At 41.4% G+C, this 144,179-nt stretch overlaps 1 protein-coding gene across 6 annotated transcripts; it reads left to right on the top strand.

Annotated features, from left to right (window-relative positions):
- Positions 1-31,592: 31,592 nt before the first annotated feature.
- Positions 31,593-142,723, top strand: TRIM9 (tripartite motif containing 9). Of its 6 annotated transcripts, none has more exons than XM_033416240.2 (13): positions 31,593-32,804; positions 93,398-93,493; positions 95,732-95,854; positions 109,382-109,492; positions 110,621-110,774; positions 118,865-119,010; positions 120,200-120,338; positions 132,300-132,488; positions 135,031-135,072; positions 135,497-135,520; positions 136,349-136,652; positions 138,962-139,124; positions 141,131-142,723. In XM_033416240.2, the coding sequence occupies exons 1-13, from the start codon at positions 31,983-31,985 to the stop codon at positions 141,191-141,193; spliced, it is 2,376 nt and encodes a 791-aa protein (XP_033272131.1). In that variant the 5' UTR covers positions 31,593-31,982; the 3' UTR covers positions 141,194-142,723. The 6 variants fall into 6 exon arrangements, with proteins under 6 accessions (XP_033272131.1, XP_004285643.1, XP_049562260.1 ...); XM_049706303.1 differs by having other exon boundaries at positions 31,786-32,804; positions 118,853-119,010; positions 120,200-120,380; positions 136,349-136,598; XM_033416239.2 differs by having other exon boundaries at positions 31,788-32,804; positions 118,853-119,010.
- The last annotated feature ends 1,456 nt before the right edge of the window (positions 142,724-144,179 follow it).

Raw genomic sequence — 144,179 nt, 5'->3', positions numbered from 1 at the left:
TCCACCACGAAATTAATTGACATTTTCACTTATTATTTTTACTTACAACTAAACAGCTTGAAGAGAGTGGTTTTCAAAATACTCTTCCCAAAATCAGTCTATGGAAAAAGTAGCATTCCCAAGTAACTTTTTACCAGTGAGACTTGGTTACCGGTGAGACTTATCCACGTGCCCTTTTTATACCTAGCAAAGCAACAAAAAGATGCCCACATCTGCATCATTTGTCTTCTATGATAGTGGACCTTGGCACGAGTAACATCAATTACAGGAAACTGGAATCTCCCAGAGCAAAATGACCTAAGTTCACATTGCTTTCTCTAATTCCAGCCTGGATCTCCTAAGGTCATTGCCCATATTCAAAACATACACTCCTTTCTCCTGGCAATTATGCTGTATACCAATGGAGCTTCCTCTGAGAAGCTGAAAATTCTATTAATTTAATTCAATCTCTTTTTTGCTATTTAGCAATGGTTTCCCAAAAAAATTAATTGAAAAGGCTGTAATGGCAGCCAAAAGCCACTCTTACTGGATGGCAGGATGCCGTTATTTTATATATATACATATATGTGTGTGTGTGTGTGTGTATATATATATATATGTATACATACATATATATGGGGGGAGAGTTTTGTTTTGTTTTTTTGCCTCACTAGTCTCCTTTGTTTTTGTTTTTGTTTTAAGATGTTGGGGGTAGGAGTTTATTAATTAATTAATTTATTTTTGCTGTGTTGGGTCTTCGTTTCTGTGCGAGGGCTTTTTCTAGTTGTGGCAAGCGAGGGCCACTCTTCATCACAGTGCACGGGCCTCTCACTATCGCGGCCTCTCTTGTTGTGGAGCACGGGCTCCAGACGCACAGGCTCAGCAGTTGTGGCTCACGGGCCTAGTTGCTCCGCGGCATGTGGGATCCTCCCAGACCAGGGCTCGAACCCGTGCCCCCTGCATTAGCAGGCAGATTCTCAACCACTGCGCCACGAGGGAAGCCCCTGTTTTTGTTTTTTAAGTGGTTTTTTGTTTTGTTTTTTTTACCTATCTGGACAGGTCATGACAGAAGACTGTTTCTTTTATAATAAAATTACATTCATGTTGTGGTTCTTTGAGTTGTTGAAAAATGTCCCCTTTTATATCCACTAAAGAGAGGTGTGATTCAAACAGAGGGAAGTATAAACTAATTTAGGAGTAACCATGAGCCAGGTGCTTTACATATGTTAGCTTATTTAATCCTCCTAACCACTCTATAATTTAGGTGTTATCATCTCTGTTTTCTAGTTGAGGAAATTAAGTCTCTTTAATAGATGAGATAACTTGCCCAAGACCATGTATGGAGTCAGAATGTGATCCCACTGGGTCTGATCCCAAAGCCAGAGATCTACCTCTTTCTTATTATCCAGTCATATTTTAATACAATCTATTTGAATGACACTTATAAGAAGCCACCAATATTCATCTAATTTAATTTCTATATCTATGATTATTTTCTCCTGTTTTTTATTTAATCTACTACTTGCTTATATTTGACCCTTCTCAGTTGTCCAAAATGTAGGTATACAATTAAACTACAGTCCCCTATTACAAAACCCAAAACTTGCGTGACTTAATAGGCAAGAGAGGCAAGCTCTTTGCACAGACTCAGGACAAGCATCATGGTTTAAATTCCAGGCCCTGCCATCAGGCAGGCCTATTTCATATCCTCAGGGCTTTTTTGAGGACTAAACAAGATCATGTATTAAGCATCTGTTAGATGTACAATAAATAGAAACTTAATTTGAAAAATACAGAGTGGCAAGCAAAGCTGACCCAATTCCCACCCCTATTAGACAGGCCATGGAAGGGGAGAAAAGGAAGGAAAGGTGGAGGGAGGGGAGGAGGGAAACAGGAAAGAGCCTTAGGGCATGGAGCTCAACCAGCTGAGAATGCAAAGACCAAACCTTCCACTTTACAAAGTGAAGGGCTGTGGCTTTTAATTGTATCTGGGGCTTGGGAAAGCTTTTTTCTCCCATTAGAGAACCTTCGCATTCCCACTTGAGAGAGAAACAATCAGGCTTGGCAGATAACAAGCCTCCCTGTGATGACAACAACGCTCTAACATCAAACCTGTTGACAGAACAAGCTGACAGGTTCATACCCTCTATGCGGGATTGCGAATTCTCAAATGTGTTTTGCCACCTTCAAGTATGGACAGATGTATTTGGGGGGAAAAAATGACTTTATAGCAAATTAGATTTTTCATGTATTGCTGAGCAGCCCCTACAGTTTCGACAGGTGCAAGAGCGGCAGCAGAGGTAGGTTTGCAAATCAAGCCACGATGCCTCCCCCAACTGTGCGAGGTGAATGATCAGCAGGATACGCGTGTAGGTTCCTGCTGGTGTTTGTTCCATCAGGATAGACGTGACGAGTGCTGCTTGGAAGAAGCCTTCCTAGCTAAACTCACCCCACGTCCATCTTTCAGCCTTTGCGGTACATTCTTTTAGGGAGCTTCCTGTGTGCACGCACTGTTCTAAGTGCTGTATGTGTAATAAATCACTTTATCTTCACATCAGCCTATGAGGTAACCACTATATGATCCCCTCTTTACAAACAAGGAAACAGAGCCGTTAAATAGCTCACTCCCAGTCACACACCCAGGGCCTTGTACTGAGAGGCTGGAAATGCTGGGATTCAGTCCTGTCTCGCTACCTCCTCATAGCGAAGGCTACATTCATCCAGTTCATGTTGTGGTCCCAGCCCTGTGCTAAGCATCTTCAGTACATTTATCATTTAGTACGACACCTGTGGGAGGTAAACACTATTGTTAACCTTACAAATGGGGAAACTGAGGTTTAGAAGGGGTAAGGAATTGGAGTTGCGGCCAAAAATAAAAACTCAATCTGTCTGACTCCAGAGTCCAAGGTCTTAACTACTACAGTGCTCTGCTTCTGCCCCTTACTAATTGTCTTGAGTATCTGATCTCTCTCAGCCTCAGTGTCCTCATCTGTGAAATGGGGATACCATCAATAACTATCTCAAAGGACCAGTGTGTGGGTGAAACAAAGAAAGGTATGTGAAAATGATCTAAGAACTATACTGTGCTATGCAATCTTAGTTACTATCATTTTTTCTGCATTGCTCTAGATTTGCTCCTTAGCTCTTTCAAATACTTATCCAACCATTCCCCCAACTAAATGCTAGTTTCTCAAGGGTAGACACCATGACTTCTCTGCTTGTAAGTTTATCTCCCATAGAATTTGGCCCTTTCTGGGTACATAGTTGGGGCCTGATAAGTGCTCCTTAAATAAGCACAGGCATGTGAAACAGCAATGCCAGAGGTTCTGTCTCAGGAGGAAACTTGGTTAAGCCATTTTGCAAAGGTTAATTCAGGCTTTTAGCCAAGAATTGTCCTATTTATAATGATCACGAAAGACGTATACATTCCTCTACTTTAAAAAGTACATAAGCTAATGTAAATCAACCTCAAATCAATGTTGGAAAAGACTCAAAGAAAAAAAAAGCTCTGTCATTTCACTAAATCCCTTAACCTGCAGCATCCATCCCCCACAGCTGTTCCAAAGGGTCCTGTGCTTAGGACAAGGAGAGTCTACTCTGTGGAAGGACGTGATTGATGTAGCAGGACTAATGAAAATGACTCCCCTTTTCTTGAATCTTCTAACCCATTCTCTACAAAGATAAACTTGTAAATCATGTAAATAAAGGTATTCTACTAGTAGTTTTAATCAGTGTGTGACCATTATATTATCAATTCACACTTTCTACAAGGCATGTGGTAATTCATACTCTTCTCCAACCAAATTAATTCAATCCTTCCCAAAGCTGAAGGCTTTGGCACTTGTGACCCCTCATTGATTTATCAACATGATACATTTAGAGCGTGAAAGGGAGAAAAGAGGAGGCAAATCCCTTGCCTCTGTCTCCCCCACCAAGTGGTTTTGTGCAGGAGAACCCCAGACAATCCCTGTAGCACGGCCATGTCTTTAGTCTTGAATGAGGTAATAGCAAATATCTGAGCCTTTTTCCTTCAGACACGACAAGTTCCTTATATCAGGGTCTTTGCATTTGCTACTTCTTCTGTTTGGGGGTGCTTGTCCCTAGATTTTCCTTAGCTGCCTCCTTCCCATCTTTTTGGTCCTTTCTCAAGAGGCCTTCACCCCTGGCTAAAGTAGCCCTCCTGACTCAGTCCCACCCTGTAACCCTGATTAATCATCTCCACAACATTTCTCAGGGTCTGATGTTACCTTATTTGTTTAAGTTTATTGGGCATAAGCTCTCTTGGGTATAAGCTCCTTGAATGCAGGAAATGCTGCTGCATCCCCAAATGCTTGACACAGAGTAGGTGCTCATTAAATGTGTGTGGACTAACTATAGGAAGACAAGTCCTCCTCTCAGAAACCCCATCTTTACCTCCATCCCCATCTGTAAGCCAGAAAGGAGGTACAGAGGACATATCTAAGGAAATGGCACTCCCTGGTCCTTGGTGGTGATTGTCTGGTGGTGATTGGAGCACCATGGCTCTGCCTGTGGCAGCCTCGGTTCAAATTCTAATCCACACATTTGGTGTATTGTTTCAAGGAGTCTATGTCATGACTGCCAGGGTGCAAATTCCTGCTCTGGTTCTAACTAGCTGGGTGATTTTGGGCTAGTTATTTAATCCCACTATGCCTACATTTCTTTACCCTTGCAAAGGGGGGATATATCACCTATCCTGCAGAGTTGTGAAGGTTCACTAAGATAATGAATGTACCCGGCTGAGCCCAGTGGCTGGCACAGGGTCAGCACACAATTAATTGTAGCTTTGAATTTATTAATGATGGAAGCTAATTTATACTTGTGCCACTAGTCTCTCTCCCATAGTAGACCTCACTAACTGATTATGCCATTCCTTCTTTTAAAAAATGGCCTCACAACCTTCATATAACACCACCCTCTCCTAGACAGTCACTACCAATCAATCATTTGGAGTTGGCGTGCAAACTGAAACCTATTAGCCCTTCCTGATTCAGGAAGCTCTTAAAAAGCTGTCAAGCAGGGTTATTAACATTGAGCTTGGTGTCCAAAAGTAAATTGGTAGTTAATTTTGCCACTGGAAAAGTGGCAAATTCAGCAGGATACATCCATGGGCAAATTCACTAGCGTGGGAGAAGAGAGAGTCACGGGAGAACCCACTCTTGACAGATGAGGATAGAGGGGAAGGCCCTGCCCCTCCCATTAGGCTTGGTTCCCTAGAGGTTATTGAAATCAGGGCTTTTGGAAGGCAGGGTGTGAGCAGTGCTCAGATTTACTCTCTGATATATTCCTTTCCATGAAACAGCTCTGCTGGAAATTGGGAGTTCACCAGGAAAAAAATCATCCCTCATGATTGGCTCCCTTTGAATTCTTATTAAATATTCCAAACACCTCCTAACAATTTCTGGATTCCACTCAGTATCAACAGAGGACTATAATGTTTACTAACTTATTTTTAAGTGATAGTCTAGCAGATTATTACTGGTGTGTGTGTGTGTGTGTGTGTGTGTGTGTGTGTGTGTGTGTATGCATGTGTGTACCATTTTATAAGTGACAATGAGGTCATTGAGGAGCTTTTCCAAGAGCTAAGGAGCCTGCCGGCTTGGATGGATAGCAGTGACACTTCCAGAAAAGAAAACGAAGTGATAAAGCTGGAATATAGAAATAAAAACAAAGTAACGCTTGTGTTTGTTTAATTTACTTCCATAAATCTGGCTCTACCCAAAGTAGCGAATTAGGGCTTCCCTGGTGGCGCAGTGGTTGAGAGTCCGCCTGCCGATGCAGGGGACACGGGTTCGAGCCCCGGTCGGGGAGGATCCCATGTGCTGCGGAGCGGCTGGGCCCGTGAGCCATGGCTGCTGGGCCTGCGCGTCCGGAGCCTGTGCTCCATAACAGGAGAGGCCACAACAGTGAGAGGCCCACGTACCACAAAAAAAAAAAAACAAAAAAAGTAGCAAATTAGGAGAATGCCAGCTTTCTAGCATCCCCGGGTCCCCTTTCTTGCTCATTTTTCTTCATTCTCTAAAGGACCCAGTGCCCCAACTTTCTCCATTAGTTTCATCATCAAAATCTTTCTGCAGGAAATTAGTTGTAGAAAAACTAGTTCATACCAGAGTAGAAATGACTAGTGGCTTAATATTTCCTCTTATAGGCAATACACAGATTTTGTGACTTAAAGACATGGGCTAAATTGTGTTCACCCAAAATTCGTTATGTTGAAGTCCTAACCCCTGGTAACTCAGAATGTGACTGTATTTGGAGATAGGCTCTCTAAAGAAGTAATTAAACTTATATGACATCATTGAGGTGGGCCTTAACCAATATGACTGATGTCCTTATAAGAAGAGGAAATTAGGACACAGACAGGTACTGAGGGAAGACGATGTGAAGGCACCGGGAGAAGACAGCTATCTACCAGCCAAGGAGAGAGGCCTTAGAAGAAACCAACCCTGTTGACACTTTGATCTTTGACTTCTAGCCTCCAGAACTGTGAGGAAATAAGTTTCTGTTGTTTAGGCCACCCAGTCTGTAGTATTTTGTTATGGCAGCCCAAGCAGACTAATACAAATAGCTTAGAGGAGTTGGTAAGACTTGTGTTAGAATCGCAACTTTTCCATTTAGGAACTGTGAAATCTCAGTCAGTTAACTATCTGAGCTTCAGTTTTCTCAACCATAAATGGAGATGATAATGCCTGTCTCATGAGGTGTGTGTGAGGATTTTTTTTTTTTAGTTTCTATTGGAGTAGAATTGATTTACAATGTTGTATTAGTTTCAGGCATACAGCAAAGTGATACATATACATATATATCCACTCTTTTTTAGATTATTTTCCCATATAGGCCATTATAGAGTATTGAGTAGAGTTCCCTGTACTATACAGTGGGTTCTTATTAGTTATCTATTTTATATATAGTAGTGTGTATATGTCAATCCCAATCTCCCAATTTATCCCTCCTCCCCCTTTCCCCCCTGGTAACCGTAAGTTTGTTTTCTACATCTGTGACTATTTCTGTTGTGTAAATAACTTCATTTTTACCATTTTTTTTAGATTCCGCATATAAGCGATATCATATGATATTTGTCTTTCTTTCTCTGACCTACTTCACTCAGTATGACAATCTCTAGGTCCATCCATGTTGCTGCAAATGGCATTATTTCATTCTTTTTTATGACTGAGTAATATTCCATTGTATATATGTACCACATCTTCTTTATCCATTCGTCTGTTGATGGACATTTTGGTGTGAGGATTAAATGAGACAATATACATTATTGGTTAACACAGTGTCTGCATGGTACCTGGTACTTAGCACTTCATAAAGTGCTATTATTACTATTATTACAGTAGAATTTTAACTTGATACAAAGTACTGACGAAATCAGTACTTCTGTATATCACTTGTCTTTACACCACAGATACTCAAAAAATATCTGTTACTGGATCACACTGCAATGGTGGCTTCTCACTACTAAGTGGCCTTTAATTCCCATACAGTTGGCATCAGAAGCTACAGATGTGGTCTTGGTCTCCAAAATGTAGACAAGAGTTATGGGAAAATATAAGAAAAATCCGTACTGCAGTAAAAGAGGCAGATAAGAGTCTACCAACAAATGAAATAAAATTTAAACTTAAAGAACAGTGAGTAATTATGCTAAAACCACTAGTTTATTAAACCATTTATACTAATAAGTAAGTAGCTTGTTTCTAATTAACTTTCTAAGGAAGCCTCTTAAGTGTAGGTTCTCAGGTAAATGTCTTGACTTGGAGGACAGTTATAACTGTGGTTTCAGGCCAGGCACATTAAATTTCAAATAAGCATTCTGCATTTTAACACTTAAGTTATTTTTAGTATAAATGGTTCCTCTAGCAATCAAAACTCCCTACATGGGAAAGGAAGACAACACTAAAACTTATACCATTCTCCTGCCCCACAGTTTTACAAAAAACGTTATGAAACAGATCACTGAAAACTATTTTCCGTCAAGGCAATCTACACAATCAGTATAATATGTCCGGTTGCCTTGCATCCCTCCAGGAAGCAGGAACAGAGCCACTTTGGACCTCTGGGTTCTGGGATTTTAGAGGTGAGCACATTAGTATCCACTGCATATTTTGAGGCTTTTCCTGTGCTTTTATCTATAAATGGAAATAAAGCTGAGGTTGAAACAGCCAGGTACATAATGCCAAAATATAAAGCCAGATGTAGGGCTTCCCTGGTGGCGCAGTGGTTAAAAGTCCGCCTGCCGATGCAGGGGACACAGGTTTGTGCCCCGATCAGGGAAGATCCCACATGCCGCGGAGCGGCTGGGCCCGTGAGCCATGGCCGCTGAGCCTGCGCGTCCAGAGCCTGTGCTCCGCAACGGGAGAGGCCACAACAGTGAGAGGCCCGCGTACCGCAAAAAAAATAATAAATAAACAAACCAGATGTAGCCTTCTTCTGAGTCTTATTCCCAGTGTGCACAGTCTACCCCTGGTCATTCCTCCTCAGCAGCAGAAAGCTGCTCTGTCTTCTCTTTGCCTCTGTATCCCAACTCTGGCATGAGATGTCTCCATTCATTAATCTGGAGTCCATAATGTTACCCATCCTGCAGCTCTGTGTTCTATTCTGTCCTCCTCACTCCTCTTGCCAGGCCCACTCATTTGTTCTTTGGTACCCAAAGCCCACTACACCTCCCCTTCTGACTTAGCTATCTATCTCTTATCTATTTCCCTGTGCAATACAGCTGATTGCATTGTGCAACAGACGCAAGAAGTCCTGAGTAGAGAGGCTGAGTACCAGGTCCCATTCTTACATCAGGCCTCTGGAGCCTGGCTATTAAGAGTGTATCATTAGCCTGATAATTTAGCATCTCCCCAAATTCAAAATTCACCCAAAACGAATATACATTAAAATATTTGGAGAAGTAGCCTAACAAAAGAAAAATAGAGAAAGGTTTGATTTTCTAGACTACTATTTTCTCTTCAAGAAGAATGTAAGCAAGTAACCTCCTTTTGAATTGAAGTGAAATTCTCTGTTGTAAATGGTTCTTTATGTGAGCCTTGCAGAAAACCATTTCTCAACATCTCCATCAGAACAGAAATGACCACAATGACACATTCCCTCCGCTCCTGTTAGCCTGACACCTCCCCATTGTCTAGCAGAAGAGAGAAGAAAAACTGACTTGTGGTTATTATAAATGCTATAACTGAAACTTTATTGCATATATATTTTCGCTCACTAAATTGCTGAATCCAGTAAAGATGTATTTGTTTTCTGCTTTTCTTAAGTAATGATGAATCAATAGGTCTATTTAGCTCAGCTTCTTTACATTTAAATCCCCTAGTGAAACATGAGGGTGGAAGACAGGACCACACTTGATTTCCTTTGTATTACATTCTTCTATCTCCGAAAAGCTTCTCTGACTGTTCAGGTGACCTCACTCCCTAGGCTGGCTTAGCTATTCACAGGTAAACTTGGTTTGCAAGTGCACACCCATAGTCTTTGATTCACTGATCCCCCACATCACTGATTTTGTGTCTGACTGGACTATGCTGTCTCTCCTTTCATCACATTATAATTTGTCAGTCAATTTTATCAACCAGTCAGTGTGATTTTTATTTTTTTAATTCTTTTAGGCTATACTAATGAAAGGAGACAAAAGCCATTAATGATTTAATCCTCTGAATTTTTTTTAGTGGTTCACGGAGGAATTTGGATTGTTACAACTGGATGTGACAGCTTCCACAAATGTCCTGTAATGCCTTTTGCAGGACCTGATAAAATCTTCATATGCTCTCACAAGCAGATCTATTATCTTGTACAGGCAAAAGAACCCACTAGAGAATATAATTATGACTAGCTCAATCACAGAATTCCCTTAGAATAATAATTAAAGGAATAAAATGAAATTAAAAGCAGCTAATATAATGTAATGCTCCCCATAAGCATTTAGTAGATACTCATTAACAGACAATGAGACAAAGAAGATACCAAAATGTGACTCGAGTCTGCACCTTCACAGAGTGCAGTCACTGACACATCACAGACACTTATGATGCCAGGCTTAATCATCTCCTGCAGCAGGTGATGGAGGCTTGAACTGGGGAAGTGTCATTTAAAAGGGAATATTTGTTTTGTCTTTAGCAGTGGTAACATCGATGGAACAGATTCTTTTTTGTTGTTGTTTTTACTGAAAATCTCCAAACTACAAATACTCACCTTTGTTTGGTGGAAAACTGCCTTGTCAGCATTAACTAGAATGCACATACTTCCAAATGAGATGTTCGGTGTTCAGTTTAATAATGTATTGGGTCTATCTCTGCCCTTAGTAGCAGGAGAAGAATTTTTTCCCTATTTACTCCTAAAGGGAATGGATGTTTATCTGTCAGTCTCCGGCGACAGGAAAGGACAGCTCACTGCCAGTCATCTTTGAATAGGAATGGAGGTGGGTCTTGCAATGAGGGTGGGAAAGGACTTTCTCTAGAGCCAGAGGTTGGACTGGCAATCTAAGGTATGGTGGTGGTTGGAGATTTTAATTTTTAAGGTTGAGCTAACCTACTACTACTCAGAGGCCTATCCAGCCATGGGCCTAACAGTAGCCACTTTTGTGGGTGTATCTAAGCTATTTTCAAAGGTCGATTGACCTACACAGGCAAAGCCTCACTATTTCTTCTTCTTTATCACTTGCAAATCTTATCCTGAGTCTAAAAACAGAATGAAGTTTCTTATTTGCCATTGTATCCCCTAGCATCTAGCATAGTTCTTGGCCCACATTTTATTGGATTGATTTTGTAAAATTCAATGAAATTATCAGTACAGGAGTTTTATCTATATTGAATAAAAGGAGCTAGTCCTTTAAGTGACTTATTTCTAACTTGAGCTGCATTTATGGACAAAGTCTAGATCAACTGGCCTGCTTTCATTTTTGTAAAACTAAATTCATTGGTCATGTCATTGAAAACAGGTGAACCCACTGGTGCTCCCAGACAGACACAGAGGAGAGAATCACGGATTCGCCCTACTGTCGCTCTGTGCCTTGTCTCCATTTCTCTCAGCACAGGCTGTGGCTGAGCCAGCGTAAAACATCACAGCCAATACTGGTTTCTTTTTCTAATCCATGGAAAGAGCACATTTTCATGGGGCTCTTGGGCCTACAGATATTAGACCACATATTTTTAAAAACCAGATGTACAGTCATATAAAAAAGTAATTAATTAATGAAAGATACAGTTAGTACATCTTGATCTGAAGATGGAAAGAAAGTCATGTGTTTAGAAACCTGGTACATGAAAGATACTGTGTTAGAGGATTTCCCTAACGTTTTCTTATTTAATTTCTCAGTACAGCTCCTTGAGTTAGGTATTATGTTTCCCACTATATTAATAAGGAAATTGAGGTTCAAAAGGAGCATTAATTTATCCAACAAATATTTACAAAGCGCTCATTATATCTCAGGCACTGTTCTCGATGCTGGAATATATAGCAATGAGAAAAACAATGTCCTCATGGAATTTATGCCCATGTTCTTGTGGCTAATAAGTGGGTTTACATCCAGATCTGTCTGATCCCAATATTCATGCTTTTTTTCACTGCACATGGCAGCTGGAATGGAGGAACTCAAAGAGACAATTACAATATTTGTGTAACCTGAATAAATTCTATGTGACCCTGCCTTGGCTCTACAATAAAAGAGGTAGTGTACCCAAAAAGTAAAAGTACTTCAGTTCTTGGTTCTAAGTTATTTATTCTTCTTTTTATGACTATTATTTTTTAAATTTATTTATTTATTTTTGGCTGCGTTGGGTCTTCGTTGCTGCACACAGGCTTTTCTCTAGTTGGGGCGAGCAGGCTTCTCATTGTGGTGGCTTCTCTTATTGTGGAACACAGGCTCTAGGCACACGGGCTTCAGTAGTTGTGGCACGTGGGCTCAGTAGTGTGGCTCGCGGCCTCTGGAGCACAGGCTCAGTAGTTGTGGCACACGGGCTTAGTTGCTCCACGACATGTGGGACCTTCCCGGACCAGGGCTCGAACCCATGTCCCCTACATTGGCAGGCAGATTCTTTATCACTGTGCCACCAGGGAAGTCCCTAAGTTATTTATTCTTTTAAACGATTAACATATACTATTTTTTTTTTTACTTAAAATATATTGTTAAATTCCCTTTTTCCTGTCTAGACTCTGGAGAGTATCAGATTTTTGTTAGTTAACAAGGAATTATTCTGACTCTTTCAGAGGATGCTAAGGCTCATGGACATGTTTCTGCCCTTTTGGAAAAAGTCCAGCTCCTTCTTCCATACATATGTTCTTGTGTCCTATACACTAAAATAATAACTCTAGGTTGATTCCCTTTACTACAAATTTTGTTTTCAAAAGACCCCAAACTCCAACTTCTCTGCTTACTATGTTCCCTACTAAATGTTCTTCCCAATCCTAACTGTTTCTTCTGAAATCCAACCCATGAAGGCTTCATAACCTCATCCACACATGCTCCCTCCTCTGACCCCCATGACACTATGGAACACATTTATGGCACTCACAGTCTTATACTGTGATCTTGAGGGATTTTGTCTTATTCTCTAATAAACATTCACTCTGAGAGGGCAGAGATGTGTTCCTTTAGTCTCTCATAATCAACAAATGAGCAATAAATATTTTTAATTGATTGTGTTATTTTTAAAAATTTAAGCCCATAATTATCTCTACCCAGATTTTTTTAAACTGTCATTTTAGAGAACCATCTATTTTCAAACCCACAAATAAACATGCCACTCAAATAAAAGCCCATGTTACAGTTATTGAATCTGTAAGAATGTAAAAGAGGATTTTTCATTCAACCCATAAATAATTATTTGTCCTCTACACTGCACAAATAATAATTCCAGGATAATTGGAGGTTGCAGTGAAGAACCATATGTACATCCAAATTTGTGAAGTGTTATAAAATAATTTAATAGCCAATCAATTAAGAGGTGATTGCAAGCAATTCAAAGAGATTTGAATTATGGAGTTGGAGCAAGAAAAATGATCTTACTCATTCAGGCTCTCATCAGAAGTAGATCAGGAAAATTGGAAAATCTGGGGCTCAAAACCCAGCAATAAATGAAACTATCCTAAGATCTACATAAAGGCCTTCTAATACACTATCCATTGGTGGCATCAAGGAAGAGAAATATGGAGCAATAAATATTAGCCACTTCATAAAAATAGCACCTCATTTTCTATGTTACTACCCTACAGATATCATTGAAGCTGAGAAAACATTGCATAAGACAACGCTACTATTAGAAATTATGACAACAAAATATTCCCTTACAAGTTGGTTTGCCTACTCCTATGTATGAACTGAATTATAGCCCAATGCCATCTGCATGACCCTGGGCACGCCACTTAACCTTTAAGAATCTCTGTGTCTGTAAAGATAAAGTCACTTACCAGGATTATGAGAACCAAATGACATCTAATACATGAAAGTGTTCATGAAAAATGGGGTATCATACCAAAGGTATTATTTCTTCTCTGCTTAAATATTAAATCAATATGTTTACTATATTAAACTTGTATTTTATTTTAAGGCATAAATAGATATTTTCTGCTTGATATTTGAGTAAAAATTCATACCAAAGAACAGAAATTAATAATGAAATGTCTAGTCGTACTACAGCCATATTTTAGCAATTTTCCTCCCCCAAATGAGTTTGAGCTCTATTTAATCCTATTTAGATGTCATCATGTAGCAAGTGGTTCTGACTTTTCACTTACTGCAAGAACTCGTACAGGATGCTTTAAGTATTACGTGTTCCCCAGAGCCTATTCTCATTCTCAGTCAGCCTGGGGAGAAAATGATATGAAACATTTTTTCCTTGAAGACTATAGGACACATGCTCTTCCTCCTCCCCCTCCCCATCCTCTTCCTCCTCCTCCTCCTGCTCCTCCCCCTCCTCCTCCTCCTCCTGCTCCTCCCCCTCCTCCTCCTCTTCCTCCTTCTCCTGCTCCTACCCTTCCCCCTCCTCCTCCCCCTCCCCTTCCTCCCCCTCCCCCTTCCCCTCCTCCTCCTGCTCCCCCTCCCACTCCCCCTCCTTCTCCTCCCCCTCCCCCTCCTCCCCCTCCCCCTCCTCCTGCTCCTCCTTCTCCTCCTCTCCCTCCCCCTCCTCCTGCTCCTCCTTCTCCTCCTCCTCCACCTCCTCCCCCTCCCCCTCTTCCTCCTGCTCCCTCTCCCCCTCCTCCTCCTCCTCCTCTCCCCCTCGTCCTCCTCCTGCTCCTCTACTTCTTCTTTATCCCCTTCTCTTTTGCCTCCTCCTTCTTCCCAGAAATATAATGTGGATATGAAAGCCAGAGTTTCATAGATTTTCAAAGGACCCAAGGAACCATCCAGGCATGCTTAAGACTTGGAAATTTGGGACCCACATGGTACAGGACATGCACAAGATCATATAGCTCAAACAATCCTGAGAAATCTAATTTTAGAACTGTAATCTGTGCTTTCTTCTTCAAAGAGCAGCCAAGTTGAAAGACTCAGTCCATTCGAGTCTTCACATTCAAGTCCAAGATCTTTACAAATTTCCTTAACTTGTTCTCTCCCTCACCAACATTAAGCAGTATGTAAACAATAATTTTATTCTTGTTTTTCTGATAGCTCAATGTAGGGGAAAGAGAATTGGACCAGAAGTAAGAAGTCCTGGCTTAATGTCCTGGCTCTGTTCCTTAATTTTTAACCTTGGATAAGTCACTAGATTTCTTTAAGTCCCTGTTTTTGTACTTGTAAAACTAAGATGCCTGTCTTAATTACCTTCCAGAGTTTTAACAAATTAGAAGGTGAATGTGAATACCTTTTATTCTATTAATATATCTCTTAATGTGAATATCTTCTATTAAATTATACAGTTTTGAGTGAACACAGGCACTTTTATTATTTATTATTTGATCTCCTGGAAGGTTTCTGAAGATTAAAAGAGAAAATTTTATGGGACAGAAATACAAACCACTTAAATGCTCTTTGTAAAATGTAGGATAAGAATGATGTCAGATTCTTGAGTTGAGTGTCCTATGAGGAGCTTCAGCGCACGTCCCAAGCTGAGGTGTCGGCTCAGCCGTTTCACGAGGAACTCTGGTCTGAAGGGCTGGGGGCAAGGCCTCTGCATGGGGCCCGTTATGAGCAAGTGAAACAGACTAAGCACAAAGGGAAAAAAGGTGGATGGGCTAAGCCTGAAGTGAGATTGCCAGATTTATGTCCTTTCCAAATGAAATGTGGACCCTCTAGCAGCAGGAGGTGTGAAGAGAGAGGACCTTCAAGATGGTGCAAAAATAAGATGTGGAGATCACCTTCCTCCCCCAAGATACATCAAAAATACATCTACATGTGGAACAACTCCTACAGAACCCCTACTGAATGCTGGCAGAAGACTGCAGACTTCCCAAAAGCCATGTGGCTGACAGGGTCTTGGTGCTCTGGCCAGCTGTCAGGCCTGAGCCTCTGAGGTGGGAGAGCTGAGTTCAGGATATTGGACCACCAGAGACCTCCCAGCTCCACATAATATCAATCGGCAAGGGCTCTCCCAGAGATCTCTGTCTCAACACTAAGACCCAGCTCCACTCAACAACCAGCAAGCTCCAGTGCTGGAAACCCCATGCCAAACAACTAGCAAGACAGGAGCACAACCCCACCCAAGAGCAGAGAGGCTGCCTAAAATCATAATAAGGTCACAGACACCCCAAAACACACCACCAGATGCGGTCCTTCCAACCAGAAAGACAAGATCTGGCCTCATCCACTAGAACACAGGCACCAGTCCCCTCCACCAGTAAGCCTACACAACCTACTGAACCAAACTTAGCCACTGGGAGCAGACACCAAAAACAATGGGAACTACAGACCTGCAGCCTGCAAAAAGGATACCCCAAACACAGTAAGTTAAGCAAGATAAGAAGACAGAAAAACACACAGCAGACAAAGAAGCAAGGTAAAAAGCCACCAGACCAAAGAAATGAAGAATAGGTAGTCTACCTGAAAAAGACTTCAGAGTAATGGCAGTAAAGATGATCCCAAATCTCAGAAATAGAATGGAGAAAATACAAGAAACATTTAACAAGGACCTAGAAGAACTAAAGAGCAACCAAACAATTATGAACAACACAATAAATGAAATTAAAAATTCTCTAGAAGGAATCACTAGCAGAATAACTGAGGAATAAGAACGGATAAGTGATGGGCTTCCCTGGTGGTGCAGTGGTTGAGCGTCTGCCTGCCGATGCAGGGGACACAGGTTCGTGCTCCGGTCCAGGAAGATCCCACATGCCGCGGAGGGGCTGGGCCCGTGAGCCATGGCCACTGAGCCTGTGTGTCTGGAGCCTGTGCTCCACAACGGGAGGGGCCACATCAGTGAGAGGCCCGCATACCGCCAAAAAAAAAAAAAAAAAGAACAGATAAGTGACCTGGAAGATAAAATATTGGGAATAACTACTGCAGAGCAGAATAAAGAAAAAAGAATGAAAAGGATTGAGGACAGTCTCAGAAACCTCTGGGACAACATTAAACACACTGAATTCAAATTATAGGGGTCCCAGAAGAAGAAGAGAAAAAGGGAATGAGAAAATATTTGAAGAGATTATAGTTGAAAACTTCCCTAATATGGGAAAGGAAAAGGTCAATCAACTCCAGGAAGTGCAGAGAGTCCCATACAGGATAAATCAAAGGAGAAACACACCAAGACACATATTAATCAAACTATCAAAAATTAAATACAAAGAAAAAATATTAAAAGCAGCAAGGGAAAAACAAATAACATACAAGGGTATCCACATAACGTTAACAGCTGATCTTTCAGCAGAATCTCTGCAAGCCAGAAGGGACTGGCAGGACATATTTTAAATGATGAAAGGGAAAAACCTACAACCAATGTTACTCTACCCAGCAAGGACCTCATTCACATTTTTTTTTGTTGTTTTTTGTTTTTGTTTTTGTTTTTTGCGGTACGCGGGCCTCCCACTGCTGCGGCCCCTCCCGTTGCGGAGCACAGGCTCCGGACGCGCAGGCCCAGCGGCCATGGCTCACGGGCCCAGCCGCTCCGCGGCATGTGGGATCCTCCCGGAGCGGGGCACGAACCCGTGTCCCCTGCATCAGCAGGCGGACTCTCAACCACTGCGCCACCAGGGAAGCCCCTCGTTCACATTTGAAAGAGAAATTAAAACCTTTACAGACAAGCAAAAGCTAAGAGAATTCAGCACCACAAAAACCAGCTTTACAACAAATGCTAAAGGAATATCTCTAGCAGGAAACACAAGAGAAAGAAAAGATCTACAGTAACAAACTCAAAACAATTAAGAAAATGGTAATAGGAACATACATATCGATAACTACCTTAAATGTAAATGGATTAAATGCACCAACCAAAACACATAGACTGGATGAATGGATATGAAAACAACACCTATATATATGCTGTCTACAAGAGACCCACTTCAGACCTAGGGACACCTACAGACTGAAAGTGAGGGGATGAAAAAAGATATTCCATGCAAATGGAAATCAAAAGAAAGATGGAGTAGCAATTCTCATATCAGACAAAATAGACTTTAAAATAAAGACTATTACAAGAGACAAAGAAGGACACTACATAATGATCAAGGGATGAATCCAAGAAGAAGATATAACAATTGTAAGTATTTATGTACCCAAACATAGGAGCACCTCAATACATAAGGCAAATGTTAACAGCCATAAAAGGGGAAATCAACAGTAACACAATCATAGCAGGGGACTTTAACACCCCACTTTCACCAATGGACAGATCAACCAAAATGAAAATAAATACGGAAACACAAGCTTTAAATGACACATTAAATAAGACGGATTTAACTGATATTTATAGGACATTCCATCCAAAAACAACAGAATACACTTTCTTCTCAAGTGCTCATGGAACATTCTCCAGGATAGATCATATCTTGGGTCACAAATCAAGCCTTGGTAAATTTAAGAAAACTGAAATCGTATCAAGTATCTTTTCTAACCACAATGCTAAGAGACTAGATATCAATTACAGGAAAAAAACTGTAAAAAATACAACCACATGGAGACTAAACAATACGCTAATAAATAACCAAGAGATCACTGAAGAAATCAGAGGAAATTTTAAAATACCTGGAAAAATATGACAATGAAAACACGACGACCCAAAACCTATGGGATACAGCAAAAGCAGTTCTAAGAGGGAAGTTTATAGCACTACAATCCTACCACAAGAAACAAGAAAAGTCTCAAATAAACAACCTAACCTTACACCTAAAGCAATTAGAGAAAGAAAAACAAAAAAACCCCAAAGTTAGCAGAAGGAAAGAAATCATAAAGATCAGATCAGAAATAAATGAAAAAGAAATGAAGGAAACAATAGCAAAGATCAATAAAATTAAAAGCTGGTTTGTTGAGACAATAAACAAAATTGATAAACCATTAGCCAGACTCATCAAGAAAAAAAGGGAGGAGACTCAAATCAACAGAATTAGAAATGAAAAAGGAGAAGTAAAAACTGACACTGCAGAAATACAAAGGATCATGAGAGATTACTACATGCAACTCTATGCCAAGGAAAATGGACAACCTGGAAGAAATGGACAAATTCTTAGAAAAGCACAACCTTCCGAGGCTGAACCAGGAAGAAATAGAAAATGTAAACAGACCAATGACAACCACTGAAATTGAAACTGTGGTTAAAACTCTTCCAACAGACAAAAGCCCAGGACGGGGTAGCTTCACAGGCAAATTTTATCAGACATTTAGAGAACAGCTAACACCTATCCTTCTCAAACTCTTCCAAAATATATCAGAGGGAGGAACACTCCCAAACTCATTCTACAAGGCCACCATCACCCTGATACCAAAACCAGACAAAGATGCCACAAAGAAAGAAAACTACAGGCCAATATCACTGATGAACATAGATGCAAAAATCCTCAACAAAATGCTAGCAAACAGAATCCAACAGCACATTAAAATGATCATACACCATGATCAAGTGGAGTTTATCCCAGGAATGCAAGGATTCTTCAAGATACGCAAATCAATCAGTGTGATACACCATATTAACAAATTGAAGGATAAAAACCATATGATAATCTCAATAGATGCAGAAAAATTTTTGACAAAATTCAACACCCATTTATGGTAAAAGCCCTCCAGAAAGTAGGCATAGAGGGAACTTATCTCAACATAATAAAGGCCATATATGACAAACCCATAGCCAACATTGTTCTCAATGGTGAAAAACTAAAACCATTTCCACTAAGAGCAGGAAGAAGACAAGGTTGCCAACTGTCGCCACTGTTATTCAACATAGTTTTGGAAGTTTTAGCTACAGCAGTCAGAGAAGAAAAAGAAATAAAAGGAATACAAATTGGAAAAGAAGAAGTAAAACTGACACTGTTTGCAGATGACATGATACTATACATAGAGAATCCTAAAGATGCTACCAGAAAACTACTAGAGCTAATCAATGAATTTGATAGAGTAGCAGGATACAAAATTAATGCACAGAAATCTCTTGCATTCCTATACACTAATGATGAAGAATCTGAAAGAGACATTAAGGAAACACTCTCATTTACCATTGCAACAAAAAGAATAAAATACTGAGGAATAAACCTACCTAAGGAGATAAAAGACCTGTATGCAGAAAACTATAAGACACTGATGAAAGAAATTAAAGATGATACAAACAGATGGAGAGATGTACCATATTCTTGGATTGGAAGAATCAACATTGTGAAAATGACTATAATACCCAAAGCATTCTACAGATTCAATGCAATCCCTATCAAACTACCAATGGCATTTTTCACAGAACTAGAACAGAAAATTGCACAATTTGTATGGAAACACAAAAGACCCCGAAAAGCCAAGTCAATCTTGAGAAAGGAAAACGGAGCTGGAGGAATCAGGCTCCCTGACTTCAGACTATACTACAAAGCTACAGTAATCAAGACAGTATGGTACTGGCACAGAAACAGAAATATAGATCAATGGAACAGGATAGAAAGCCCAGAGGTAAACCCACGCACATATGGTCACCTTATCTTTGACAAAGTAGGCAAGAATATACAATGGAGAAAAGACAGCCCCTTTAATAAGTGGTGCTGGGAAAACTGGACAACTACATATAAAAGAATGAAATTAGGACACTCCCTAACACCATACACAAAAATAAACTCAAAATGGATTAAAGATCTAAATGTAAGGCCAGACACTATAAAACTCTTAGAGAAAAACAAAGGCAGAACACTCTATGACATAAATCACAGCAAGATCCTTTTTGACCCAGCTCCTAGAGAAATAGAAATTAAAAACAAAAATAAACAAATGGGATCTAATGAAACTTAAAAGCTTTTGCACAGCAAAGGAAACCATAAACAAGATGAAAAGACAACCTTCAGAATGGGAGAAAATATTTGCAAATGAAGCAACTGACAAAGGATTAATTTCCAAAATATACAAGCAGCTCATGCAGCTCAATATCAAAAAAACAAAAAACCCAATCAAAAAATGGGCAGAAGACCTAAATAGACATTTCTCCAAAGAAGACATACAGATTGCCAACAAACACATGAAAGGATGCTCAACATCACTAATCATTAGAGAAATGCAAATCAAAACTACAATGAGGTATCACCTCACACCGGTCAGAATGGGCATCATCAAAAAACCTACAAACAAAAAGCTACAAACAATAAATGCTGGAGAGGGTGTGGAGAAAATGGAACCTCCTACACTGTTGGTGGGCATGTAAATTGATACAGCCACTATGGAGAACAGTATGGAGGTTCCCTTAAAAAACTAAAAATAGAACTATCATATGACCCAGCAATCCCACTACTGGGCATATACCCTGAGAATACCATAACTCAAAAAGAGTCATGTGCCACAATGTTCACTGCAACACTATTTACAGTAGCCAGGACATGGAAGCAACCTAAGTGTCCATCAACAGATGAATGGATGAAGAAGATGTGGCACATAAGTACAATGTAATATTACTCAGTCATAAAAAGACACGAAATTGAGTTATTTGTAGTGAGGTGGATGGACCTAGAATCTGTCATACAGAGTGAAGTAAGTCAGAAAGGGAAAAACAAATACTGTATGCTAACAGATATATATGGAATCAAAAAAAAAAAAAAACTCTTTCTGAAGAATCTAGGGGCAGGACAGGAATAAAGATGCGGATGTAGAGAGTGAACTTAAGGACAGGGAGATTAAGAATTGTAAGCTGGGACAAAGTCAGAGAGTATCATTGACATACATACACTACCAAATGTAAAATAGATAGCTAGTGGGAAGCAGCCACATAGCACAGGGAGATCAGCTCGGTGCTTTGTGACCACCTAGAGGGGTGGGATAGGGAGCATGGGAGGGAGACGCAAGAGGGAGGGGATATGGGGATATAAGTATATGCATAGGTGATTTACTTTGTTATACTGCAGAAACTAACACAACAATGTAAAGCAATTATACTCCAATAAAGATGTTTAAAAAGAAATAGAATGATGTCAGAAAGATAACAGAATAGGAAGCTGCAGCCCTCGTTCCCACACAGAGACACTGACTCAACAATATATAGACCAAAATGCCTTCACAAGAACTTCAGAAACGAGTCAAGATGTTGCAGAATGCCAGGTGAGTGCAAAGCCAAGAACAGCTGTGCTGAAATGAGTAAGGAAAGCCATTGCATTCTGTCTGCATTTGCACCTCACCTCAGCTGGCACAGCTTGGCACAATAGGGAGAGATCATCCAATTCGTGGCTTCTCCCTTGAGAGGGAAAGAGAAGCTTGGAATGTGCATTCAACATTCTGGCTTCTCAGGGGCTCCCCAAGGGACTGACTTCTGTCTTCCTGATATTTTGAATGCCTGGGGGTCATGGAGAACAAAAGAGAACTCTGGGACTTGTTGCAGCACCAAAGAACCTGCAGTACCACAAACAGAAAGCATGAGATAACAAGCTCCTAAAAAGTAAGCCAGCAAATCTCTCTGATTGGGAAATTATCTGCATAAGCCCACAGAAGATGGGTTCCCAGGAAAGACTTGAGAGGTCCCCAGAATCTCTGGCCTGTCTGATTGGTGAAGGTCTTCCCTTGTACAAAACTGTTCCATAAAGACTGGAAGAGGTGGCTATTTTTTCAAATATCCCACTCTCAGAGGAAAAAAATTACAAGGCATACAAAGAAACAAGGAAACATAGCCCAATCAAAGGAAAAATAATAAATCTCCAGAAACTGACCCTGAAAATACAGATGTCTATGAATTACCTGACAAAGAATTCAAAATTGATGTCTTAAGTTCAATGTGTATAGAACACAAACAAACCACTAAGTGAAATCAGGAAAATGATGCATGAAAAAAATGAATCATAAACAAAGGATGGAAACAAAGGATGGAAACAAAGGATGAACTTAAGATTCTGGAGTTGAAATTAGGTAGTATAAAAGGCAGAATGGGTTGAACATCACAAAAAATGGGGGAAAAAATGACCATTTCATGAGATGAAGATTCTCTTCATTGCCTTCTTATGCACACAAAATGGTTATTTTGGTTTGGAAGCACATCTGGAGACATGAATTTAAGTGCAAGTATTTTATTTGGGGAATGACCCTAAGGAACACTGTTAAGGAATTGAAATAAGAAAAGACAAGAAGGCAGCCAGTAAAGGGTGAGTTATTAAGGCACTTTGGGCAACTTGAGCTGATCCTACTGGGGAACTCTGGGAGGCAATGTGGAAAAAGTCTCAAAATCATCTCAACCAAGAGATGTTAGGAACCTAGTTATTTATCCACCAACCCCTCACCTACCCAGCATCACTTGTTGGGGCTGCTTCCAGGGGCATTAATTCTCCAGGCTTCCCCTGTGTCTTGACTGAGCATGCTCCTTGGCTAGAAAAATCCCTCAAAAACTCACAGTTTTTTGCACTAAGTGGCCTTTGGCATGAAGAGGTACATGCTAAAGAAAAGTGGACAGAGCACCAACAGCATCTACGACAATGCAGATCTCAACATCTAAGTGATTAAAATGTGACTAACTGAATAGTTTGATTTTGGTCTTTTGATTGGAAGGAAAGAGAGCACACTTCAACTAACCAAGAAAAGTTAAATGTATTGTAAAGATACCAATAAATTTGTGGCATACCAGTACAGAAACCAAAGTAATGCCAGGTCTAATGGGAACTATAACAAATAAACAGGTAAGAAGCAACATAGCTACTTTGTCTCTTTTAAGGGCTATACTCATGACTTGTCTCTGCCTATCTCTTCCATTTATCTCTCTTTACTACTATATTAGTCAGATTAGGCTGTGCTGTGTTACAGTAACACAGAACCCTCACGTCTCTGGCTTAACACGCAAAAGCTAATTTTCCTCAGTTGTTCTTCAGGCAGTGAATCACCAATTCTGATAGCTGCTTTCTATGTGCAGATTCAGGGATCCAAACAGCTTTGATCTATGGTTCAACAAAATCTCAACACATTTTCCATAACTTTGTGCAGGAGATTTTCATTAACTCAGTCTGGAAGTAACACACATTTCTGCACACATTTCTATGGCCAGACCTGGTCACAAAGTCTTGCCTAACAACAAAAGTTTGCATAGTCTCCCATACATACGCCCAGGAGGGAAAAGATATTGCTAAGCACTGATAACATCTGCCACGCCAGACATGTTCCTTGAAACTTTAGCTTCCATATAACCATACTGGCTAATTTGGCCTCTAGTACACTTCATGAACTTTCTGGTTTGCACCTCCAATCAGTTTCCCAAATTCAAAATCCCAAGAGAAGAATTCCTATATTCCTATATCCTATATTCTCCTGTATTGGTCTCCCAGCATTACCAAAAGTAATAACAACTAAATTTAAAAGAAATTGTGAATGACTCCTGACTTTGAGACTTAAACAGAGAAGAGCTTGGGGCAATGTTTACTGAACACCTACAGCAAAAGAATTCTGCTGTCAAGTTAATTTTTCTAGCAAATTATCTGCTTCTTAAAGGCAGGGAAAAAATATTTGAAAACTTGTAGAAAGTAGAGAAATTCACCAGGAAGACAGCTCCAGAGAACACTCTAAGGTGCAATGGCATGGGAACTGTACTGGGAAGCTTAAGAAGAAACTAGCTCTGGTTTCCTATCAGGATAGAATACATGATATATTGTCAGATTAACACTGTAACAGCATATGTAAAGTAGAATTCCGAAATTTCAGATCAGAAACATGAGATGCTTTTTAATTCTGGCATGTAACAATGAAGATTAGATAGGAGAAAGGGAATTACAAGTAACAGTAGTCACACTCCTTCAGAAATTATTTCAAAATTCTTGTAAGAGTTATTTTTTAGATACTTTTCAAGTTATAACACACTTGTAACACGTTTGTTACAAAAAGTGAAATAACCTAGAACAAAGTGTATAAAGGCTAAGCCAACATTTTTCTTTGCTTTTTAAACTTTTTAACCTTATTGATGTTTGTTTTTAACTTTAATAGATGTTCCCACACAGCTTACTTAGAATCTTTATTTACCATTAATTGACCATAGATATATGAGTCTATTTCTAAACTCTATTCTGTTTCATTGATATATATTTCTATCCTTAAGCCACTAACACAACAGGTTAATTACTGTAGCTTTTTAGTAAGTCTTAAAATCAGTTAGTATAAATCTTGCAAGTTGGATCATTTTCAAAATACTTTTGGCTGTTCAAGCTTCTTTGCATCTTCAAGTAGATTTTGGAATCAGCTTGTCAATTGCTTACCCTCAAAAACAGACTTCTGAAAATTTTCATTGGAATTGCATGGAATCTATAAATCAATTGGGGGGAAATTGCCATCTAAACAATATTGAGTCTTACAAATCTATGAACATGGCATATCTCACCATTTATTAAAGTTGCTTTCATTTCTCTCTGAAACATTTTGTATTTGTCAGTGTATAGATCTTATACATATTTTGTTAATTCAAATTCATGAAATTTTGATGCTGTTATAAATGGTACAGTTTTAATATCGGTTGCTAATTGTGCATTGCTAATATATTTTTGTATATTCGATGCTTCCTCTTCATTCCGGCTAAAGAGAATATGAACGATTCCTGGTCCTATGTGTGCTCTGAGAATTGTTTATATTACAAATCCAATAATTGCTCTTTCTTCAGAAGTTGTTATTGCCCATTCTTGTGGAGAGTAACCCTATACATGCACACCTTGTGTTCAAGCACTCAAGCAAATCCACGTGCAGATTCCTTGAAACTGTCTGTCTGATTCTTTCCTCTATCCAATTCTAGCTTCCCTCACCTCCCCAAAATTGAATCTCTTTCTCCTCAACTCAGGGAGATTGGTGGGCTTGTTTGGATTCCTCCTCTGTATCACATTCTGGAAATTACCATTTGGTCGAAAGCCTGGTTGAAGGTAGGGCTCACCTCTTTGTCTGCCTTCTCTCAGGAATTATAACCCTACACTGTCTGTTATCTGGTGTCTGACAATAGTTGATTCCTATAGTTAATCCTGCTTTTTAGTCATTTATGGAAGGAGGATTATTCCCATATGGCCAAAAGAGGGAATTTTGCCCCTTTAATTTTTCATGTAATAATTCGTGTTGATAGTTTACCTGACACTCAACCGTACTAAGATTCCTGGGGAAATCCTAAGATCCTAACCTTTTGCTACAGCGTTGAAATCTGTTTGCTAATATCCTGCTTAGCATCTTTACATCTATTACTTAGGTGGTTTAGGTCTATAGTTTTTGATTTATTGCATTCTCTGTTAAGTATATTATTATATTGTGTTCTTAAACTTATGATGACTTTATAAAGTGGACTAGGGAACACTCTATATTTTTCTTTAATTTAGGTTATTTCAATAACATTAAAATTACTTGTTCTTAAAAAGTTAACTAGAGCTCATCTGTACAACCATGCTATCCTTTTTAATGATAAATCAAAACTTAACCTTTCAAATGTCTTTTATGGAGGTTGGTCTATTTAAGCTTTCTACTTTGAAGGATTAATTCAGTTAATATAGTATTTTGCCAGGAAAGTATCCATTTCTTTAAGTTTAAAATTTGTTGTCATTGAGTTTCACATAGTACTGCCCCCAGGTTTGTTAATTGTGAGTTATATTGTACTTTCCATTATATTAATAGTTATATTTCCTTTCCCAGGCCTCATAATGCATGCATATATTTACTCTTAAGTGAAAAAGAAAAGATAATAAGTAATCCCTCCAACAAAAATATTCTATTTCTCACCTATCTTTTCACATTTTTTCTCTCTCCCCAATTCTTAGGTCCTCAGAATACTTTTACTTTCCCATCATCTCCTTACGCATCTTGTGGACTCTAAGATTCATTTGTTATTTAGTTTAAAATCCTTCTCAAGTATTTTTCTTAGATGGAATATGTGAGCGCTGTATTCTCTAAATTCTTGCAAAATCTTTTTTTAACCTGACAAGTGATCTCTTGGCTGGCTATAAAATACTTAGACGTCTTCTTTTACTTCTAGTAGGCTGTAGACTTTATTTCACATTCTTCATGCCTTCAGGGCTGCAAAATAGAAATCCAATGCCAATCTGATTCTTTTCTTTTTATAATTAAGTTGTTTCTGTCTGAGAGCTTGTAGATGTTCTTTTTTCCTTGGAGTTCAAGAATTGTATCTGTATGTGCTTGAGTCTTTTTTTTAAATCAATGTCATGTATAATTCTAAAATCCTTTCAATCTGTAATCTTATATCTTATATCAGGAAAATTATTTTTTTCATTTGTGATCTTTCCTCCATCTGTGCCTTTTCCTCTTTCTAGGATTCTTATTATTCACAAGTTGGGTCTCCTGGATTTATTCTCCAGCTGTTTTACCTTAATATAAGATTCATTAAATTTCCATCTTCCCAGATTCTCCTGTCTACCCTTTCCAAAGTACTAGTCCCATATTACTCGTAGTTAGAAACAGTATTTGAATAAGGTCATGTTCCAGTAGTACTAAATGGGCAAAACACTCTTAATTTACTGTAATTATTGCATAATTAAAAAGAAAAAAGAATATCAACAATAAATAAATATGTAAGTTATTAAAGGATGGCACAAACATTACAAGTTTAAAATTAAATATTAATGGGTTAAGTTACCCCATTAAAAAGTTTCCTCAAATTTCTTTTGAAATAGAACATCACCTCCATTATTTTCAAATAATGCAATTTTTACAAACCACATTCAACAATACCCTTAATCACAAAATAAATACAGAATATGTTTATCTATTTGTCAGAGAATCTTAAGGTGCCAGAGCCTTTAATCAGCTCCTTTCATGATTTCCCCCCCCACCCCCCGTACCTAAGGATTGATGGCACTAGAAGAGAACGTGCGGGGAAGAGAGAGAATTCTTTCTCCTCTGAGTGTTCATTCTTTAGAATCAGAGACAGTTATGTTAATAATCAAGCACTGTAGTCAAAAGTAAACAGGAAAGCACCTAAATTTTTCATTGGAAAACACTTGTCTTTAAAAAAAATGGAAAAGCTGCTAGTACATTTTAAGTTTGCTCAACTTATTGCTAAAGAACATCATTTGGGTGAATAGTAAGTTTCAGAGGCACTTTACACAAATGAGAACATCTACAGTCACTCCAGGAATGATAAAATTACAGGGCTGTCAATCCTCATGCTTCAGGGCATGGGCTGATCTCCAGCTGGAAGAGAGAAGATAGTCCCTATAGTATTTCTATAGTATCAACTACATTCAGATTTTTATTTCCTTTAAATACAACTCATTGGAGGGTTGTAAAGTACATTATGGCCAAATACTGCAACATGAGGGGAAAATATAAAATATTTTAGAGAAACAAATTCAAGAAAATGCTAAACTATCAGAGAAGGTAAGCAGAATAAGCATAGAAGTTAAAAAAAGATCATTTGGTTTACAAGCAGCTCATGCAGCTCAATATCAAAAAAACAAACAACCCAATCCAAAAATGGGCAGAAGACCTAAATAGACATTTCTCCAAAGAAGATATACAGATTGCCAACAAACACATGAAATGATGCTCAACATCATTAATCATTAGAGAAATGCAAATCAAAACTACAATGAGATATCATCTCACACTGGTCAGTATGGCCATCATCAAAAAATCTAGAAACAATAAATGCTGGAGAGGGTGTGGAGAAAAGGGAACATTCTTGCACTGTTGGTGGGAATGTAAATTGATACAGCCACTATGGAGAACAGTATGGAGGTTCCTTAAAAAACTACAAATAGGGCTTCCCTGGTGGCACAGTGGTTGAGAGTCCGCCTGCCGATGCAGGGGACATGGGTTCGTACCCCGGTCCGGGAAGATCCCACATGCCGCGGAGCGGCTGGGCCCATGAGCCATGGCCGCTGAGCCTGCCCATCCAGAGCCTGTGCTCCACGAGGGAAGAGGCCACAGCAGTGAGAGGCCCACGTACCGCAAAAAAAAAAAAAAAAAACTACAAATAGAACTACCATATGACCCAGCAATCCCACTACTGGGCATATACCCTGAGAAAACCATAATTCAAAAAGAGTCATGTACCAAAATGTTCATTGCAGCTCTATTTACAATAGCCAGGACATGGAAGCAACCTAAATGTCCATCAATAGATGAATGGATAAAGAAGATGTGGCACATATATACAATGGAATATTATTCAGCCATAAAAAGAAACGAAATTGAGTTATTTGTAGTAAGGTGGATAGACCTAGAGTCTGTCATACAGAGTGAAGTAAGTCAGAAGGAGAAAAACAAATACCATATGCTAACACATATATATGGAATCTAAGAAAAAAAAATGTCATGAAGAACCTAGGGGTAAGATGGGAATAAAGACACAGACCTACTAGAGCATGGACTTGAGGATATGGGGAGGGGGAAGGGTAAGCTGTGACAAAGTGAGAGAGTGGCATGGACATATACACACTACCAAACGTAAAACAGATAGCTAGTGGGAAGCAGCTGCATAGCACAGGGAGATCAGCTAGGTGCTTTGTGACCACCTAGAGGGGTGGGATAGGGAGGGTGGGAGGGAGGGAGACGCAAGAGGGAAGAGATATGGGAACATATGTATATGTATAACTGATTCACTTTGTTATAAAGCAGAAACTAACACACCATTGTAAAGCAATTATACTCCAATAAAGATGTTAAAAAAAAAAAGATCATTTGGGGTATTTATCACACACAGAGCCTGACAGAGAGTAGAGCTCAGCAGTTGTTGAATGAATGAATGAACAAAGAAAGAAAGAAGTCCCAGTCTCACCAATATTTGACCTTCAGAACTTTGCTTATCCTCAGTTTACTCATCTTTAAAATGGGGATAACTATACCCATCTCTTCTTGTTATTACAGAGATTAAACTAGGTATGCATGTAAATAAATTAACTTACGTCCTGGAACAGTGTGAACACTAAACAAATGATACTCATTTAAGTCTCCTGGGTTTGATTTAGCTAATCCTGACCAAATAGATCTAACAAATCATCTCAATATATTTCTTATTTCATAGATTTCATATATATCTGTCACAGGTCTAGAGACTGGGAAGTACAAGGTCAAGGTGTTGGCAAATTTGGTAACTGGTGAAGATCCTCACAGCGGTGGTCTTCTCATGGTAACCTTACATGATGGAGGGGGCAAGGGAGATTTCTTGGGCTACTTTTATAAGAGCACTAATCCCATTCATGAAGGCTCTGCCAAGGGCCACACCTCCTGATACCATCACCTTGGGAGTTAGGATTTCAAGATAGGAATTTTGGGGCGACACTTTCAATCCATAGCAGATGTTATACTGTGATAAGCAAAGTTCAAACTCATAAAAAGAGTAACAGCTGCACACCTTGAAATGTCCAAAGCACTGGCTCAAGGCTACTACAATCAGCCAAATGCATATAAAAGTCATTTGAAGGATTGTAAATTATGAGTGGTACTGACGCTCCTTTCTAACTACTTATTAACTACTTGTTATTAGCAAATTATCTTGGGACCTGTAAATTAGATGTATCCTGCAAATAGATAATGTTCCAACCTCGAAGAAGTTCAATGTTTATAAACAGAGTACATATGCCTTTGGATGCTCTGGACTCAACTAGTTAAAAGCTAGGTTAAAAATAAATCACATAGAAATCAACTATACTCCAATATATTTTTTTTAAACATCACATAGCATTTGTAATTAACATAACTTAAAAAACGATGAAAAATTTTTTCCCCAAATAATGATCAGGTGCTGTTTTTACTGCAGTTGAAGGTGGGAAAGATAACCTAGTTTACGGACTATTTCTCCAAGGACAGGGTTATAAAAAGTCCTTTTTTTTTTTTTTTTTTTCCTGCACAGTAGAGTGATTTAAATGAGCTGCATATAATCAAGTTCTCTCTTTTTTGGAAGGCGGGAAGATTTGTTAAAACTTGGAAAGAAATTTTGTCATTTACTTCATGAATCACTCAGCAAAACAGCCATGTGCAACTTCAAATAAGTTATTACCTCAGAATATCACTAAGTCACTTAACCTAAATATGAGTTTTTTGTTTTTTGGATTTTCTTGTTCGCCATCATCAAATCAACAGTTTTGCAGGCAAGGGGCAGGACCAATTATCTCCAGCGATGTTTGGGGAAAGGGAGAAGAATGGAGCTTAATGAGGACTAACACTAGAACTAGGCCCCCACCATCACAATCACCTCTCGCACTTCACTAGAAGAAACAGAAGGAATCCATCATTCTGCAAGCTGTGGTAGATGCTTGGGCCACATAACATTGAATAAAGCTATTTGGAGTCACACACTGAGACTCGACAGTGACACAGTGATTCATCTACAGAGCTAGTTTACTAAACTATGGGCACTCAGAAATAAGCAACCCATTCCTGCCTCAACTGAACCAAAGGTTCTGCTGGCCTTGTGAAAGCTCAGCCAGGTGCTGAGAGCCCCGGTGAGAGGACAGCTTTGGGGGGAGGAGGACTGAAGAGGGGAAAGAAGCTCTTTTACATGAAGAGGGGATATAGAGACACGTTCACACCGCAAGGTAAGAAGCCTCTGGGCCAAGCCTGAATTGAAAGCGTGAAATGAAGGGGGCATAGATTTTAACTAATATATTGAGCCTTTACGTGGGTCGCGTAGTTTAAATCTCACAGCAACACTAGGAAATCGATACTGCCAATCCCCTTTCAGACACCAGGAACAGGGAGAAAAAGAAGCAAGAAGGCTCTTGCCAGGCCTGCGCCGTCAGACCCCCGGGATGCAGGAGCGCAGGGGCCGGCTTCCGCGGGTTCCTGAGCGGGAGAATGGCCCGGCTCGGGTACAGAAACCTAGGCCTGGGTGAGGCGCCAGCAGCGGAAGAAGGTGGGGGTCTCCCGCGCGGCGCAGCACTGGCGAGCGGAGATCGGAGCGGAGACTACAGCTGCAAGCCAAACGCAGACGCCGGCGACAGGCACCAGCCCCTCTGCCAGCCCCCTCGCAGCGCGGAGGGGTTTCTCACGCCCCGCTCTTGGGCGACTGAGCCGGAGGTCGGAAGGAAGCGGGGCGAGGGATGAGTCATCCCGCCTAATCCCTCCTTCCCGGTGCCCTCGCCCCCGCACGCCGGCCCCCTCCCGAGATTATGCAGCCCGAAACGAAGACTCCCCTCATCCTCAGAATCCTCCACCAAATCCCCCGTGGCCTGCGGAGGAGAGGAGAAGGACGGGGCGTGTGGCCAATGAGAGCTTTGCTCTCTCGCCCGCCGTCCAATAAGCCGCTGCTTACAGGCTGGGGCGGGACTAGAGGGGCAGGAGGGGGCGGTCCCGGGTTGGCGCTCGGCGCCGCGGTTCGGTGGCTCACAGAGAGAGCGCCTCACAGGGAGTCGGCGCCTAAGCGACGCGGGAAGGCGCCACTGCCAACGCCACCGCCGCCGCTGCTGGCCAAGGTGCTGGACACGACAGGCCGGCCGGCCACCTCGTCAGTTCAGGATCCAGTTGCAGCCGCCGCTGCTTCGCTCCCAGCAAGGTCCCCATGGAAGAGATGGAAGAAGAGTTAAAATGCCCCGTGTGCGGCTCCTTCTATCGGGAGCCCATCATCCTGCCCTGCTCTCATAATATATGTCAGGCGTGCGCCCGCAACATCCTGGTGCAGACCCCGGAGTCGGAGTCGCCCCAGAGCCGACGGGCCTCGGGCTCCGGGGTCTCCGACTATGACTATCTGGACCTTGACAAGATGAGCCTGTACAGCGAGGCGGACAGCGGCTATGGCTCCTACGGGGGGTTCGCCAGCGCCCCCACTACCCCGTGCCAGAAGTCCCCCAACGGCGTACGTGTGTTCCCCCCGGCTATGCCGCCACCGGCCACACACCTGTCACCGGCCTTGGCCTCGGTGCCCCGCAACTCCTGTATCACCTGCCCCCAGTGCCACCGCAGCCTCATCCTGGATGACCGGGGTCTCCGCGGCTTCCCCAAGAACCGCGTCCTGGAAGGGGTAATTGACCGCTACCAGCAGAGCAAAGCGGCGGCCCTTAAGTGCCAGCTTTGCGAGAAGGCACCCAAGGAGGCCACCGTCATGTGCGAACAGTGCGATGTCTTCTACTGTGATCCGTGCCGCCTGCGCTGCCACCCGCCCCGGGGGCCCCTAGCCAAGCACCGCCTGGTGCCCCCGGCCCAGGGCCGCGTGAGCCGGCGGCTGAGCCCGAGAAAGGTCTCCACCTGCACAGACCACGAGCTGGAGAACCACAGCATGTACTGCGTGCAGTGCAAGATGCCTGTGTGCTACCAGTGCTTGGAGGAAGGCAAACACTCCAGCCACGAAGTCAAGGCTCTGGGAGCCATGTGGAAACTGCACAAGGTGAGTCCTAAGAAAACCCACCCCTAACTCCCCGCGCCTCCGATCCTCCGGTTTTGCAGCAGACGGTCCCCCTCTTCTACGCACAGAGCCTCCCAACTGGGGCGCAATGCAGGTGCCTCCAATATCTGCTTCCCCCGTCTGGTGCATTGCAGGAAGCGCAGGGGACCGTAAACGGCGCACAGGGGAGTTGAACCTCTCCAGAGAGTTGAACCTCTCCAGAGAGTTGTTTCGGGGATGCGTAGAGCGGGTCTCCCGGTGCACGCAGCCTGCGAGCCAGCCTTAGGGCGCCCCCTCCCCGCCGCGGACGTGCAGCTCTCGGCGGCCACCAGCGTGCGGGAAGGCGATGAGTAGCTGGGCCGATCCGCGACTGTGCTCAGGGCCGCCAGGGAAGCTCCAGGGCAGAGCCGGTTGTGGGGCTCGGGCCGTGGTCCCCGGGGAGGAGGTGGGCGCGGCTGGGCGGCGCGGACCGCTGGGTGCTGGAGCTGCTGGATAGGCTGGAGCCTGGATTCGCAGAGGGGGCGGGGAACACGCCGCGAGCTGAATGCTGATAAGTCGGCGCTGGCCCAAGCCCAGCGGCAGCGCGGTAAGGATGCGGGTCCGGGTGCTTTGCGCACAGAGGTGTGCGAATGTGGAGTGGGGTGGAGAAAAAAAAAAAGAAAAAAGAAAAATCCTGTAGTCGCCATGGCAACACGGCCTGAAGGCTGCGGCCCTGACCCTCGCGGAGGGGATCTAGGCTGGAGTAGCAGGACTGGAGGTTTCTGCGCGGTCGCGGCCTGAAAGCTAGGCAGGTGCATCTCCCAGTCTCCCAGGGTAACCCCCTCCTATCGATCACCCACACACCCATTTGTCCAGAGTCCAACCCTTTTCCTCACAGTCAGTAGTTGTCTGTGAAAATTTGGGGACACCTGTTACCAAATTTATCTTTCTGATGTCATTTGATGGTACCTCCGCCAAAGCTAGCCTCCAGAACAGGGCCTTTAACGACTTGTTAGGTGATGCCACTCCTCTGTTCAAAATCCTCCAATTGCCCCCCGCGTTTCTTAGACGGTCCTTAGGGTAGTCCACCAGGACCTCACATGACCTGTTCCCACTTGGCCTCATCGCCCTCATTTCCTCCCATTCCCTCTGCTTCAGCCACGCAGTCCCTCTTGCTGTTCCTCCACCAACACCAGGCCCCTTCTGAACCCGGGGCCTTTGCATTTGATGTTCCTTCAGCCTGCATCTGAACAGTTCACTCTCTTGCCTCCTTCAGATCATTACTCAGATGTCACGCTTGCAGTGAGACCTTTCTGAACCCCTTGGTTCCCTCCCCGCTTTATTTTCCTCAGTAGTACTTACCACTAACTGGGATGCTATATATTTTAACTATCATGTTACTTTTGTATTTATCTATTGCCCCCCCCAACATACACACACAAAATAAGCTTCGTGAGGAAAGAGATCTTTATAATGTTATTGCCCACACTGCTTAGAAGGAAGGGAACCACTCTTGAGGAGATGTACATGGATTGGACTTTTACTTTTTAAATAATCGACTTAGTTGGGTGTGCAAAGGGCAAGGCAGGGGTTCAGGACTCTTGTAGGGAGGTTTTCTTCACATCATTGAGTTGCAAGCCCCAGGATGAGGCAGGGCAGTAGAGATGGTGTTCAGGCATCAGCTCTGCCCCACTCAGGGTTTCCTGGCATTCCTTGGAGACCAGAAAGGCTAGCCTTTGAGAGAGGCCTTGGGGTTAAGGAGGGGAACACTGATATTTTATTTGCAGCAAGAAAAAATAAAATAAAATAAAATAAAACATCACCATATTCAGCAATCAGGGAGCTCAACTCAATACTGAATGGGATCCATGTTTACAGTCATTTATGTTCTCACATATAGTCTATTAAACTGTATTAGTACTGATGGAGAGACTTAATTCAGCACAAATTTGAGCTCCCCTCCTAGGTACATGCCACTATTTTTTAAACACTTCAGTTTGTTTAAATGATGTGTAATTTTGAAAGTTTTCAGAACTTTAGTTCATGGCCAATTTTTTCTTCATATTATGATTTCACTCTTAAGCTTCTAACTATAGCCTATGTTAAATTGCCCTACAAAACTCTCCTTGGAACTAAGAAACTAATCACCTGTCTGGAAAAAGAACTTAGAGGCACATGCTAATTAGGATGGTCAAACCACTGCATTATTCTTCTGTGAAGAAGAGCCTATACTTTATCCATTAAGACCAAAGGCAGCCTTTAAATCTCTGCCAAGCCCTGTGTAGATTTGAAATGTTAAACCATTTGTTTTATCGGTAATGGACATTGTGAGTAGACACTGTGGTGTGGACAGGGTTGAAATTTGGATGTCTGCTAAAAAAGAATAATGTAAAGCCCTTCAGACATGACATAAGTAGGCTAAGAAGGGAATATTGGTTCATTTTTTAAAAAGACCATTTCTTCTCTGATCTTTTGCACATTTTTTCAAAAGAGTAAATAGTTATATTTTTGTTCAGTCAATATCAAGATTATTAAACTGCCAATAAATATAAGGCAGAAGGATGACAGATTTTAACATTCACTTATCATCTGTTAGATGAACAACAAACATTATTCCCCCACCTTATCTCCTTAATAAGGTAATGTGATAATGTGCGATTTTCTCCTATGTCTATTTATCTTCCATCCTCACAAAAAGCTTATGGGCCAGAATTTCTATGTCCTTCAAAACATAGGAGAGCAAAGAATTACACTAAGTAGTTCTCCCAAAGTTGGGCAGTTAGTTATCCACACAAGTTATCACCAGACCTGAAAGTTTTCATTAATATTTAGTCATTTCCAGTGATAAAGAAAACCCTGTAAATAACTGTTTCCCTCAGAAAGTCATCATCTTACACATTTAAGACAAAATGGCTGAAGTTTATCTTTTAAATGGTATTAAAAACAACTAGTTGAAATTCATTAGTTGTCAATTGACTAAATTAAAATACGTTTCAGATATAGATGGCCTTCAAAATCCATGAAAAATAATGCAGGAAGTGGCCTTAGAGGGCAAATATCTGGTGACACTTTTTATTTAGTATCAGCACTTGCTCTATTCCTTATCAAACTTGGGTTGGTATAAAGAATTGCTACTCACACAAAAAAAGATTTTGTAGACATTTTCATATAGGCAATTGGAAACATTATTATTACTTTGTAATTTTGGCAATTCATATTTCTAAATCTAACATTATCCTTGAATTCTTGGTGTATTTTATCAATCACTGAATCAGTAATACATTTGTAACCGTTCCTTTGTGTTTGTACTGTTGAGCAAGAATTTTCTTTTCCTTTGTACTCTAAACACTGACTATTCATTCAGAATCTTGTCTCAAATGTTATTTCTCTATTACCTTCTTTTTTTTAAACAAAGATTTGCAAGTTAAACATTTTAAAATAAATCATCAGTTATTATGGTTTCACCTTCAAAGCCTTCTGGAAAAAATACCTGCTTTGTAGTATGGTGGCATCTCATCAAAAATTTGTGTAGTAAATGTGTTATTTAATGTAACCAAAGTGGTGTTCGGTTTTATATATATATATAAATATATATAATATATATTATATTATAATTATATATTATATTATAATATATATATTATATATATTATAATATATTACATATAATATATGTAATATATATCAGCAGTAAATACAATATAATCTAGATGTCTGTATGGTAAATGTAACAGGTAACATATGTTCATGTTTTTAACTTCTTAAAAATTTACTTTTAGTATAATCAGAACGTTCTGTGAGCACTGTAAATATTCTTACAGGTATTAAGGAGAATGTTACAGAGGAATGAATTGTTCCTCTTTGTGCTGAGGCAGAAATAGAAAGAACTAGATGAGGTTCTGGGTTCCAGACCTGATGCTGCCACTTACTCGCTGGTAATTTTAAGCAAGTCTATAACCTCTCTGTGCTTCCTACACACAGGATGTAAAGCACCTAAAACTATATTTGCGAAAATATTTTGAAAAAGTAATTTAGATGTTTATAACTTACTAATTTCAGTTTGGCAAAATAGAAAGTTTTTGCATAAAACGGAAGTTATTGTCTCACTAGTCAACAGTTACTGCATAAAAATCTCATCCCCCAATTTGGGATAATTTGCTTGCTCCTTACAGAGCACAAGGTGCCATACAAAGGCTACTCTTAAAGGTGGCCTAAAAGAGTGAGCCAGATCCTCATGCGTCCTCAGAGAATAGTCACTTGAATTAACCCCAAGGAACAAGGACACACACAAAGATTTATTTGTTTTTTTGCGGTACGCAGGCCTCTCACTGTTGTGGCCTCTCCCATTGCGGAGCACAGGCTCCGGACACGCAGGCTCAGCGGCCATGGCTCACGGGCCTAGCCGCTTCGTGGCATGTGGGATCTTCCCGGACCGGGGCATGAACCCCCGTCCCCTGCATCGGCAGGCGGACTCTCAACCACTGCGCCACCAGGGAAGCCCTTATTTGTATATTAAACAAAGGTATTTTGTTTTTCAATTACAAAGCTAAAATGATAACTGATATGATTCAGTTTTGAAGATATTATCACTTTTGAAGCAGCAGAAATTGTTCTTCCTGTATATACCATGAAAAGATGCTATTAACTGGAATTTCAGATCAACTCACAGTTTTCATAAAATTAGAGAAAACTGTCACAGCCATCTGTCATTGAGTAATAAATATAATGCACAGGCAAAAATTATCCTTACCATGAGTACAATAAATTGCACTTCTCTCACCTAAGCACCTTTCAAAGTGTGTGTATTCGTATAACTTAGCCTTGGCACAGAGGAGGCTAGAACCTATTCTATGATAAATGTTTAAGAAAAAAATAGTTCTAAATAATATTGTTTTTTATCAGTTTTATCAGAGGTTGTTGGTAGTAAGGAACAGAAACCCACTTAGGGGATCTCAGAGGATTTCATGGGAAATAAAATCAACTCACAAGGAGACTGGAACTGGAAATCTAGAGATTAAATTCACATCTGTGTATCAGTCAGCTTGGACTAAGTTATGCTGCAGTAACAAACAATTTTTTTGTTTTAAAAAACAAAAAAATAATTTTTTAATTAAAAAATTAATTTTGTAAATTCTCAATGAATTACAACAATATCATATAATTTCTTACAATAATACCCACTGAAAGTCAGCTCTGGCCCTTCTCCACATCCTCCTTATTCTTGAACTTAGGCTGAAAGAGCATGTTTGGAACACACCAACCTTAGGGCAGAGAGAAGGGAGTAGAGCAGAACCACTCAATAGCACTTAAAGTTTCCACTCAGACATTGCATGTCTCTTCTGCTTACATTCCATTGGCTAAAACAAACCATGTGACCAAGACTGACATCAGTGCTACAGGAAATTCACTCTTCCAACAGAGAAAGGCACCGAGAAGAGCCTTGTAGAGGAGGACAGAGAACGTTTTGAACAAATAATACAGTCTGGCATATGCCTAACTCTCTCATGCCTGCTTCTCTCTCTGGATGGGTTTCCTTGGGCTGCACGAGGGCTGACATGACTCCTCCAGCCCCAGTGCAGCATGACATTTCTGTTCAAGTATCCACTCTCATCTAACTACTGTCTCTGTGTCTCTTAGGCCACATTTTGAAGTTTAGAGAAAGAATGTGATTGGCCCAACTTGAGTCAGGGGTCTACTGATGACTGCCTAGGTCACAAGCCTACCCCTTTAGTGAGGTGTATGCAGAAGACTTGGGTGAGACAAGTGAGGCACTCACCTTGGGTGAAAAACATAAGGGGGTACCAAAAACTCAGTAATCAGGATAAAAAATATTGTAAGGCAATATCTTAAAAAACAAAGATAAATACAAAAAATCCATGATGAGCAGAATATCAGCATTTTAAATGTTGATCAGTAACAGTGCCATGCTAAGCCATATTGGAGCCTGAGTCTGAAGGGAAAATCAGTACTATTGATCCTATCTTTGTTTAAGATTTTGCTCTTCTGTTCATCATGTATTTTGGGGCATTCATTTTTATTTTTAAAAATATTCCATTAAAATATTAGTGTTGACTACTGAGGTTTTTTGGCACCCTTTTAAATTCTGCATCAAAGGAGAGTGCCTTACTCCCCTCACCCTAGTCCTGGCCCTAATGAACAGATACTTGATACAAACCCGGCCCCTGGTTTCACTGTTCAGCTGGAGGAAAGCCCAGGGCAGAATGCCTTTGTGAGCAGCAGGGACAGGGAGGCACTGACCGGCGCCTCTTGTACAGTCTAAGAGGAAACCATTCTGAGTGCAGAAGAAAGCCTTTTTGCTCTCCCTGGATCTTCTGCATTTTAAATACAGCACTAATTTCTTGAGATGCTTCAAAAGTGGAGCAACAGGGGCTTCTCTGGTGGCGCAGTGGTTGAGAGTCTGCCTGCCGATGCAGGGGACACGGGTTCGTGCCCCGGTCCGGGAAGATCCCACATGCCGCGGAGCGGCTAGGCCCGTGAGCCATGGCCACTGAGCCTGCGCATAAAAAAAAAAAAGTGGAGCAACAGAGTTGATGAAGAAAAAGAAGACAGAAAAGGGTAGAGAACACTGATAGCTATAGCTCAGTGCTTCCTCTCCCCAGTAATGCTCCACCACCAAGCAGTTTGTGTGGTTATTCCTACTGCTATTATATATTATGGTAAATGTGGCCACCTAAGAGCAAAGTGATCCCTCACTTGGCTTGTGTATGAGTGAAGGAAGGAGGACAGAAGGTGCCAAAACACAATTTTGCACTAACTTCAGGTGCCTCTTGAAAAGTATGTGATTGGGTTGGGAGTGGGGGGAATCATATAGTTTCATTTCAGTAATTCCATCTATTTGTTAGAAGAAAAGAGTGTATAGCAACCATAGAGTTTAGTGTTTTGTGTTGTTTATGTTTTGGTCTCATAACAGCAGTATTCTTCTTACTTAGTTAAGTGCTTCCCCACACCACCACATTCCTGCCTCTGCTCAGTCCTTGTGATTCTGGTGGGCTGCCAATCCAGTGTTCTGCCTTACCTGGCCAAGTGGGAGGGCATGTGACATAGGCCTGACCAATCGTCACACCCTATCCCACTGGCCAAAGTGATTAATTCAAAAACTGAGCACATGAAGCAAGCCAATACAATCAGAGTCCTCTTCTGAGGTTTATAGATACTGAATCAGGGACAGAAGAGCATTGCTTTCCTCTGGGCTTGTTGCAGCTAGAATAAAAGCCAGAGGTGTCCCTGCCTCTTCCTCTTCCTCTTACATTAGTAGAAGAAAGTAAGGCAATCCCCAGAGTTACAGAGGTAAGAAACAGAGACTTCTGAGAACACTGTTGAGTCCCTGGAACCCTTCATAACCCCTTTCTACCCCCTCCTGCCTTTCCAGTTAAGTGAGTCAGCAAACCTCCCCCTCCTTTTTCTCTTTGGCTAGTTTGTATTGGTTTTCTGTCACTTTCAACTGAGATTTAGCACGTATAAACATTTGTATCTGAAGATACTAATTCTTATTCATTTTAAGTATTATCTCTAGAATACTATAGTTGGAAGGCTGCATTCTGATACCATAAATACAAAAAAAGCAATTTTGATTCAATGAAGCAGAAATTATATAATATTTAATCTAACTCTGTCTACTCGTTGACCACTGTGTAATCTTCACTAGTTTTTGGCTAGTCTCCTCTATTCTTATTGAGAGATTGCTTACAAAGAAGCCTCAGGGATTTTTTTTTTAACCAATTCTAAATTACTTGGCATATATGGTGACGTTATGGTTAAGACCAACAGGCTGGACAGGGAGGTTCTGAAATCAAACTTCTGCCCAAAATCAGTGTTGTTTGTTTTCAAAGGCAAGAAACTTCTGAAGACACACATGTTGTTTTGACCCATTCTCTAGGTGGGAATTTTTTTTTTTTTTTTTTTTTTTGCATTACTTGGGCCTCTCACTGTTGTGGCCTCTCCCGTTGCGAAGCACAGGCTCCGGACGCGCGGGCTCAGCGGCCATGGGTCACGGGCCCAGCCGCTCCGCGGCGTGTGGGATCTTCCCAGACCGGGGCACGAACCCGTGTCCCCTGCATCGGCAGGCGGACTCTCAACCACTGCGCCACCAGGGAAGCCCAGGTGGGAATTTTTTTAAGTGTATTCCCTCGAAGTTTCCATAATTAAATAAGTTTGAGACTCTCTACTCTACACATGCTCTTGGTGATCCACATTCTGCATTGTTATATCCATATACCGATCGATCCTGAAACAAAGAAACCTGCTTGGTTCAACCTAGAATTTTCCAAACTTATTTGACTTTGGAAACTCTTTTCTGTTTGTTCGTTTCCTTTTTTTTCAGCTTTATTGAGACGTTATTGATGTATATATAAATTTAAGGTGTACAACATGATGATTTGATACATGATTACCACAGTAAGATTAGTTAACACTTCCATCCCCTCGCATAATTATCATTCTTTTTTTAACTTTCAAGTATATAATACAGCATTTTGAATTATAGTCACCATGCTGTACGTTAGATCCCCATAACGTTTATCCTATAGCTGGACATTTGTACCCTTTAGCCAACATCTCTCCACTTCCCCCCACCACCACCCCACCCCCAGCCCCTGGCAACCACCATTCTACTCTACTTCTTTGGGTTCAGATTTTTTAGATTCCACATATAAAGTGAGAACATACAGTATTTGTCTTTCTCTGTCTGACTTATTTTACTTAGCATAATACCTTCGAGGTCCATCCATATTGCCACAAATGGCAGAATTTCCTTCTTTTTATGACTGAATAATATTCCATTGCATGTGTGTGGGTAGGGGTGTGTGTGTGTGTGTGTGTGTGTGTGTATATATATATATATATATATATACCACATTTTCTTTATCCATTCATCTGTGGATGGACACTTAGGTTATGGAAGCTCTCTTTGCTTCCACACAAGTTTGGGAGACATCATTCTAGGCAATGACTAGCCAATAAGTCAGTAAGGAGGTCAGTGTTCTTAATTTCTTGTGTGTGCAGAGTAGACTACTCTAAAGCTCCACCCTGCTGATAAATGTCCCTAATTAGCCTATCCTTAAATCTTATGTTAAATCTAAAATATTAAAAGTTAAATTTATGTTATTCCTTAAATATTAAAGTCAAAGACAAAGAGGTAAAGCAATTATATAAATTTTGTAGTATGTATGTACATATATTTAATATATGTTGCTTCTCTTTCTATTATAAATAACTGAAAAATGATTTTGGACATCAGTAATACTAATGTAATATAATTAAAAATAACTGCTTTGATCTACTTCTGACTGCTTTTACACTTTGTATACATGATGCCCAATGACTGGCTTGATTGAGTTTTTCATTAAATTGTGATAGAAATAGATTGTTTTAAACATTCTTTTATAAAGCAAAAAAGGACAATTTTTACGCGCAGGCTCAGCGGCCGTGGCTCACGGGCCCAGCCCCTCCGCGGCATGAGGGCTCTTCCTGGACCGGGGCACGAACCCGTGTCCCCTGCATCGGCAGGCGGACTCTCAACCACTGTGCCACCAGGGAAGCCCAAAAGGACAATACTAAAAGGTCAAAACTGGTGCTGCTCTTGGTAACAACAGAGCAGAACAATGTGTGAAAGCTAAGAGTAGTACTTTGCCTGTTACATCCCAGCCCTCCTAATATTTTCATATTGACATTCAGGATCAATTTTTAACCTTGGAAAAGGAGTTAGTATAAAATGGCCACCAGCAGAGAACCTAGATTATCAGAGACCATCTAGGTTTTGTCAACAGCATGTCTAATTCATCCCCCAAAACATCTCAAAGCCAAAAACCATTGTCCTGGGGTGTTCTCACAGCAGTTTTATCCCTAACCTGAAACTGGGCCCCTGTCTTAAACTGAGAACTATCTCAGAGTAAGATTACTAGGAAAAACCCAAGCAGAATGCACAGAATGCACTTAACATCATTGTCAGGGAAATTGTCATTTCACTTCTGTTTGGTCCAGACTTTGCCATCTTTTTAACTTTTCTGGTTTACGTTGCAGATACAGCCATAGTCCCACCTGCCTGTCTAGGTTACCTCTTCCTTCTTGACCTTAATGGCCTTCCAGCTTCCCCACCAGCCCTCTCCCGGTCCACCAGGCCTCCCTCCACCATTTTCTTAGACTAGACCTTCAAATCACCCCACTAAGCTTGCCAGGCCCAGCTCACAGGAGCCAGCCTCAATAGCCCTGCCCCAGAGCAGCATGCCCGCCGGGAACCCGGGTGCAGCTCTGCATTCCAGCAGAGCCTCTCCTGCACCAGCAGAACTCCCACCCCAGCTGGGTTTAATTACAGACACTTTTTTTCCTTAACTGTAGAAAGAGTTTTCTTCATTTTGACTGACTGATTTTAAGCTGAAAGAGCAAGAAAGCTCATCTTGAATTTCTAGTCATGAATAAAGAAACATCACTGACTTTTCTGTTCTCAACACACCTGTCTCTAGAGACTCATCTACCCCATGGCTTCAACTCCCACTTGTATCTGCATGTCTGGAACAGAACCGGTCATTTCAGTGCCCTGCCCGTTCAGTGTGGTCCCAAACTCTGTTCTACCTTCTGTGCGCCCCACCCACCAACCCCCGCAGAGCTCCCATCTTTGTGTTCTAACACTGAACATCCTCCCACTGTATTATAATTGCATATTTTAGAATCTCCCATTGGACCCTAATAACTCAAAGTCATAGACTTTTCTTATATATCTGTTTTCCCCCATTTCTGCACTCAGAAGATGTTTTAAAAAGGTTTGTTTAATGAAAAAAATAATCAGTACGAAAAAGATTAATGATTAGCAACATATCCTAATATTTTGTTTCTCATACGAGCCTGACTGTAATAATTAGACTTGAAAACCTGTATTTCACACTTTTTGTTAAAAATGTACTGAACACTGGGACTTCCTCGGTGGTCCCGTGGTAAAGAATCCGTCTTACAATGCAGGGGACATGGGTTCGTTCCTGGTCAGGGAGCTAAGATCCCACATGCCGCGGTGCAACTAAGCCCACGTGCCACAACTACTGAGGTCTTGCGCCTCGACTAGAGAGCCTGCGTGCCGCAAACTACAGAGCCCACGTGCTCTGGAACCTGCGTGCCACAACTAGAGAGAGAAAACCTGCAGGCCGCAACTAGAGAGAAGCCCGCACGCCGCAATGAAGAGCCCGCGTGCCACAGCTAAGACCCAATGCAGCCTAAAATAAAATAAATAAATAATTATTCTTTTTAAAAAAGATGTATTGAGCCCTTACTACATGCGAGGCACTGTTCTAAGCCCTTTCTAGCCACTTTCTCATTTAATCTCCAGAATTCACATATTTTCCTCTGAGAAAACTGAGGCACTGGGACTTTAAAGGTTATAAAGTCGTACCGGTTGTAAGAGGCAGAGCCAGAGTTTGAATCCGGGCTAACTCCAGAGCTCCTGTGCCGAACTGCTCTTCTGTCCTACCTTCTGATAATCCCAGGAAACATATGACTGCAAAGCACAGTTTTATGTGCTTACAAATTCAGTGACATAACTGAGATCTTTTAGTTCTCATGTATGAAAATTAGTGAGAAATTAAAAGTCATTTGTCTCCTAAGTCCCCTTGTGACAAAATAAATTTAAAGAGGAAAATAGCGGGTAGAGGGAAGGGAGAGACAAGTACGTTGAGTATTCCATAGACCAGATCATCGGAAGTGTGCTGGATACCTCGGCCTTGTCAGAACCAAGCAAGCGACAGATAGGCAGAAAGGTTCTATCAGCTCAGCCAGGGGTTCATTGTCCTCTTCTAACAAAATAATCATCTTAAAATTTATAGGCAGAAATGATATAAAAGAACAAGTATATTTTTTTGGCATTTTAAGTATATTTCTGTAAATCTAAAACATTTATAAGTCTATCCTGGAAAACATCAAAATGCATTCAAACCTGTAAGCAGTTATTAATTCTGTTTACTTTCAGTTTTTTCTTGCACCTTTTGCCAAGATGGTTAAAAAAAATTATGTGTATTCCTGTTCAGGAAAAGACCTAACCTGCCTTTTACCATAAATATAGAAAGGAATATGTGACCTGGAAAAGCCTATTGTTTAAGAATGGATTAAAGCACAACCAAATAAAACGGTTTTTCATAAGCCTTGCATAGAACCAGAACTGCACATTTTATCCTAATAGCTCTGATCAAAGAAGAAACTGTTCCTTAAAAAATTATCTTGGGAAGTAGAATGCTGAACCTTGTGCTTTGGTATGGGAATAACTACCTTCTGTCATTAGCCAGTACACATAGATGGTTAATCCTCATCTACTGCTGATTTATTCATTGAAGCTGACTGAGATTTTTCTTTATCCTCTCTTTACTCTTACTTTCCTTGCAGCTTGCATGTTAAGAAGCAACTGTTTGACACCAAACACTTATCACTCTCTGCCACGCTCCAGGAAGAGCCTGCGAGAGGGCCGTGCTGCTCTGACCTGTGTTGTATATCAGTCTAAGACATTATCTAGTCTCTGAACAAAGCCAGTTGCAGAGAGAAGTAAATGTGAACGTGGGGGATTAAACAGTTTCTACCTAAGGCAGGTCTTCATAACAGGCTTTTTGATTTTGTAAGGAGCAAATGCTCAGAAGGTCAGATATACACAGATTCAGTTATAATTATAACTCACCCAAAGCCAAAGGGAAGTGACTTTATAACGTAATCTACCAGTTTTGATCATCTGTACTTTAATTTCTTTTCATCAGTGCACATAATCAACAGCTGATTTTACTATAGATGTGCTACTTACTGAGGGTATTTATGCCATCACCCAGACACACCAATTCATGAACTTGAGAAGATGGTGTCACTTGTGCTGTGCCATCCCTACCCCCACGTCTATGACATGTTATCCCAAGAGCATTAGTCACATAAAATCAAATGTAATATTGGACTTCCATCCAATCTAATAAATCTTACATGGCACAGATAAATCTGTGGTGCTTTTAACAAGCAGTTATTATTGATTTTATTGACCATCAATCATCTGGCCCAGACTCAGCAAGGAAATACGATAAACAGCTTTTAGCACACAGTCAGTGCAGTGTGGAGAAGCTCCATGTTTACATTCAACTAGTGTTATCTGGCTACCTTCTGCCATTATGGAAGCAAATCTGCCATTGGTGGAACTAAAATATTATTCAGAATTTAATAAAATTTTCTCTACATTCTACTTGGAGGAACAAAAATACGGAATATAGGAACTTGTATGAGCACTGAATTTCCAGGCTAGCTTCAACAAGCATGATAAGCAAGTGTACAGAGTGTAACTACCATTCCCTTACCATTCAAAAATGACACCTTTCCACGTGAACAAAGAATGGTTGCTCTGGTCACTGTATATAGAAATTTTGTGGAAAAGTTTGACTTGACAGTAAGGTCCTGCTATGTAGGTTAAAAAACATATTAATAAATATTGGTATTAATTGGCAAGTCAACACACAAATATTTTACATTAATTTAAAAAAACAGCAAGCCAAAGAGAAAATTAATGCTTCCAGCATTGAGAATATCCTTGATTCTTGTTTTCCAAAGAGGCTGCATCATCTTACATTCCTACCAGCAATGGATGAGGGTTCCAATTTCTCCATATCCTCCCCAACACTTGTAATTGCCTGGCTTTTTGCCTAGAGCCATCCTAGTTGATGTGAACGGGTGTCTCATTGTGGTTTTGATTTGCAATTCCCTAATGACTGTGATGTTGAACATCTTTCCATGTGTTTACTGGCTATCTTTATATCTTTTTTAGAGAAATGTCTATTCAAAGCCTTTACCCATTTTGAAATTGGGTTACTTCTCTTTTATCGTTGAGTTGCAAGAATTCTTTATATATTCTGAAGTTTACTCACTTTTTGAATGAAAGGAACAGAGGTGTGAGCCTCTCATCTCTCAGAGACACAGGAAATAAAAAAAAAGCAGACACAGATATGAGTGGGAGAAAAAACTTGTCAAGACTGGCCTACGAGGACCTATTGCTGCTTCCTTACCCAGTAACCTCTATCAGCCAGTTCTGAAGCAGAGCTCAGATAGGCTCTACCAGGATTGGCTCATGACAAATAGGAAACATGGAGAAATCCAAAAGCGGGGGGAGGAAATAATTTCGTTATCAAAATCCCTGAATATGATGGCTGTGCCTCCTCTTTACTTCAAGTGCCACTCCTCCCGACGTTAGTGATGGAGTTGACTTTAGTACAATATCATAAAGTTCCAGTGGTTCTGCGGTTCCTGTTACTTACAGGTTACCATTGTGGTATTCAAACAAGTCACTTCAGGGTGTCAAAGTGGTGGACGTTTCCCCTGTATTTGAGAGTTATAAAATGATAGAATCGGGATCTTTTGCCCAACCCCCTCAACAGTCAGAGAAATAAATCCCAGAGCACTTCAGTAAATTATGTACAGTATGTATTACCAAAAATGCCTTTGATTTCTTAGAACTTATATTAATTGTTCTGAACAACCAAGGACCTATTTTCAGTTGCTTCTGTGTGTATGTGTGTGTGTGTGTGTGTGTGTTTGCACGCACATGTGTGTGAAGCTCAATTGAAACACGTTTTCTCTCTTTTGGAGGCCTTCTTGTGCCCCCAGACAAGCATAATCACAGTTTTTTTCCCACACTCCATGACTACAACTATCAAAGTTTACCTTAACCTTGTTGTTCTCTCTTGAAGGAGAGATTATATATGTCTATACTATTGAATAATGTTCCTTCATTATAAATGGTAGTCCTTTTTTAACATTTGCCTTCAGTACGCAGTGCCTTTGCTCAAAGCATCGATCTAATGGTAGGAATTTCAGCATAAAGGCCAGAAAAGGAAGAATTTGTAGGCAACAGGCTTTCCTTTGTCCCTCTCGCAGGGAGAACTGCTGCATTACAGCATGGCTGTCCCCTGATTGGCTCCTGCCCTGGCCAAAAGCACAAAAGAAGTTTATGAGACGATGCGAAAGAGTCTCCTGTTGCTCCTCTCCCCCTTCTGGTGCACTGCTTGCCAGCTTTGTTGGCACCTTACTGGCCACCACCCCTTTCTACTCCTCCCCGCCCCACTCCCACTGTGGTCTCCTGAATCTCCTGGTTTCTGCTCACCTGTCTGCGGGCCCAGCTTTGGTTTCAATGTATGTCCCTTCCTTCCAGCCATCTCCATGCCTTGCTCTGACCAGTGTGTTTCCAGTCTGCTCATCTAGCTTCAGACCCTTGATAGCAACTTCCGGGGAGTCTCTCTGCCCAGCCCATCTGGCCTGTGCACCCTCTGCCTCCAACCTAACACTGACTTTCCCAGCCCTGGCTTCCTTCCCAGTAAACGTCCCAGTGCTGACAGCTCCTCAGCTCATACCACGTGGGTAGCAGCTGCAGGGCCGGCACTGATCCCAGCAAAAGATTACTGTAATGTACTTGGCCGATCACCTGTAATGTTAAAATAAGATTACAACGTATACATCTGGGTTGTATACAAATGAACTCACATGACACTTTTCTTTTGAAACATGCCATAAAATGATTTAACTAAATACAAACACAGAATCCATTGACTTATAGCCACCACTGAAATGAAATATGGCGCTGTTTAGTAGAACCTGGAAGCTCTGCTTACACTGAAGGCAGGAATTAAAGAATAATTTATAAATTTTATCTGCAAAACTGGGAAGGAATGAATTAGTAGGTAGAAGATTATTACCCAGTTTGGAGGCTGGCCAAAGACGGTCAATTACTCTCTTCTGAGTGGAGCCAAATAGTTCAATTATATTAAAATTTCACTCCCTTAGGTCTTATATTTACTTTTATAAGAACAAAGTCATCAATTTACAATTCACGTTATTTAATTTGCATGTTATGAGGGCTTTTGAGTTATGGTCAATTATTAAGTTTTTTAAAACTATGTATAGAAGGTTATTATTGTGAGATACAGCCATCAAAAATTAACCCAGTGTTTTTAGAGAAATTCTATAGTTAGTATATCTGAAGGGATTGGTATAAAATTTGCATAAATATTAGATTTGAAAATTAATTTCATTTAGCATTTGTTCGTATCACATGATTTTCTTCAGGGATTAAATCGTATTTATCAGTGGTCTACTAAACCCACTACGTTCCTACTGTTCTTTAATCTTCCCAGCCATGTTAAGGAATTTAGATGGTCTGTATTCAGAGCTCAATCCTCACTGTAACTTCCTCAAGGCCTAGTGTGGGCTGAGTGAGGACCTTACTGTTGTTGAATCAAGTTCAGGATACTGATGGTGCAGCGTGAGACCACTGGCTGTTTAGCCAGCTCTGAGCTCCGGGTTTATTCAGCTGCTCAACTGGGGAAACTCATACAATGAGGGAGATTTCCAGTTTGATCATAAAAACAAAGCACTTTTATGTACGCAGAAAGAGGAGTGGATAATGGTTACACAGATAATGGCGTGTGACCATTTTAACTCCCAAGCACCTCTGAGAAGAACTGGTTCTTGTAATGTATTAAAACAAAGGTCACGGAACAGTTGTTGCTAAACAGGATTTGCTGTGTGAACTGTGCTATGAGATGTGATGTCGCATCAGTGTCTTTTCCATCATGAACTATTTCTTTGATTTAACAGTGATCATCATTATAACTGGGTTAGGAGGGCTTCATCCATGTTGAAGTTGAGACTCAGGGCCAGGACTAAAGTCTGACAGCTCATGATCACCTTACCTCAAACCTTAAAATACCCTATTGAGGCCACCATGTCACCTACCAGAAACATGAGACTCCTTCCTCCCCACTCCTAAAAGCAGTTGACCATGTATGCCATTGTGAAGTTGCCACATCAGTGCCTTGTTGGCTGAGAGCAAATGATGGCAAGCATTTTAAAACTATATATAAGCTAGAAGAATCTGAGTTGCACAGCAGGAATTCAGGTAACAGACAATAAAATAGGAGAAACAGGAAATAGAATGAGCATGGCGGAATGTAAAAACTAGTCTCTGGTTAAGCCCTTTTATAGTAAGCGCTGTAACGAGAGTTAGAACCAAAGGACTAGAGCCCAGCTGAAGAGGCCTTTTCATGATAAAGCTGTAGTGGAAGTGCCTGCATGGTACTGGGCCAGAAAAGTTAGTATAGGGCCAGAAGAGCTGTGTTCTGTTCCTGGGTCTGCTATTATTCAGGCAACACAATGGAGGAGTTAAGAACACGGACCTTGAAGCAGACTGCCTGGGTTTAAACCCTAGATTTTCTACCATTTAACTGCATGAACTTGGGTAAGTTACTTGACCTCTCTGTGCCTTGGTTTTCTCATCTGTAAAATGGGGATAATAATCAGATTGATCTCCAAGGATTGTTGTGAGGATGAAAGGAATGGTAGATACAACACCCTTGGAACAGAACCTGATCAGAATAAGTGCATGATTAATGTGAGCTATTGTTACCTGTTAAATAGGACAGGAAATAATAATAAGTCATATATGTATATGACTTATTTTTAGGAATTGGCTCACACAGTTGGAGGCTGAGAAGTCCCATGATCTGCCAGCTACAAGCTGGAGACACAGGCAAGCTGGTGGTGTAGCTCACTCTGAGTCTGAAGGCCTTCGAACCAGGGGAGCTGATGGTGTTATTCCCAGTCTGAGGGCAGGGGAAGAGCAAGGTCCCAGCTCAAGCAGTCAGTCATAGAGACAAATCTTCCTTTCCTCCACCTTTTTGTTCTATTCAGGCCCTCAGTGGATTGGATGATGCCTGCTCACACTGGGAAGGGCAATCTGCTTTACTCAGTCTACCAATCCAAATGCTGCTACTCTCATCCCAAAACATCCTCACGGGCACACCCAGAAATAATGTGTTGCCAAATAGCTGTGATCCAGTCATGCTGACACATAAAATTAACCAGCACATGGGGTTAGTCAGAAGCTGGCCAAGAGCAGTGAGAAATTCAGGTAGGCTTGAGAGCGAGGGTAGCACAGCCATCCACATTGCCGTCTGCTCTTCCCCAATGGCTGCCCCAAGGATTCCTGACTCTCACTCACCTCTGGGTGTTTGTGAGGAATTCGGGCCAAGACTTCAAGGAGGACAGCAAAAATGGAAAAAAAGATTGACAGGCAACAAACTGCTAAGGACTGCTTCCAAAATGCAGCCCCAAGTGGGCATGTGTTCCTGTAAACTTCATGTAAACAAAACCATATTTTTAAAATTTTTTTAATTAATTTATTTTATTTTATTTATTTTATTTTTGGCTGTGTTGGGTCTTTGTTGCTGCGCGTGGGCTTTTCTGTAGTTGCGGCGAGCAGGGGCTACTCTTCTTTGTGATGTGCGGGCTTCTCATTGTGGTGGCTTCTCTTGTGGAGCATGGGCTCTAGGCACGCGGGTTCAGTAGTTGTGGCTTGCGGGCTCTAGAGCGCAGGCTCAGTAGTTGTGGCACACGGGCTTAGTTGCTCTGTGGCATGTGGGGTCTTCCTAGACCAGGGTTCGAATGCTATCCCCTGCATTGGCAGGCAGATTCTTAACCACTGAGCCACCAGGGAAGCCCAACAAAATCACATTTTAAATGTACTAGAAACATTTCCTACAAAGAAATCTCCGGTATATATTTTTCAAATGTAAATATCTGTTGTAAATCTACATTGCCTAGATTCTAGGACACCAACAAGTTAATAACAGGCTTTAATTTATTTCTAGGAAAAAAATGATAAACAAGAAAAAGAATTTTAAAAAGAATTACAAGGTACATCCCAAATTCAGAAACATTAACATGGGCTTTCCTGGTGGCGCAGTGGTTGGGAGTCCGCCTGCCGATGCAGGGGACATGGGTTCGTGCCCCGGTCCGGGAGGATCCCACGTGCCGTGGAGCGGCTGGGCCCGTGAGCCATGGCTGCTGAGCCTGCGCGTCCGGAGCCTGTGCTCCATAACAGGAGAGGCCACAACAGTGAGAGGCCCACTGTTAAGAAACATTAACATGGAGTAAGAGTGGGGGAGAGGTCCATCAGGAATTTATGAAAGTGGCAACCAAGTCCCAATATAAATAGAAAAAGCAAGAGACACAGAGTTAGAGGTCCCTGTTCTGACCTCTTGGGCAACCCACTTGGCTTCTCTGGACATCCAGCTTCTTATGTATAGAATAAGGATGTAAGATTAGATGAGAGCTAGAGTCACCGTCAGTGTCAAATTTAATTGGGATCTAGATTTATTGATGTTTCTCTGGTTCATTTCCTGACAAGAGTTTCTTGGATAAAACTCTCTGCTGCCTGCTGCTTGTGCCTTTGTGAAGAGACACTTTAATTTTCCTACTGTTTCAAGTTTCTCAGTTGGGGGCTTCAATATTTGGGGATCAAAAGAAGATGGACCGGGTAGCTGCAGCATCTTCCGTTCCCCTCATATTACCCTGGCCTTGGAAGTGCCCCAGGGGCTCCAGAGCCGTGTGAGAGGGAGGCTGACAGCACAGGGTGGAATGGGCAGAGGCAGCTAGGTGGGGAGAGGGGAGCACGCGCCACCCAGCTTTGACTTCTGCTTCTCTATCCTGGGTGGGACAACCCACTGGCGGGTCTGTAATGACCCCTGTCTACAGATGACACTCACTGTCACCTCCTTGCAGAGAAAGAAAAGGGCAGGGCGGAGGGGGGTGGTCAAAAAGGAACAAAAAGCTACTTTGATTATTTACTTCCTAAAATGAGAAGATTTGATTGAGAGAGATCAAAGATGAAAACAAAATGGGTAAATGTGCTTTAGCCTTCTCCCTTACCCACCATGAGGATTTTGAAGTTTGAGTCTTGGTGTGGAGTTCCTTATCTCAGTGCAAGAGCCACTAATCTTCTAAGGGGAATGTTCATTTTAGATGCCAAATTTCTTCAATTTCAAGTGATTATTATTTATGCAGAAGAAATTTATCACTGCTGTGGTTCAGTGGCACACTGGAAAAAAAAAAAGTAAAGCCCTGATTTGTAGGGTTTGCCATGTCTGACTTCAAGCTATCCTGATGTGAAAGCAATGACCTTGGAGCTGGGATGAGAGTCAGAACAAGCCAGCTCCAGCACACCACCACTCATTGTTAGTGCTTTTGCTTTATGTCAGACCCAGGAAGTGCCAGATTGCAAGTTTTCTGAAATTACTTCTAAAATTATTTGAGTCTGCAGCTGCAAAAAAAAAAAGGAAATGTTACAGCAAGTTTTAGTGGAGAAATCGTGAATGTACAACTCAATGAATTTTCACAAACTGATCACACCTGTGCCTGCCAAGGGTCCAAATATCCTGGCTTCTGACAGCATGTTAATTGTGCCCGGTTTTGTATTTCACGTGAATGTAATCAGACAGCACACACTCCAGCATGGCTTTTTTTTTTTTTTTTTGCTTATCTTTATGTTTGTTGGATTCATTCGTATTGTTGCCTGTAGTTTTAAATCATTCATTTTCATTGTTTTACAGTATTCCATTTTAGGAATATTCCACAATGTATCCATTCTACCATTGGTGGACATCTGGGCAGTTTCCAGGTATTGGCTATTACGAGTAGTGCAGCTGTAAACATTACACTACATGTCTTTGGGTGTACGCACGTAAGCAGTTCTGTGCGTTATATCCCTAGGAAGGGAGCTGCTGAGTCATAGTGTACACGTAAGCTCACCATTAGTCCATGCTGCCAAACAGTGTTACCAGGTGGCGGTGCCCTAGTGCCTTCCCACCAGCAGCACCCTCTCATTCTCACCAACACTTGCTATTAATTGTGTTTGCATTTTAGCTATCCTGGTAGGTATATAGCGGTATCACAGTGTTGTGATAGCCAATGGTATTGAAAAGGTTTTCATATGTTTTCTGGTCATTTTAATATCTTCTTTTACATGTAGTCAGCTAAGTAATTTGCCCACTCTTCCACTGAATTGTTTGCCTTCTTATTACTCACTTGTCTTTTAAATTTCTTTTCTTTCTTTTTTTTTTTTTACTCACAGATACTAAAAGAACCCTAATTCTGAAATAAGCTGCTTTTCCTTGGGGCCCAGAGGTGCTAATTAGAAAAGATTTGCCACCTCTGCTTTCTCTACACTGTACATCTCCCTATCAAGTCATCAGATTTTGTGCATATTTCATAGTGTCACTTAGCAGTATTATGAAGCAGTTTAGGGAGAAGGGCGTTTTAAGAGCAAACAGTGCAAATGCAAATACATTTTCAAAAGAGAACAATTCTTTCTTAAATAAAAGTAGAGCTATTCAAATAGTCTGTTAGAAAAAAATGAGTTGAAACCTAAATAATCTCAAAAAAGTAATTCTGATTCCATATTAAATATGAATTTTTTTAAGTTTCCAGGGGTAAGGCTTCTTTTTCCTTTCAATTATCTCAATAGAAAGGCTTTGTTCCTTATCCTCAGTCTTTTTTTTTAGAACCTTGTCCACTAAAAATTGAATTCCTCTTACATATTGTGTGAGCTGTCTTATTTTTTAAATCCTTATTTAGATATGGGAGTGCAATCTATTAATCCATAGCTGATTCTATGGCAAGAATATAGAAAATTATAAAGAATAGTTCACTATTTCAGAGCTTAGGGAACTTTCCTTGGATGGCTGGATGTGGGACAGATATACCAACAGGTTTGCCATAGAAGCCTAATTACTTTATCCTCCTTCAGTATTTTTTCTCATGTAATAAGACAAAGTATGAAGATAACTATTTTGGGAGTGAGAGTTAAGTTTCCCTATGAGAAGGCAGAAATAAATTTCTTGAAATATTTCAGAAAGAATTGGGGATATTCCCAGTAATTTAATTGGATCATAGACCTAAAAGTATAAGTTGGAACCATAAAGCTTCTAGAAGAAAACGTAGAAGAATATATTTTCAGTTTTGAAAAAGCAAAAATTTCTTAAAGAGGACACAAAAAATGCTAACCATAAAAGAAAAAAATATAAATTAATGTCATCAAAATTTATAATTTTTCTACAAATCAAAAGGCATCAAGATGTAGACTAGGAGAAAATAAAACATATATCAAAGAATTTGAATCTGGTATATATATTCCTGCAACAAAAAGCAAACAATCCGATTTTAAAATGACAAAATACTTGAATAGACACTTTACCAAAGAAAAGAGAGGAATGGCCATTAAGCACATGAAAAAGTACTCAACATCATTAATCATTAAATAAATGTGAATTAAAACCACAATAAGATACCATTTTATGTTATATTATACATTATAATTATTTTTACATTATATTTTATATAATTTTTATACAATAAAAATGACTGACAATACCAAACACTAGCAAAGGAATGAAACAACTAGAAATTTCATCCATCACTGGTGGGAGAATAAGTGATTTTTGGAAAGCTGACAATTTCTCATAGATTTAAACGTGAATCAATAATGAATTTATCACTATTACACTATGAATCAATAATACCACTCTTAGGCATTTACCCAAGAATAATGAAAACATATGTCTACAAAAGACTTGTGCAAGAATATTTATAGTAGTCGTATTCATAATAACCTAAAACTGGACACAACTCAAATGTCTATGAATAGGAGCATGGATAAACAATTGTAGAATATCCACATAGTGGAATACTACTCATCAACACAAAGGAATGAGCATGCAACAGAACGAATGAATCTCAAAAACTTGATGTTGAGGAAAAGCAACTGACACAAAAGAACATATACTGTATGGTTCTATAAAAAATAAGAAGAGTGTGATATGTGCAGAGAATGTTATGATGTTGACCTAAGAAGTAATGAAGGAATAAAGAGGTTGGCAAGGTGGTAACAGGAAGATTGGCTGATATAGGACTTTGAAGGGTAGTCTAGAGAATGAGAATTGACTAAACAAAATAATAATGTTTAGACTCTTGACAGGTAAGTAATATGATAAAAATGCTTTCTGAAGACTATCCTACCAGTCAAGTGCATTTTTCTTTATAGAAGAAAGAAACAGAAAGCTAGAAAACCCATTACAAATTCTGAAGTTTTCCAGGCAGGAGGTGATTTGTCTGTGTATTCCAGTTTAGTGGAATTTTTTTTTGAGCGAAAGAACCATAAAAATCTTGAAACTGGGACAAAACATTTCTTTTACAGAATTTATTCCACATTTTCCACTTAATGAATTATTTGGAACCTGGTTTTAGAGCCTTGCTAGTAACTATTCTAAAGAACCTACACTGATAGCTGTAGCTAGAGGAATATTAAATTCCCTAGTAAAGCTGTATTGTTTTCCCATTCTTCTCATTGTGCCCCCAATTCTCTGTCCCCAATTTGTGGTGAACAATCGAAAGTAAATTTTGAAAGACAGGACTACCCCATCGTGTATTTTTAGCAGATGGCCTGTAACTTCCTATTACTAAGGAAGGCACCTGGGTAAACGCTATGCTTATGGGGTCCACTATTGCTCTTTCTGTAGAACTTAATTCAAAAGGCATGTGGTAACCATTGTAACATCAGGCAAAGTTGTAGAAGAGGTGATTAGGGGAAATGAAAAATCCCAGCCCTTCTTATCTCTGATTTTCTGTGCTCCACTGTTTCCCTCCTTGGAGGAAAGAGCTGATTTCCCAAAAACCATTATGGGGAGGATGGGCATTGGGCTGGTCCTAGGCCTAGCCAACTTAGCCTCCATTTCATCACTTCTTCCTTAAAAACACATTCTGGGGGACTTTCCTAGTGAATCAGTGGTTAAGAATCCACCTGCCAATGCGGGGGACATGGGTTCGAGCCCTCGTCCGGGAAGATCCCACGTGCCGCGGAGCAACTAAGCCCGTGTGCCACGACTACCGAGCCTTCACTTTAGAGCCCACTAACCACAACTACTGAGCCCATGTGCCACAACTACTGAAGCCCGTGCGCCTAAAGCCCGTGCTCTACAGCAAGAGAAGCCAACACAATGAGAAGCCCGCGCACCACAACGAAGAGTAGCCCCTGCTCGCCGCCAACTATAGAAGGCCCGCAGGCAGCAATGAAGACCCAATGCAGCCAAAAATAAATAAATACATTTATTAAAAAAGAAAACAAACACATTCTGACCTGCCCTACGGAATGTGGAGACCTGTGCAGTCAGCCCATGAGTCCCCAAATCCTTGTTTCCTTCTATGATCTCCAAAGAAAAATGCAAATCATCACGAGAATTCTTGTATGTGGAGAGCTAAGAATATAATTTTTAAGCTTAAGAAACAGTAATATTTTTCTTATTCTTTAAGCATCTTATAACAAATCCCAACCAGAATTTTCAGGGCATAGGTCATTCATATTTAGTGTGATTGGGACACACCACATGCAGCTGAATTGAAGGCACTTAAACATGATGGAAATTTTCTTCTTTTACATAAAAGTCTGAGCTGAGTGTACCTGTTCTGCTGAAGGAGTCATCAGGAATGTAGGTCCCTTTGGTCTTGCTGCCATCATCCTCACGGCCCAGGATTGCTTACCACCACACCTGCATTCTCACCACCACCATGGCCAGAGTTAGTTCTAGGGCGACACCCAGAGGCTAAGAAATACAGTCTTTATTCTCGTGGAAAGAATTCACATGCAGCTGAATCAATAACCTAATACATACGTGATCTCATTTAGTCTTCCCAACTTGTAACATTGATAGAATAGGCAACGCAGGAATAACTCTTCCCATTAGGTGGATGTGAGACTCATAGCACCTCAGTAACTAGCTCAAGGGCACTCAGATAATAAGTTGTTATGTCTGGACTAGACTAGCATTTCAGCTCTGAGTTCCAGTGCAAGACTGTATTGTGCTGTAAGTCCAGGACCCTCTCAGCCGTACTGAGGAAAGTTGAAATGTGCTGGCCCAGGCCCCTAGATCACCATGGGACTTTTCTTCATTTTCACTTGTTTTTCAAGTCTCTTTACTAGGCTATCAATTGTTGCCTCTTGCTGTAATCTGTTTATAGAAACGTTACTTTCAGTGAGTCGTAGACTTTGAAACAAAACAATCAAGGTTGTTAGAATTTAATTTAAAATCAGAGTAAATTGTCTTGGGATCAGGGCCCAACTTTCTCACCTTTGAGTAAATTATCTTGAATTGATCTTTAGCAGATAAATTTGTGTATCAACTTGGCCCTGTCGACATCTTTTCCAACCCACCTCTTCTTTCTTGCTGAGTTCCAGAGAGATGGTTTAGCCTTGTACAAATGTTTTGGTCTCAAAAGAATTTTTTTAATTTATGGATTTTATAACCTTGGTGATTTTTTTTAGTCAACAGAGTATATTACTAGAAGAAAGATGAGTAAATTCAGATTAAAAGACCATGATTTTGATTTTATAACAAAAATAAAACATAATTTTCATATCTTCTGAAATTTGCTGATGTGCAATGCTATTCTGCCCATGTACTGTATGTCATATTTTCAGTGGGTCACGAATGAACAGTTGACAAGCAGATTTTAAAGATAAAATCTAAGAAAAAAATTTCAAATATGACAAAGCAGTATTTTTAATTTAATGTATTTTATTTTAGCAGATAGAATATTACTCTAAAAGATGGGGGACTCAAGTTTTAATAATATTAATTATTATGACTTCCCAGAAAACAAATCCCTTCATCTTTAAGAGGAAATAGTGTGACTTGCATTATAACCTTCCTGAAGACAGATAAAAGAATATTTGTAAATTTCTTTAGGTTATTTTAGAAAACAGAAACATTTCAATTCTGTAATATGAGCAGCACTTCTAATAATCAGGCTAATAACAGTAATAGAACAATTCATTAGCTCAGTCATTTGCTGTTGAGACCACCCAAGCAATTTGCTTCCCATTGAAAGTGTGAGCAGCAATTTCTGTCAAAGTGGGGGGTGGCGGTTAGGGTGATGAAATAAGGATCAGAAGACTTAGAGCACGACATCAATGGCCATGCGGGTATAATATGTCTGAAACCCCATGCTGGCTTCCCAAAGAGCCTTATCAATAAGTGCTCCAAAAAATGAACGTCTCCAGAATGATTCTGTTAATGAATGGGAAGTGGATTCATTTACTCATTTTTTTATCTGATGGGCAGAAGCTAAGCCAAGCCAGATGAATATTAAGGTACAAAATATTGCCTTAAATCTCTATTTCACCATAATAAGTATTTGCTTTCTGATCCCAGAAGCTGGAAACACTGACCTTCGATTTCAAGAGGACCAGAGAAAGGGTTGGGAAAATTGCATTGTGTATGACAAGACAAGAATGATAGAGGAAACAAAGAAATAAAAAGAAAAAAACTGTTGGCCAGAAAAAACAAGATCTTGGCCCAGCTACAATTAAGATCCTTCCTGGAATTGTGAAACTTGAAGGATAATGGCATAAGAATAACAAAAGAATAATTTTCTTTGATGGTTTGCTGAGCTGGTGCTCCAAACCAATGCCTAGGTCATCTATTTTGTATTCAGAGTACTGTGCCCCCTGAGGGATAGCTCACTGTGCCCAGGTGAGGTGACATTTCCAAATTGCCTGAAAAATGTTGGACTCCTGTGGTTAGGACTCCGCACTTGCACTGCAGGGGGCACAGGTTTGATCCTTGGTCGGGGAACTCAGATCTCACATGCCGCACGACCAAAAAAAAAAAAAAAATTAATTAAAATAAATAATAAACGACAACTCACTAAAAAAAAAATTATACAAACTTGGTGGATTGAACAATCACAGGTTTATTACCTTTTACAGTTCCATGGGTTAGACGTTCGATACAGATCTCTCTGGGCTAAAATCAGGGTGTCAGCAGGGCTGCATTCTTTCTGGAGGATCTAGAGGGGAATCTATTTCCTTGCCTTTTCTAGCTTCTAGAGGCCACCCACCTTCTTCACTCATCGTTCCTTCCTCCATCTTCAAAGCCAACAACCTTGCTCCTCTCTGACGATTCTTCTGTAATTACATCTCCCTCTGACCCTTCTGCCTCTGTCTTCCACTTCAAGGACCTTTGTGATTATAATCCGGAATAATCTCCCCATCTTCTGATTAGCAGTGTTAATTCCATCTGCATGTATTCATCTATATGAATACCTAACATGTTTGTGGGTTCTGGAGATCAGGTTGTGGACATGTTTGGGGGCCATTATTCTGCCTACCACACACATTTTTTTTCACATTTTATCATTTCTGCAATCAGGATATGACTTACAATCAATGTGATTTTTAACAATTGCTTCATAGTTTAACTGGCAATGCTTTTCTTTCTTACTGGAACATAAAATGATGGTGCTTTTTAGGATCGATGGCATTTAGACCTAATGAAATAACTTATGGTAACTTCAAAGTAATATGCCAAATGAGTACAAGTAATGTTTAATCCTTTCTTTTCTGTGTGAGTCATAAATCATACTCTCAAAATGATGTCAAACTTCTTTCTAGAGAAAGATGAACTAATTCTGTGATGGTCCCTGGACTTCAATTACTAAATTTTAAGATAATGAATTTTTAAAATTCAGGTTGACCGTTCATCTATCTTTAGAGATGATGGCTGATTAAATTGACAACTTCTTTTATTAAAGATTTTAAGAAAGCAGATGCTTGTAGATTCATTTTTGCCCATAAATATTTCCTGTACATTTGATAGTCTTTATCTTCAGGTGATAATTTGTAACCCCTCTCATCCCTAAGAATACTCGTTCTGATCAATCTTGCAGTTGAGCTTGTGTGTCTGAGAAACTCCCAAAGAGTGTGAAGTATGAACTGCAGACTGAGTGTTGAGTGAACTTTTCTGCATTTGAATTGAATGAAGCCTCATCCCCTGTTGTCAGTGTGTACAGGGCATCGCTTCTCATCAGTAAGAGCATCCCCAGCTCCATAAAGACTAAGGTCTTTAAAAGAAAGTACCAGGAAGAAACAGATGATTTCCCTCAGGACTTTGGGAGGAAATGGGCTTGACAACTTGACTCATCTTGGGACCCTTAGGAGTCTGATAAATAGTGTGAGAGTACCTGAAATAAAGCTCATCTAATTATTATTAATAAACATTTCATAAATATGAAATGAGTGCTCAGTGCAAGGTATTTTTCAAGATTCTTTTCAATTCTTAGTTTTTTGTTGGTTTGTTTAGTCTACAGAGAGTAAAATGACAAGTTCTTTCCATCAGTGTCAGGAATGAGGTATGGGGCTTATACTGGGCACCAATAAAGTGATGTGACCTGTGAATCCTAACTCTCAACACTTAGAGATTTACAGCCAACGATGTCTGTATCTGGGGTCAAAAATGAGGGTTAAAGAGGAATCTGCTTAAGTAATGGAGTCTGAGTGCATAGTGGCAGCTGCTAAACTGAATTATAGAATCTTGGCAACCTCTGTGCCTATGTCAAAACTCTGCTTTGAAATCAGGGACTTGTATCAATTGAAGAGTGTTGACATGTCAGAGTACGCTGCTTCAGGCAACAGAATCAGTGCCTCCTTCCCATTCAAAATAAAATCCATAGGGATTAAACACAAATTAAATGTTGCTAATAGCAACGATAGCCAAAATACTAAGGGACGAGACTGTTGATGATTAAATTTAATTCTCCTGAGAAGAGGAATTCCAGCAGACACACAACAGGGGGTAAAAATGTTTTGAAGACTCTTTATTAACTAAAAAGCAATTCCTAATCTTTTTCACAGGCCTTGGCTCTTTTGTTATTTGTATAGTGTCTCCTCAAGTGTTAGGGAGTTGGCAGTTTGCTTTACAACATTTATAGGTCTTTTTTCCACCATACTAATGATTTTGGGAAAATACATGTTGAGAGAATTAACTTAATGACAAGCCACATAAGGTATTAATAGAATTCAGTAGCTGGATCATTGTGCCTATTAGATAAAAAGACCGTAAGTATGGGTTGTTTGACTGCTCCATCTTTTCTTCAGGGAGCCTACATTTATACCTCACTAACAGTCCAAGTTTAGGATGATTTAGCTATTTGCATTCTACTCCTCTGCTAATTACACCCACACTGGGAAGCTAGGTGAATGCATCTCTTCCTGGGTGTTTTCTGTAAAAATCTCTCACTCTCAATGTGCAGCAGAGGCCTGCCTTCACCTCACCATCCCAAATTCCTCTTCAGTGCTTTCCTCACAGTGGTGGTTTGGCTAAGAGAATCACAGCTCCCCTGAGTGCCACTGGGGAGGCCAAGGAGGGAGGGAATGTGAGTAATTGAGAGAAAGGAAAGGAGCAACAACAAGGGAGAGGGGCATTAAAGAGAGAGCACAGGTGAGAGAGATGAGATAAAGAGACAGGAGGAAGGAGAAAAGATAGATACATGTTCAGGGACAAAGAGGCTTTCCTGTAGTTACCTGGTTATGATAATATTTTTTTGTAACTGGAAAATCAGAACATATAGTTCCTTACTAAAAACCTTCCAATGACTTTCCGTCGTACTCAGAATTAAATCCAGGCTCCTTACCATGACCTTCAAAGGCTTACGTGATCTAGCACTTAGTGACACCATTTAGTGACTAAAAACAATTCGTCATCTCTCACAGTTTCTGTGGGTCAGGAATCAGGAGTGGCTTGGCTTCGTGATTCCGGCTCAGAATCTCTCATGAGGTTGCAGTCAGATGTTAGCTGGCACCAAAGTCATCTGAAGGCTTGTGTAGGGGTGGAGAATCCATACCCAAGGAGGCTCACTCAGACGGCTGGCACATCGGTGCTAGTTGTTTGCGGGAAGCCTCAATTCCTCTCCATCAGCTTCTCCAAGGGGTCTGGGCTTCCTCACAACCTGTCAGGTGGGTTCCTATGGGTGAGCATCTCTGGAGACAGGGAGGGAAGGAGGGAGAGAGAGGAGAGAGAGAGAGGGAGAGAGAGAAGAGAAAGAGAGGGAGAGAGAGATTGGAAGCGAAGCAGAAGGAGGCTTTATCCTCTTTATGACCTAGCCTTGGAAGGCATATAAGATCACTTTTGTCACACTGCAATGACTGGGACAATCCCAAGCCCCTCTCTAGCTTCAAGGAGAGGGAACATAGACCACTTCTCTTGGTGGGTCACATTGTTAGAAGTACATCTAGGAAGAGATAAGTATATAGATACGGCCATCTTTGAAAAACACAGTCTTCCACGGGGTGGGTTCCCTGTGGTTATAAGGTTATAATAACTATTTTATGTAAATGGTGAATCAGGTAATATCAGTTGGTCTAATGGCTCTCCATCAGTTACTTTCAAGAACTCCTTACCTACAAAACCTTACATGACCTAGCCCTTCACTGTGAACCCTTCTTCTACTCCCCTTATCCCACCCACACCCCTCTCCAGCCACGCTCATCTTTTTGACACTTCTCACAGCTGCTAAGCACATTCCCTCTCCGCGGATTGGTTTTCTCCCAAATTGTCACATGATTTGCTTCCTGGCTTTATTCAGGTCTCTGTTTAAAGGGTACCTTCTGAGAAAGGCCCTCCCTGTGAGCCCCTCACTACATGCCCACGTACACACTCACTTTCTCTCTCTCCTCTCTTTCCCCTTACCTCACTCTATCTGTCTTCAAGGCACTTGTCACTACCTGACATCATGGATAGAGAGATAGATGGATAGATGGATGGATAGATAGATGGATAGAAAGAGAGAGAGATCTATATCTATATAATGTCATCTATTAGATACAGATACTGCTTTGTTCTCTTGCCTCTCAGCAGAATATGTGTTCGATGAGGGCAGGAACTCATTTTGTTCACCAAATGAGTTCCAATACACAGAACAGTGTCTACCCCAGAGTAAGTGCTCACTCTGTGCGTGTGTGTGTGTGTTGAATGAGTGAATGAAAATAAAAAGGGATGGCACCTGTTCCTGAAGGCCATTCCCAGGTTCCTCTGATCAACGTTGGCAGCACCGTAACGAGTGTGTCTGGGAGGATCAGGAAAGGCAGCGCTCCACAGCATGTACACCTTCTAGCTGCTAAGTCACAGTGAGACCCAGTGTAATCTTTTCAGTCTTGATGAAAGAATAAGAAAAGCCCATCATGGTGCTTACATTAAACTAAGTTAACGTAAATGATAAGACTGAGACGGGATGACTTTTAATTTGTGGATTCAGAGTCCAACCCAGCCCTTTGCTTTGCTTTTGCATTTGTTGCTTGTGCCAAAATCAACAATCTCTGAGGCTTTTTGAAGTAGTGGAGCACTGTCTTAATGATGATATATCAAAGAGTTAAAACTTCAGGGTAAGTAGCATTCCGTAATGGATTTTAAAGGCAGGCTTGCCTTGCGTATCACTGGGTTCAAGGGAAATGGTACGGCTAAGGAGCTGAGAGTTCAGACCTTTTCTGAAAGCCAGCAGAATAAAAGCAAGAATAATGCCTATGCTTACTCATTTAAGAAATTTGGCAACAACTTGATCAGTGATGGTTCTGCTTACTACGGGAAGCAGAGAAAGCATCAGGACATCTCTGGACCAGATCTCCTCACTGCTGTGCTGCAGCCATGCCGAAAGGCTCACAGTTCCCAACTAAGCCGGGCCATCTTACCCCTCCACACCTTTGCTCGCTGGGAACGCTACAGCTCTTGAGCTTTACCTCCTGACGCTCTCTTAACCCACACCTTCCAAAGTAGAACCAGGTGCTGCATTCTGTTAGGTCCACAGTAGCCTGACGCACACCTCTCACGGCACCATAACACTTTTTTTGCATTTATGTAAGTTCGCATGCCTGCCTCCTCTCCTGGGTCACCAGCTTCTCCAGGACAGTCTGGGGTCATGCTGGTCTTTGTGTCCCTACTAACTAACCAATGACTTTGACATAGGACACACTCAGTAGAAGGATTTGATGGATGGACAGGCAGACAGACAAGTGCATGAACTTTCTTAACAGTGCTCTGTTGAGAACGGCTCTTGAAAAAATGAGGGAAGACGTGCTCAGCACCCTGCTGTCATTCTCACTGGGGAAAAGCATTAGTGGCTCTCTTCCTAGACTGTCACATTGAATGTGGCTCCTGTCTGTAAAGTCTGTGAGATGAGAATTCTCAGGACAGGCCTTCGGGGACAGAGCTGCACGACCTCTATATCACCTGCAGTCAAACCTTCACGCGGCAGGGACTGCCCATGTGATGATCCTTCCCTAAGCTGCCAGACATCCAGTTTAACCCTGAAAACCTCTGCATGTGCAACAGTTGGAGAATTTAATTTGGTATAGCTAGATATTCATTTTTCTAACATTAATGATAGAGCCTTGTAGGAGTAAAATTTAGGAAATGGCATCTTGGAGCAAGCTATTAATCAGGAAGGAAAATATTACCTTTCAGGGCCTGAATGAAGGCATGGACTGTACAATGATAAGATAGCTAAGGGGACTTTTTAAAAAGAATAAATTATGTAAGAGCATATGTATGCGAAATAGATTGTTCTTTTAGGTGTTTCTTTAAATTACAATGAAATATAAATATTTGTTAAAAGCTATGTATTTCCATTGAAAATATTTTTATATGAAATGTTGCTAAAAGCTATATACTTCCATTGAAAGCTTAGTTCTTGTTCTCTAAAATGTGTTGCATTATTCTCACTTGGGGGGAAAAAAAAATGAATCTCTCAAGATTTTCCCATAGCATTTGGTTGGTACCCTTCTTTGGCCATTTTTCTTACCAGATACAGATCATATGTGCAAGTCTTGCCTATACTAGATCTCATGTCCCTTGTCCTGTTTGTGTTTGTACAGCAGGGCCTAGACCAGTGCCTTGCACATGTTAGATGCATCCGGAATATTTTAATTAATTACCAATCAAATAACTTGCTGCAGAGTGTTAATCGTCCTCTCTTGCTTCCTAACTTTGCAACACTGCTGGTAACAAATCAGTCCCATGATTTCATCATCCTACAGATGGTTTTCTAAGCATTATGTTCATTCCTCAATATTCAGCCATTGCCCAGTGGGCCTGACCTTGCCATCAAGGAGCTCCGGTGGGGACACAGCCATGGAAGAATGAGTGCTGAGGCAGGGGTAGATGAAGGTGCTGTCTGAGTGTAACTGATGGTCTCACCTGGGGCAGGGCAGTCAAGGACAGCATCTCAGAGGAGGCGATGTTTGAGTTACAGGACTCAAGAGATAACACACTATGCAGACAAATGATGCTCCCAATGTGTGCCTCCCCAGGGACATTCCCTTCCCCGTTATCGGAGGTGACTCTGTCCTGAATTTGTATTTATCATCTCCATGCATTTCTTTATAGTCTTACTATAAATATACGTATCCCTGTTTTCCACTTTTATGTCAGTGGTACCATAGTGTTCATGCAATAAGAACCAATGATTTACTAGGCACCTAAGATATGCCAGCACTGTTGTAAACACTGTACATATACTGAGCCAGTTAATCCTCACAACAACTCGATGATGTGGGTGCTATGGTTATCCCATTTTTACTAAGAAAGAAACAAAAGCTCATAGTCTTCCATTTGTCCAGGGTTTCACAGATAATTAGTGGGAAAGCCAGGATTCAATCAGGCACTTGTAAGAAGTAATATCGAGAAATCCCTTCTACACTTTTTCCAGTTTCCTCAGTGGTAACATTTTGCAAAACAGTAGTACAATATCACAATATAACAGGATATCGACACTGACACAATACACCAATTTTATTCCGATTTCCCAATTTTACTTTTACTTTGGTGTGTGTGTGTGATTTCTATATAATTTTAGCACTAGTATAAGTTTGTATAGACACCACCACACTCAAGAGGATCAATAGGTTGGACCCCACAAGTCTCCCTCCTGTTGTACTTTTAAAACCACACTTTCTCTCTCACCATCCGACCCCCAACCTTCTCCAACCCTCACCTCTAACCCCATTCCTAACCAGTGGCAACCTCTAAACTGTCCTTCCTTTCTAAAACGTTAGCATTCCAAAGCCCAAATTTTTAACCTCTCTATTATATTACAATTTGCTTTTTTTCCAATGAATATTTTATTTTCAAGATTGATACATTGTTTTTTTATTCTCTTGTTCATTCATTGTAACTGTGGTGTGCATACTCGCTGACTTACTTAACTTTTCTTCTGTTGATGGACATTGAGGTTGGTTCCAGGATTTTTTTCACCAGTACGAACAATTCATGAATATATCTCCTTGTGCAGACTGTTGCTTCTTCACACTTGAATTGGGGTCTGCTTTTGATGACCAAAGAAAGATGAATGAGAAAAATTATTTGTTACAGATAATGCACCTATTTGTTATAATCAAACTCACCAGAACTGTCGTATCAGAGTCATTCACTGTCCTCTTTCTCACAAATATCCAAATTACTAGCTCACTTCTAATGAAGGTGTTTGAGTTAAGGCAAACAATGTCACAATACAATGACAGTAGCGTCACATGTCCTCTATTTTAATGGGGATTTATGTTACAGTCTCCTTAGTCTGGACTACCTGGAAGGTCCATCAAGTTGGAAGGGACCTTCCAGGTAGTCCAGACTAGTTAGGTCTTGAATGCCCTCTACAATCTTCCCATCAAAGCTTGACATCCTATACCAAACCTCCAGGGTCAGGTAACTCTGCCCCTCTCCAGGCAGCCCATCACACCTCCTGATAGCTCGGAGAGTTGAAAGTCCTATTTGACATTAAAATGAAATCTGTCTAGGCGCAGCACTGCCATCACCGCAGCTGTCGGTGCCGGAGACCATGGCTCCACGCAGGCGGCGCTCACGCCTCTGCTCCCCGGCTAGCCCGCGCCCACCCAACTGCCAGGGCTGTCTCCAGGCTCCCGCCGCTGCCGCCGCATGGTCGGCAGCGCTGCTGCTCGCCTTCCAGTCAGTAGTGAATCAGGCTTCTGACACCACCCATTACAGATAATATTCTCAGAGGACAAAAGTGCCCTTCTGGCAGCCAAATCCAATTCCTTAGAAGCAAGAAGAACTACAGTCCTGCAGCCTGCGGAACAAAAACAACATTCACAGAAAGGTAGACAAGATGTAAAGGAGAGGGATATGTACCAGCTGAAGGAACAAGATAAAACCCCAGAAAAACAACTAAATGAAGTGGAGATAGGCAACCTTCCAGAAAAAGAATTCAGAATAATGAAAGTGAAGATGATCCAGGACCTTGCAAAAAGAATGGAGGCAAAGATCGAGAAGGTGCAAGAAATGTTTACCAAAGACCTAGAAGAATTAAAGAACAACCAAACAGAGGTGAACTATACAATAACTGAAATGAAAAATACACTAGAAGGAATCAATAGCAGAATAACTGAGGTAGAAGAACGGATAAGTGACCTGGAAGACAGAATGGTGGAATTCACTGCTGTAGAACAGAATAAAGAAAAAAGATGAAAAAAAAATGAAGACAGCCTAAGAGACCTCTGGGACAACATTAAATGCACCAACAGTCACATTATAAGGGTCCCAGAAGGAGAAGAGAGAGAGAAAGGACCCAAGAAAATATTTGAAGAGATTATAGTCGAAAACTTCCCTAACATGGGAAAGGAAATAGCCACCCAAGTCCAGGAAGCACAGAGAGTCCCATACAGGGTAAACCCAAGGAGAAACATGCTGAGATACATAGTAATCAAACTGTCAAAAATTAAAGACAAAGAAAAATTATTGAAAGCAACAAGGGAAAAATGACAAATAACATACAAGGGCACTCCCATAAGGTTAACAGCTGATTTCTCAGCAGAAACTCTACAAGCCAGAAGGGAGTGGCATGACACATTTATAGTGATGAAAGGGAAAAACCTGCAGCCAAGATTACTCTACCCAGCAAGGATCTCATTCAGATTCCACGGAGAAATCAAAAGCTTTATAGACAAGCAAAAGCTAAGAGAATTCAGCACCACCAGCCAGCTCTACAACAAATGCTAAAGGAACTTATCTAAATGGGAAACACTAGAGAAGAAAAAGACCTACAAAACCAAACCTATAACAATTAAGAAAATGGTAATAGGAACATACATACCGATAATTACCTTAAACGTGAATGGATTACATGCTCCAACTAAAAGACACAGGCTCGCTGAATGGTTACAAAAACAAGACACATATATATGCTGTCTAAAACAGACCCACTTCAGACCTAGGGACAGATACTGACTGAAAGTGAGGGGATGGAAAAAGATATTCCATGCAAATGGAAATCAAAAGAAAGCTTGAGTGGCAATACTCATATCAGACAAAATAGACTTTAAAATAAAGAATGTTACAGAGACAAGGAAGGACACTACATGATGATCAAGGGATCAATCCAAGAAGAAGATATAACAATTATAAATATATATGCACCCAACATAGGAGCATCTGAATACATAAGGCAACTGCTAACAGCTATAAAAGAGGAAATCAACAGTAAATAATAGTGGGGGGCTTTAACAGTTCACTTACACCAATGGACAGATCATTAGTAAGGAAAAACAAGTTTTAAATGACATATTAAACAAGATGGGCTTAAATGATATTTATAGGATATTTCATCCAAAAACAGCAGATTACACTTTCTTCTCAAGTGTGCACAGAACATTCTCCAGGATAGATCACATCTTAGGTCACAAATCAAGCCTCAGTTAATGTAAGAAAATAGAAATCATATCAAGCATCTTTTCCAACCACAATCTTTTCTGAAATCAATTGCAGGGAAAAAAACATAAAGAACACAAAGAACACATGGAGGATAAACAATTCGTTACTAAATTACCAACAGATCACTGAAGAAATCAAAAAATATCTAGAGACAAATGACAGTGAAAACATGATGATACAAAACCTATTGGATGCAGCAAAAGCAGTTCTAAGAGGGAAGTTTATAGGAATATAATCCTACCTCAAGAAACAACAAACATCTCAAATAAACAATCTAACCTTACGCCTAAAAGAACTAGAGAAAGAAGAACAAACAAAACCCAAAGTTGGTAGAAGGAAAGAAATCATAAAGATCAGAGAAGAGGAATTCTCTGGTGGCGCAGTGGTTGAGAATCTGCCTGCCAATGCAGGGGACACGGATTCGAGCCCTGGTCTGGGAAGATCCCACATGTCACAGAGCAACTGGGCCCGTGAGCCACAACTGCTGAGCCTGCGCATCTGGAGCCTGTGCTCCGCGATGAAGAGTGGCCCCCGCTCGCCACAACTAGAGAAAGCCCTCGCACAGAAACGAAGACCCAACACAGACATAAATAAATTAATTAATTAATTTAGAAAAAAGAAAAAAAAGATCAGAGCAGAGATAAGTGAAATAGAAACAAAGAAAACAATAGCAAAGATCAATAAAAGCTGGTTTTTTGAAAAGATAAACAAAATTGATGAACAATTAGCCAGACTCATCAAGAAAAAGAGGGAAAGGACTCAAATCATTAAAATTAGAAATGACAAAGGAGAAGTTACAACAGACGCTGCAGAAATACAAAACATCCTAAGAGACTACTACAAGCAACTCTATGCCAATAAAATGGACAACCTGGAAGAAATGGACAAATTCTTAGAAAGGTATAACCTCCCAAGACTGAACCAGGAAAAAACAGAAAATATGAACAGACCAGTCACAAGTAATGAAATTGAAACTGTGATTAAAAATCTTCCAAAAAACAAAATTCCAGGACCAGATGGCTTTACAGGTGAATTCAATCAAACGTTTAGAGAAGAGCTAGCACCCATCCTTTTCAAACTCTTCCAAAAAATTGCAGAGGAAGGAACACTCCCAAACTCATTCTATGAGGCCACCATCACCCTGATACCAACACCAGACAAAGTTACTACAAAAAAAGAAAATTACAGACCAATATCACTGATGAATATAGATGCAAAAATCCTCAACAAAATACTCACAAACAGAATCCAACAACACATTAAAAAGATCATACACCATGATCAAGTGGGATTTATCCCAGAGATGCAAGGATTCTTCAATATATGCAGATCAATCAATGTGATACACCGTATTAACTAATTGAAGAATAAAAACCATATGATCATCTCAATAGATGGAGAAAATGCTTTTGAAAAAATTCAGTACCCATTTATGATAAAAACTCTCCAGAAAGTGGGCATAGAGGGAACCTACTTCAACATAATAAAGGCCATATACGAGAAACCCACAGCAAACATCATTCTCAATGGTGAAAAAGTGAAAGCATTTCCTCTAAGATCAGGAACAAGACAAGGATGTCCACTCTCACCACTATTATTCAACATAGTTTTGGAAGTCCTAGCCATGGCACTCAGAGAAGAAAAAGAAATAAAAGGAACCCAAATTGGAAAAGAAGAAGTAAAACTGTCACTGTTTGCAGATGACATGATACTATACATAGAGAATCCTAAATATGCCACCAGAAAACTACTAGAGCTAATCAATGCATTTGGTAAATTTGCAGGATACAAAATTAATGCACAGAAATCTCTTGCATTCCTATACACTAATGATGAAAAATCTGAAGGAGAAATTAAGGAAACACTCCCATTTACCATTGCAACAAAAAGAATACAATACCTAGGAATAAACCTACCTAGGGAGACCAAAGACCTGTATGCAGAAAACTATAAGACAGTGATGAAAGAAATTAAAGATAATACCAACAGATGGAGAGATATACCATGTTCTTGGATTAGGAGAATCAATATTGTGAAAATGACTATACTACCCAAAGCCATCTACAGATTCAATGCAATCCCTATCAAATTACCAGTGGCATTTTTTATGGAACTAGAACAAAACATCTTAAAATTTGTATGGAGACACAAAAGACCCCGAAAAGCCAAAACAGTCTTGAGAGATAAAAACAGAGCTGGAGGAATCAGACTCCCTGACTTCAGACTATACTACAAAGCTACAGTAATCAAGACAATATGGTACTGGCACAAAAACAGAAACATAGATGAATGGAAGAAGATAGAAACCCCAGAGATAAACCCACACACCTATGGTCAACTAATCTATGACAAAGGAGGCAAGGATATACAATGGAGAAAAGACAGTCTCTTCAATAAATGGTGCTAGGAATACTGGACAGCTACATGTAAAAGAATGAAATTAGAACACTCTCTAACACCATACACAAAAATAAACTCAAAATGGATTAGAGACCTAAATGTAAGACCGGGCACTATAAAACTCTTAAAGGAAAACATAGGAGAACACTCTTTGACATAAATCACAGCAAGATCTTTTTTGATCCACCTCCTAGAGTAATGGAAATAAAAACAAAAATAAACAAATGGGACCTAATGAAACTTAAAAGCTTTTGCACAGCAAAGGAAACCATAAACAAGACGAAAAGGCAGCCCTCAGAATGGGAGAAAATGTTTGCAAACGAATGAGCGGACAAAGGATTAATCTCCAAAACATATAAACAGCTCATGCAGCTCAATATTAAAAAAAGAAACAACCCAATCCAAAAATGGGCAGAAGACCTAAATAGACATTGCTCCAAAGAATACATACAGTTGGCCAAGAAGCACATGAAAAGCTGCTCAACATCACTAATTGTTAGAGAAATGCAAATCAAAACTACAATGAGGTATCACCTCAGACCAGTTAGAATGGGCATCAACAGAAAATCTATGAACAACAAATGCTGGAGAGGGTGTGGAGAAAAGGGAACCCTCTTGCACTGTTGGTGGGAATGTAAGTAAATTGACACAGCCACTATGGAGAACAGTATGGAGGTTCCTTAAAAAACTAAAAATAGAATTACCATATGATCCAGCAATCCCACTACTGGGCATATACCCAGAGAAAACCATAATTCAAAAAGACATATGCACCCCAATGCTCATTGCAGCACTATTTACAATAGCCAGGTTATGGAAGCAACCTAAATGCCCATCAACAGACGAATGGATAAAGAAGATGTGGTACGTATATACAATGGAATATTACTCAGCCATAAAAAGGAATGAAATTGGGTCATTTGTTGAGACGTGGATGGATCTAGAGACTGTCATACAGAGTGAAGTAAGTCAGAAAGAGAAAAACAAATATCATGTATTAACGCATGTATGTGGAACCTAGAAAAATGGTACAGATGAACCAGTTTGCAGGGCAGAAGTTGGGACACAGATGTAGAGAACAAACGTATGGACACCCAGGGGGGAAAGCAACGGGGGGGGGGGGTGGGGGTGGTTGTGTGATGAATTGGGTGATTGGGATTGACATGTATACACTGATGTGTATAAAATTGATGATTAATAAGAACCTGCTGTGTAAAAAAAAAATTAAATTAAATTAAAAATTTTTTTTTAAAAATGAAATCTGTCTTGTCATAAACACTCATTAGCTAATGTCACCCTCCTAGGGCCACACAAAAAAATTTGTTGTCTTTGAATATTCAGAGACAACCTTCATGTCCCGTTCCATCATGTATCCCCCAGTTCTTCTCAGAGCATAATATCCAGAACCAAACCTGGTGCCCAAGGTAGGATGTGAATGATGGCAGGGAATGAAACTGGTTCCTCCCCACGGACCTGAGCTCATGAGCTGAGCTGGGGCTCGCAGACTGAGACCAGCAGATGAGTCTTGAAAAGCCCCAACAGGGTCAGCCAACACAGTAGTTTAGAGTTTTCCATATTTTCACATGATGACAGTCAACAGGAGGTGAGAAGCAGCCACTCTCTTATACAAATGAATTCTCTAGTTCACCACAATCCTCACCAATCCCAAGTATCTCTCCGGTGCAATATTAGGCTAATGTTAGAGATAGCCTGGATTTTTCTTCCTTAAGCAAAACCAAACAACTACTACTATTAATAGAAACTTCCATGTGGCGTAGATAATAGGGAGTGGCCAAGTAGCAGTTACTCACCTAACCCATTTCATTCATTTTTCACAAGTTAAGATTGGATTTAGCCACATAATAGGAAACAAGATTGGATTCAATAAAATAAAATTTTTTCTCACTTGCATAATATAAACACAGAGACAGGTAGTCAGCTTATGGTGGCTACACTGTCATCAGAGACCTATGTTCCGTCTATTGTTCTGCTCCACCATCCTTATTGTGCAGCTTCTACCCTCCAAGTTGCCTGATAGTTCAAAATAGCTGCTAAAGTTCCAGTCATCGAGGTCATGTCCCAGACAGGAAAAAGAAGAAAGGGAGGAAAGGGCTAAATGGCACCCGAGTCAGTTCCCATTAAAGAACTTCCTCAGAAGGCCTCTCAAAAACTTCAGCTACCTCTCATTGGCTAATCACAGCTGCAAGGGAGGTTCAGAAATAATTTTTAGCCAAACACATCGTTGCCCCCAATAATATAGTGATCTGTTAGGATGGAAGAAGGAGGAACTGGCCATTAGGAAAGCAATTAGTAGCCCCTGGAAGAATTTGAATTGTTAACCTTTCTAAAGATGCAGATCTATATCAATGCATCCTGATTTTTTTCCTGCATTCACATCATTCTGTGACCTCTGCTGAACCAGTTTTCTAAAATTCCTAAACCACTTTTTTTAAATTAATTTTTATTGGAATATGGTTGCTTTACAATGTTGTGCTAGTTTCTACTGTACAGCAAAGCGAATCAGCCATACATATACATATATCCCCTCTTTTTTGGATTTCCTTCCCATTTAGGCCTAAACCACTTTTGACATTATTCTGCAAAATCACATCTTACAATCTTGGACTTGCGCAATTTTTTTTTAGATTTTATCAAGGGCAAAGCATATAATCTGGTTCAATTCAGACTGTGGCTCCAATCAGAATCTCTTTGGATCCTCAGTCTGTCTTTTAATTTAAGTATATGCAAATATAGTATCCTCTTTGCTTTTAAGCCATCCATACTCCATTGAAATCTAAAAGATAAACCAAACAGGACCAACATTATGCCTGAACCGTGCATTATACCTTCAGAAATCTCCCTTTGTTATTTAAAAAGTTACGCTCCACCAGCTAAATAATAAGCTAGCTAAATTTTCTTTTTCTTTTCTAGAAAGATATCACACTAGATTCATTTAAATGCCTTTTTAAAATCATACTATCAAGTTGGTTTGACAGTACTTATTTCCTGTGAACCATTATTGGCTTCTGGGGATCACTGTTTTCCTTCTAAGTAAATACAACCCTACATTTAATAATTATCTTGAGACTTCATGATTTCTATTAGCTTATACTGAAAATAGAATTGCCTACATTTGAAATTTTATTTAGATTTTATATAGCTGAAACTCTGCTTCATTTATCAAAAAGACTTTGAGATTGATTTCTTACGCAGTTGCTTTATTGAGATATAATTCACTCACCCTTTTAAAATTCACCGTTTCAAAGTTTACAATTCAGTGGGTTTTAGTATAGTACTCACAGACTTGTGCAACCATCACTACAATCTAATTCCAGAATATTTTCATCACTCCAAAAAGAAGTTCTGTACCCATCAGCAGTCACTCTCATTTCCCCCTACCCCAGCCACTGGCCACTACTAATCTATAAAACTTTCTGGCTCTACAGATTTGTCTATTCTGGACTTTTCATAGAAATAGAATCATGCAACATGTATCCTCTCGCAGCTTGCTTCTTTCACTTGGCATAGTGTTTTCAAGGGTCATCCACTTTGTAGCATATGTCAGTACTTCGTTCCTTTTTATTGTTGAATAATATTCAGCAATAATACTGCGTAGGTATAACATTTCATTTATCCATTCATTAGTTGTTGAACATTTGGATTTTTTTCACTTTTTGGCTTTCATGAATAATGCTGCTGTGAATATTTCTATACAAATTTTTGTGTAAACATATGTTTTCAATTCTCTTGAGTATACACCTAGAAGTGGAATTACTGGGTCATGTGGTAACTCTATAACTTTTTGAGGAACTGCCAAGCTGTTTTCCAATGTGGCTGCACCCTGTTACATGCCCACCAGCAATGTATGAGGTTTCAATTTCTCCATATCCTCCAACACTTGTTATTGTCTGTCTTTTTTATTATATTCATCCTTGTGGGGATGAAAGGGTATCTCAATGGGTTTTGGTTTGCATTTTAATTTGATTTTTATACGCACAGCGTTCTTAGCATTAAAGAAGACTTTATTTGCTTACTCTAGAACTAAATGTTTTTCAAATCTTTCCCTTCTATATCAGCCAGGGTTCAGTCAAAGAAGCAGAACCACTAGGAGATATGCCGGTTTGTTAGTTAGTTAGTTAGACAGACAGGGGGATTTGTGACAAGGATTTGACCTCACACAATTGTAGGAGAAAGTGATTAAGCAGTCTCTGTAAGGCTGTTATCTGAATTCATATCTGACCCTGGAACTTGAAGTCCACAGGGCAGAACTAGAGGAGACTGAAACACACAAGCGCAAGCTGGAGCTCATGAGGACGGACCGAAACCCATGTCAGTTCTTCCTGCTTCTGACCTTGGTGATGTGATGCAAGTGTCTTGCAGAATCTGGGGCCTTTTGTCATAGAACTAAACCACACACACACCTGGCCCAGGAATTGGAGAAGCTGGAGGGTCCAGGGGAAGGTGGAGCGATTGCTGGCTCAGTGGCTGCCTCATGCCAACTAGTTGAACCAGCATATAAGTGACAATGTGTGTAAGTTACCAAATGACTGATAATTCCCTCCCCCACTCCAAATCTCCTTCAAGGATCTCTCTCGTGGCCCACCCTAACTGGACATCCAGGAAAGGGAATTCTGGAGAATGCAGTTCTACTTTCCTTCACACATTTCAAAGCCACCACCGCTTCTCAGTTTCTTTCTACAAGCAGAGAACTGAAAAGTAGTCATATAATTAGTGAGATGCCTAGTTCTATTAACTCTGTATGCACATCCTATAAAAACAGGTAAAGGATCTCTAAGTTATAAATCCTAATATTTGGTTTCCTGACCAAATTACACATAAAACTTCTGTAGATAAGTGTCCATCATTGGATGAATGGATAATGAAGATGTGGCACATATATACAATGGAATATTACTCAGCCATAAAAAGAAATGAAATTGAGCTATTTGTAATGAGGTGGATGGACCTAGAGTCTGTCATACAGAGTGAAGTATGAAGTAAGTCAGAAAGAGAAAGACAAATACCGTATGCTAACACATATATATGGAACTTAAGAAAAGAAAATGTCATGAAGAACCTAGGGGTAAGACAGGAATAAAGACACAGACCTACCAGAGAACAGACTTGAGGATATGGGGAGGGGGAAGGGTAAGCTGTGACAAAGCGAGAGAGTGGCATGGACATATATACACTCCCAAACGTAAAATAGATAGCTAGTGGGAAGCAGCTGCATAGCACAGGGAGATCAGCTAGGTGCTTTGTGACCACCTAGAGGGGTGGGATAGGGAGGGTGGGAGGGAGGGAGACGCAAGAGGGAAGAGATATGGGAACATATGTATAACTGATTCACTTTGTTATAAAGCAGAAACTAACACACCATTGTAAAGCAATTATACTCCAATAAATATGTTAAAAAAAAAAAAGAAAACTTCTGTAGATGGAATTGATCAAGAATGCTTATGAGTCAACAGGCATTTCAACACTATCCCAGATGGTCTAGTATTTGATTCTAGCTTGTTCTCTATCTTCTCTTTCTACCTTTCTATCTTGTTCTTCTCTCCATCGTTCCCACCATTCTCTGCCTTCCCCTCTCGGATGCCCCCCCACCAGCTTGATGTCTCTTCTGTGCTCTGCCCATGAGACCACATATTCTACCCACTCTGGTTTCTTCCTTCCCCAACACCTCTCCTCTCTCCATACTTAACTCTAATCAATTAGCCATCAGCATACCAGAGTTCTGTCACTTTAAATATATAACTAGAAATAGACGGAAGATGATATTCTAAATATAAGACATTCAGGTAGACAATTCCCATAAAGCTGATTCACTCTAGTAATAACATTCTCAGTCAGAAATTCAGAAATTTCTCAGTCAGAAATTCAGAAACACTATAGGAGTTATAATGTATGCATTTTAGGACCTCATATAAGCAAGTTAAGCTGTTAACATTATTAACCATGTGCTTAATATTTTATGCTGGGAATATATATGTGTGATATATATGTAATTAGAAGTGGCAGAAGAGGAGGCCAGCCCTGTGTTCACCCAGAGAAGGTTGAGGCCAAGTCTAGAAGAAGCAGGCAGGTCTGTAGCAGAGCAGGCTTGGCTCAGCTCCTGGGAAAGGCTCACGATGAAGGGACACCAGTTCCTCCACCCACACCTGCCAACTGGACCAGGCCCCCAAAGGCCTCAGAGGGCTGCTCTTACCCTAAGGAGGAAGATGCCCAATGGGAGGGATGGGAGGAGAGAAACTTTATCCTAAAAAGATCATTTCAGGTTTGCCTTTGTGGCCAGCACATTTGTAAAACTAATGTAACTTCAAGGTCCCCTTTCCTCATCAAAATTCTTCCCAGTTTTCTCAACATTACCAAAAATTCCCTTAACTACAAAGTCTTTCATTTGACAACTAGAAATAAAAGATTTAAAAGGGAACTCTTTGGTTTAGATAAAATTTTAATGTGAATGAATTTCAATGACAGGATAATGGCGTATTTGGTCGATCATTCGATCATTCTTAAGTGACTGGTATCCGATCCTCCCTAAGCTATGAGAGGAAGGAGAAGAATTGACATCAGGGGACAGGCTGAGGGGACAAGGAAAGTGCACAACACAGAGAGGCAGACTTTACCAGATTTGGCCATAATTATCTTCTGCTGGGTGGGGAGAATGACAGGTGGGATACTGAGGAATTGCTGTGTAATACTTGCAGTGACATTTAAAACCCGCTTAGCATAATGCAACTTAGGCTGGGGAGGGAGGGGTTGATTTAGCTATCAAGTTCACACTTTGCAGAGGGTCCTCATCACAGTCTTGAATAATCAGCATCCTTATTCAAAGCTGCATACTCATTCCCTTCTCAGTTCTCTGCTGAGGACACCACCTCACTCCAACAGAACTTCCTGCTCCAGCAGTGAGTCCCACAGTTCAGAAGGAAATGTGGCTTAACGGATTCAGGAATGGAATTAATGGAATTCGCTTTGTTAATTATATACTGCTAGACTGATGGCAATTTTTTTCTTACAAATCAGAATTAACCATTATGAGTTGTATAAATGTTATTAGGAAAATATGTTTATAAAACATTATTTGAAACTCTGAACAATAGGTTTTGAAATGAAAATAAAAAACCTGAAAATGTTCCTACATATCTTAACATATAGAATAAATAATATATTTTAAATTATTTTTAATTGATAAAATAAGATTACTAAGAAGGGGAAATGATGGTAAAGAGAAAAGAGTATTCTTGGACAATAGCAGCACCTTATTTTAGCAGAGATAATAAGCAACTAAATTCATATCATACTTAAGAACAGCTCTGGGAATCTCGTCTTTTCAAGAACTAATAGTTTCTGGAAATAAGAGGAAAGACATTTGGGGGTGAGCACTTGTCATTTGCTGTGAGGTGCTCTAAAATCTATTCCCTCTGCCTCGGATGAAAACATCATTGAAATTCACAGGAGGGCTAGGCTGTGCAGCCCACACTTGGCGGGTGCAGAACGCAGCGAGCTGCAGCTCCAAACAGGCCTCTCCCTGCACATTGCTCTGTCTGCGTGATGTCACCTCACATAACCCACCCTTGCTCATGCAAGCTTTTAACAGGCTTTTCTTTGGAAATGATTGCACAGTTATTTAGTCGTTTACAAAATCAACCAATTCACATGGTGAGATTTATTTCTGCGGGAGTCAAATCTTAGATTCTAACTAGCAGAGCGAAAAGCTGTTGTCATGGAAACCATTCCCATTTCACTAGGCAGGAGCTGCAATTCACTTGCCTGGAGATGGATTGACAAAGACGCAGAGGGAAAGGGTAAAAAGAAATCAGACATAGCTTAAATCCATTTTTCTGAACAATATTGATGATCGCTACTAATCTTACTTTGGATGGAAAATTGACCTGTAAATACTGGATCCTAACAAACCTTTCAATGCTGGGGGGAAGAAAAATCGAAGTATGTTTTAGAAGCGATTTAAGATAACCCAAAGAGTTTCTCTTTTGTCAATGAAGAGGATCATTTATTAGAATAATAAGATTGTGTTTTAATTTGTTCTCAGAATAATTGAAGCCATGGTAGTGAGAGAGAGAGTTATGTTAAGGATAATTCAGTGTCCTTATATTTAGGCTTTATAAGTTAAATGTTAGGACTGTCAGAGAAGTAATATGTGGATTTATCATGAATATGAAAGGATCGCATGCATCTCAAACTCATAGTCAAACCAAGCACGTCTGCACACAAGTTCTTCTTCCTACAAACTTATGGCATCATGAGTTGACCAGAAAGGACATGTGTATTTCGAGCCTTATGGTATTCGTGCCTTCCTAAAGGACGGGGCATTTCTAAGGGTAGGTGGAGGTACTAGTAGAGGTGGTGTGAGCCATCCCATTTCGTACTCCATGGGCCCAATCATTCCTCCTCCCTCTGAGAAATTACCACTTTTCAGATTAGGCATACATTTCCTCCTAAAGGACCTTCAACCAGACACATCCTTTATTTTATTTTATTTTTTATTGAAGTATAATTGATTTACAATGTTGTGTTAATTTCTGCTGTACAACAAAGTGATCGTTATACATATATATGCATTCCTTTGTATAGTCTTTTCCATTATGATTTATCAGAGGATACTGAATCTAGTTCCCTGTGCTATACAGTAGGACCTTGTTATTTATCAAACCAGACACATCTTTTAAATTACAATGATGTCATTGTGAGAGGGCACACAGATCAGAGTTAGCGGATGCCATGTGGCCAGATTTCAGGTGCTGCTGGGTATCTGCAACAGAAGTGAAGTGACAACACGGTCAGAGGAAGGGTTGAGAGATGACGGTCTTCATCCAAGGCAGCAATAGCTCCCAATATCAAGTATTACAGAAAATTGAGTGAAATATTTCTAGTAGTCAACTATAAGATCCTTGAGGGTTTTGTGGATATCTGTTTAAATTCAGAGATTCAGTTGAAAGACAAACAAAGTCATCTGAAAAAATACTAACCCCACAGCATGGGGTCTTAGTAAACAAAGATTAATTATATACAAGGAGTATTTATCCTTGGGGAAAAAAATGTTCATTTTAAAATAAAAAGCGTAAAGTATCTCCAGTAAAATATACAAACCTTAAATTTACAGCTCGATGAATTTTTATATATATACAAACTTTTACACTTATATATATGTTTCTACCACCCAGATCAAGATGTAGAACATATCCCTACACATAACACTTTCACCATTTTCCTGACTTCCATTATCATGGATTAGTTCTGCCTTTTCTTAAACTTTACATAAATACAATAGATATATTTTTGTGTCTCACTTCTTTTGATCAACATAATGTTTTAAAACTCATTTATGCTTCGCATATATCATTATCTTGAATGTGTTCATTGCTAAGCAGTATTCTATTGTATGAATATACAGAATTTATTTATCCATGTTACTATTGATAGACATCTGGGCAGTTTCCAGCTTGGGGCTATTATAAATAAAGCTGCTATGAACATTTTATCTAAGTCTTTTGTGGACATATGCTGTCATGTAGGGTAGCTGTATATTTAACTTGCCTAGAAAGTGTCAGTTTTCTCAAGTGGTTTTGCCATTTTAACTCTCATTAGCCTCTGTGAGGCTCTCCATCCGCACCAGCACTCAGTGTTGTCAGTCTAGTGGGTGTGTAGTGGTCTCTCTGTGTGTGCCCTTTTTTCTAAAGAAGCTTTTTAAAGAAGCTGTGCTAATATCTGCCTCAATGTTATAGGAGGGTCCTGAGGTCAGAATAAAAATGCAGATATTGTGATTAACACTTCCCTGCCTCCCAATGACCCCATGACTTTGAAAAATGTAGCTTTTCCAAGATAAGTAAAATTTCAAGTGAGCTGAGATTTCAGGATATATATAAACTGATGGTCATAACAGGTTCAAGTGGAAAGGAACACTGGTATCCAAAACACACGTCAGTTTAGGCTTGAACAAATAGCCACTTGCTCTGAAGAGACCAAAAATCTGTTTCCGGTCCCTGTTTTAAAAGAGCTGAAATTCAATAGCTGCCTCCAGCCTCATGGGGAAGCTTCGCCCTTGGTGATTAGCCGCAGGGCTATTGAGACAGCTCAATCTCCCAGAATTTCTGGTTTATGAGGAGGTCAGGTGCCTCAGATACTTCACATGTGTATGGAAAGGGCTGAATAGCCAATTATGGTTCCTTCACCTTGAAATGTGTCCGCAGATTTCACTGGGCCAAATACTTTGTGGTCATTCTACTTTTCTTTGGAAGCTAGTCCAATGTCAAAGGGAGAACAGAGGATGCATATTCTAAATACATTTACAATATATAAGATGAAGCAATCTGGCCATTGCCCAAGGGAGTGAGCATCCAGCTTCTAACTGACTGCCTTCTCAGGTGTGTTAGGTTTCTATTACCACAACCCTTCATGACTTAAAACAATGCAGATTTTTTAATCTTATAGTTCTGTAGGTTAAAAGTCCAACACACAGGGCTGAGTCCCTTCTGGATACTCTGGGGAGAATCAGTTTCCTTGCCTTTTTCATTTTCTAGAGGCCACCTGTGTCTGTTGGCTCATGGCCAGCTTCAGAGCCTGCAATGTGGCTTCTCCCTGATCCTTCTTCTCTTGTCACATCTCTCTCTCATTGACTGTAGCCCAGAAGGGCCTCTACCTTTAAGGACTGATGTGATTAGAATGGGCTCATCAAGATAATCCAGGATGATCTCCCCAAACCAAGGTCCATAACCTTAATCACATCTACAGAGTTTTTTTTGCCATGTGAGGTAAGATGACACAGGTTCCAAGGATTAGGGCATGAACATTTGGGGAAGGGGCATTATTCTGCATACTACATCAAGAAATAGAATCGACACCCAGGGATTGAACCTGGTCACCCTGATTCTGGTGGCTGAGCCCTGCTCTCAGTGACACTACTAAGGCACAGGTGCTCCCTTGGAGTGAACATTCATTAATGCTGCTTAATGGTGTAGATTCCACAAGTGTGGCTTTTATTCCTCCCAAGGTGTCACAAAAGCTGAAGAATAGATGGTATGACACCTCTTGTATTTGTTTCCCAGTAAAGTTTAAAGGAAACTTGTGACTTTAATCTCAGTTACAGGATTGCTTAGCTGTGAGCTATTCTTTGATTTTATGAAAAATATTTTTAAAAGAGTTAGAGACCACTGTATCTTGCCATGCAACTCATAACTTAATACTGGAAAAAAAGACACTGAAATTATTGAATGTTCAGAACATAAGAAGAGTCTGCCAGAGCCATCCTGATGTAAGCACTTAAGTGCAAAAAAGCCTCTTCTTTCCTTTATGATCTGGCCACCATTGTGATTTACCTTTGAAAGTATATTAGAGTTGGGAAGGATTCTATTCTGGGTCTAGGAGGTACAGGATAGGGAGAAGGGAAAAAATATTGCTGTTTTTCCAAGTTCCATCTAAGAACAATATTTCTAGTAGGAACAATGTTATAAAGAGTATGTGGGTTTCCTACCTCACCCAAATAATCATATTTTTGACTGTAATATATTTTCACAAATTACTTCTCCTCATTAATATCTAGATAAATTATAAATTCAGTTTCAGTTTCCAGTTTGATCCAAGGATTATTTAGAACGGTATTTTTTAACTTCTGAGAGATACATTAAGTGAAGCATTTGGGATACTGTAGTGGGAAAGGAGAGTCAAAGTTATTAGTTAATTTTGACTCAGTAATGGACAAATGTAGGTTTACATGTGATGAAGATGGGAAAGTAGCAGCTTGCAAATGGAAAAACATAGCAAAACAAATTAATTGGTGAGTGCGATTAAGATATTAAAAGAAATCTGATAAAGCCACACATTTTTTAAAAAGGAAAAATGGATTATAACAAAGAGAAATATAAACAATATTCATGGAATACAGTCAACTATATCAATTAATACAATAAGTGTAAATAGCCCAAATTTCCCTACGGTAATAAAAAAAAGTCAGATTGAGTTAAAAACAAAAGTAGTTTTAAAATGAACGATGAGCAAAATTTTACACGAGAGACAGGAGGGTATATATATAGTAGTATCATATGAAATTGAATTCAAGGCCAAAAGAACTAAGTGAAACATAGAAGGATAAGATCTAGTGTTAAAAGGTATAAAGAAGATATAACAAAGAAGAAAGCCACAGATACAGAAAGGAAAAACTCCTAAAAATAAAGGAGAACATGATCCTTGTGGGAAATTTGATATCTATTTGTTTTAGAAAATTTTGTCAAGTAGACAGATAATGAACAAAAATATAAAGTATCTTAATAACCCAATTAATAAGTTCAAGTATGTTTACAAATATGTTACAAAGGTTTATATTATGCATATCATCTTTATATTATACATATCCTGTCCTGTAAGAAGAGAGGATATTCATCTCTTATGCCTGTTACATGTTTACCAGAAGCTATCATGTACTTGTATCTGTCCGCAAAATAATGATTATAAATTCGAAAGAGTAGAGATTTTGTGAACCAGACATTCTGACCATAATCTACTAAAACTAGCAACCTATGACTTCACTTCCTCTCCAACAGGCAACCTGAATTTTCCAGATCTCTTTCCGGTTTTGGGCCCCTAAGGTAAGCGAACACGTGTGGTGAGGCCAGCCTTGTCTAGTCATCAGCAGTGGGAAGAAACTAGCTTCTGTAATTAAACACTTAGGTAGCACCCCATGGACGAGGACCTCTTCTAAGGGCTTCACAAATAATACCAGTGAGAACTTATACCTTAACTAGGAAAAGATCAATAAGAAGCTTTTGAAAAAAACCCACCCACCCACGCTGGTAATTTTAAAATGCAAATTTTAAAAATGAGGTTCCATTCTTTGCCTATCAGATTACAAAGATAGATACAAATTATAATATTTAGAGTGAGATATACAGACAATAATACTTGCCTATATATTACCTTCAGCAGGAGTGTAAATTAGATGATTACCTAGAGGGACATTTTGATAACATGATTTTTAAAACCTTCTAACTATGAAAGTTTGCTGATCAAGCAATTTCACTTTTGGAAATAATCAAGAATGTGTCCAAATACTTCCTACATGAATTTCATTTTGGCTCTTTGCAACAAGATGGAAACAAACTAAATATCCTAAAATAGGAGATTATTTAACTAAATTATGATGCACCTGCACAGTGAGTTACCGGTGAATAGCACAGATTCTGGCCACAGACTTCCTAGGTTTGAATCTCTGCTCTGCTTCTTAACAACTGTATGACTTTGGAGCACTTAACCTCCCTTGCCTTCAATCTCTCACCTATAAAAAATATGAATAATAATAGTAACCACCTTTGCTGGGTTATTTTGTGAAAAAAGATGAGTTAATATGTGTAAAGCTTTGTGAGAAGTGTCTGCCATGTAGTAAATGTTATCAAAGTGTTATATAGCTATTATATAGTCAGATAGGTAGTCAGTGTACTTAGTCAGATGGAAAAAATATTAGCATATTAAACGAAAAGGTCATATTTCAAGACATCAATAAGTATATGACTTGATCCCAATTTTGTTGATATACACTATATGGAGACATATGTAATTGACTATAAGTGTATACAAAATTTCAAAAGATAAACATCAAGGGTTCATTATCAAGGCTATTAGTAGTATGTCTCTGGTGAGATTAAGGATTTTCTTTTTTCCTTCTAAGTCTCTTTATTCTCTGATTTTTCTGAAATGAGCATATTCTGCCTTTGAAATAAGGTGGGAAAAGTTTTTTCTTAAAACAAATAAAAAGTCTTGCTCTTGCCAATTCTCCTCACTGGAAATTTGAAGGGGTAAGAAGTCATTCCTGTTTTGAGCACTTAAAACTTGAGTCTGTGAAAAAGCACAAAGCGTTTCTATATGAAAAATAGTTCAGTGCTTTTTTACCTTTTCGTGTATATTTCTAAGATCATGTTTTAAACTATTTAGTGAAAAGTGCTTATTTTAGAACTGAGAGTTTCTATCTGAGGTATTTAAATACTATTAAGAACTGAAAATTTATAGATCTTAAATCTGTTTTGCTTGTCTTAAAACAATTCCCTGGTAGTAGCAGACAAAGCAGAATGCTGTAATACCACCTGGAAGAACATGATGGACCAGTGCGGACGTGAAGGCAGCCAGGGGGATCCACAGAGAAAATAGCTTTCTGGAAAATCACTCAGAGCCTGCTGGTTGGGGCCCTAGAATTCTCCTAGGAGAAAAGGCAACACACACACAAAGGAGATCTATCCTGTACTCCATCTCCAGAATGTAAAATCCAATATTTGCACGAAGGCTTAGCCCAAGGAAGGCATATTTCTGATTCTCGGCTGTAAATACTTAGTAACTGCCTAACAACACACATGTGGTGGCTTAGAATATCCACAGAAAGGCGAGCTCTGCCTTGGGAAGAGTGGTGTTGACCTTACAGCCTGTGTGCCTGCTACTTTATTAAAGTTTCAAGCCTTCAATCACAACAGTTTCTGCATGAATTCTTTCACAGCTTGCAGCACTCTAAGCAAAAGCCATAGAGACATTGAAAATCAATTTCCACCAAGAAACTATGAACACTGGGGTGAGGCAACAGTTATTTTGCTTTGCGATGAGGTAAAAAGTGGCTCCTCTATTTCATTGCTGAAAAAACCTTCAGTGCTGATTTGCATCTCCATTTTGAGTGTTTTCTGTCTAAGACAGAGAAAGATCTGAAGTTTGGTGGGTAAAGGCTGTGCAGAGAACCTCTGGAATCAAACTCTGGCCAGAACTGGCTATGTCTTACTAGGAAAGCAGATACTTCTCATTTTCCCTGTGAAGTGGAGAAGCTACATTTCTGTTGTTAGTTGTTAGAATATTCCAGCTTTCTTCTGCTTTATTAGAGAGCCTATGGGAGAGAACTTTTAAAGGGGACATTATTAAGCTCAGAATGGTGGAAGTTTCAATGCAATGATGGTTCCTTGAGGCAAGAGATTATGTCTACTGTCTTTATTATTGTTTTCCTGGCATGAATCACTATGCCTGGTCCATGGTAAAAATGGAAGTTTGATTAAATTAATAAATCATGAAGGGAAAGTTATAATTGCTATCTGTATTAGTCAGTTTTGCTGCAGTAACAAGCAACCCCCAAAATCTCAGTGGCTTATAAACCAAAGGTTTATTTCTTGCTCATATTATATCATAGGAAGTAGTCTGAAGTTCCATTATACATGTCTTCTTTCTAAGGGCCACAGCCACCATGTGGGATATGCCCTGTGGCATGCTGACCTGACTTATACCAGCCCACAGCTCAAAAGAGTTGATGGTGCACATCTCTCCCCAACTCTGTTCAGTGATGCCATGTTGGTGGCCTAAAATTAACTATGTGTTTACACCATGGGAATTGGCAAACACTGCAAATCAAAATTTGTTCGTTTCTTGGTTTTGTTTTTTGAGGGCCAGTTTATCAATACACCCCTGGATCTGTGTGACAAAGAGCAAAAGAGCTGGTAGAAAATCACAAGGCCTCTTTAAGCTAAAGCAAACCACATGGCCAAGGGTGACAATGGGGCAGGAACACATGCTCCATCTACAGGAGGTCCTCCAAGTCCTGTGGCAAAGATGGGGAGGGAACAAACAATTGTAAATACTACAATATACCCAACTGTCTAGATAATTGTAATTGATCAAACCCCACATTGGGACATGTGGTATGACAAAGTGTTTTAATGATTTATGTATGTGTATTTTAACATAATTCTCATTGTAAAAACAATACTATTTATTAAATGCTTATGATATGCCATGTGTTGTATAGAACTTTATATAGTACATAATCCTCACCACAGTACTATGATACAGGTACTGTGATTATCCACGTGTTGCAGATGAGGAAACTGAAGCCTAGAAAATTGTTTTTTTAGATAGGGTCCCCTGGACACAGATTCAGAGAGTTGAATAGGGATGGTTAGCTGCTCAGTGGTCTCCATAGATCCACCTCCAAGGAAGTGAGAAGGCCAGGATTGAGCAGAGGGAGGAGTTGACCTGCAGGAGCCTCAGCCAATCCTGCAGGGAGTTCTGGAGCTGGGATGACCCTTCAGGATTATTCTCAAAACAAGGTAAGGGGGTCCCAGCTGGTCCCTATCCATGGGACATCCCTGAAAGGAGGCATAGCCTTGAGCAACCCAGTTTGCTATGGCCAAGAGCAATTCCTAGCGTAATTTATCAACAGCAGATAGTCCCAGCTGGAAGAAGGGTGCAGCAGCCTGGAAAGGGAACCTGGGCAGAGCACCAGAGAATGCACTGTGGTTAGGTGATATGTCCAGGGCCACACAGCTAGTAAAAGGCTAGGATTGAAACCCACATCCACCTGCAAAGGAGGCAAGAGTATACAATGGAGAAAAGACAGTCTCTTCAATACATGGTGCTGGGAAAACTAGACAGATACATGTAAAAGGATGAAATTAGAACATTATCTAACACCATATACAAAAATAAACTCAAAATGGATTAAAGACCTAAATGTAAGGCCAGATACTATAAAATTCATAGAGGAAAACATAGACACACAGACACTTTAAGGGAGACTAGGGTCATCCTAGGGATGCAGTCTTGAGCTATTAGAAAGTATGTTAGTGTTTGTTCAAGTCTTTGTAGGCCAGAATTGAGTCCTATAAAGTAAACAAGAGGGCTCAGAGGAGCCTGGCTAGATAGAGTTTGGTCAAGGAGAGACTCTTTGTCACAACCAATTAGCAATAAGCAGCAGTTTAGTGGACCAGTGCCCTACCCTTAAGACCACTGTGATACAAGCCTCATCCAAAGCTAAGAGCCTCCCCATACACCACTGATGAGATAGCTCATACACACACAGTCACATACTCTCACACACTCTATACTCACATTCACACTCACATTTACATACAATCACACGTAGGCTTTCGCACACACATATGCATACACACTCACATACACAGCCTCGCACACACATGTTCTCACACTCACATACACTCACACACACACACTTGCCCCTGGACTGTGTGTTTCAGTTCCCAGGCCCAGCTACTCAGTTTGTAGATTGCAGCCTGTTCGCTGCCCCAGCCCTGCTGTTAAGTAAGAGACAGAATGGCAGCTCCAAGCAGGCCAGCCTCTGAGGCCTCCCACCCATCTAACTACCTTGAGCTGGGGCTGGGATAGATCCAGGATCTCCCACCAACAGACCAGAGGAAAGAGCCCTTCGTGGGGGGAGGAAAGGTATAGGCAGGAACTGAAGTTCTAAGTGGAAGGAGAATCAGGCCCCTTGGGTAGCTCAGCTTGGAGGTTCCCCAGGTTCTACTCACTTTTCTCTTCCTTGATCTCATTCCACACTCAGCCCAGTCCCTGCCCGAGATCTCAGGTCAGTAGGTGATAAAGCCAGCATTGGACCCCAAACTAAAGCTTCTGGCCCTCTCCCATGAGACCCCTCTCTTTGACAGGGGTCCTTTTTAAAGTCACTAAAAATGCTTTATGAAGGAAAAAAGTTGACCATTTCATAGGGTAACTAGTCTTGCTGTGGTTTACATGTAAGCTGACTGTTAAGCATAATCAAATTCCCTAATAATCATAATCCCCTCCTCAACTCACATTCTTTCGTTTTACATACTCTCACCATGGGTTGTTTTTGTTTCTTCCTCTGTGGGTGGGGAAAGAACTCTCTTCTCAGGAGGCTGGAGCAAAGAGCACAGCTTTGGAATCAGACTAGGGTTTGTGTTCTGGCTCTTCCTTGAACCAGTGAGTGGTAAAGCCTTAACTCAGGAGTATCCACACCTTTGAACCTCTGCAAAATGGCAGGGAGGTGATTGGGGTTAAATAGGACACCTGATAAAAGCACCCATCAGAGTTCGTGGCTCATAAGAAATGACCGATATGTTGACACCATTTGAATTTCTTGTTTTTACTTTTTAATTATATAATGTCAGTAAGGTAGTGAGAATCAAAAATCAGTATTTCTTCAATAAAAATTGTTATTCTCCCGGTGGGGGGGGGGGTGCGGCGGGGGGCGGGTCCTTCTGAATCGCATTGCATCGATCCTCACTTTTCTCCTGTGTTTTGTGGTGACCTTGGTACCTGGCAAAGAGGTGGCGTGGGCCACAGTCCCAAGCGGGGTGCACTATGTCAGAGCTGCCCAGGGTGGCAGCAAGGTCGTTTTGGGGCCATCAAGGTGCCTTTGCACATTTGCCGCCTCACCTATTTTGTACCAAATCTTGGTTGACCCTTTTTGACCCATCTCGTGCTTATAACTTCAGATCCCAGACAGCAAGGAAGCTTCCTTTCATTTGTTCCAATTTGTCTCCATCCAGTATTTGTAGTAAATTGAGGGGGGGAAATGACAGAAGAATAATGTTCACGGCAGGGAAAGGAAAGAAGACGTGCCTTTCTGTCTGGGAAAGCTTGGTATCTAGGAGGATGCACTCAATACGTTACCGGTTTCCTGAACCTAAATAATAGTGGTTCTGAAACATCCTCCACAGGGGCTCCCAGACTGAGCTCTGACCTCTTATAACATACACTCCTTTGCGAGGCTAGGGGAGCCAGCCAGGGTAGAAGCTGGAGGGGAAAAAGCCCGGGAGAAGGAAGGGAGGAGGTGGAGTTCTTTGTTTCTCTCCTTCAAGCTCCAAACAACTTGCCATCTTTCTGGGCGATCTTGGTTATTCCGAGCATTCTCTGAGCTCTGGACTGGAAATTTGTCAGTGCTTCTTTGGCTACATCATTTTCCCACTCCCATTCACTTTCTGATCATGACATCTTTTCAAAAGTAAATTAGAAAACAAATATCCAAGAAATCAGGATGTCATTGCTTAGGCATTATAAACAGCTTCTGATGGCTACAGGTACAGCCAAAGATGCCAAAATGAAAACACATACTACATATTTTCATCTTCAGTGTGCTGGTGTAAATTTACAGGGCTGCTCTGTGGTCCTGAATACAGAACATCTCTGTTAGCATAGAGCAGGAATGTAAATGCTTCTGGGAAACAAAATCAATCAAAAATAATGTTCTTCTACATCAGATGTGGCTTATAACTGTAATCAAAAGACTGTCCTATAAAAGCAACGCACATATAAATCCTTACAAGAAGAGCATTGTCTAGTGATAGATAGTTTCCAGGATTTTTCATTGTCTCCTGCTCTGTTTCCACAAGGTGGCAAATCTTAAGAGAAAGGTTTCTAGATCTTTATCTTATAATGCAGTTGTTTATCAAATACCAGAACAATCATTAGCCAGGTAGAAGGCCTGAACATAGACACAAAGGGAGGAAATCCACAAATAAATTGAGTTTTGCAGTTTATGTACTGCTTTACTGTATAAAATCCAGGGAATGGTTGAGGCCAGCACTCTTTTTCTACTATAGTATAATCTTCTTCTAAGTATATAGCAGCACCTGGTCAACAATGCTTATTGGGTGTCAGGTCTGACTTACATTATATATACACACATTTAGTTGCAAGGCTGGACTGTAAGAAATCAGGTAGCTCCAGTTCTGTGCAGCTGAATGAATTTGACTGCTCTACTCAAACCTCCAAATGTGGTTACTAAGGCATGGGTTACAATAAAAGGGGGAAGAAAACTGTGGTAGCCCAGCCAACTCTGACTCATTTAGAAGAAGAGAGAATATGAGTTCTCAAGTCACAAGAACAAACTTTTTCCTTTAGAATATGATTCTCATTCTATTGCTCACTTTTCCGAATAAGACTCTCTTTACCTTTTTCATCCCCTGGGCTGCTGAAAAAGTTCTTGAGACAACTTTTAACCCAAGTTATAGTGCAGCTGGGACCCAGTAATAAATCACTGAGTAGCCCTTTCAGCAACTCACTGTAGGATCACTTTTTACTTTTTCTTTCTGGGCTGCATCGGTTTAGACTCCCAGACTTTGAGTACCTCGATCAAAGTACAAGTGATGAAGGGTATCCTCCAAAAGATCCTGTGCCAGGAACCTGCCCTGTGAATCCCACCCCAGTCAGTTCACAGGTGTTTGTGGGCAGGAAGGAAGAGGTGAGTAAGAGTTAATAACAGCCGACATTTATTAGCATGCAGCATGGGCCAGCAGGGTTCTGGACTTTAGATACAGTATCTCATGCCGTGCCCACAGCAGCCAAGAATCCTAGCGTTCTTCTCATTTATGGATGAGGTCAAACTATGTGTAAGATATGAACAGCTGGTAACTGACAGCATTTAAGAATTTGGAATAGTTCCCCTAACCACTATCCTTTATTAGCAGGAGCCTTCAGGCTGATGAATGCCTTAAGCCTTCACAGTAACCCAACTACAAGATATTATTATTCCCACTTTTTCCATTGGAGTAACTCAGGCAGAGGTCACTTTCTCAAGGTCACGTTTAGAAAGGGACAGAGCCAGAATCTGAACCCTTCCGAAGTCTGTGCTCTTACTGCCTCCCACAGTGCTTGCACCAGGCCTGTGGCATGCACACTTTTAAAGAGATTCAGTGCCTGACTGTGTATGTAATAATGCAAATATAAGTGAAAAACATCCATAGGACCAAGAGATATAATTTTAAGATTCTGCCCTTTAGCTGAAAGGACAGAGTGGATGAGGCACTGTGTTGGCAAGGAGGAGAAAGGGCTTCAGTGTTCAAAGAAAGTGTTGTGGGGAAAGGCAGCGTGTCTCTGTAATTTATAGGAGGGATGGAAGGACTTGCCCAGTCTGCCAGGAGCAGGAATTTTGTACCAAGTACAGTGGTAATGGCTGCAAGTAACGGTAAACTCCAGTACGGGGATTAAACTCGGAGGTAATTTCCCCCCCACCATAACAAGAAGTTTGGTGGTAGGAGACTTCAAGTGCCGGTTCAGATGCTCAAAGATGCCATTGGAACCCAGGCAACTTTCTCCTTTCACCGTCCTCCCTTACCACGTTGGCCTTCTCTTCTTGAGAGTCACAAGGCATCTGCCATAAAGTCAGCAGCCAAAGGGAAAAGGTTGCACCAGCCACAATGGTCCCATGTTAGCAGAAAAGCAGAATCTTTCTCAGACCCCTCCAGCCCCCATCCAACTTCCACTTAGGTCTCGTCAATCAGCAACAGAGATTGGGAGCCCGTGTGGAGGATGTTTCAGAACCACTATTATTTAGGCTCAGGAAACCGGTAATGAATTCAGTGCATCCTCCCAGAGACCAAGTGCCACCCGCCAGCAGCAAGTACTTACCTGGACACCTGGGCCCCCTCAGCAGAACTGCATCTGCATGTGGACGGGGTGGTGTGGAAAGTCAGAAGAGAGTGCACCTTGCTTTAGGACGCTAGTGTGGAGAGGAGCTGGGGCCACAGGGCTGTACTTGAGAGAAGGACGAAGACGCTGATGAGGAAGAACATCATCCTGCCCTCTGTATCTGTCGTTACATTTAAGTGACCCCAGAGCATGGCACAGGCTCTCACCCTTTCTTCCCTCATCCTGTTCTTAACTGTCTTCATTCTTTCCGCCCTAATCCCAGATCAGTAGCACATGGAGCTAAATAATATTGATAAGTATCAGATCATCTGACTCACTGTTTGTTTTTTAATTAAATAAATTATTGCTGAATTAAGTAATTAATGAGATGAGGAACTTCCAGGCAGATATCAGCTGGGAAGGGCCTTTGACTGCGATGGCCAGAAGTTTTCACCTTGTCAGAGGAGACAGCCCTCAGGGGCCTCTGGAAGGAGTCGGGATGCCGTTATTACCAGCATCCTCAAGTACAGATGTTGGCTCAGTGGCCCAGCTCAGACAAGAGGAATCTGAGGAGGGCGAGGTCTCCTGGGTCTTGGATGAAAACCACCCTGTGCGGCCTTGTGGCTGCCTCCTATGATGAGAGCTCCATGGTTTCCTTCTTCGTCTCTGCAGAGCCAGCTTTCCCAGGCGCTGAACGGGCTGTCGGACAGGGCCAAGGAAGCCAAGGAGTTCCTGGTGCAGCTGCGCAACATGGTCCAGCAGATCCAGGTATTGGCAGCACCGGAGGCGGAAAGCACGCCCCGCGGGTTAAGATGTAACTGTGGGGCGGGCAGGGAGGGGTTGTCTGTCTCTTTTATTTTCTGTTTTGTGGGAAATTTCCTATGTATTTTTTTCCTGATCTTTCTCTTCTAATACATACGAACACACATACAGGCCAACTTCAAATATACCCCTTCTCAAGGTGGTTACGTTTTCCCAACAGGCCAAAGACACAACCCCGTTTTCCAACTGGTTCCCATCTTCCACACTGAGCTCCTAATTCTCTGCTGCTGTGCAAAGAAAGATACCTATTTCTTTGTGAATGCAGTCATTATTGTTAAGTTTTTTTAATTCTATAGGTTCCCAAAGCACCTTGCAATCATTATATCTTATCTAACAGTAGCAAACAGGTCACATTTTCTTTTTTTCGTCCTTCTTTCCTTCCTTCCTATCCCATAATAATGCTTCTCCTCTACTTAGATACTTAAATGTTTTTCAACCGTGATCCCCTGGCAACTAGAATTTGCACAGTGACCAACGGATCAGCTGACATTTGAGAGCTTGTGAGCTCTCTACTATAGCTGAAGGGGAGAAGCCAGAAACTGCATGAGATGCTAGAATAATGACCTTCTTCACTGTTTACTGTTCTTATGTTTTGAGGTTTGCCTCACAGAAATAACCTTAGCTCTGGCCTCCAATAGATTGGCGTTCTGAGTTAATATTTAACCTGTGTCAAGGCAGAAATGGCTTTTTAAATGTAAGTCTGGCTTCCAGAGCATCTCACACTGATTTCTTTGCCTTTAGCTGGCGTGCAGGCCCATGTTAAAACTTTTGATTCCCTAACAACCTAACAGTTGTACACTTCCTCCTGTTTTCCAAAGTAGTAGCGTTGGTCCTCTCTTTGCTTTTGCTGGCATAAAGTGTGCATCCCCATGCTTGCCTCTGCACCTCACCTCTTCATCAGAGCAAAGCTTTCTTTCTGCTTTAAATCAGAGCCTGTATGAAGACAGCTCCCCACTCCCTACCAATATTACCCTGCTTGGGACATAGAGAGCTCTTCAATGATGTTTTCCAGGAGAGTTCTGTGAGAGCTCGAAAGCAATTGCCGCAAAAACCAAAACCTAACATTTGTAGAAGCCATTGCTGAAGCAATTACAAATGCACACCTTATACAGGCATGTATAAGACCTTGCATTTGAGACAGTGGCTTAATACCTGTCCATAGATCCTTATATTAAGAGACACAGTTCTTGATGACTTTGGGAATAAATTAAAATTTGATAGGCTAAGCTGTTCCTTCCTTTCCAGCCCCCCAAATTTTACTCCGTTTACTCAGTTGACTGCTATTTTTTCAATACTATTACTGTATATGTGACGAGTATTCAGCTTTCATTTGCTGTAAATTACAATTGTTTTCCAGATTATGGTTTGAGAATCAAAATTACATATGTAACTATTGAAAGGGTTACCTTTAATTTAGGGAGAGAATTGCTTAAAAGAAATGTCTGTAGCATGTGCAGATTTAAATCACGTAAAAAATTTTAGATCCAACATTCAATTTAAACGTCATGGGAAAGCTATAATCCATTTTGAACATGCTTACTGTTCCCCACAAGCTGGTTGGTTCACATCTGATTTTTACAGCAGGCTGATGCCTGTTACGTATACCAGTTATTCTTCACTGCCTACATGCACTCATGACTTGCTTTTTTAATGAGAGGAGCAAGTGCTTTTGCCCATGATTATTCTGTTGTCATTGGATTATTGTTCAATATCGAAGACGATTGCCACCCGCTTTCTTCTTTGTCCCCCTGGATTCGATGATTCTTTCTCCCTCATGCCTCAACAATACCCCATTCCCCCAGCAACCAGCCTTTCTGAATGCCACCTTCCACCATGCACAGCTGGGCGCGTGCCAGCCCTCAAAAGGATTCATGTTCAACTCTACAAACTAAAACTTTATTTTACTTGATATAAGTCAAACTGTGGAGATGATTTCCTTCTGATAAGAATAAATGTATGAAGTAACATTTACTCCTTTGAATCTAAATTTAACGTGAAACACTGCCACTGTGGAACAAAATTTATTCCGTTATTTCTAAAAAGCAAATGTGCACTGTGGACGGGGCTCCTCTTCCTTCCCTTCAGCAGGGATTTCCACCCCACAAGTGGACAGGGGTTCTGCTGTCTCTGGCAGCCCCAGATGCCCAGGCGCCTCGCGGCTGACAGCTGTGCTCTGTCACGCAGGAGAACAGTGTGGAGTTCGAGGCCTGCCTGGTAGCTCAGTGTGACGCCCTCATTGACGCCCTCAACAGGAGGAAAGCCCAGCTGCTCGCCCGTGTCAACAAGGAGCACGAGCACAAGCTAAAGGTGAGCGCTGCGCACCGGGGGAAGCAGAAGGCCCGCAAGCCCGGCTCCCAGGCTGGGACAGGCAGATGTACGCCCGCCCGCAGCCTTGGATGGCCAGTAGCCCGGCCGGGGAGAAGCAGGCACGTCCCTTCATTCACCACTCACTCCCTCCTTGACATCACCGATACTCACTGAGTGATGTCTCTGGACCAGGAATTGCTCTGGGTACAGATATAATAAATAAATAAAAATCCCTGCCCTCCTGGGGCTTATGTTCTACCAGAAGGGATAAACGGGAAGCAAGATAAGTAAGTAAAATATGCAGTATGTTAGTAAAAAATGCTAAGAAAAAATAAGGAAAAAGGGATGGGGAATACGAAGGATGGGGGTTGAAATTTTAGAGAGTGGCCAGAACAACCATGCAGAGGCAAATATATTTTCGAATTGGGAAATGGAATCTGTACTTTCCAGAAAACAAACAAGATTTGTCTTAACTTCTGAAGCAAACTATGCAACTGAACAGCTGTACAGACTTTGGTCATCGCACAGTAGAAGCAATTGATTGCAAGCCTGGGATCCTATTGGCAGGAGGACTGATCTTCCTGGAGACATCTGATACCCCATCTATTGCCCCCTTGGAGCAGGGCAACAACACGTGAGAGCAGGCTAGATAGACGTAGACGGGCAGTGGCCAGCCGAAGGAAGCAAGAAGTAGACCATCCAGAGAGGGCCACATATGTGGCCAATAGCCTCAGGGTGGCTACCAGTGGGTAGTGGGTGGGCAGTGTGCCATGTTGGCCTGGCATTGGGGTGGAGGGAGAAGTGAGGTCTGACCATTGGTTCTCTGTTGGGGTCAGGCAGTCAGCATCAGGGAGCTTCAGTATTGGGCAAGAGTGAGTGGACACAGCCTCGGGGGAGCTGGGGACTGGTGAGCAACCCAGGAAGTGGCAGATATCCCCAGCAGGCTTGGAACAGGCTTTAGTCCCTGAAGAACAAAAGGAGATCCCATTTCTAAAAGAGTGGGATTCCAGTAGGAGAGCCAAGGGAGAGTTTCAAAATGAAGAACAAAGACAACAGAGCTTACAAGATTTGGGGCCAAAGCTTGGTGGCAGGGAAGCTTCAGACAGGGCCAGTGCCCAGTTCATGGTTACTAGAAACAAGGCAAGAAACTAGTTGCTAACTGGGGCACGAGACCTCAGCAAGACCTGCAGCAAGACGGCAGTGCTGAGCCCTGAGCAGCGGAGTCACCATCCTTAATCTGTGCCCAGCACACAGCAGCACCCAGGGCCCAGGGGACTCTGCTGTGAGCATGGGGAGCTGGGCAGCATGAAAAGAGAAACATTTCCCCAGGGAAGCTTAACAGATCTCTCCAAAGTTGAAGGAAACCCCAACTCTATCTTCTTCCTTAAGGTTCCCTCCTCTGCTACCCACCTGCAGCTCCTCAAAACGCATTTAGATCCACATACGCACTTCTTCCTTCCCCAAAGCCAGGGCAGTGATGTGGCCGGAATATAAACCTTTCTCCCCTGCCTTTGTGACTTACCCACCTGTCACTCTGAAGGTGCCTGTGACATGGAGGCTGAGCTGCGACAACAGGTCCAAGCCAGAAAGGGCCTGTGAGGGCTGTTCCCTACAATAAAGTTGGCCGGCCTGACCTCACTGGTGCTGTGTCGGGGCCATGTCCCTTTGAGTGTTCCCGATGTGACACAGAAGAGCAATTGCATCAAGGAGAGGCACAGCAGATTCTTTGTTAAAGAAAATTGCATGTCTCGAAGTTGGAATCTGAACCAGGAGTTAGGAAAGAAGAGTGCCCAGGGACTGAATGTTCCGAGAGCCCCAGTCTGTTGGCTTGGACAGCAAACCAAGGCTGGGGATCTTACCGCTTCTTCCAGAGAGGCCGTTGCTGTTTTGGGGTGGTGGGCCTAACTGGAAGACCCTCTCAGTTTCATCTTAGAATGAATACAAGCCCCTGAGGGGCACCACACCAACCCCAGCCCTGTGGAGCCTTCGCACTGAACTGCAGGTGATCAAGAGAGCCCTGGGTTTTCCTCGGGAGACACCCACACTGACCCGTGTCATGCATGACTCGCAAAGTGCTGACTCAGGGCGAGTTTTACTTAGACGACTTTCTCTAGCTCATCAGTTTCCAGGCTCCTGTCCCTTAGTGTCTGTGATCAAGTTTTTTGCTTTTGACTTTTGTAAAGGGCCACTGGAGTGTGTGTGTTTCATGGTAACATATGTAGTCATTCCTAAAATGTGCGGGAGACAAGTGTGGGTGTATTAAAGATGCTGTTTTTTTACCCAGAAAGTTCTCTGAAGGTTGTACTACGTGGATGCTAATCTTATACATTTAGCCGCAACAACCTGGGAAATGGGTTTAAATCCATAAGCATTTTCATCCAAGTTAAGTTAGGCCTAAGTGAAAAATTCTTCTGGAGTCACCATTTTTTTTTTCTTGTGGTACGCGGGCCTCTCACTGTTGTGGCCTCTCCCGTTGCGGAGCACAGTCTCCGGACATGCAGGCTCAGCGGCCATGGCTCACGGGCCCAGCCGCTCCGCGGCATGTGGGATCTTCCCAAACCGGGGCACGAACCCGTGTCCCCTGCATCGGCAGGCGGACTCTGAACCACTGCGCCACCAGGGAAGCCCTGGAGTCACCATTTTTTATCTGAATTAAAATCTAGAAGTGCTGTGAAATGTGATTCTGTAGTTACCCAGGAGCAACACAGAATGAGCATCCTTGTGACCAAGCCCTGGCTTTCATAACAGCAATAGCTGACGTTCGGGGATACCTTCTTTGAGGCAGCACTATACAAACTGTGTTACAGGAATCAGCTCCTCTATTCCTCACAACAATTCTGCAAGGTCATTATTACTATTATGCACATTCTAGAGATGAGGAAACCATGGCACCATGACATTAAGAACTGGTCCAAGGATCCAGAATTCCAGTCCTGGCAACCTGGCTTCAGAACCCAGAATGTGGACCGTGGCCCCCTACGGCCTCTGGCTGTTAGTACAATGCAGAGAGAAGGCATACGGGGATTGACCTAATCCGTTCACCAGTCAGCCAGCACCTACCTAATGCACACCTGCTAGGAGCAGAGTGCTGGGCACAGGGGCAGGGGGAGGGGGACACAAAGGCGACTCGGGATTCTGGGGCTTACAGTCCTGTGGATGAGATCAGTCACACCCACAGATGACTCCAGCACAGGTAGAAAGTGAGTTTCCAGGAGAAGGTGGCCATGTCGTTAGAGTTGTGAGGAGGGCAAAGTTACTTCCAGCTAAAAGGGTCACAGAGTGCCTCATGGAAAAGCTGGCCTTGGAGGAGCCCAAAGTCTGGGAGGCGTGTGTTGATGGCGACTTGCATTCTTGCCTGCAGGGATGGGCCAAGCTGTGCGAGAAGAAGAGGGTGATCAGCACAGTGCACCCTGGTCTTGGTGAATCCAGCTAGTAATGAGGACCGATGGGTGCTTTCTGTTTCCATCTCCTGCTCTAACGCTACTAAAAGCATTATCACCATAGCCCTTCCTTTTATCACCCTTTGGAAACACAGAACTTTTATTGTTATGGTGGAACTTAAAATGTCATTTGAACCACATAGAGTAATAGAGTATCTAAAATAAAACCACAGCTGTCTTCGGGCAATGAGCTGGACAGCTGGGATTTTCCCTCTAATAGTGGACCAGCCGTTTTAATGTGTAGCCATAAAGTTTTAACTTTTTCCTTAACGGACGTCTCTTTTGTGAAACGTTGTGGACACTTTCCTGACATCTTTAAACAGACACTGGGAACAGTTTGTGTTAAGTCATAGGGTGACGGCAGTGGCATCTCCGGGTTTTCTATATGGGAGAGATGTAAGGGCAGCAATCTGGACAGATAGGGGATCAAGGATTGAGAAAACATCATTTATCCATATCAAAAAATGCAGAGCCCCCGTCTCCCTCTCCTTAGTGCTGCCTCTGCAGGACGGGACTGTGTGGAAATCAGTTATAGGCTGTGCTGTGGGGACGGGTGGGGATGGCACAGGAATAGCCGAAATGCATCTCGGGGACCCCACGTCCAGCGTCAGTTCATCGGTGCTGGTGATCTGACTGGCCAAGCACACTGATGCACTCGGGAACCACTGAGCAGAGGCAGCTGCCTGCCCTCATTACACCCGGAGTGGAGTTCCCTGCCCCAGATCCCAAAGGGCTACTGAAACGAGAGACAGGTGGCTGGCTGTGGCCCGCGGCAGCAAAGCTGTTCTGTCTTCTGTCTCGAGTGATTTGTTTCTCTGCTGTTTTCAGCTGATTGTATGTCACTGCTTCTGAAAACAGCCAGCAAGGTCGACACCGCGACTGCTGATGTCAGCCTCCGAATGTCTCCCTCCCTCTGTTTTTCTCCTCCTGCCTCTTCCCTTTCTTGTCACTTCTGTTGCTCCTCAGATTTGTGAGAAAACTGGCCTTTTATAGACATCGCTTGCCAAGCACAGTACTTCTTTCTGTCTTTGTTGGCTAGCCCATCACTCACGGTCTGGCAGGGGTAATCTTATGGTCTTCCGCTTCCCTTTGGCAGAGTTCTCTTGGGGGCCTGCTTTTTGCTGACAAAGAGGAGAGTTGTATGTGTGTGTTTTTCTGGCAACTTTCTCTTCTTGAGCTATGCAAAAGACTAGGGGAGCTGGAAAGCAAGTGTGCATAAAGGCAGTCTTTATAATCTACTCATGCCCCTCTCTGAAAGCACTGATTGCTTGAGCAGATTGAACAGTTCTGGTTCTGAGGCAAGATGGAGCTGAGGGATGAGAAGCCCAGATCCTGGGTCATAGAGAACGGGGCGTGAGGACAGACTTTATCACTTACTAGGTCTCTAACCATGGACAAGCCTACAGCTCCATTTCTTTCACCTGTGCGTAAAATAAGGCTAGACGTAGTCGACACCTCCCAGGGCATTGTAAAGCACTTAGCACAGTAGTCAAGATATTAGCTTTATGGTTGCTGTCATTGGAAGACTGGAAATATGGTCTCACTCAGCACACTGAAGAAGTGCTCCTAGGGACTCATTTTCCATAATACCAGAGTTCATATTGTAAAATTAGCCTATGTGCTGGTGTGATTGTCTCTGAACCTAGGAAATTGTTTAGCGGCTTGAGTATAATTGATCGTCGCATAAAATAGTGCACCAAATTTGGTGAGCTATTTTTAAAAGCTGAAAAAAAGGCTTTGAGGCATATGCAGATGTGACCATATTTTAGGAACACTGTCTGAAATATAAATTATAGTTAATGCTGTCCTGTGGTTTGAAAACACACTGGGAGCCAAATGTCTGTTTTCAGGGTGTGGTAAACTAATCAAATGTCAGAAAGCTACTGGAGGGAAAAAGTGCTTTTGAGCTTTCAAAAACTATTACTAACTCACATTTGGTGCTACTTGGGCAATATTCCCACTATCAGCAGAGTCAGCTGCGTCCCCAGTTTTCTTGTACGAACTGTGTATTTTGTCAGTATCCTTCCCAGGTCTTCCTTAGCTGAGTAAGGCTTTAAAATATCTTCATTGCCTGTGATCCTCAGAGGGAATTTGTGACAACACTTAAAATGTGCCATTAATGAGATCTATGCTTTTTTTCAGGAACTTTACAAATGTCATTTTTCTTTTGGTAAGCCCAAAGAAATATCTGAGAATTATTTTCATGTATGTAACATTCAGAATTTGAAATAATTCCACAATCATCTTAAATGTGTTCTCTCCCCAATATTTTAGAATGAATTCATGTGTTGAATAGTACACAACTATGATGATAGGTGATAAGTGACAGGTGTCTTCTTGGTTTCTTGGTTCCCTTGCAACTCTAGAGCCTCTGAAAGAAAAAAAATAATTATAACTATTCAAATATATTCTGAGAAAATCTAATCTTTAATTTCCATGTGTGGTTGGTAAATTAACATACCAATGACATTACTCAGTGAGAATGCTGAGGGAGAATCATAAAGCTTACTGTTTTCCAGAGCTTTCACGTTTACAGAGGGCTTCCATGTCCCCACTGTAGTTATCTATGGAATGCTTGATTTTGAATCCAAGTGTACCATTGGGTTTTGTTAGATTCATTATCACGATTGGCACTGTTATCTTTGTTATTATTTACCATGTATTGCCTGTATGTCCCCATCATGCTAGCAAAAACATTAGTTATAGGGCCATATCATTAAGAGTAGAAATTTACACTAGGGATATTACTGGCTTACTTAAGCCATTTTGCCAATGCTTCATAACAGGCAAGTAATCCTTTGATTCAGGTTGAGAGAGAAAGAGAGAGAGAGAGAATGGAAGAAAAGGAAGAAGGTAGTCAGGAAGGAAGGAGGGAAGGAAAGACGACCAAGCTCACAAAGAATTTAAAAATAATTAGATAGGATTTGACTGTTACAGTCATTTCTAGAAAGTAAAGCAAAAACTAGAAAGAAAAAGTCAATAACCCACTCAATTCCCATAAAACTACTGGCAAGGAGTTCCATTAGTTCATTACAGTGAAGACATTTGGAAAAATTAGGCACACTGGAACACTTGAAACCTTTGCCCTCAGCAGAAGTCTTTTGGGGGTCAACTTTCATAATTTAACCACAGTTATTATTGATTACAAGCCTATCACTAATGGGGAATTCATTCGGCAAATTCTGTGGTCCTCTGCTTCCCACCGTGTAGGAGCAAAAGTCACAGAGGGTGTGTAAGGAATAGAGTGCCCAAGGTGCCTGTGGAATCGTCAGGATGCCACCACACACAGTTGGAACTCACCAAGGTTAGAGGACATACCTTTAAACACCCTCAACCCACTCTGGCAATGCCAATGAAGCATAGTCACAGAACTTGTTTAATGCCCTTTGCCTAAACCCATATATGAGTGACACTCTTAGCTCCAGAAGACACTTAAAGCACACTTTGAAGATGATGAAATAATCCACCGTATCTCACATCTTACAAAACACCATACTGGATGCATCACTTTCATTGCGGAACAGCATAAATTGTAAATGTTCTCCTGTGTGGGTGGGACCACACCAGGATGCTTCTCTTTCTCCAAATACCTTGTATTTCTTCCTTCATTAACTTCTCTGTACAAGGATACAGTATTCTATACACTAAGAGCATGCTTTGGATATTCCACTCAATGTTTATTGGTGAGGTTATTGGCATTCACACTTCTGAGATAGAAAGTTCACAGTTTTACTGTTAAAATCTCAAGCCTTCCTCAAAACAGGTATGTGTTTTATTTATTTAATAGGCCTAAATGATCCTTTTATTTTATTTATTTATTTTTGCGGTACGCGGGCCTCTCACTGTTGTGGCCTCTCCCGTTGCGGAGCACAGGCTCCGGACGCACAGGCTCAGCGGCCATGGCTCACGGGCCCAGCTGCTCCACAGCATGTGGGATCTTCCCGGACCGGGGCACGAACCCGTGTCCCCTGCATCAGCAGGCGGACTCTCAACCACTGCACCACCAGGGCAGCCCAATGATCCTTTTATTGATTAGAAACTCAAAACCTCAGACTTGTCTTTGAAATAATTAGTTGCCAATGTGGTTAAATTAATAACACTAGTACAGAGGATGGTATCTAGAGAATGGGGGAAATAGCTGCCGTATTTCCATAAACCATGTGGGAGAATGGTGGCATGTGAGACATTAAAAATGTTCTTCCTTAATTTAAATGCCTCTAAGTTTCAATGAATGTAATAATATAGGAGATAATATTCTACTCTAGGAGAAAATCAAGAGAATTATTTATTTTACTAGATGAATCTAATGGTCAAAGTACTTCACCTGTAACTCACCAATGAGTTAATTCCAAGTATCAGTTGGGCATCTTGCTTCAGGACATTATGGGACACATAGAAAAAACTATCCCCACTGACCAAAGGGACCTGTGAAGAATAGATTCTTCAAGACTGTATCTTGAAAGTACTTGTATCTTAGAAAAAAAAAAAAGAATTGCATTATACTTAGAGGAAATTGTTTTAAATGGTGATGGAAATGTATAGATTCTATTTAAGAAAGAATATCTTGAAATATGAGAGAGAGAATGTTAGTATTTACTTAGACTAAAAATTCATTAGTCTTATCCCTCCAGACCCCATGATGAGAGAAAATACTATGAGAAAAAGTATTTATTAAAAAGAAGATTTAAAGAACAATTTTTAAAGAGCCACATGTAAGAGGGAGAGGTGAATGGAGGTGGAGGAAAGGTGTCAAGGTCAATATTGGATAAAATAATGAAATTCCCCTTAATTAACCTCAGTTCTTGCTGCTCTTTGTATCACCTGAGCTGAGTGGCGAGAGATTGGCCTGTTCAAGATGTGGCGGGAAAATGTAGTTGTGGATAGGCAGAATGGAATTTCACATTTGTACTGTATAAGGTCTCGTGGGTTACTCTCTGACACTAAAAAAGTCTAAGCATTCAAAGGGGCACAGCAGTCTGTTCTCAAATTCTCCTTTTCCGAAAAGGTACAGTGTCATATCCTGACCCAAGAAATGACCTTTATAAATTTGCCACTCAACAAAATAAAGCTCTTCAAGTGATCAGTAGGATTTGCCATCCAGAAGAGATGGTGACTGCTTATAAAATTGTGGAAGCCTTCTCTGAAACTGTGGACCACGGATTAATTGTCCCCTGAGAGCTGGTTTAGGCTTTAATGCACATGAAAACGGGAAGATTGTTTCCAAGTTCCTATTTGTGTCACTCCCGCAACTTGTACATTTCCTTCTTAAGAAAAGAAAATCCGGACTTCCCTGGTGGCACAGTCATTAAGAATCCGGCTGCCAATGCAGGGGACACAGGTTCAATCCCTGGTCTGGGAAGATCCCACATGCCACGGAGCAACTAAGCCCGTGTGCCCCAACTGCTGAGCCTGTGCTCTAGAACCTGTGAGCCACAACTACTGAGCCCACATGCCACAACTACTGAAGCCCACGGGCCTAGAGCCTGTGCTCCGCAGCAAGAGAAACCACCACAAGGAGAAGCCCCCGCACTGCAACAAAGAGTAGCCCCCGCTCGCCGCAACTAGAGATAGCCTGCATGCAGCAACGAAGACCCAACGCAGTCAAAAAAAATTTTAAATAAAAAATAAATAAATAAAAGAAACTACTTAAATCCAGCCAGCTGCAAACATGGTGCCAAGGGTTTCTCCAGAGCATCAGAGCCACTGCGCAGAAATGTGGAACTCAAAGAAAAAGTGATATGGCCTGGCTTCCTAAGAATTGTTTTTCATAAAAAAATATAATGTAGAAATAAATAATAATAATGTGGTAGAAATAACACAGAGTAAAGAAGGTAGCAAGTAAGAAAGCTGATAAAGACACTCAGAGAGGGACTTCCCTGGCAGTCCAGTGTTTAAGACTTCGCCTTCCAATGCAGGGGGTAGGGGTTTGATCCCTGATCCGGGAGCTAAGATCCCAAATGCCTTGTGGCCAAAAAACCCAAAACATAAAACAGAAGCAATATTGTAACAAATTCAATAAAGACTTTTAAAAATGGTCCACGTCAAAAAGATCTTTAAAAAAAAAGGGGGGGGCTTCCCTGGTGGCGCAGTGGTTGAGAGTCCGCCTGCCGATGCAGGGGACGCGGGTTCGTGCCCCGGTCTGGGAAGATTCCACATGCCGCGGAGCAGCTGAGCCCGTGAGTCATGGCCGCTGAGCCTGCGCGTCCAGAGCCTGTGCTCCGCAATGGGAGAGGCCACAACAGTGAGAGTCCCGCGTACCGCAAAAAAAAAAAAAAAAAAAAAGACACTCAGAGAAAAAAATATATATACTCTTAAAAGATTTAATTATCTGGCTGATTTCCATAAGATGGGAAATCTTGCTAGATTAATTAATTGAGAAACTAAAAGTTAATTATGAGGGACTTCCATGGTGACGCAGTGGTTAAAAATCCGCCTCTCAACGCAGGAGACATGGGTTCGAGCCCTGGTCTGGGAAGATCCCACATGCCGCAGAGCAGCTAAGCTCGTGCGCCACAACTACTGAGCCTGCGCTCTAGAGCCCGTGAGCCACAGCTACTGAGCCCACGTGCCACAACTACTGAAGCCCGTGCACCTAGAGCCTGTGCTCCACAAGAGAAGCCACTGCAAGGAGAAGCCCACGCACTGCAACGAAGAGTAGCCCCCACTCGCCACACCTAGAGAAAGCCCGTGCTCATCAACGAAGACCCAACGCAGCCAAAAATAAATAAATAAATATATAAATAAATAAAATTTTTTCAATCTTATAAAAAAAATGTTACTTATGAAACACCCAAAAATGCTGCTTCTGGGAACCCCACTGTTTAATTTTTAACAGTGATTTTTATCACAGGCTACTGTGATCATTGCAAAACGGTTCATTAAAATGCTTTAAAAATGGACCAGCATCCATTGTGGCAACAGTGGGAGTTGAGAGCCAAGAATTTAGGGATGTTCAGTCCTTCCAAGAAGCTTGAACCATGGACTACAGGAGCCAATGGCAAACAGCCTTGAAACTCACAGACTCTTGGCAGTGCAACAGTGAAGCTTCTTAAGAGTAGTCAGAGCCCCCAACCCTCCCACAGCTCCCGTTGCACCAAGAAACCTTGCTTGAGAAGGAAACTTATAGAGGCAGACATAGAATTTTATGAGGCCTGAGTAATGTATTTATTTCAGCACATTGAGGTCGTAAAATTATCATTGAGCTGAATGTTCTGGAAAGTAAACACAATTCCGTCTTTTTTGCCTCAAAAGCAGACTTACTTTGGGTTACAGCGCTCAGATCCAGTCTGTGCTTGTTGTTTGGACTTTCAGTACCAGTCAGTTCTGCATGGTCTAGAGCAGATGCCATTTGGATAGTGAATGGTGACTGCTGAGGTTTCTGCTACCTAGCAGCATTGATGCACAGGCAGCTGAAATGTAAAAACATTTTCTGGGAACAATTTAGTCAAGCCTCATATAGCAGAGAGGAGTAGCGTATTAGCTGTAGGTCACCTGTGTTGCATTTTTAAGGGTTCAACCTGTGGGTGTTTTTTTTCCCCTAAGAAGCAGAAACTTAACCTTTCTTTACTTTCCGATTTTAAAGTAAAATAATAAAATATAGTAATTTGCATTCCTTGAGCCCAGACCAACAGACGGTGGTGGTAGTTTGACAGAAACATACTAGATGTCAGAAGAAAATAAATCAAACAGTGAATTTAAAATTTGATCTCTCCACCCCCGCCAGTCAAAATCACAAAACAATCCCCACATCGAAGTTGGTTTCTTTCACCAATTCCGATAAAGAGATTTTAAAGCCTACATTTTATTTTTTATTTTAATTATATTAAAAGTTTAAAAGCAATAACAAATCAGCTGTCAAAATATTAGGAGACTCCAAATAGTCAAAACAATCTTGCAAAAGAAGGGCAAAATTGGAGTTCTCACACTTCCTAATTACAAAATGTACTGCAAAGCTATGAAGTATAATACTGGCATAAAGACAGACAAAAGACCACTATTGAATAGAGCCCAGAAATAAACTCTCACACATATGGTCAAATGATTTTTGACAAGGGTTCCAAGACCATTCAATGGGAAAAAGGAAGTTTTGTAACAAATGATGCTGGGGAAACTGGCTATCCTCATGCAAAAGAATGAAGTTGGGCAGGTATAAAAATTAACCCAAGGTAGATCAAAGATTGAAATGTAAGAATTGAAACTATAAAACTCATAGATGAAAACATAGGGCAAATGCTTCATGACACTGGATTTGGCAATGATTTCTTGGATATGACACCAAAGGCACAGGCAACAAAAGAAAAAGTAGAAAAATCGGACTTCATGAAAATTTATAAACTTTGTGCATCAAAAGATAGCAAGAAAACCAAACAATCCAATTTAAAAATGGGCAAAGGACTTGAATAGACCTTTCGCCAAAGAAGATACACAATAAGCACATGAAAAGATGCTCAAGGCCTTCCCTGGTGGCGCAGTGGTTGAGAGTCCGCCTGCCGATGCAGGGGACACGGGTTCTTTCCCTGGTCCGGGAAGATCCCGCATGCCGCGGGGCGGCTGGGCCCATGAGCCATGGCCACTGAGCCTGCGCGTCCGGAGCCTGTGCTCCGCAACAGGAGAGGCCACAACAGTGAAAGGCTCGCATACCGCAAAAAAAAAAAAAAAAAAAAAGTTAAAATTGTAAGTTTTATGTATATTTTATGAAAATAAAAAAATCAGAAAGGAAGATCAACAATAATGAATGGATGAACTGTCAAAAAATTAGGAAGACCTTTGTGTCAAAAAATAGGTTAAATTATGATAAGCCATGCAATCAGATATTTATGTAACCAGTAACATTTATTGATGACGGCAACACGGGAAATGCCTATGATATGGTGTTAAGTGGGAGGAGATAAAACTGTCACATACTATAATTGCAGCTATAACTAAATCTAGCTCGGAAAGAAAACTGAAAGGAAATATCAAAATGCTTTAACAATTTGCATTGGAGTGGTGAGGTGATTTGCTTTTTTTTTTTTTTTTTTTTTTTTTACCTATTTTCCTATTGTTTTTGAAAGAGGGTGTCATAACCTTTCATGGAAAATAAATTTATAATGAAAACTGAAAAGAAGGAACAAGGAAAAGTTTTAAAATCATTGTTATTAAAACCCCTTTTAGTTATTACCCATAAAATCCAGAACGGTGGTTATTTTTGAGGCTTTTGCCAAGTAGTATAAATATAGAGGATGAGTAATTGAGGTTCCTAGAAAACCCTTGTTCAACTCTATGCTTCAAAAACTGCTTCAGGATTTGGGTCACTGAGCAGAGGACACAGAAGATGAACGTTTCTAAAGAAGGAAACTATTCAAGGACTGCCATGCCCTTGACACTGGGCAAAGACAACTTCCTGGAGAGAAAAACTGCATGTTCAGAGAGATGCCTCTCTAGGTTAAGGTAGACTCATCTCTCGGCAAATAGCCTTTGAAACTGCTTTCCAAAGTGAAGCAGTGAGGGATGCTAAGTGGATTATAACTTGATTCTGTATCCGTCTTTCTCTGGCATACTTGCTGTCATTAGCTCATTGTCTTTCAGCAAGTTCCACCTCTAGCCGTACTCTACCACCCACCCAGGGGAAAGAGAATTGGAACAAGAGAGGATCTGTGTTCAGATGATGTCTGCTCTTTAGGAGGGACGGGTAGAGGGCTTCTGTCCCAGAGCAGAAGCTGCAGCTGCACCTCAGGTTACTCAGCTCCTTGACAGGCTCTCCACGACCTCCCACTTAGAGCAGCTCCCGGAAGAGGGGAGTGAGGGGGACCTGTGGAAGATGTCCCTTGAGGCACCAAGGTAACCCGCTTCCCAGAGGTCCAACTTCTGCGCGCCTTTCTGATGGGTCCAGTTGTTATAAGCCCCTCCCCATAAGAGCCATTATCTAATCAGTCTTCCAGAGCCATTGTCCACAGCAGACATGGCCATGCCACAAATACTCTCATAAATTTAGTTCCATTCCATGATGCTCTTGGATTCTGGTTGAAAGAAGCTTTCCAAAGTCCCAGTTTGCTTTCTTTTCTACCCTCTGCCATTTTGGACCATTCTGTTGTCTCATCAATCCTAGGTGGTTCGAGATCAGATCTCTCACTGCACAGTGAAGTTGCGCCAGACCACGGGTCTCATGGAGTACTGCCTGGAGGTGATTAAGGAAAATGATCCTAGTGGCTTTTTGCAGGTAAGCGTCAACTAGCTTCTGCTTCAGATTCTCAATGCCCCACGAAACTGAGTCTACGACGCCAAGGCCAGACTCCCAACGGCCCTGGCTGGGCATGGGCCCCTGCACATCAGAACCCACCTTTGTGTGGCCGTGCGGACATGGGTGCCTGCAGAACTTCACTGGCTTCTCAGAAGTCTCTGCCACCACGTGCTACAAGATTGAGAAGTGCATGGGCTTTTAAATTTGTTTTTGTTTATGTTTGATCATGAAAACATAATTCCCTCTAAGTTCCTCCAAAACAGAGTTATTGCCTTGCTTAAGAATTGGGTCCCTTTACTAATATCGTGGACAGTTTTGTCAGCTAGAGATGTAATTATACAAGGTTTCTACCTTTTTTGACACCTCCTTCTGGCCAGTAAGTCAGTGATTTCCCAAATAAATTGAAGTTTTTTCATTCCTTGGATGTCTCATGATTTCTTCAGAGTTGTTTTAGTGACATGTTATGATGTCAACTAAATTTTACTTAACTTTTGATCCCAGTGATTAAGGGACCTTTTATTAAGGAACGTGTAGATTCCTTCCAACTGACATTCTACCAAACTGGCCAAGAACAACAGAGGGGACCTAAATATAAGAAACAAAATAGTTCTCTACCAAAGAATAAAGTCATACATGAAGATGATGTGCTTAAAGTGTAGGAAATTCTATATTACAGGTAAGCATATGCAGCCTCTCTGAACTATTTAATAAAACTAATTTCTAAGTCTTGACAGGATACCCACAGCTCATATCAGAAACTTAGGGCCATTGGTTCTAGTAGATTTAACTAACTGCTAACATATCATTATTTAATGTTGTTGGCTTTTAGTTGATAAGTCATAAACAGCATGATCATGTATCCAGATCATATATTAGAGCAATTAACAGCAGCTAATTTTATAGAGTGCCTCCCTCTGACTCCCAAAAGTGTTCAGATTTTCATGATAAATCACGGGTCACCCTTGTCATAAAAGGCTCCTTGCTGCCTGCACAGAGACAGGAAGGGTGTGAGTCCCAAGGCACTCGGTGGGCTGCTCTGGGAGAGCCGAAGAGCTCTGTGTCCATTGTGGGGATGTATTTCTTAGGCTGTGGTCTTTGTTGTGATAGATTTCTGACGCCCTCATAAGGAGAGTGCACCTGACTGAGGATCAGTGGGGGAAAGGCACGCTCACTCCCAGGATGACCACGGACTTCGACTTGAGTCTGGACAACAGCCCTCTGCTGCAGTCTATCCACCAGCTCGACTTTGTGCAGATGAAAAGTGAGTGCCTGTGCCACCCCCCTGCCCAGTCATAGCAGTACCCCAAGTGGATCCTGGTGCTGGAAGCAGGATAAAGGCGGCTTGCCAGATTGCAGCAAACAAAAGGTAGCCTCCAGGTTTATAAATCAGCTGAGAGGTGGGAAAGTACACACACACACACACACACACACACACACACACACACCTCCCTCTGGTTAATGTTACAAAAATCTGGAGTGGCTCCTCTCTTATCATGTAATAGAAATGTACCCTTTTAGCTGGGTGACCTGCCTCTCAGGAAGTCAGATAAATCCAGATCAACTCAATGCTTGCGTCTTTGAGAATCTTAGAGGTTTCACGTGCTCAGCATCAGAGAATAGCTGACATAAAAAGAGGAAGAAAGAGAGAGAGCTGTACATAAAATCTTGTTACAGATAGTAACCCAGATATATTGATATAAATCAAGGGAGTTAGAATTGAGACTGCTTCCACAGGAGTAGAGATAGTGGCATACAATTGAGTGTAGATTAGCGGGAATTTGAGAGGATCAGTCAGCCTGCCTATAGTGGTCAGGAAAATGAGACCCTGGACACAGAAGGAAAATGAAAATATGAAATAAATTTTAACTTTTTAAACATTTTGGTCCATGCAATTAGGGGATATGGCAAGATCTGTTTGAGATTTGGGGTGGCTGAGGGGAAGTACAAGTACTTAAAATTATCTTAAGGAAAATAACTCTTTGAAAAAAAGCTAAAAACTCAAACCAAACATGCAATGATATTTTTATGGCAGTGTAAGTAATAGCCCATTTGAAAAATATTTCTGATTTTTTTAAAACTTCTTATTGTGAAATAATTATACATTCACAGGAAGTTGCAGCAATATTAAGGAGAGGTCCCCTGTACCCTTCAGCCAGTTTCCATCAGTGGTTATATCTAGCGTTTAACTATCACATAATATCAAAACCAGGAAATTGACATTGGTACAGTGTGTGTGTGTAGTTCTGTGCCATCAGGTCACATGTATAACCGCCTCTGCAATCGAGATACAGAACTCTTCCATCACCACAAAGATTTCCCTCCTGCTGCCTCTTTTAGTTACACCCACACGCCTCCCCTCCCCCATCCCCAATCCCTGGCAACCACTATCTATCCTCTATCCCTCTAACTTTGTCATTTCCGGATCTTTTTTTAAAACTGAAGAAATTGATTTGCTCTTTGCTTCTCCCAATTTAAGCATCCGTGTAATAAATAACTTAGAATTCAGTGCTTTAACATTTTTGTTTCTTAAGAAAAACCTGCATGCGTCCTTTTATTAGACAGAGAGAGCCATATAACCCAGCGAGTGTTAGGGCTGCAGACTACATCATGCAGTTACACTCATCCCTGTCCCTGGTACATGTACTTCCCTCATTTTTTTAATGGATTTTGACCCTCTTTTATTTTCAGTTTTCTCATCTTTTTGTTTCATCTGTATTGCTTTGGGATAATGCCTTAATTTTCGAAGTAAGTAGTGTATAGATGATAAATAAAAATGCCTCGTTGTAGTAACAAAAATAGTTAGCATTTACTGACTGCCTACCAAACCAGACACACTCCTAATTGCTTTCCATGGATTAACTCATTTTATTCGCACAATCCTAGTAGGCAGCTGAGAAAACTGAGGCACAGGAAGACTGGGTTACTTGCCTGAGCTCACCCAGCTAGTGAGTGGCAGGGCCGGGATTCAAACGCGGGGAGCGTGTTTCCAGAACCCACACCTACAACTTCTGGTTTGTGCTGTAAAGTTAATGCCTTACTAAGTGTCTTCTTCAAGGAGTAACTGAAGTCTTCTCTTAAACTTAAGAAATTTAACTTTTTGTTGCAGCAGTGCTTTCAAGCTTTAAAATTTTTTTTTCTTTAACACCTACACGGTAGCCTGTGATGTGTCACCATCCAAGTAGTATAGAGAGCCTGCGGTAAAGCCCCCTTGATCAGCCTCTCTCTTTGCCCAGTTCCTTCAAGGAGGTAGAATCATTGAAAGGTTATGTCATAAGTAGCTCAGAGGAGAAAATGTGTCCCAAAAGGGCAATGTAAGGGCTTTTGGTGGAAGAGAAAAAAAAAAAAAAAGCCAATCCAATTAGCCTTGGTGATGGGGCAGGAGGAGGGGCTGGTAGAGGATAGAAGCCTCAGGGCTTTCAGATGGTTTAATCAGCTGGAGAGCCCTCTCCTCCCCCATCCGTCCTGAGTCATGTCCATCTGCCATGGTGGACTCCAGGCCAGCTGGCACGATGGTAGCTATTGTACTGGAGTGAACTGGCCCTTCATCTGATGTGGGAACTGCAGGTTCACGTGTCGTGCATCACAGACCACATTCCTAAAGCATTCTCACTTGGCCATTTAGGGCTGCACACAGGAGTTAAGTGTGGACACGACTGTACACACAGGAGAGAATGTCACACACGCTAAAGACCAAAACGCAGAGAGCTCTCGCAGCAAAAATTCACCTGGAACACAAAATTATCCAGAACAATTATTTATGAATTTAATATAGCAGGTCATTTGGTATGAGAATGGATTATTCCATTTTCCTTTTCAACACTTCATGTTAATTTAATTTACTTCTGTTAAGTACCCCTCTGCAGAGTTCATTTATAAGCTTTGCTTTGTGCTCATTAAGTTTAATTAATTCAGTGAGAGCCCAGTCCTCTTTAGAATCTGAATAATTTTTATCTGTCATGCTTTCAATGGAAAGAAAAAGCCAAAAGGTATGACACAGTAGAACTTGATTAACGGTAGTTAGGACTTCTCCTACTGGCCCCTTTGATATCTGTTAGTATATACACAACCTTGCCTTGTGTAGTGTTGGTCTTTTTATTTTCTTAGGGTATTCATAGTCAGTTTAATAAACTGTGCTTTCACAGCTTGTCAGTAAAAATATCTCAAGAAATTACACCCCAATATCCATGTACAAATGGCCAAATTTAAGTAGCATTTGGAATGGTGTTAATCTGACCATTGTGAGACTAACAATACGTTAATTTCAATATATGATATCTAATTGTGCGAAGTGGATTAGCAGAAACTTTAAAATATTTTCAAAGTTACTAGAAATATGTATTTAAAGCTATGATTCAAACTTACAGCTAGAATATCTGTTTAATGCCTGACTCAAAATCTGAGCATCTCTCTGGTTTTGAAATTTCATCTCAGGTGCCTTTTTTTTTTTTTTTTTTAACGGTACGCGGGCCTCTCACTGTTGTGGCCTCTCCCGTTGCAGAGCACAGGCTCCGGACGCGCAGGCTCAGCGGCCATGGCTCACGGGCCCAGCCGCTCCGCAGCATGTGGGATCTTCCCGGACCGGGGCACAAACCCGCGTCCCCTGCATCAGCAGGCGGACTCTCAACCGCTGTGCCACCAGGGAAGCCTGCCTTTCTTTTTTTAATATCAAAGAAGATAGGTCTGTGGTTGGTTTTTAAATATTTCCACTTAGGCCAGCTGCTACTCAGCTAAAATGCATTGCCTAAAATTATTCTCTTATTAGTTAAGGATTTAACTGATCTGCTCTTTCTGATTCCATATCAGCCTCAAGCAATTGAGATTTGAGTAGAGAATGCTGGTACCCTCTTTGTTCAAATATTCCTAAATTGTGATGGCATGTTTTCCAGTTGCATTTTGATTAGAAAATCATCTTACCCTCTTTCCAGACTATGGGAGTTGTGCTTGATCTCTCAGGCTTTTCTTTTGTAGAAAACAACTGATTAAACTTTGTTTTCTGTTTTTATTATGGAGTAATGAACACATTTTTCCTTAATTCTAAATTGCTATTTTCAACGCTTACCAGGTCATGGGAAGGAAATTTTAATGTTTTTTTTCCCAGTCTATCAAGGGCTCTGCTGCTTGGCTCAGAATAGATTTCAGACACCTACCCTCTCCCAGAAAAATATTACCCCAGAATTGCCTAAGTACACAAAGTGGTCCAAGGTTCATGAGTCAGTGCTGAAATGAAACACCAGTGTGTTCATTCCAGCCCAGGATGAAACATTGACCTAATGGTCTATCAAGCGTTTTTAGCACATAGACCAATGGCTGTTAATCCCTTGAGTGCCTCTACTCACCTAAGGACACATTTATCTTCATTAACTAGTGTTGAATGTTAAAAGCCCTGAGTATGCACCAAGGTCATGGGCAAGGACAGTATGATCTGAACAGACCCTCCTATAAATCATGGAGAACGAACGCACAGAGCTTTGGCAGTGATGGGAATGAGCACACGTGCGGACTCGTGTGGAAGCTGTTCATGGTCTGAGGGCCTGGAATTCGTGTCCTCAAAGCCCGTGTTCACATTTATCCTTAGCAAAGTACTAGTGATAGCTTTCCAGAAACAGCCTGTCCTTCCTCTAAAGTCTAAACTTTCTTCAGATGCCATTTGTATTATTCAACCACCATAAAAAGGAAATACAGTCTACAAAGGAACCTTCAGAGAACATGACGGAGTAAAATTGCTTTCCCAACCACCATAGCTCTTAAGGTGAAATGTTTCTTTAATCTATGCCAGCAATTCTTGAGAAGCTTTATTGTTCACATTATAGGAACCAAAAATGTTTCATTCTCTTGGAATTAGGCCTTACACTTTCCGTCTCATTCGCTATTACTGAACCCCAGACTGGAGAGGCAATAAAAACATCCAGCCCCTGGAACCAACCAGCTGGGCATCAAAACCCAGCTCTGCCACTGACTAGTGGTGAACTCTTTCTGTGTTTCAGTTTCTTTGTCTAAAATAGGGATAATAACAGTACCTACCTTGTGGGGTCGTGCTGAAAATTAAATGAGTGAACACATGTAAGCCTCTGCCCACAGTCTGGCCCTCAGCAGTGTTTCCACAGCACGGGATCTCTTTTCTCCCATTGTCCTCACCACACTCCTGTGAAACCTCACAGAGGACTTCTGGATGGCTGTGAGTGCTCTCAATCTGAAAAGTACTGGGAAGAGGGAAAAGTAAACAAATGTGAAAAACGTGAGAAATAATTTGAACTAGAATGGCCTTTAAAAGGTAAGACATTTGAGGGCTTCCCTGGTGGTGCAGTGGTTGAGAGTCTGCCTGCCGATGCAGGGGACACGGGTTCGTGCCCCGGTCTGGGAGGATCCCACATGCCGCGGAGCGGCTGGGCCCGAGAGCCATGGCCGCTGAGCCTGCGCGTCCGGAGCCTGTGCTCTGCAGCGGGAGTAGGCCACAACAGTGAGAGGCCCGCGTACTGCAAAAAAAAAAAAAAAAAAAAGGTAAGACATTTGAAAACTTTGGTATAACAAGCCACTGTGGCAGAATTTAATTTTGAGATGAGGCTCCACCAGACCCCAGGGAAGTCAATAAGAACACCTACCCTCCTGTGTCAAAGAGAATTTTTAGCCTGAAGCTTGATTTTACAGGCTAAAAGGATGCTGAGTACTAGAATTCTGATCAGGTCAGGGGAAACTAGTTCTTTAGGAAAAATAAAGGTGTCCAGGAATGATCATGAAGGAGTTAAGATAGTTATTGTAGCTCCAACTTTAGGAATTTCAATAAAATAAAACCTTCTCTCTCAGAGTTCAGCCCAGGAACTGTAATGCTGTCCATTTCCAAAACACAAGAGATAAATCAATTTGAAAATACTTTATATTCTTGTAGGTCATTTATTTTATACCTAATAAAGTGAAAAAGGGTAATAATAATATAACACCCAGTATAAAATCCGTTGTTCTGAAATGCCACCCTTAGTCTTTGCTAATGAGGCTGTAATTATGTCCCATTTCCTTTTATATGCAACATCACTTTGGGGTAAATAAGGAAAAAGAAAAAATAATTCTCAGCACATTGAGAAATAGATTTAGATACATGCAAATGTTTCTGGGTTCCTTCCTTCTCTCTCTTCCTTTCTCTCTCTCTCTCTGTCTCTCACTTTGCTTTCTTTCTTTGCTTGTTTGTTTAAATTTGGGACACTGTTAAGATCTGAAGATTAGTGACTGGTTAGACTTTTTTCTCTCTTCTTGACCTTTTAAAGTGTATCCACTGAGGACTTATGAATGAAGTTCACATGCTTTAATTATATATGACACCATGTATTTCAATTAATCTTTTAATTATACCTATGTCTATATGGGAAATTTGAGGTTTCTTATCAGAGACATTGCAAGTATTTGTATGATTCAAATTGAAAACATCTTGTGATCTTATTCTTTGATTTTAAAATTGATGAAATGTAAACTTGCCTGAAACATGAACAAAGGGAAAATGAAGACTGATAGGGCACATAATGAAATAGAGTCCAAGAAATTGTTGTTTTATGGAAGGCTGTAACCATTAGGCACAGCTAAGAGCAAATGTCCCCAGGGAGAATCGTTCCATGTCTCTAGAAGCCCTTTGAAGAATGGTTTGCTTAAACTTGTCAGATTTTACTCCACTGTTGATATGTTAAGATGTATTCTGTTTATACGGAAAAAAATTTAAATGACAAAGTAAGTTCCTAACTGGAATAACGACCTTAAGTTAACCTCCAATTACAACTCCTAGATGATACCTGTTACATGTAGATGGTCATTAGAATCATTCGAAGCAGTTCTGTCTTCTGTCTCCTCTTCCCAGCCAGTCCTGTAGTCTATGTATTGAACAAGGCAGTGCATTTATTTCCTTTCCTCCAATTCCAGATTTCCTCTGAGGCTGCAGAGCCATTGTTCCCTGATAAGATCCCACCTGAACCCTGTGCAATTGAAACTTGAAACGTTATTTCCCTTCCTAAACTGATGACCTCCAATTACCTGGTGGTAATTTTGATTTAATTATGTTTGATCTGGTAACTCAGGCATGGTTTTCTTGTCATGTACCAGCCTTCTTAATTATAAGATAATAGACCTGCTTCACCTTCATATCACTTATAGTCACTGCTTTTGTTTTCTAGGTAATCCACCATAGAACCTGTTTTCTAAACTGCTGTTAAATTAACCATCTTAGTCAGGGTGACTGGCAAGGAGATTTAATTCAGTGCATGACACTCCAAGTCCAGTTTTGGTACAGCATACCAGGTGTCCCACAGTTAACATTTGTTCACCTGAATGTCCCTGGACGTGGTCCACACCATTCTCTCCTGTGTTAAAGTGCTACAAAAATAAATTCATGTTTTGGTGCTGAAAAATAATTTTAAGCAGTTAGTAAAAACACTGCTCCCAGATACATAAATTGAGTTCATATGTTAGGAGCTAGGATTATTCATTCGCTGACATTTCTATGTCTGTATGTCTGAAGGCTCAACTAATCTGCAGTTTTAAGTAATACAAGACTCAGCACAAAATGGGGGGGGTGGTATTGTGACTAGTAACACTGTGACAGATTCTCACAAGGTCACAAGGACACTCTGACCTTCCCTGCCAGGCCCCATCTGTTCCCATACTCCTCTCTAGGCTCACAGTTGACTGCTCTACACCTACAGAAAGAACAGACTTGAGCTAGTGCCATTTTCAAGGTATAGCTGCTTTGAAAGAATGGTGTCAAATTCCTCAGAAGTTTCAAAACTGAGAAATCACTGTTTGTGTCACTTGGTACCAAATTTTCAAAAATCCAGAGCTATAGCTTCTTATGTGCACAAAACCTTGAGTGGAATCACTAATAAAAAATGATGGAACCTTAGAAATATAGTGGTTTCAGAGCTATTTCTCAGCATAGGCAGTTCCCATTTTATTAAATGTGGTTTAAGGCTCAGAATAAACTCTATGATAAATTCATCAGCCATGTTATGGGGGTGAAACAGGCTTCAGTGGGCTGGATGGGACATCCATTTCCTACGTGAAACACTTCTCTTAGGGGTGATGTCTTCGGTGCTCAAGGGGGTGAGAACAGAGCCATTGTCTCCCCGCCAGGTAAGGTAGGAAGTACCACCATGAGCTGGGGAAAGGCAGCGCAGTAGACCAGAAACCACGGCCACTCCTGGAGACTCTAGGAGGGATCCTGTTCAGGCGCCCCCCACCTCCATACACCCCAGGCTAGCTGCTTAGCCCAGCCACTTGGCCTAAGGAAGGGCGTGCTTCTCATTCCTAGATACTGAAAATGTTGGCAGCTCGACAGAAGCCAGTGTTACACTAATTTCTGTTTAGCTTCCTCTCCAGTCCCAGCGACTCCCATCCTACAGCTGGAGGAGTGCTGCACCCACAACAACAGCGCTACGCTGTCCTGGAAACAGCCGCCCCTGTCCACGGTGCCCGCCGAAGGATACATTCTGGAGCTGGATGACGGCAATGGTGGTCAGTTCCGGGTAAGTGGAGAACCTACGGCTTGTCAGCCAAAACCGGTGACGACCTCGGAGGACCCACCAGGGAGTCTCCGACCCATCGCGGCAGGGCCTGCCTGCTCTTCATCTGAGGCCTGCTTTCTCCCTGTCCCATCAAAGAAGGACAAAGGAGTCCCTGAATAGAAACTGCTCCACTCTTCTGAAGAGAAAATATTGATACATGCAGTACTGCCAGCTCTGGTGTCAGATTGCCTGCATTCAAGTCCCAACTCCCCCACTTGGCTCTGGGACTGTGCCCATTTCCCAGCTCTCTGAGCCTTCAGGTCCTCATTTGTAAAAAGGGGATGACAATAATATGTACCTCGTGCACTGTTGTTAAGAGCCACTTAGATAATTCATATAAAATTCTTAGCATACTGCGATCTCAGACCCCGGTCTACTGAGTATCCCACTGACAAGTTGTCATTTTAAGGCTGTGCTTTTGATGCAAATTATTTTTACTCATTACATCAGCATAATGTTGCAACGTGTACAGCTAAAGAGAGGCATCTGCCTAACCTATGCTAAGGATGCATTATGCTAGGATTTATTTTAAGCTTTTGAAATGTCATTCTTCCTCCCTTCCCCGTTTCCTCCCTCTTCCTTCTGTACTGTGGTGAAAATCTGAATACTCATGATTTCCCTTCCTAAACTTCAAAACTCCTATGCTTTGTGACAGTTTCTGAAGTTATCAGTGGGTTATAAACATAGCATAGAGACCACTGCATGTTTTCAAACCTGTTTTTTACAAATCATACTGATGAATAAAGAGCTCAGTAGGTATAATATACTGAATAAATGCCAATAATAATAATAAGCATAATGCTAACTGTAAGTACCCAGTTTTCATCTTTTAAGCCCTATCTGCTAATAACTAGCATTCCGTAAGCTGCCAGACCCATGCTAAACACAAGGCACTACGCTAGTCAGTTTGCACGTATGACCTCATATAATCCTCACACCAGCCTCATAAGGTAGGTATTTTTGTCCCCATTTTACAGAGAAGGAAACTGAGGCTAAAAGAGGTCAGTTCAGTGCCCAGTAGCTCACAGGATGAGCTCAGATCAGGCAGACCCCAAAGCACCTGCTCCTGTCCACCCTGCAACATTGCCTCCTGACCAGCCCTGGGCAAGGGTTGGAGTTAAATGGTGGCCTGTTCTTTTCTGCCTCTCAGGAAGTGTATGTTGGAAAGGAGACCATGTGCACCGTGGATGGTCTTCACTTCAACAGCACATACAATGCTCGCATCAAGGCCTTCAACAAAACAGGAGTCAGCCAGTACAGCAAGACCCTGGTCCTCCAGACGTCCGAGGGTAAGGCCCTTCAGCAGTATCCCTCAGAGCGAGAACTGCGAGGCATCTAGAATGGCTGGCAAGCCCGGAGGTAACCCCACCACTGCCCACATTCGCAAGTGTTTCCATGACTTGCCCTGCATTCTGGCACAGAGCCGCTGTTTCTCTCCTGCCTTTAGCGAGCCCATGGTATGTGGACGTGATCAAACCAAAGAGTCCACAGCGGCAGTTCCAATGGCCTTGGCCGGCGGCTTCCTTTGATAACGCTCTAAATAAGCTGCAGCGGAAGAAGCTGAAAAGTGAAGGCCTCAATGTGCCGCGGTGTGTGAGACAGATGTATGTAGGCTCTAGGGCAGGCTCCCATTCTCCACGATACACACCACTGGCCAGTTTTGCCCAGACGATTCTCAATTGCTTTGTAGCGCTGGCTTGTGTCTGAGGGCGGGGCTGAGGTCCTTTCCAGCTGCGGATTTATCTGACTGAACGTGTTTCCAAGGGGTGTGGGGCGCAGGAGCCTTTCCGAGAGGGCCTGTCGGCCACTCCTGGCTTAACGAGCAAGTTCCGTTTCACACGCTGGGACCGAGGCTCCCCGTGCGCACCAGCCAGGAAGAGGCCAGCGCCTCTGCGTTACCTCGCCATTTTCACCTTTGCCAGTCCCTCTAGGCTTGGTTAGGCTGCCCGGGGCCTCCGCACAAGGTCCATCTCCAGACAACTTTCGCTTCTTGGCTATACTGTAAATATTTTGGCCATCAAAGGCAAGCCATCCATGTCAGGAGAGGGGCTTGCATTTGATGGCCAGGTATAACCTCTGAGGCTGTTAACATTTTCACTCTAAAAGCAATTGCAACACATGAAATGAAACTTATGACGAGGTATTTGTGGTCGGTGCCAAAGCATTTTCAGACCTTCTGGGTGTCACTTTAATCATAGAAGCCACCCCCATCCCATGGCATTCTCCGTAACTTCCCTCTGCAGAACTGATTATGTTGATTTTGCTCACATTCAAAATGTTAGCAAAAAGAACTGTGCTCCGCTTCCCACAAACCTCAGCATGTGCCAGTCACCCCTAAAATGGTTCACATGGTTAAAAATAAGCACAACTTCAAATCCCACAGCAAGGTTGAAAGGCCCCTAGTTGTGAAAATCACACTTGGGGAGCACTTGTAAGTCTGAATGATGCTACTCAAAGAGAAGGATCTGGTGAAGGGGAAATGCCCACATACCTATCCCGCTTTGGGTTATAGGGATGTGGCAGCCGAGCCTCCCCTGGGATGATCATTTTAGCAACTTCTCTCTGGGAAGAGACCTGTCAGCTGAGAGCAATTGCCTCTTTTCCCAAAGCACCATGCTAGATGCTAAAGCCCTCCAGAAGTGTTCCTAGGCGCAATGCAGAAGGCCCTTGATGGGGATGGCCTTGTTTCCCATGTGTGTACAAAGCGGTTTGATTGAAGAGTGAAGTGCATGCTATCAGAGCAGGGTGACAATCTGCAGCAGCGTTGTTAATCTGTGTCACCAGACCTATGGGAAAACTATTTCTATTCATAATGCATCATGGAAATCATACTATTCTGCTAAAATCAGTTATTAGCATAGCAGCCTGAGCACTTATGTCTCTCTTTTCATCCTGCAGGAGGATGTAGTTTCTAAGTTTCGATTAATGTTCATAAGATTATGGTGTCTAATAAATTACAGGATTGGAACTGCGATCCTTGGTACCACAGTCACAGAACTGGGGGTCATTTTCTAAAAGAAACTAACGGAACAAGTCCTCTTCCAACAAAGAAACTGTACTGTAGAAATTAATTTCCTCCATGAATTTTATATATTGTGTACAAATATAAGGTATGTATCTAAATACAAAGAAAACCCTATCATCGTGTAGATATCAGTATTCTCTGTTACTGCACAGAAGTGATTTTCTCATGATGAAATAAAGTTCACACACATACTTTCTCCATAACTTTGGTTTGTTCTATTTGTTTCTCCCTCATTCTAATTCATTCCAACAGTGAGACAAGATTTAGAAAGCAAGAAAAAATATAACGAATAGCTTATTAGGAAAAAACAGATTTGATCGATCTGTAACAATTGAGAAAGCCTGTAGAACTAAAGAATTATACCTCTTTTTTTTGTTTTTTAGAAAGCAATGAGAAAAATGCCATTAACAAGAGTTTTAATAAGTTAACTGAACTTATACTTTATTAATCTTATTTCTTACCATTCCTGGAAAGATTTGCTTTGGAGATTTTTTTTCTTTGCTACTGTTGTGGGTGATGGGATGGTTGGTTTGCTTTCTACTTTAATAAAATCTTTTATGTTCTTTTTAGCAAGAGTTGACCCCTTTCCAAGGTTCAAAATAAAAAGTCTGTATCACAGAAGGGTACGATCTCGTATGTGATAGCAAGTCTAACTCGTATTTACATGCATTTAGTCCAAGGTTTAAATCACCTATCACTTATACTCTCTGAACTATTAGAGAACCTTCTGCTGACCTAAAGGTAACTTTATGCAGGGGAGATCAAATGTCCACATTGTTGTGAATTCTGACCTTTTTTTTCAAAAGCAAATTTGTTTGTCTATTTGTTGGGCAGTATTTGATAAGTGTCTGATATGGGTATAGAGTGTTGAGCAGAGGTCACCCCAGCTGTCACGGAGCTCACAGTCTAGGAAGAGAGACAGGCCTTAAAGAAATAGACATGCAAATATTGCATACTTACAAATTACGATAAACACTGTGAGAGAAGGAAAAGGGACCGTAAGGAAGACATAATTTATATAAGGGAATCAGTCAGGAAGACAATGAAAAATAATTTAATGCAATGGAATTATAAAGAATGTGTTATCAAAAGAGAAAAGGAAAGGAAAATAAATTAGTATATGAGTTCAAGTTTGCTTAGTTCCCTGAAAGCAAAGTTCTTGGGAATGTACCTAACACAGCCATGAGAATAAGGCCAGTTGCAGATCTAAACCAAATTACCCTGACTTAAGAAGAAACTGAACTGTAAGCAATTAATAATTTTAATGAAATTTTAAAATAAGGCCCACAACCTGGTTGTATATATCTTTAAAGTAATTCATTTAATAGCTGTGATGGCTGTGTCACGGTCTCTGAAACCATCTACAAAAGAGTACTTGTTTAAAATATTATGTGACAAGGCCTTGTTAATACATAGAGTTCTAGGGCTCATTCTGTGTCTGGGAGACTCTCCTCCTGCCCCCCACCCCCAAAGAAAAATAGACATGGGTGAGAATAGGACGGAAAAATTTTTGTTCATTTTTCTCTATTTTCCTTCTACCTACCTAAACAGACTTTTTTTTTCTTCTTTTCAAATCTGGAGAAAAAATAAGATAGACCAAAGATAATATTCCTGGTGCTCAAATAATTCACTGAGACTATTATCTGGCTGGAGAAAGGTCTTTCTCTGACTTCCCTCAGCTCTCAGAGCCAGGCAACTGCTTCACACAGCCTTCTCAGCACAGGAGGAGCTGCAGCTCACCAATCCTTCAGGGGAATTAGAACACAGAGGGTTGCGCCTTCTGTGCAAAAAATACTCTTTAATCCAAATCTTTGCGAAAAAGATCATTTCACTGGACACATTCTTAGAAGTAGAATTACTAGACTAAAGAGTATGAACGTTTTTAAGCCCTTGATCTATGTTTGCAAATTGCTTTCCGGATAGATTTTACACCAGAAATGTATGAGCCGTTCCATTTTTAATATCACCTTAATTCTACTATTTAGAGTTTAATTTCGACTAACAAGCAGCCTCTTCTAAAAGTAAAAAGGGTTTTTTAATTCGTATTTTCATAGACATAATATTCTGATTGTCTTACATCTAATAGCTACATGAAATACAACACACTACAGGGAAAATGAACATGATCTAAAGGGAAGGAGAGACTTCTCAGAGAAGGGAGAGAGAGAAATCCTAACAGAGGGAATAACTGTAGGTAAGGTAAAGACTTCAAATTATGCCTTGAGCTGACTTTGCAAAGGAGGCCTCATTCACTCACAAACATTAATTGAGCGAGCCGATTTGACGCTCACAGCGATGCATACAGCATGGCCCTGCCCAGTGACTATGGGCTTTACTCTTCCTCCTTCCCTGAACTCCATGGCACCTGGCTCAGAGTGCCTAAAACTATGGTACCACCTCACCCCTCGAGAACGAAGATTTCCACCCTACAGTGTAGGCAGTCATCTTACAGTCAAGATGGAAGCAACAATGACCTGTGATTGGTAGGAAAAGGAAGGACAGAGTTCAGGCACAGAAGCTCCTACGTTGTTCTCACGGCAGAGCCCTTGGTGTCACTCGGCTCTCCCTCTTTTTATGCACGATTCCGCTGAGCTCACTGACCCATTTGCAAAGATCACAGCAGACCGGAAACCTCACATTAGAAGAGAAAGGAATTTGGTATAGAAGTGAATTGAGGCTGTTGGCAGCACTGAGCAAGGAAGGTAACTAGAAAAACTGTGAACAATCCAAAAAAAAAAAAAGGGGGAGAGAAAGAGAACGTTCTGTGGCATATGCTCAGAAAGTCAGAAAGTATATAATGCATTTTAGAAAGATTTCCACCTAATACATTTAAAAGTCAGTATATATTCTGGAACTCTTGATAATGGAGTATTAAGTATATCAGAAGGCTTTATGGAATTACAGTATAAGTACCCCCCCAAAAAACATACTATGGTAATTTTGTGTAGAGCTTCCAAGAACTTTCTTCATTGCCCATTAAAAGATTCCATGAAAAAAGACAGCAATTTGAAAGCCAGCAAATATTTTTAGGATACTGAAATCCAGCAGAGGAATTGTATAAAAGCTATCCATTTACTATAAGGTCCTAAAAATAGGGATTCTTTTCTCTTCACCCTAAGACTGCTATATACCTCTGTACCCACTGCTATTGTTTAAACCTCCCTTCTGTTCTGTTGCTGCAACATTCCAGATTTGCCCTATGTATTACTTTCCCATTGCTGCTTTAACAAATTACCACAAGCTTAGCAGCTTAAAACAACACAGATTTATCACCTTACAGTTCTAGAGATCAGAATCCTAAATGGGTCTCACTGGGCTAAAAGTGAAGTGTCAGCAGGACTACGTTCCTTGGAGGTGGTTCTAGGGGAGAATCTGTTCTGTTTCTTTCCCAGCTTCTAGAAACCACTGGCATCCCTTGGCTCACGGCCCCTTCCTCCATCTTCAAAGCCAGCAGCATAACGTCTTCCAATCTCTTTCTGACTCTAACCCTCCTGTTTCCCTTTTATAAGCATCCTTGTGATTTATTACCTTGGGCCCACCTGCATAGTCCAGGATAATCTCCCATCTCAAGATCCTTAACTTAGTCACATCTGCAAAGTTCCTTTTGGCATGTTAGGTGCCATAGTCACAGATTCCAGGGATTATGACATGGAGATCTTTTGACGGGCCATTGTTCTGCCTACCACACTCTATGAGGAAAGTGTTATTATTATTCCACTCTACATATAGGAAAACGGAGCCTTCCCTCTCCTGTCCTGGGAGAGGATAAATGACGTGCCAGGTCTGGGCCTTTCAGCTCCAATGCCCAGCACAGTACACTTTGATGCTGACATTAAAACAGTGCTATTTGCACTCAACCAAAAAGAGGAAAAGAGCAAAAACTACCCTAAGTCTGTTTGCTAGATGTCTGAAGACAGCTTGTAGAAGCAGTACTGTGTAGCTGCCTCACATGTTCATCCAGAAACCCCAGGCAGAAATTGGACTTTAACCCTTTCAGTCATGTTAGACTTTTGCTCTAAAGAACAATATTCCTGCTTTAAGAAGGAGATGTGAGAATGACTGTCATTTCCAGTATCCAAGCACGTCCTTGGGTCCTGTCCGGGTTGAGCTTCTCTCCAACGTTGACACTTTCAGCTGGCAGTGATGGGTCACTGCCTGGGAAGGAAAAGGATGTCAGAGCCACATCTTTGAGGTCCTTGAAATACCCCACCAAGTGAGGTCTGGGACTGGGAGCCCTGCTCGGGTTGAAACCACAGAGCTATTTATTCACAGAAGCTCTCAGCCTTCCAGATCTCAACTGTGAGGAAAAGTGGGAAGCATAATCAGGGATCATGAGAGAATCAGGCTGTAGATAAGGCTGTAAATTGTAGCATTCTCTGCACACAGGTGCTCAGAGCACTGAGCAAAAGTGCTCTCAAGCATTGTCTTACTTGAACAGCCGTAAAAGCCATCTCCCCAATGCTTTCCAGGACTGTTTTATCTAATGACAACAAAAGGGTTGGGACTCTTGAAATCACATCTTAGAAACTGCTTTCTAAAAGGGGACATAGAAGGTGTTATTCATAAAGAGTAAAATGCCTTTTTCTTTCACATTAGGCTCTCAGCATCACAGCACCCTTTCCAGTGTGCTAGCTTCTTGTCCCACACATCACAGAAAATAACCCAGAGAATATCCAGTGATGCAGGCAGAATATAGGCCCAGAATGACCCCAGATGCATCTGTTCAAAAGTCTCTTTGCAGATATTTTATAGTGATTTGGGGCCAGGATAAGTGCTGTACTCTTAAACCTTAATGTACTGAAACACACGCCCACCCTACTTCCCACCAGAGAATATGTAACCTTGTGTAGGGAAAAGAACCTCATCTGATCTCAGCCTGCCCACCTTGTGTGGTCAGAATCCCAAAGGGGAGGGTGACGTATTTGCCTTTCAATTCCTAACCACCACAGTCCACGGAACCACTCTATATAGACAAGAAAGATTCATCCTCAGTATAATGCAGGGTGTGGAGAATGATAATTAGGTCCTCCACACAATCCTTGGTCACCCCTGAGACCACTGAAATGTGCCCCATGGCCTATAGCATCGACCTTACCTTTTATACGTTTCCAAGGCACAAAAGAGAGCAATGGCCTTGTCAGCCCCCAAATTTTATCTACCAGGAATTGATCTGCCTGGGGCCCTTACCCTGTCCCATCACAGGTGGCAGTGTGACTTAGATGTGTCCCTTAATCTCTCTGGACTTCACGGTTTTGTTTGGCGGGGGGGGGGGGGGGGATTGTTTTGTCTCTAAAACTATAGACTTAGAGCAGATGACCTCTAAGTTTTTACAGTTAATACCCCCTGGTTTTCTTCTGTGGCTTCTCTCTTCAAAATCACGGCCGAAAGCTGTTACTATTTCAGGAAACGCTATGGACTGGCGTAGCCGCCTCCTACTTCCCCCAGGGGTTCTAGTGGGTCTCAGAGGTTGCCTGTGACACTGAAAATTCAACACTAGTAGGAAGTAGCCGGTAAAGGATCACACAAGGAAAAGCGTATGGTCCACTCTGCCTCGGCTGTAGTTTTCATGACTCCGAGCACCAGAGCCGTCCCTGCAACCCCAAATACAAGTATCTAGTTAGAGGGATATGCATTTCCAGGACAAATTCCTCAAGGTAGGTGAACCATACCTGAACAAATCCAGGTAGATTTTAGAAATCCAAGGTGAGAGGCATCGTGACAGCTTTCAGAGCCCAGAAAAGAGGTGCTTTACTCTTTCTAATTTTGACAACATGCACGACATCCCAGAGAATTGCCAGATTTTCCATAAGACCGAATTGGATCCAAACCCTACTTTCGCTTTTGGAGAATGTGCTTTGCACTTGACACTCTGGGGAGCAGTTTGGTCCTTTGGAATCTTTTGTATCTCTTTGAAATATAGGAATTTTCAGTTCTTCTGATGATAGTTCCTTATGAATCATGCCCTGGTGTTCTAACTTGGAGTGGAGGACTTGGTGACAGAGTGTGCAGCTGTCCCAAGGGTGGAAAGAGCCTGTTGCATTTCTTCTTTTAAAAGGAGCTTTTCAGAACGGAAGTGTTTCTCACTTCTCAACTGCAGTTCATGCCACACTTAGGAAAGATTATAATACCACCTTTCACTGTAAATTAGGTACCAGTGGGACATAACTGTGACTTTGGATGCTTATTAGATCATTTAAGGACACTCAACCCCTTCATTCATTTCTTTGTCTCTTTTCAAGTCTTCCCAACAAAAGCAAATTATTTTACAGCTGGTTTATAATTGAACTGAAACTCATCTTTAACGCTGCTCGTGCAGCTCTTAGTGACATATCTTGCCTTACTGTACTCTGAAATACAACCATCTTGTTGAACCAGCATCCAAGGACTGCTTAAGTTATGAAGCTGTTCACTACCAGACAGGAAGATAACCAAGAATTCTACCAGAGCACGAAACAAGCTGGGTTAGCGTATAGAATCCCTGTCAGTTTGCCTTTCCTCTTTGAATTCCAAAAACAATACCTCAAAGACTGTACTTTACATTTCCAAATATTCCACATCTGTAGAAATCTTTAGTGCACTGTACATGTTGGAATCAGTCAAGAAACTCTACCCTCAGAAGTATAAAAACCAATTAGTAGTATAAGATACAGATTTTCTCTAAATACGGTCCGTTCTCCTCCCAACTTCATGTGTCGCATTTCCCAGCTGCTCAGGTTTAATGCAATATCTGCTAATGAACAAATAAAATAAATATACAGTAAGGCAAAAAAGGAGCACACCACTTAAATATTCTCTTTTTGCCTCAAACCCAAAAGTCAGTAAATAATAAGTGTGGTCCCCAGCCAATCTTTGCTTTGATGATTCTTGATTACTTCTTCCAAGCAGAGGCCCCAACTCCAGAGTTCGGCCAATCCAGGTGGGAAGGGAAAGCAGTCCAGGCAAAGGCAAGAGGAGAGTGATGGTCACTGACAGAGTTGAGGGAAAGTGTGTCTCGTCACACTCCCATTATAAACACTGTCCTCATCCCAGAGTTACTGATATGCCCGGAGCTGCCACACCAGTATTCCGTTGGTGTTCTGTTTCCCGTTGCTCTTTCCTGCTAAACTGCTTTTTGCTCAGCAAAGCTCTTCAGCAGACAGGATCACTGCATGTGATGAAACATGACAAAAAAATTAAAAATCTTTGAAGGGGCTATTTTTCTTCCTCCAGCGACCTATACGTGAAAAATTAATAATAGTTATCCTGGTTATTAGCTATGACCTGAAACATAGCTTCATATCATGTATTCTGAAAAAAGCACTAACCCAATTCCTCTTTGTCGTGACTGACAGAATATTAATGGCTGAAAAGCCTTCTCCAGATCTCAGTAATTGTGCTTTGAAGGAGAGGTAAGGAAGTGGCATGTACATCCTTCCTGCATCCTGGGTATAACACAGAATACACTCTTGGGTAGCTATGTGTAGGCTCAATGTTAGTTGTGTGATTTGGCTAAACATGGGTGTGGCACCACTGTTCCCAATGTTGTCTTACTGTCTTTGGTTCATGTCTTTGAACATGTCCAGAGGGGCACGATGAGGAGAGTAAAGATTTGAAATCCACACCCTAGAAGAAAGGTTGGAAATCGATTCTATTTATCCCAGAAAAGGGATGATTTAAAGGGGGCCGGTGACTGCTCTCAAATATTTGAAGAACTAGCGTGCTGTTCTGTATGGCCCCAGATAGTAATGGTACGATTAAGGAGTCGAGTTCCCAAAGAGATATATCCAGACCCATGTCAGCAATGACTACAAATAGGAGGGGGCTGCCGGAGGCCATGAGATCCTCAACCTAGGGGACTTCAAGGGGAAGCTTGTGATTGCTGCTCAGATGTTATCGAGATAAGTGTCTTCCCTCTTAGACTCCTGCAACCTAAGGTAATATCAAGTGACTTAGATGACCTGTAGGCAACTGACCCAACACTTGCACCATGTGCCCATGGGGAAGGGCACAGAGAGTCTGCTGGGATCAAGTGGAAAGTGCTCTCTTGCACTTCATTTGGACAATTTTCATGACAAGGTAGGAAGTTTTTTTTAGGAGCTTCTTAGAGAAAATGGGGTAAGAGCCCAGCTGGTAGGGTATGGGAGGCCATAGGTGGGAAAAATTCAGAGACAGAGATGGAGTGATTGGGTAACATGTATATTAAATAAGCTTGCTTGAATAGAGAGCATGGTTCAAGACTGAGAGGAGTCAGGGACAATTGGGTCATCAATAAATAACGGATCTACATAAAAGGATAGAAAAGCTAACCATTTTAGTGTCAAGTTATTAATCCCATGAATAACCATAGCTGCCCTCAGCCCAGTCCCGCAGAGTAGTACCATCACCAACTCCAAGTGCTTCTTCCCGGTGCTGAGAATAGAAAAGGGGAGTATGATGGGATTGGATATGCTCCCTGAGTCTGGATGCAGTACACGTCTCTTCACTGGTTTTCAGATGATTACTCGAGAGTTCAGTATACCCTGAAATTCATTCTACTGTATGTGTCCTTTCCCTTAATTTTCAGGGCAACAAGTATTTTAAGGATAATGAATTAATTATTATTACTTGGTGAAAAATACATTTCCAAGCAAATTCTTGTTAAAAATGTTTTACTGAGATAAATATAATTGTAAATTCTCTCCCTAAAAGAAGCCCGTATCAGTTTGTGGTGCTGTGCAGTTGTCTTTCAAATTTTTCCATTAAACTAAAAGACTAATTCCCCCCTGAGATCATTATAATGTAAATCATTTCTGAACAAGGAAATGATCACACATGCCAAATTACCCAAACCATTTGAAGTTTAGGTAGAAGAAAATTGGAATGTATTATTATTGGGAACACAAAGCCTTAACTCCATAAGTAGCCATTTCTTTTCTCTGAAAATCTGCTTTACACTTTTCTGTAAAAAAGTAAAAAAGAAAAAGAAAAGAATTTTCCCCAAGGATAAGTCTAAAGCCTGAAAAGCTAATTTTGATATGTTCAGAAATGAAAATGAGACCGGGTTGGCAGTATTAAGCTGAAATGCTCCACCAATGCCCTTGCTCTGAGCTCTTCTAATAGAATCCCGTTCTGCACACACGTGCTCCACTGAGCACGCGCAGAATAGCGTTTGGATAGGATAAGGCTGTGTTCAACACAGAGGAACATGCTAACAGACTCAAACCAGAAAAATATTCCCAGGAACACTCTCTGGCCACCAAAACAAAATTATTTTTTCAATGAGAAGAAAGTTCCTTGGTGGTTTTGGACATAGAATACTACCATCATGCCATCTGTATTTCCTAAATTATTATTATCAAACTAAGCTCTAAGAAGGCCCCTATTGGTAAAACATCTGTCTCTGACCAGATAACCCTACTGCATACAACCACCTATTGTTCAACAAAAGAGAAAGGAATGATTTTAGTAATTTAGAGGAGCTACCTCTAAATTACTCTAAATGTTAGAACCAAATCAAGTAATTGATATGTCCTTACTCTGGGATAATAGTGATCTTCATGCCAGACCTGACTATCTGAAAATAAAGACGTTTTTGCCACAAATGCACCTCACCACTGCCCATGGTCTGTTTATTGTTAGAGAACCAGAGATGTTCAAGGGCATCGTTAGGGTCTCATCTTAATGCAGAGACAAAGGTAAGGCTCCTTCCCTGATTACTTGTTCAGCCCTATCTTCCTCTCCTATTCAAAGAGCAAGTCTTGAGTGTGCTGGTATAGAAAAACCACCTCGTCCATTTAGAAACGGAAAAAATAAGAGACAAAAGGAAAACTATGGAACAGCAAAGAGTTGGTCAAAATCGTCACCTCCTAAATAGAAACTCTTTAAGAGGCCATCGTTGTACAGGTAGTAACATCCAAGGGAGCTGGAGAGGGTGAAGTATTAATCTCCTCTTGGTCATCAATGGGTAAAATTTACCTCTAAGGTTTCTAAATTCAACTCGAAAGATATTTAATTAAACGGAAACTTCCAATACCTTCTCTACCACTAAAAATTGGGAGAAGAGAAGACAATTGTCTGTGATATTTGAAGTATCCTCTGGTCATGGGTTCCGACCTGCCGAGAATTCCCTCCCAGTCTCAAACCACATTGGCAACTACGGGGTGGATGAGGCTTTGTGAAAATGCATTCATAAGGCAGGTCTTGGGGAAAACTGTGCCCAGCAGGTGGCAGATTTCTGATCTCTAGTTTGCGTTGATCTTACATTTAGACACAGATTCAGAAGAACAGACAGTCCCTTTTCCAGTGCCTTCGGAAAGATTGCCGCTCCGTAGAATGAGTCCTTTCTCCTCCACCCTTAATCTACAGCCCAGCTTCCCCAGGAGATCCTACTTTGATTTCCGATCCTCACCCCATCAGCTGAGCTTGCATTCCTCTTTACAGTCTCTCAATGCACCGGGTGAGCTGAGCTCGTCTGACCTTTCCTCTTGATCTCTGTGCCTTGAAGGCATCTCTGAATACCTGTTTCGTTCTTGGCGTCCATGTGCGTGCAGAGGGGGATGAGCTAGTCTCTGTGTCTGTGGCCTGCTTCCGGTATGAGGAGCATTTGGATGAGGGAGCTTTGTGGCATCCTTGTGTGTGTGGTGTGAGGACCAACCCATCGAGCTGTGGTCAATGTATATAATGGTGTCGGAAAGTGATGAGTGAAGTTGTTCTTTTTGCACAAGCTGGTACCACCATGGGAAACCTGCTCTGTCATCACATGCAGTGGCATAGCACGCGCAGGTGCTGGCTGAGTGGAGGCTGTGGCCTTAGTATGGAGGTTTGCAGCCCTGCTGTATCCAGGAAACCAGCTGTGTCTGGGAGACTGGATCAGTGCACCCAGCCTGGAGTGGTCTGATTAAACATAGACTCAAGAGATCTTTATTGAAAAAATAAAAGTAAAAAACTTGCCGACAGCAGAATACATCATACAAAGCAGACACACCAGAGAGCAGCAAGTGAAAGTATTCCCTGCCGAATCCTGCGCTCACTGGTCAGACAGGGTCATGGCTGATTTTTTTCTAAGCAAAGGGGAGGAACCACCACCAGCTAAATCAGAAACCCTCAACTAGCCTAAGGCCCAAAGATGGGAGTCACTGAAAAGTCTGGCCTCCCGAAGTTTCCCACAGCTAAGAGGGTTGTGACACGGCTTCAGGCTGATTTCAGGAAGCTGGACTAGTGATACTATGCCATGAACTCTGTCTAGCCAATAGAATCTTAAAATATCTAAACTGCAGTCCTATTTGATCTCTTCAGGACTATATTGTAATCAGGGATACTTACGATGCACATTTCACATTTCCAAAGGTTTCTTTTGTTTGTTATTTTATTCTGTTTGCTCATCCCACATCCTGGAATGAAGAAGCCCACAGCATGACAGTGCAAAAAGGATGCAGGGACTTCAAGCGCTCTTTAAAATGACATTTTTCTTTGTGCTTTTATGTTTCTTAATGTTTTTCTGTGCGCTATTGGCTTTTAGACATTCTTTGTTATGGAAGCCTTTTCACTTGTGTCTAATGTACTGAAATATTGTTATAGTCTTTGTAATGTATATTGTCTCAAGAATAAAATATGTGGGTTTGGGGATATCCGATGGCTGTATTTGACACCATTGTTCTAGTTGTATCGTTGAAACTTAAATGTACGATGGTGTGTTTAAAGTAGTGTAAAAAAGATTTCAGAAAACTTGTTTTGAAAAAGACTTGCACAAGGCATGATTCATTTAAAAAATTTAAAAGCCCTATTCAGATTCTACAAATTTATGTCCAAAGCTGGATATCAGATTCAGTTTTAAAACTCCAGGTGTTCTGTACTCACTAAGTTCTAACCTGTGAATAGGAATTGAAGTGATAATTGATACAAACTAAACATAAGTATTCAGCCATGAGTTGGAGAAAATGATTATTCTGCATATCAGTTCATCCCAGAGGAAAAAAAAAACCAAAAGTATATCATAATCTTTACATTTTGTTTTTAATTCAATCATTAGTCCTTTCTAAGGTGCTTTCTTAATTCTTCTAAAATTCTTTTAATTCAGTGTATTATCCTTTATTTAGCACATAAGGGCCTTACTGAATTGAAAAAACATTAAATGATCCTTTCTAGGAGATACCCTGGTGCTCATCAAAAACACATTTCCTAGATCAGTCACTGACAGCACTTGAAATTGTAGTTCACACACCTTTGAACATTTTAAGACTAGACTGCTTCATCCACCCTGATGAAACTTCTCATGGAGTAGGTAAGGGTATGTTAGGGAAAGAGGGAGACGGTTGCAAAAGTCGCACAGGTGATTCCAATACATCTCTGAGGTCACTCCCACCCCCTTCAGCACCATTTCCCCCTCCCTCCCTTAGGTGAAAAGGACTCATGTAGTAAAACAATCTAAGAAAGAGATGAGGTCATTTTCATATTTACGACATTTAATTCATGTCATTATTAATAATTACCAGATATACGTATGTATTAACTAAGGCTTACATTACACATCTAGTTATATAATTATCATGTGACTTGAGCCCAAGTCACAGCAAAGGCCTCTGGGCATAACCAGAGTTAGAAGTACATGGAATAGTGATGTAGAATGGAGTTTTATCAAGACTCAGTGATTTCTCCATTTCAATTGGATGAATTTTTCTCATTTTCTTCTGAATACGGAAACTTTAGTGGAAAAGATTAAACTCGGAAGATGATGAAAATTTAAGCTGTACAGTTTAGAAACAATTGGAGGAGATTTTATTAAATGAAAAAAAAAAAAAAAAAAAGATGTACTATTCATTTTGAAAGAGCAGAGAGGCAATTTTTACCCAGGCAAGTAAACTAATATAGAAAGGGCTTTGGTTTTTCATGAATCAGGCCTCTGGTGACTCTCTTCAGCTGGTGCTTTTTACATGTATACAAATAATTTTTATTGACCTGGTTGTTGTTTCATAGCTTTGATGTGTAGTATCTTTTTATAGGATGCAATTTTGAGACACAATCTGCACCTTACTCTCAATTAGGCAAGTATACCTATTGTAATTGTTATCTTTTACATATGTGCTTGGTGTGCTCCACTCCCTTCACAAAATAAACGGTGGCAGCTTATTCTATGTCAATAGAATTGTCTAATTGTCATTCAAATCCCATTATAGCAGTTTCTCACATGCGCAGAAAAATGAGTCTGTATTTTTAAATTTTATGCCTCAGAGAAGATTACTTTTCCCCCAGCTTTCTTGTACATCAATGCAAAGCACTCTTTATAAGCAGAGCACTTGTGGGCAAAGGTACTAATCAGACCGATACAGTTTCAAACTGAGTAGTGTATGCAGTTTTAAACTGAGCCCTTTTTTGGTATGAGTCTATCAAGAGAGACATGTTTTCTTATCAATGTCAATTTTGCTTCCTATTTCTCTCTCCCATGCCTTTCACTTGGAATGACAACAGTTGATATTAAAAAGCTGTTGGCAGGTATGGAATAACCTTATTCTGTTACAAATAGCAAAGACCAAAGTGCATGTGTGGTGGCTCACAGATCTGATAAATCAGCAATTTCGTCTGTCCAGAGCAAGTTCGGGGCAGGTGACATTTAGAACTTGGGCACAGCGCTGCGTACAAAGACATCATTCCATCTGCACCTAAGGTCCAAAACGTTTTACACGGTAGTCTTAGGAGTAACACGGAAACTGCATTTGTGGTGAAGGAAGCAACCTGTCTTACACCCAAGTCACAATCACTCATGAAAATTAGTTTCTGTTGCTGATAGCTTCGAAGCTTTTGAGCTTTCGCTAACACTGAGGAAATTTTCAAAACGAGTAGACCTGAGCACTTCTGCAGAAGGGACATTTCCTTGTTTCACTGAGTGTGTTTTATCCCTCCTCCATCTAGGACTCTAGCTCCTAGCCTCCCCGTCTCAGGGTTACACAGGCATCTTAGCGCATCCCTCTCCCCTTATGTCTCTGGTGTACTGTTCTGCCAGTCACCGGGTGAAGGGACTTGCACCTTCCAAAATCGATGCCACTGCGCTTCCGGATCACCCGGCTGGGAGTGCAGGCTGAGCCGGGTAACCCCTGCTGAATCGGTCGTGTGTCCTCCGTCTGCTTCTGGGCGCAGAGAGCCCTAGCTCCCAGGAAGTGCCCCCTGTCTGCTCACTCACAGCCCCTTCTGGCCCTGGACACCTCCTTCCCGCATGGAAGCATGAAAACGGGACATAGACGCTCCTCTCCGGCCCAGGAGTGCGTTATGGCGTGAGCTCAGTGGGTCCGTCTTAGTAACCACCCTCCCTTCTGTTGTTCCCAGTGGCCTGGTTTGCTTTTGACCCTGGCTCGGCGCACTCTGACATCATCTTCTCCAATGACAACCTGACTGTGACCTGCAGTAGCTACGATGACCGGGTGGTGCTGGGGAAGACTGGCTTCTCCAAGGGTGTCCATTACTGGGAGCTCACGGTGGATCGCTATGACAACCACCCAGACCCTGCCTTTGGTGTGGCTCGCAACAACGTGATGAAGGATGTGATGTTAGGAAAGGACGACAAAGCCTGGGCAATGTATGTGGACAACAACCGGAGCTGGTTCATGCACAACAACTCGCACACCAACAGGTACCCTGCAGCCCCTACCCCCCGAGCAAGCCTTCTTCACGTTGGCTTCTGGTCGAGAACGAGAGCCCAGGTTCAGAGACCTGTTAAACAGACAACATGAAGGAAGACAGGCAGGCGATCTTTATGAAGTAGAAGTCCTACTGCTCTTGGCTGAGTCCCTCCTGGAGTTTTATTTTATTTTATTTGCATAAGGACAGAGACATGAGTACTTTCCTAGGTCCCTCATTGCTACGTTCCACCCAGGGCTGGAAACTAAGAATCCTCATGTATATGTATTATAGAAAAACATTCCAGGATTCTAAAATCCAGACTCACAACTTCCCAGAGAAGCACTGTTGGACAAGAGACTTAGTTTCTCTGAACATCGGTTTCCAAATCCACCAATTAGGAAAATCATGTTTTTCCATGCATAAATGTTCCCATGATTACATGAATCATGCAAAAATGCCTCCCATCCACCTGAAAATAGAAGCCACTGTTCTTCTTATTATGATTATTATCAATGCCACTTCTCAGAATAGTAGCCATTCATTAAACGAAGTCATGTGGATGCCAATTTGGATAGTTTTGTACTTGAAGAGCTCTCTTATTATTGTATGGACTCAGAGTACCCAGTTTGCTGGGGAAAGAGAACAAAGGTAAATAAAGGTTTTCCTTTAACACCAAAATATAGGCAAGTATAATGTAACCCATGCTATCATATTTTTTCTAGACCTCCTTTTTCATACGGTTTGCGTTTTCTTCCTCAAATGTATTTGTCACACATTTCCTAGGTAGAGAAGTGTCTTTTATGGATCCTAGTCCACCTTATTCTCAAAGATTTCCCCAGGATACATTCTCATTGGTGTCTCTGGGAAAAAAACAAAAATACAGTTGTAGTCAGTTGGATCACAAGGAAAGTGAGTCAGGCAGTGGCAGGCAGTGGACTCCACTGTCTCAGCTTTTTCTGTATGCTCATCACTGCCCCTTTTCTAGCCAGTAGGACTCCTAGGTCCTTCACTTCCTGTCCCCTTGGATAGTTTCTATACATCTGCATTCAGCTGTGTATTATTCACCATCACTTGAAGTGAGCACACATGCCGTTCCAGGCTGATATCAAATCCTACTAGATGTATATAAGCCATTGTCTTCAGTAATTCACATTGGGGGGGACCCTCTGTCACCAGATTCCCTGATGCCATGTACCACGCTTACTTTTCCCTTTTAGCTTCTTTATTTTGGAGTGAAGGAGTGAGTAATAACACAACTGCCACGCTATGCAGAGAAACACTTTCTTAAGGCAGAGCACATCTGCTGGCATGCAAACTGCATGTCACCAGTGCCCTCATTGCCGAAGCTGTGAATTTCCAAGATGAAATTGACACCCCTGTGTTTTAACCACTATGTGCAATCTGTGTTCTGCGTGCCGGGGGGAAAGAACAACACTCTAACATTTCTGTGCTCTGCTGAGATGAGGCTGAACTTCAGTATTGCTAGCTCTCAAAGAGGAGGAAAAAGGCAAATCTGATCATCCATGCTTAATGGCTTTTGTGAAACCATCAATGGAAGCGTAAGACACAATTCGTGGTCAAATGACAGTCACTCCACCTCCTACAGTATAATTAATTTCACCTTACAGAGAGGAGATTCCTCTTCTCCGGTGTTGGCGTTTTATGAAGAGCCTCCAACTTCTCCAAATTCAGCATGCCCCAAATTACCATCTTTCTGGAATGAGCTTTTCTGTTTCATGGAGAGCAGAAGGGCCCAAATCCAATTTTTCATGCCTGTGTTTTAGGTTCAGCTTAAGTGCTTCTTTGACTTTCAAATTAAATCATTTTGTATTTAATGATGTTTAATTCACACCATATGTGCAAAGCGTGAGACCCAGCTCTAGGCAGAGCTCTGATAGCCCAGAGGCTACTTTTTGCTCCTGGCCTTTGATGCTTTGTTTTCTACTAGACGACAGCCTGTAGAGACCCTGTATGAAGGAGTTCGCTCTCAGCAACGGCAGAGCAGCACGGTGAACCTATACCTTCTCAACAGGGGAGTGAAAATTGGTTTTCCAGGGAGCGAGCAAAAGATCTTACTTCTTATATATATAAAGCACAGATATACGTACAGCCCATCAGCAGATACACAGTATATCTGCGGTATTAAAATTGTAAGTGAGGAGGGGCGATTAGGGGGAAAAATGTTTTAAAAGGCTCCTGGGGTGGGGATGAGGAACAATACTTTTAAACAAGTTAAAAAATACTGGTTTAACCATACAAAACGGGGAGCTTCTAGAATGATGACAGGCAAGTGAAACCCCATGTTTTCTTTTCCCACAGAACTGAGGGAGGGATCACAAAGGGGGCCACGATCGGGGTCCTCCTAGACTTAAATAGAAAAACCTTGACATTTTTTATCAACGACGAGCAGCAAGGTCCCATCGCGTTTGAGAACGTGGAAGGGCTGTTCTTCCCGGCAGTCAGCCTGAACAGGAACGTGCAGGTGAGCTGCAGACTCTGCTTCTGAGGCTGCCCACGGGCAGCAAACTCAGCCCCTGCCCACCGAAGGCCCAGACCGAGACGCGGAGGAAGGGGGGGGAGGAGCGCCGGGTGGGATGGACGTGACAAGTGAGATGATTCCAGACTGGCATGAGCGCCTCAGTTATATTTAGACACAATCTAGTGAACAGCAGGTGGGAAACTGGGATTCTCTGCGTGGCTGGCTAATTAATGATTGTCCCTCTGAGCCCTAGATTCCTCTCTAGTAGAAAGGAAACTCTTGAATCAGCTGGCATGAAAACAAATGAAATGACTGATGCAAAGCGCCGTGAGTGCCAGAGAAGTGAAGGTGCGAGCCTGAAGTGCTAGCACGATGCTCAGAAATTTGGGGCGATTTCTCTGCACTCTTATCAGTTCTGTCAGGCGCTTCGGGGACAGAAAACACATACTGATGATTTACTGTAAATAAAAACAACAAGTTCTTCTCATTCGTTCATTCAACAAACATCTATTGAGTGCCTTTAATATGTCAGGCACTATTGAAGTATTATGAGTATTGTTTACCAGTGAAAACAAAACAAAAATCTTTCCCTCTTAGGGCTCACATTCTAGTTATAGGAGACAGACAGTGAATAATAAGCACAATTGCTATGTTAACTATATAGTATGTTAGAAGGCGATATCCAGTGGAGACAAGACCGAGGGAGGGCAGTGGCCATCTTAAGCAGCGTCGTCAGCATAGGTGGACCTTATTGTAGTCACAGGTGAGCTGAGCCTTGAAGGGGGTGAGGGAGTGAGCTGTGTGGGGCTTTGCAGGCAGAGGGAACAGCCAGGGCAAAGTTTCTAAGGCACGAGGGGCCTCACTTAAGCAAGGAAGGGCCAGGAGGTGGCAACTGGGGCAGATGAGGGGCAGTGGGAGAGAAGATCAGAGCCATGCGGGAGGGTGTGCCCTGCCAGCCTCTGCCGGGACGGGACCTTTCACTTCCGTCCTGAGCTAGAGCTCATCATCGACGGTGACCCTCATTCAGCAAATGGCTGCCTTACGATAGGATAGATAGGGCTTGAGAATCAAAACACTGCTGGTGATTTTTGCTCTATATAAAACCACGTCTTGGAAGCTATTTTAAAAATCCATTGTTGTTTATCAGTATGTGCAGTAGAAGTGATTGCAACCCAGTGACCTCTGCCCTTCTGTCTTGCTGCAACTAGATGGGTTTTTCTGGATGGCTGACATCTAATCAATCAGAGTGCAGCCTCTACATTGGACAAAAGAAAGCTATAGATTTCCCTAGAAGTGTGTCTTAGAAAACCCTCATTCAAAGTTTTCCACATTTTCAGCTGTTTCCCTTGCAAAGAATATTGTACTCGACGCTCTTTAGGGGTTTCTGAGTATCTTTAGAGAAAGACTCTTGGGCTGGGGAAGACAGGGACAAGACAAGAAGGGGAGAGATGACAGACAGCAGTGCATGAAATGGTTCTAGCCTGGTCCGTGCAGCTCAAGTATGAGGTTAGACAAAATTCAGTGAAATATTAAATAAGTGCCCACGTTTCTTCATACCTGGCAATCATGTAGTCCATCCCTAAATGAAAGGCTTATCCTAACTGGAATAACTAGTGGACAAATAATAGGGGAAGAGTTGTCTGCGCATCTGCTTTCTGTCCATGGACATGGCAGTGATCACCGCCGTGTGGCCAACAGGCTTTTCCACCTTCATATCCATGCCTGTGTCTTCAGTCATAGGAACACAATCTCCCCAGAATCCTTTGAAGAAGCAAGTGGCTGCGAACCATATTATCAAGTGTCTCCAAGAGTGGGGAGCCCAGCATGGTGGCCAGGTTCTTAGCACAGGCTGAACTCTACTAGAATTCTCTTCAATGCCTGCTAGAATAGATGTTACAGAAAACTGAACAGATCCCCTTTTGAGTGAGGAACACACCTGCTGTGCTCTGGGGAAGGGGTGCAGGGGGGGATCCTGCAGTGCCTTTGGGACTCACAGTCTCTTCCCACAGGTCACGCTCCACACGGGGATCCCAGTCCCCGACTGCTACTCCAGCAGAGCATCAATAGCCTAAAGATGTGCTGTGGAGGCGCCAGCTGCCTGTTCTTACCTCCACCTGAGAGCAACAGCAAGGAGCTCAGCCAGAGCTGGAGGGAGAGGGAGGAGGAGAGAGATGCTGGTCCTCGCACCCCGCAGCCCCCCTTTCCCTCCAGCCTCTCTACTGCTGTAAAGCCTGCTTTCTCTTCCATGTTCAGCAGTTCTAACCAACGGAAGACCTAGACAGCCCACCATGTCACTTTGTTTCCACAGCCAGATTTTGCTTTTAGTTACATTGTTTTTTTTACGTAGGTGAGTTATCTTTTCTTTCTCCTTTGATCATGTCATTGGTGACTTACTGACCTGGCACTGCCAAGAGAAAATTCTCCTGATAACTTTTTTCTTAAACTTTCTGTCAAGGAGGTAGGTAGTAGGGAGAGGTAAGGAAGAATGAGCTGAATTCGGAGCTTGCCGTTTAGAACGTTCTTGAGTGTTCTTACCCTGCGACCTCTCATGCAGCGTTAGCTCTGCAAAGCTAGTCTTTTCAGCAATGAAAAGTTTTACTATCCACTAAAGCACAAAGATATCAGCGACCCGACTACACAAAGACGAAGGGGTAGAGGCTCACGGGACAGCTAGGTCATTAGGACGGGCCAGAAACCCTGGTCGCTGAATGAAATGGGAAGGTCTCTAAATAGAGGCAGGGCAGGGGACTTCATGATCTGGTTCATTCATTTAATACAAGTTTTTAATTGAAAACCGACTCTGGACCAGGCACTGTTCTAGACAATGGAGACAGAGTGGTGAATACACAGGTGTGGTCTCTGCCCTCCCGGAGCTTATATGGTCCTAGGAGAACAAACCAAAAATAAAATTATTACAAATTGTTATTAGTATTAGGAAGGAAATAAACAAGGGCCAAAGAGGCTTCTTGGTAAGATCTTTCAGATCCCCTAGAATGATGCTAAAAATCCATGCATTCTGGCCATAGTACCAGAAACATACCAACTCAATGCCTTTTCAACTGTGCTATTTTAATTATGATACTTGCTGCCATTCACCACAGAGTCCTTTTTCGGTAGAAACGATGTCAGCATTCTTATTTGTTAATACTGCGGTGATACTAAGCCTTAAAAATAAATGTGAAAAAAAATTAATGACCAGAAGGAGGAAGACTCATTGTCCATAACGGAGGATCTTAAGTTGCAGTTCACAGCATTCACATTCTCAGGATTAACGCGCTTGTCTCTGTGTAGACTCACTATCCGTGCCTGTTACAAATGAACAATCCATCCTCTCTGCTGCCATTCACAACCCAACTTTCTGGAATTGTTCAAATAATGTTTGGGAGGAAAGGAAATTGTAGGTCATTGCTATGATGGATAGCGGAATACTAAGCTTATTACTTCCGTGTAGAGATAGACTTATATAAGCTACCCTTCCGATCCTTTTGTTTGACATGAAGTTTTAGAAAATGTAGCACCTAGGAAGAGGTTCTGGTTAGCTGTCTAAATATTTGCCAGGGAGCCAAGAAATTCACCATGAAAAAAGAAAAAGAATAACAAAAGGGAAGAGGTAGGATGGGAAGGCTAACAAATTAAAGTTTGGGCGAAGAGTAATATATGTAAATAGCTACTAATTTACTTTTGGGCTTACTTGATTTAGATTATTCCTATCAGCTGTGGTGTTTTTCTAGTTAAGTGTACCTGATTTATTGAATGGGTGCTATCCTATTTGTGTCCACCTTGGTTTTTCTTGGCTACAGAAACATTCTGTTGCAGGCCAACACTAATTTGATATATGATTTATTCTCCAATGAGACTCGATGGCTGGGCCGCTGTAGACTCATAGTTTCTCTTGTTCCTTATTAAATTCATCCTGCTAATTAGATTTCTAGTGACCGGTAACACGTAGTTTACACAAAATTGCAGTTATAGATGCATACAGCTACTGTACTAGAACAGATGGATATTTCTGGTGTGCCAATAAATGATTTTTATGAGAGAACATCCTATGTGTCTTTAGAATTTCTTAGTTTTTGCCTTTTGGGGACGACAGTTCGCCTTTGTCAGAGCAAAGTGTCATGGGAAGGTCCCGCAGAGCTCGGGAAAACACCTGCCCTTCATTCCATCTCCTCAGGAACCTTGCACCGTCGCCTAGTGGTGCTGACCTCCTGAATCCTAACTCAGTATGAAACATTAACAGTGAGATGCTGTTGAGGGTCTGCCTCCAAACACTGGGCACTTACCTTAACAAACCTGCTCCTAGAAGCTCCACAAACTTGTACTGCAAGATACAGTGTCACTGACTTTTTCTAACCTGGTTCCTTCACCACTTCTTGGAGTAGCTAAGCAATACGATTGTTTTTAAATAATTACAACAACTAGCCTTTTCAAATGAACAGCCTCGGTTTTATATTAAAAGGAAAACATGACCTAAAAGCATATCGAAAGCACGGGTTAAATCCATTTCACCTGCCTTCCCGAATCTAGGTTGTTTTAGGACCCGGCTCGCAGCCTGAACTATAAGATGTTTGAGGGAGTGGTTTTCCAGGAACTTGGCATCAGCTGTGTCTAATTCCAGCTGAGCTGATTAAGACTGGATAGGATTACCAACCCCTCAACTGGGCATGCGTGAGTGTCCTCTCGGTGACCTTCTGAAGGCGCAGAGGCCTGTAATTAGTTACAGCTGGGCAGAAGGACACTTACCGCACCTTTTTCCAATCACCTTTCCCCATGCCCCCCACGCGCCCCACGAGCCCCATACCTCAGACCAACCTGCTTCCTTATGCAGTTATCCCATAAATACCCCAGCCCCTTGCCTTGGGTGGGGAGGCGGGTTTGAGATTTGTTCCCTCCTCTGTTTGCTTTGCTGGAAACCTCAGCATCCCAGAGTTTTGGTACGCTGTGCCATGGGCAAAACAAACCTGGTTCAGGGCTTCCCTGGTGGTGCAGTGGTTAAGAATCCGCCTGCCAATGCAGGGGACATGGGTTCGAGCCCTGGTCCGGGAAGATTCCACATGC

Source organism: Orcinus orca, chromosome 2 (assembly GCF_937001465.1).
Source record: "Orcinus orca chromosome 2, mOrcOrc1.1, whole genome shotgun sequence".
Lineage (NCBI taxonomy): Eukaryota > Metazoa > Chordata > Mammalia > Artiodactyla > Delphinidae > Orcinus > Orcinus orca.
The sequence above is the reverse complement of the archived record's forward strand: the minus strand, read 5'-3'. Positions and strand labels throughout refer to the sequence as shown.

What these genes read in the sequence shown, in the direction of transcription:
- TRIM9 (XM_033416239.2), top strand. Translation starts at nt 31,983, where the DNA reads ATGGAAGAGATGGAAGAAGAGTTAAAATGCCCCGTGTGCGGCTCCTTC. An exon ending in CCATGTGGAAACTGCACAAG is followed by an intron (nt 32,805 to 93,397) that starts GTGAGTCCTAAG and finishes TCGTCTCTGCAG; the next exon opens with AGCCAGCTTTCCCAGGCGCT. An exon ending in TATTAAAAAGCTGTTGGCAG is followed by an intron (nt 135,521 to 136,348) that starts GTATGGAATAAC and finishes TGTTGTTCCCAG; the next exon opens with TGGCCTGGTTTGCTTTTGAC.